At 35.1% G+C, this 144,179-nt stretch overlaps 4 protein-coding genes across 7 annotated transcripts; 1 reads left to right on the plus strand and 3 right to left on the minus strand.

The window, feature by feature from the left end:
* Positions 1–36,916: 36,916 nt before the first annotated feature.
* FOXJ2 (Forkhead box protein J2) lies at positions 36,917–55,422 on the minus strand. Its single transcript, XM_051208744.1, has 6 exons — positions 55,043–55,422; positions 54,866–55,009; positions 51,854–53,225; positions 47,972–48,565; positions 41,489–42,409; positions 36,917–40,349 (listed from the first exon to the last, which is right to left on the minus strand). The coding sequence occupies exons 1-6, from the start codon at positions 55,358–55,360 to the stop codon at positions 38,917–38,919; spliced, it is 4,782 nt and encodes a 1,593-aa protein (XP_051072619.1). The 5' UTR covers positions 55,361–55,422; the 3' UTR covers positions 36,917–38,916.
* A 6,091-nt stretch (positions 55,423–61,513) lies between these two features.
* Positions 61,514–72,161, plus strand: MS3_00004512 (uncharacterized protein). 3 transcript variants are annotated; one of them, XM_051212437.1, is made up of 6 exons: positions 61,514–61,684; positions 61,716–61,778; positions 61,812–61,942; positions 61,974–62,035; positions 65,298–65,820; positions 71,510–72,161. In XM_051212437.1, the coding sequence occupies exons 1-5, from the start codon at positions 61,543–61,545 to the stop codon at positions 65,443–65,445; spliced, it is 546 nt and encodes a 181-aa protein (XP_051072622.1). In that variant the 5' UTR covers positions 61,514–61,542; the 3' UTR covers positions 65,446–65,820; positions 71,510–72,161. The 3 variants fall into 3 exon arrangements, with proteins under 3 accessions (XP_051072622.1, XP_051072621.1, XP_051072620.1); XM_051212436.1 differs by lacking the exon at positions 65,298–65,820; XM_051212435.1 differs by lacking the exon at positions 65,298–65,820 and having other exon boundaries at positions 61,812–62,035.
* On the minus strand, positions 61,756–96,303 carry TTC12 (Tetratricopeptide repeat protein 12). The gene is made up of 13 exons (XM_051212438.1): positions 96,160–96,303; positions 95,870–96,099; positions 92,525–95,829; positions 89,312–89,754; positions 85,099–85,462; positions 83,061–83,422; positions 79,378–79,786; positions 73,254–73,513; positions 70,758–71,034; positions 69,652–69,740; positions 66,913–67,339; positions 64,930–66,115; positions 61,756–62,717 (listed from the first exon to the last, which is right to left on the minus strand). The coding sequence occupies exons 3-12, from the start codon at positions 92,714–92,716 to the stop codon at positions 65,960–65,962; spliced, it is 2,979 nt and encodes a 992-aa protein (XP_051072623.1). The 5' UTR covers positions 92,717–95,829; positions 95,870–96,099; positions 96,160–96,303; the 3' UTR covers positions 61,756–62,717; positions 64,930–65,959.
* An 18,249-nt stretch (positions 96,304–114,552) lies between these two features.
* Positions 114,553–131,445, minus strand: FBXO47_1 (F-box protein 47). 2 transcript variants are annotated; one of them, XM_051212439.1, is made up of 10 exons: positions 131,003–131,445; positions 130,800–130,970; positions 130,692–130,768; positions 129,433–129,679; positions 127,423–127,780; positions 122,808–122,995; positions 121,493–121,702; positions 120,637–120,731; positions 119,944–120,094; positions 114,785–114,930 (listed from the first exon to the last, which is right to left on the minus strand). In XM_051212439.1, the coding sequence occupies exons 1-10, from the start codon at positions 131,157–131,159 to the stop codon at positions 114,845–114,847; spliced, it is 1,740 nt and encodes a 579-aa protein (XP_051072625.1). In that variant the 5' UTR covers positions 131,160–131,445; the 3' UTR covers positions 114,785–114,844. The 2 variants fall into 2 exon arrangements, with proteins under 2 accessions (XP_051072624.1, XP_051072625.1); XM_051212440.1 differs by having other exon boundaries at positions 114,553–114,930; positions 130,692–130,970.
* Between the last annotated feature and the right edge of the window lie 12,734 nt (positions 131,446–144,179).

The raw sequence follows: 144,179 nt of genomic DNA on the forward strand, positions 1-144,179 counted from the left end.
AAGTTAGCGCTTGCCTCATGATGCATATCGAAATTTATCTTCATATAATTATTTGTTATTCAAAGTTAGCAAAACTAAATTATACGTACATGTGATGAGTGTATGTAAGCTTTGTAAACCTTAATCCATTAAGATCTAAGTACTTGTGATCAATTTATCATCGTCCACATTCTTAATGCAAGTTGAATGATGCTGACCGAATTGAATATTTGGTGAATAGAATTGGAAATTGTTTTGAATATTGTTTGATGGTTGTGGGGGAATAGTATAAAGTTCTATAGGACTGACTAATTGCCACCACCTTGAAATAAATTATGTTTATACACAGAAATTGTAATCCATGCCAGATAATTTATCAAACGAGGATGTTTCTTCTATTCTATTTGAATCACAAATAACGTGAATTGATTACACTTATCTATCAATGTATAGTATAGTAATGAGTATCATGTCAAATTATTGTTGATGGACGAATTATATGTATGAAGCCAATAAATCGTTCACTAATCTAATTGATTTGACATGGTAGTTTACTTGATTTAAAATCTCGTAACTGAAGGTAATCAGCAGGAATGAATGAGACTGAGTTTCATGTGACTTGATACTTATCTAGAGATCAGTGATACACACTGAGTGAATTAGGTAGAAATTCCTAATCACCTATATTATTTGGAATAATAAAATCGTATTGTGTGCAATTCCATTAACCTAGTAATCTTAGTGTATCAATCAAAATACCAAATATAGTGTGGTTCAAGATATGATAATCTAGTATTATAATCTTTCTTATATATCATCATGTTTATTCTTCGTTCACATGTCCTTACGGAACTAATATTCTGACAAAATTTTCATATATATATACATATACGGTTGTACAGCTTGATAATAACTTCGTTGAAAAGAGATCCTTTCTCTGTCCTTTGTATTGTTAATGTATAAGTAGGAATTTTATATCATTGATTAGTTGTTTTTAAGTGTATATGGAAATTTTTTTTAAAATTCGAATTAAAATTATCTGAGGAAACACTGTACACCACTGATTAATTATTTTGTCTTGATCTTATAAGTTCTTCACCTTATATAAATATGAAGTAATAAAATCCAGGGCCTGCAAACCTTTCATTAAGAACTATATTATTAAGTCATAAAGTAAGAATTCAATGATCAACGTTTCTAAATGTTGTCAGTTCATGATGTAGCTAGACATGCATTTCATGTGATAAGCATGAACTGTCTCAGACCCAACATATCTCTGCAGATGCTATCAAAATCTATCGATTGATGAGGGAGCGAGCAAATTGGACAATCATCAACAGAGTGAATGTAAAGAGGGTGCAATCGAAAATAGGGAATATCAATATGGATGAACAATCATAGGAGTGTTTATTCAAAGGGCGATCATTGATAGGGTGACCATCAAAAATATTCAATATAAATAAAAGCAAATATCAAACGGGTAAATAACATTTTTACGAGTTTCAATTCTAATCGCTTTATTGTTCTTCCCTTTGCCTCTATGATCAGTTAAGAACGTTATTCTTCAAACGTTTAGTGAGGAGTCTACTTTTAAAAAAATATTGTGATTTTTCAACATGGGTGACAATTCATTATTCTCATCACTTTAGTTATGCTATCTGATAAGTTTATTTTGAACAGAGAAATCGCGAAATGATCTATCACCATTGTTCTATTCTTAATAAAATACTAATAGTAACGTCTAACGACTCTCCTTATAGTGAATGACAATATGAATATCACGTCAAACATAAGGTTGATATATTTTGAAGGGTTCGTATCGTCAAATAATTCGTAGTCAATGATAGATATAGGTCAATTGCTCAAAATAAGTAGGCTGTGAATATCATATGAAAATGATATTCAACAATAATTTGTAAGACAGATTTTCCAAACCTCTCTAATAATTAAACAGACCAACCAGACTCTTAAAGAATTAAGTTTTTATTGATCAAAATTTAAACTCTTTAAAATGTTATTTCCACGTTAAATGTTTGTTTTTATTTATACGCGTCTTTTTGCTGATCGCCATCATTAGTGTACACCCTCTCCAATCCCGTCCTTTTCTCTCATCCTTTCTAAAGAAGTCCTTGAGTTCGCGCTCTTATTAGAGTAACCTCTAATGGATGATTTTGTTTCATTAAGTTTGAAATCAGAAATAATACATAAACGACCAACTAAAATCCTGTTACTTATGATGTCATTCAAGTCTATCGGGAGAAAGCAACCCAGTAATAACACTGCTTGAAGATTATACTTTATGATAAGTTGATTGAATCAGATGAATATGAAATTACTGGGTTCTTGGTTAATTTCTAAACCATATCATGCTTCTTATTAGACCTGAAGGTATCTGCGACCAAGACTATCGTTTACGGATAAACCATTCAGACTGAAGGTAATGAATCTTGAATTTCGGTGCGAAATTCATTCATCCATATAGCGGACTAACATTTTAATATTATAACTGGTGTTAGTTTTTGATAAGAACCCTAGCTCTAATTTTTAGCCTTAACTATTAATCCTAAAACCCGATTCTGATTTCTGGCACTAATTTATAAACCTCTTTAGACCCTAGCAGGTTGGAGAACGTTCTCGAGACCATCTTATCGTCACTCATAGATTGTCTACAAATTATAGTCCCACTATATCTGTGTACTGTAATGGACGTCATTTACATCAGAAAAATCAATTAACAAATTCAGAAACATGCTTCGAATGAAATTTTAATGATTTTAGGTTGAAGATGACAATGGATATATGTTTAATATAGTAAAATTATCATTAAACATGATACTGATTTTATCCAGTCAATCTGTCTACTCAGTTCAGTTTCATAGATTATTTAAATAATTTCTGAGTTAATATCTTTAAAAATACAGAATTTAGTATATTTATTTCTTTTCAACAAATTCATCTGTCCAGGAATATATATATTTCAAAATTGCCACAAAAAAGTTCTATAATGTTGTTGAGAAGTCCCACAATAGGACGAAATGGTCGTCCAGTGTTTCCAGGTTTTCCATAATAGTCTAGCTTCAAATAACTCATTATCTCAACTATTAAAATTAATATAATATCTATAAAAATCCCTTTTAATAGTATAATGAAATCAGAATGGGTTTTGTGATTTTTAGAAATTTCACAGGTTGGAATCATGAGTCAATTGAAGTTAGACCACCATGGAAAACCTGGAAGCACTGGACGGCCGTTTCGTCCTAGTATGGGACTTCAATTGACTCATGATTTCAACCTGTGAAATTTCTAAAAATCTCCACAAAACCCATTCTGATAATAATCAACTGCTCACTAGTGACCGACTTCAGGAGATACTCCTGGAGTTCTAGTGAAAAGTCGTTACCCGTGGAGTTCAACCAGGTCGGTTGTGAGATATCAACTCACTGAAGACAATGGTGTACGGTGGCGCAACTTCGTGGATTGTTTGAATTTAGACATTCACACCGTTGGATGCAGGCTCAGTGGTCTAGTGGTTAAGTGCTAGCGCGCGAAGCCGAGAGGTCCTGGATTCGAACCCCGCGGGGTGCGGGGTCGTGGGTGAGCACTGCTGAGGAGTCCTGTACTAGGACGAAGTGGCCGTCCAGTGCTTCCAGGTTTTCCATGGTGGTCTAGTTTCAATTGACTCATGATTTCAACCTGTGAAGTATAGTGAAATGTTTGATCTCTTCGTTGAATTGATACCTAATTTATTGACTATCTTAATCATAAATTCCTCGTAGGTTCAGAATTGTATAACGTGAATAAATTTATTGTTATTTAATACAAAATTAACAACTTGAACAGTTTAGGGTTTAATCTTATTTCTTTTACTTTATATTCAGTTAACATTATTATGAGTAATGATAATCATTATTATACAAAATAACATTTATGCATTATTGGTTTAATAAAGGAGAAACACAATTATGTCATCGAAATGAGGAGAGAGAGAGAGGGAGAGAGAAAACGTTTTTCTTAATATTATAATCAATACAAAATTAATCATTACAATTTCGTTTTGAACCACAACTATGTTAATAGTTGTGCCAAGATGTCATTTTGCAGAATATATATATATATACTTTAAAAGTAGCCAAATAAGTGTGCTGATAAACTTTTTAATCAGATTATTTATTATCAATTCAAACTATCAACAAGTTGATGCTGGTTTTTTATTACAAACAATGAATTAGATGAACTAAATTTGACATAAAAAAATTGAATCATTCTTATTTGAAAAGTGTTTTACTTCATCTTTAGTTTGGTTATATTGCTTTCTTCTTATATTGTGTAAAGCATTACATTATTATCATTATTAATAATATCACTGATTATTTTTAATAGTTATCAACAAAATATTGTTGGACAATCTACACTTCATAGATGATATGGCTCTTCTATCGAACACGCAAAAAAAAATGCAGGAGAAGACGACCAGTGTAGCAGCAGCCTCAGTAGCAGTAGGTCTCAATATACACAAAGGGAAAAGCAAGATTCTCCGATACAACACAGCATGCACCAGTTCAGTCACAATTGACGGAGAAGATTTGGAAGATGTAAAAACCTTCACATATTTGGGCAGCATCATTGATGAATAGGCTGGATCTGATGCAGATGTGAAAGCGCGGTTCGGTAGAGCAAGAGCAGTATCTTTACAACTGAAGAACATCTGGAACTCAAAACAACCGTCTATCAAACAACACCAAGGTCAGAATTTTCAATACAAATGTCAAGACAGTTCTACTGTATGGGGCAGAAACCTGGAGAACTATGAAAGCCATCATTCAGAAAATACATGTGTTTATTAACAGTTGTCTACGCAAAATATTTCGGATCCGTTGACCAGACACTATTAGTAACAACCTACTGTGGGAGAAAACAAGCCAGATCCCGGTGGAGAAAGAAATTAGGAAGAAGCACTGGAAGTGGATAGGATACACATTGAGGAAAGCACTCAACTGCGTCACAAGACAAGCCCTCACATGGAATACTCAAGGCCAAAGGGGATAAAGAGGAAGACCAAAGAACAAATTACGCCGGGAGATGGAGGCAGACACCAGAAGAATGAACATAAATTGGACAGAAATGGAAAGGAAGTCTCAGGACAGAGTGGGTTGGAGAATGCCGTTCGGCGGCCTATGCTCCATTGGGAGTGACAGGCGTAAGTAAGTAAGTAAGCAATAAAATATTGTTGAAGCTTAACAACTTAGCTACTAATTACAAGGTGAATGAAAATATAACAGCGTAACTTAACTAACAAGGAAAATAATATATACCGTTGAGTAGTTCCATAAAAGATCTCAAGTACTTCTTAAATCAATTTTTGAGTAATTTTTTTCTCGTTAGACGGTTTTGTTAACCTCATACCTAGCTTTGCTCATTTATCTTTGCTTGGGACAAGCAGTAATCCTAGGAGAGCGCCGGATGGGCTCGAATCGAATAACACTTGATAAAGAAAACCTGAAAGAGGTGAAAACTGTCATGTACCTGGACAACATCATCAATCAACAAGAAAGATCTGGTGCAGCGAAGTGATGGTGAGGACTGGCAAAGACAGGACAACATTTGAGCGTAATACGCTTCTCGTTGTTCGCAAATGGGAGAATTTCGCCAAAAGGCAGGCTTCCACTCGAGAACAACTATATTTTCTCCATGACAGGACAACATTCCTAAACTTGAACAATATATGCAACTCAAAACAACTGTCTCTCAACAAAAATCAAACTCATAATCTTCAATATGAAAGTCAACACAGTTCTACTGTATGGAGCTGAAAATTGTAGAACTACCACTGCCATCATCATAATTGTACAAGTATTTATTAACAATTGTCTACACAAGATACTCAATGTCCATTGACCTGATACCATCAGGAACAGGTTACTGCGTGAGAGAACAAACCAACTTCCAATTGAAGAGGAAATTAGGAAGAGATATTGGAATTGGATAGGACACACATTTAGGAAATCATCAAACTGCATCACGAAACAAGCACTAATTTGGAATGGTGAAAGGAAACAAAAAATTGAGAGACCAATGAACACATTTTGACGATAATTTGAAGTAGACATGAGAAGGATTGATAGCAACTGGAAAGAAGTGGAAAGGATTGTTTAGGATATTGTTGGATATAGAATGTTGATGGTTGATCTGTGCTACTCTACGAGATGTTACTTGTGTATGGAAGTAAGCAACTTCCTAAACCCTTCCTGTTGATATCGGCTAGCGATTTCATGAACCTTCACAAATTTCTTAAGTAAACAACAGTCGTTTTCTGATCAGTGATTATATTTTATTCTCATAATACTGAAAAACACTTGAAGATCTTTTAGTTGGTCCCTAACGGAATCATAAATGTTAATTATTTAAGATTTGCAGACTAGGACAGAAATACTGTTCAATGATTCTCCTGAATGTTATTAATTCTTCACGAGCACAAGCCTCAATTATATTATCCAAAGAAATCGTGAGTCTTATGTCAAAATAAACTGATCAAAATTCTTTATGAACCTTATTTCAATTTCTAGTATGCGACAAAAACGTTATATAGTACTACTCTTTATATACACTAATTCTGATAACCTGAAATAAGAATTCGTTTTGTGTTCGTTTATGTAATTACCTAAAAAAATGTCCCTAAAACTCAACAAATGTTTGCAAACGGTAGATCGAAGCTACTGGATGCTGTCTAATGACTAATTGCTCACTGCGACACTTGAATATTCTGGGTTTGATCTCACATGAGACCGTAAATAGGAACTGAAGAGGACTTCCATATTGAGAAATCGTGGTTCTTAATAATCGGTTGACTAAAGTCAGTTGGTGATGGACAGTATAAGAGACCTTCGAACATATATTTTAATACAATCCTGAGGTAGCTAAAACTTCCTAATTAATTTGGATCCGTGCCTGTTAGAGACATCAATAGTGACTAATTCAAGGCATGAGCGTTTTCCTATAAGGCTGAGATGTCTACACCATCTGTTACGAATTCTGTTAAATACAAAGCATTGTGCCACTGGCTTTTGCAATGCTACTGATTAGTTATCTAATTTTCAATCCCCTGAAAAAAAAGTATGATGGAGCTGGGAGTGAGTCACTTATGCAATTATGACATTTCATGAAAATCTCTTTCACAGCTATCGAAATTTGTCAACAATATTGAAAAGCAGTGAACTCTTCAGTCAGCAACAGTTGAATCCCAATGGTGAACTTTAATTTCAACCTAAGAAGCAGTGACCTATCGAGTCGACCAATTGGGAGGCGTTAAAAAATGGACGATTAATAGGTTTTTTCGAAAGTCAAATTACATCAAGCTGACCATCAGATATATAGTTTACTAGGTTGGATTTCATGCCAAGTTATAGATGAAAACACTTAGAAATCCTGAACCAGGTCAGAACACTCCGAGAATTAAAAAATGTAGAATATCTTCTTACTTGACAAACTTTAGGTTAAAAAACCATTAAAAACAAGAAGGCACATGATAGAACCGAAAGACAACGAGGCCAGTATTCAACTAACGGTTTGCATCTCTGTAATCTTGCGTGTTGTTAAAGGTATGAGGGCGGTTATCACTTCCCCATAGCCCACACCGTGGAAGGGTTCTTCTGGAGGTACCTGAAAAGGAAATTGGATTATAGGTGGTCGTAGTGACCTGAGAACGTGGCTCAAATGCCCAAGGGACAACAGTCACACACGACCTTTTTGTGAGTAATTTTCGTGTTAGCTCATACTTGCTGTGACCTTACCGCCGGAGACGGATATCCGTGGGATAAGGTGAGGTGTACATTTCTAGGGTCGAGCTTTTCTATCCCCACCCTTCCTTGTGGGAAGGCAGTATCGCTGTCATGCTAGTTGTCTGAAGGAAACACCTTACTGCCGTCTCACCTCTGTACAGTCAGCAGTACGACTTCACCTTCGGACCCTGGGCTTGCTGCTTTTAGTTTTACTGTTCTCCAACCGACCAGTCTGGCATGGTAGGACCTTGAGGAACGATTGTTTCAGCCAGTATAACTCTGACTCTAGTCAATTCAGGATTTTGTGCGACAGTCACCCATCTCCGCTGATAATCTTGTCTCACATCTTACAACGCTGAGTTATATTAATTACGGTTTCCAATTAGAACTCCAAAAATCACAGCTCAAAGTTATTCACTATTCAATACATGATAGCTTTAATTTTAAACTGTTAAGAAGAATACTGAATTCGATACTTCATAACACAAACTGATTTCAGTTAGAAACCTAATGAAAACCGGAAACCACTAGACGGTTGTTTCGTCCCAATATATTCAAGTTGATGATTTATGTTACTGTCTATATAAATGTATATATATTTAAATGTTTATTAGACAATAACCACAGCAAATCATATGACTAAAATTAGTCATTAGTTTAATACTATTTCCCTCTGACATTGACTTAAACATTGCTGTTGTTATTGTTATCGTTTCAATATCAATCTACAGTATGCTCATTAGAGTAAATAAGTAACTCTACATATATATAGTACCTAGTAAAACAAAGCAGTTTATTTACATTGATTTCATTGAAAATATTTTTAAACCACATGATTCAATTATATTTTTTTTACATAAACACAAATGGTAATGCGATCGATTGTAGGTAATCTGTATTTGACTGCATAATTCGATAAGAAAATCTAAACTTAGCAATTGATCATAGTTTATCAGTATGGGGGTTGTGGAGATTGTTAAGTTTTTGGTTGAGATCATGAATTAATTGATGTTAGACCACCGTTGGAAACCTGGAAGCACTGGACGGCCGTTTCGTCCTAGTATGGGACTCCTCAACAGTGCGCATCCACGATCCCGCACCCCGCGGGATTCGAACTCAGGACCTACTGGCTTCGCGCCTGAGAAACAGATTTTCGCTCTATTTTGAATTGAGTCTAGCTGAGGTTGCTTGATAAGTTGTTCAATAATAATACACAAAAGACCACTCTAATCTATTCTGTACGTGTTCAACAACATACACCGTACATGTAACTGATTAGTACACTTCTAACATTACGTAATGACAAATTTACGAGAAAACTCACAACTCTTACTTCAACTATTTCGATTCATATCGAATAAACCTAACTTGATATTCTGTTGAAGTACAACTTCATTGTGTTCATTACGATCAGAATATTGGTGGGAGTGTAATATGGATTTAGTTTCACATAATTCAGTGAAGAAATTATCTACATTAAAGAAAACAGTCAGTCAGTCACAAATTATATCAAACTTGGTGTAGGCTAGTAATAATTTAAATCGCATCACTTCAACTCAATATAGTGAGACGAGATTAACAAATTGATTGACAAAGGATTCGAGATCATATTAGTACCAATGATAATTCAAACAAACTTAAACACAGAAAATAATCCAAAATGAAATCATTGAATATGAGCGGTTATTTGAAAATGACGAAACTTTTAGAAGTATCAAACGATGGAACATCACACATATTCCAACTGTGTAATTTATTTAAAAAAATCGGTCTACAGTATTTTCATATCGTTTTAATGATATGGTTTCATTCAAATTATTACCTGTCAATATATATTTTATTGTAATTGTCGGTAAACAATTATTCAGTTATTACCTTGTTTTATATCACTAACAACTTAATTATATACAAATTACTATTTCTTATTTGTGATATGTCGAGGTTATGTAATCAAAATTTATTGATTTATAAATTTTGAGCCATAAATATAGAAAGTTCATTGGCTTGCTGAGTTTGTCTTCCAACTGGATATTAACGATAAAAGGAGCTTCATTGGACCAAAAAGAATTCGAGTCCTGTTCAATATAAGTTGTAAATGATGATATTAGTTACAGAGGTGGTCATTTAGGAGATAGATATAAGCGAACTCTTAATTAGTGGATTCTATGTTCAAATGATCAGAACGAGCTAGCAATATAGACAAAGTTTGAATTCATTACACTATTAACATTCGAAACTTACAAAGCAATGAAGAATAAATCATCTTCTTCATTACCGCAAGTGATTTTTAACCCCATTACGATTATTGTGAACAATTCACTAAAGAGGTTTGCAGCTTCGGATATAGAATTTCAAAAGTAAAATTGTTAACTAAGTTATTAATAATTACTATTAATGGACTATAGTCATACCCTGGATCGTTTAGCTATATTCTTCTTACAGCATTCTCATATGTTAGTCACGATTAAAGATTGTACAAGCACATCTTACTGTTCTTTATACGCTGGCTAAATCATAGACTTCGATGAAATTTACAACAATCAAATAAGCATCACTTTATTGACTAGTATGTCATTCAAAATTCCATTTCTTCATTATTTACTATTAAAATTATTTATGGTATAGTTTGTAAATGTGTATTTAAAGACACAATATAAGATGAAGCTGCTCGCAAATCTTTTCATTTCAATAATGGCGAATTGTTCTTTCTTAGTTATCCACAATATTATTTCCATTTTGTATGCAAAATAAAAACATTTATCATTCACTAACTTTTCTTATATGAGTCTATGTCTACATATTGCATAGGGTGGTGTGTATACGTATGTGTTTCTCTATTGGATGGACTTATTGTCATGGGATTTCGTTGCCTAGACGACGACCAAATGACAATGAAAACATATTGTTTAAAAACTGAAGCAACAAATTTTAAGAATAAAATTGAGAAATTCACTGTACGATAGTGAAAGAAAAATAACCAAACAGTTTAGTTACTTATAAGTAGTATAAAACCACTTGTTAAATAATATGAAGTATATTGTGGCTTTTCCAGTTTTCTTAGTTAAAACTCGAAGGGACGTTTTATGAGTGTCTTTTAAGGATATGAAATATGCCTCCTATTGCTCTAGTAACAGACGGATCAATCTCATTGTAATCAATGAAGAAGATCTAGTTGAATCTTTTGAATATCTCTAACAAACTGGTTTACACTTAAGTCATATTTTAACGTTAGAAAGTTACAACTAAAAAGTTAGAATGAATAATATGATCTAAAAAATTTGGGCGTGAACATTGTAACTGATGTTGAATATTTGAGATAAGGAATTCCGTTAACGGATGTTTATCTAATTTCTTGTTATCATTTAAGCGAATGAAAGTAAGTAAAATATTAGCAAATCGATTACCAATTATTGAGGCAGTGAGATTAATTATAGTCTTTGAAAATGATTATAATGTATGGATTAAATAGCCCCTGGTATCTTATCGATTACATTCTTTGTTGAAGCTGAGTGAAGTACTAACCTCAATTTTTAAAATTTTACTTGAGGAAATATACTAGTGAAATTACAACTAATTAATGATTTGAGAAACTAACAGTTCAGAAAACATTTCTCTGGTTCTAGCAATTAAAAGCGTGAGTAGAAAAACCAAAAGTATTATGTGCATCCTTATTTGTCGTAAACACATAATCAAGTGAATAGATATCTGCTAGTCACTGGGACTATTTTACAAGCATCATCGTATAATGTGTTTAGGATATAAAGAGTAATGAAATCCAGTTTGTGTACTTTACTTTACTTAGGACGGTTTAGATAAATGCTCTTGCATTCTTGTGTTGATGTTCATGCTGTTACTCAAGTTCAGTACCTTTCCTTTCAAGCTTCAGTGCATCACTTATTGAATTACTGAGTTCGGGCAGTTAATAACTTTTTCGACGGGTGTAGAGGTGTTAGGTGAGGTTTGTAATTTCGCGTTGCTTGTATTCAAGACTGCAACTAATCAGTCTCTGTTTACATATGCACATGTTGAGTGGATCAAGTTCGGATCTCAATATTAACATCACCGAGTTCTGAATAGCACGAGATACATGCCCTATATTACAGCCCTACTACAAGCTTTTGAAATGCCACTAAATAAAGGCGATCTTCTTAAGAAGCACACTGGGCAACAAAAGCCAACAATTTTCATTCCTGAATGCCAGTAATGATGAATCACAAACCCTTACACACTGTCGTTTAATATCTAAAGCCGACTAATCTTCGGAATTCATAAACTATCTATTAGTTGTTTTGTTAGTCATGGTTTTTTTACGGTGATAGATCTGTGTGATTACTTGTGTTTGAGAGATTGAGACTACAAAAAAATCATAAAACATCTAGATTGACCTTCACCTATGATTTAACTAATCATCACATAGCTTATCTAAAAAATTTAAACATAAAATCGAGTTCAATCTCAGCAATCAGGTTGAATGTACACAAGAAAAAGGATGAAAAGACGAAGATTTGCAGAAAACAAAATAGGTCTATCCAGTATAAATGAATAGGTTTGTAGTTATATCTGAATTGAGCTATGGCCAGATTTAACTAAACATAAATTATAGTCAAATGACTCACAGTATGAGGCTCTTTCTTTAATATTTGCATCAAACTAAAATTTTACAACTAAAAAACCTCGAAAATGCTAAGTCATATGCTTAACTTCTATTTTAATAGAAGTCGTCTAAAAATTAAAAAAAAACAGAACACTAAAGAATTCAGGATCTTTTTTCCCATAGGTGAGAACATTCACGGATAATTCAGCTTCATATAACTATCCCATACTCTAGAGAGGATTTATTTGCAATATTATCATGACTAAATAAATACATTGTTGTACCGTTTAATTCATATCCACAAACAAATCATGACAAAATGAAACATTATTGACGATAATCACTGATGTAGCTAGTACCTTCTATGAGTCTTCCATTGATTCATATATATAATGAGGCTTCGGTGAAGAAAATTTTCCTAAGCTGTGCAATCACATATGTGGGTAATTCACTACTTGTAGTAATCTGTAATAAAATAGAGGTGTATTACAAAATTGTCAAAGATAGTCAAATTTATTCGTGTCGAATGAAAAAGTTTATGAAAATGAAGTGATCAAAACGTATCAAGAAGTAAAGTTATGTAGCACACTCCAAAGTAATAAGAACTAAAAATTTATACAATAAATTCCATAGACAAAGGTCTAGAAGAAGAAGAAGGCAGTAAGTAAGTTAATGGTTAGCACTTAAGATCTGTGAAATTAGGAAGATTGCTAACATCATGAAAAAATAAGGGTTAAACATAAATCTTTTTTGTACACAGAAGTCAAGTTTGAAACTGTGAATTGTTATAGTTTCAGCTGTAAACAAATTCCTAATCAAAACTTTCTTTGAGTAAGTTTTTTTAATTTCGTAGATAATTGTGAGCGATAATTCTTGTGGTGCCACGTGACGAGAGTTGACCACATGTTCAAGGACTGAACTGTTGATTGATTTACCTTTCGTTTTAGATAACCATCCACGGTGGCGCTCGGACATTCATTTACCAAGTCTACTCTTTGTATAGTCATATATATATATCCTTGGACTTGAACTCCTAGAAACTCCATTAATGTTACTGAGACTGTGTTGTACAAGTTTAACCACTTGTTCTACACTTTCACTGACTTTATATTTGATGGAAAATATTATAATTGTTTAAGACTTTATCAATGGCAGTTTTTAACATTATAAGCTTCTAATGAATACATTTGAGGTAGATCATTGAAAAGTGTTAAATAATATCAACATTAGTTTTAATATACATGTAACTGAAAGGGAACGATGTAAATCCCTCCGCAGCTTTTTTGTTGTACAGTACTGTCATTTATCTGTTTCTTCTCCTTGTCGTGTATCTTAACTTTGGTTCAGATCTCGTTTAACCACACTTTTTGTACTTCAATCTTCCTCGTCTGAGCCTTTATTATGTGATTTTGATTGAAGACTTATCTTTTGTTACCTAAGCTTTCATTGCATGTTGTCGGACCATTGACAGTAAGGTCGTGTTTGACTAAGCCCAAGGTTACGGCGTGGTTCAGTGTGTGACTGTTAACTTTTTGACTGTCTGCTTGGGAGGATTGTTGGAATCCCTCCAGATAGATATCTGATCCCATCTTGTTGGGAATATTTTATTGATTTTTGGGTATCGAACCCTTTGGTATTAACTGTTTCTTTTATTGTTTAGCGCTCTACTTTGCGTTAGAGAAACTCCTGACTGTATAGCACAGGCTGTACCGTTCGAGGTATTTCGTATTTTTGATATAATTTGTTCTATTTTCTAAATTAGAACCGTTTATATTGAGCACAGAGTTTGTGTTTTGATATAATATAATACGAGTATCTCAAAAAAGCGTTGTATGCTATACAGAGGAATGTAGTCTGGTCTAATCGAATAAATTTTGGGTTCGTCAGTCCGACGTTCCAACCGAATACGGGTTGTTAGGTCGTTATAATAAACAATATACATATACACGAATATATTAGTTGTTACCTACTGAACTTTTCTCAATATACAAAGTTAAACCTTAAAATTTTTGATAAACAAGAAATTATATAAACTAACATTATCATGACAATTGTGAACCTTTGTCAATTGTAGAAAAGTCACAAAATAATGTATAATATACAATTTCGATAGTTCAATAAATAAATTACGAACTATCGATTTATGTTCATTTGTAAAGCACACCATAAAATACTGCGTAACAAGTATGTAATGAATACAATGATTAAGTATGTATACATTAAAGATTTGAAATGTGTTAAATAATAGTTGTATAGAAGATGGCACTAGAAACTAGTAAGAATAATGACTAATTGTATAAACTTTATGGGAGTGTATGAAAAAAAGTCTTTGATTAATTCATTAACAACTAGGAGTGGATCATTATAAACAGTTAAATCATTCTGATTTTAAGTGAAATCTTATCCAGAACTATTAATTTTGTCAATAAGCACAATACTTTGGAGTTACTGAATTGAGTTCCAAACAAGGATGGAATATCAGTACATAGGGTTGTGAAAATTGTTGAGTTTAATTTCAATCATGATCTGATATAAGTTGGACCACTATTAGAAACCGGGAAGTACTGGGTGGACGTTTCGACCTAGTACGTGAGACTCCTGAGCACTGGGGATCCACGATCCCGCATGTGGGACTCGAACACAGGATCTTCGGTCTCTCGTGCGAACACTTAAAATTTAGACCACTGAGTCGGCTGGCATCCAACGGTGTTAATTTCTAACTTCAACCAATCCATGATATTGCGCAACCGTCCACCATTGTCTTCAGTGAGTAACTGACTCACAACAGATACGGTTAAACTCCACTGGTCACGGCTTTTCACTAGGACTCCAGAACGCCAGTCACTAGTGAACACATGATAATTATTGGTATAGGGTTGTGGAGATTGTTGAGTTTAGTCAGATATGTAATAGCCATCTAGTACCTAGCCTTGTCTTTTTTTTAATAGTTCTTTTTGATAGACATTCCTTTGAAGTTATAAAATTTGTTGTTCATATAACTCATTTACACTTGGATTTTAAAATAATAAGAAGATATGAGCTTCTAAAAGTTATAGAAGTGACCAAAGTCTAAAATTTATTTATAAAGTCACTTTTGAACTGTCTTTATCAATTTTATGATATAGTTAAGTTTGGTTCATTATCAAATTCATAAACAGTAAAAAATCACGCAAATTATATTTAACGTATGGTAATTTTCAATCTGAAATAAATAAACTTGACTTTATGCTTCACTAGTAATGATTGACTACACTGTATAATTTACTCGGATCATAATCTTAAACATTAATATTACAGAGTTCTTTGTTTAATGTGATATTCCGTAGATGAATAAATTACGGGAAATCTTTGACTCAAATTTTGCACTGACTGACAATCGTCAACAAAAGACATTTTCAATGATTAGTAAATTGATACTCTCCAAAGAATTCTAGCTACCGTCACCTACATCCACAATTAAAGTCTTTTACAGTAAGTTATTCACATTGTGATTAACATGCTTTATGTTCATTATAGAACTGGAATGTATGGTATAGGTCAATGCTCAACGACCAAATAATGTGAAAAACTCAATCATACATCAGATCAATTATTAATTCTAACTGTAGTTCTGGGTGATATCGATTGTAGTCCGTTACGAATTATCAAATAAAGAATTGAATAGGTCTTAGTTGGCAAAAGTGAATAACTAAATTCCTACCGGACAACTGACAGATAAAACTCAAACCTTCAAAACTTCATACTGGATTGTTAGTACTTACTCTTGATGTATGTCAAGTTAAGATAAATACATTACTTTATGTCGTCTGAATTTCAATTATTATCCAGAGAACGTCACTTTGCCATAAATTTCTATAATAAATCTACGTTTGTTAGTATAATTAGAAATTAATAACTATTGTAATGCAACTAAAACTTGAATGCATATATCTAAATATGTGCGTGTATGTGTGCGAATGAATAATGCAATAAACACGTTAGATTGTGGTGTCTGTTAATGATGTAGACAGATATAAGTAATATGGACCACCATCGAAAATGGAATGCCTGGCGGCAGAAGGTTGAGGAAAACGAAGAGAAGTGAATGAAAAAAGAGAGTGATTGGTATGGAAACGAAGGAACAACAAATTCTGAGACAACTGATGGACATTTAGCAAATGAAATATTTACTGTATGGTTCTCAGATTTTACCAAGATATTCTGTAATCCATTAGAACATGTCCGGTTGTCCCCGCCTGTGTTTTCGTTCATAACATGATGATGTTTTAATTCATGAATATAACAGTCTGTTAACAGACATGGTTCATTTAGTTTTAAAGAAAAAACGACAAGATGATATGTAAGTATTGAAAAATTACAACTTAGCATATTTGTGAAAATGAAGTTAACTCTACGCAAATATAAGTGCATATCATTATAGTGTAGCATTGAAATGAGTAAAGCTGAAAAGATTGAAGAAAAGGTTTGGGCATAAATATAATAATCAAAATAAGATTATAGTTGTATTGGTATTAGTAGTTGTAGTTGAGCAGAGATAGCCAAAGTAAAGGCCAAACACTTCGAAGTAAACAAACGAGTGATGATTAGCATTAGAGCTGACTAGCGGAAATATTCGAAAGACCTAGTAATATCAGCAGAAAAATCTACAAGACAAGGAAATGTGTGACAACTAAAGATACAAAATAGAAGTTAGCGTGAAAACATGGTAGACTACAGAGAGCAGTCAAAAACGGAGATGGCAAACCAACGACTGAGATTCAAGAACTGCCTAACACATGTGCAGAACACTTTAAAGATCTCAGTAAATGAAAATAACTGAACCCACAGGATGTCGAGGCAGCATATGTAAATGTACCCATAGATTTTGTTACACCAAAAATCGGAGATATCATAGTAGCAATCAGACAAATTTAGAATCCAAAAGCAGCAGGATGAAACAGGATACCAACTGGAGTACTAAAGTCAGATATTGTAAAGATGATTTTTGAACAGCTGTCTACACAAGATACTCCAGATCCACTAACCAGACACCATCAGCAGCAACCTACTGTGACATAAAACAAATCAACTTCCGAGAAAGGAGGAAATCAGGAAAAGACTCTGAAAGCGGATAGCCTACATATTACGGATATTGTCAAAGTGCATCACGAAGACAACCCTAACTTGGAATAATGAAGGCCAAAGCAAAAGATGCACACAAAATAACATGCAGCACCGTGGATTAGAGACAGACATCACGAGTATGGGTATTGCTTGGCGCCAACTGGAAATGAGAGCACAGAAGAGAGTTGATTAAAGATTCCTGGTTGGCGACCTATAACATAAGAGGGGCAACAAGCTTAAGTAAGTAATCCTAGTACGTTAGCCCCTATGCTGAGTTACATCTTGTTACTCAACTAGCATCTCATGAATATAATTCGGTATTATTATCATTATTAATTGGTCTTTAATGTGACTACAAACACACCCGCCGGATCGTTCAATTAAAATGATTGTACGAATGTATTGGCATATAAAATGAGCTGATCAATTAAAGCTACATCTCAGTAGTCAACCACAATTTAGCTAGTCTTCCATACCCCAATATTTCATCCACATAATTAATGCTATAGAACGTTACCAATTAAAAGACACCTAAAACGTGAAAAATCTTTATTTTTAGTCAATTAGGCATTTGAATTCAACATTTGCAGTTCCATTTGGTGGCTACTGAGTTAAAAATTACAGTTCACTGGAAATCGGATTCTCATGTTAATAAGAAACAAATGAATTCATCTTGTCCTATCGATTTCCTGTACTAACACTAAAATTCCAATAATATGATGTAAATGCAACCAAAATAATTATTTACTAAAAAGTTGCGCGTGACGAATCTCAAGTAATTGTCTCTTTGATTGTAATCACACTATCAAGTCGGCATAGCATTCAATGATAGTTCAATTTTTCTCTTCAGTTTCCTCAATACGACAGTAATCTTCAACAGTTGGGGTTGATCACATATTAACAATCGCTAACACATCTACCTTGACGTATTCAATAAGACAAGCAGAAAAATTCAAATTAACATTCTTCTTCAGTAGTTTGTAAATATAGAAATAAAATTTTAATATCAACTTACCAAGTAGTAAATTATTCTGTATAACAAAGATTAGGAATTGAAAAGTCAACGGTTCCATTTAACGGAATTCAATTCTATGTATATATAAATGACAGAATGTAAAGTTTAATTCAAAAAGAATTTTATGTAAATAATCTTAGTTATTAATTTACCCAGCTATCCGATACAGTGTATCTAAGAGTTTTCCTACCATTCAATTCAAAAGGAATAAGATTTTTGAGATGAGAACTTTAGTGGGAGTTAATGTAAAAGTAATTGCACATACACATACTAATCAATCACCTACAGGTCCCTTTTTTAGGAATGTAGCAACCGCAATAATTTATGATAAACAAATCAATAAATGAATAATGACATATGGAAAATTAAAGGTAAATAATCAAAATGTTATAATAAACAGAAAATAAATAAACATTTAAATAAAATCGATTATTGGCAGATTTGATTGGAAAGATATTATCATCACTGGTTTGCCAAGGAAACTGTATTGATTATTCGTTTATTTATTTATTAATTCAGACTACACACTATCCATAATTATTATAATCATGATAAAAATGATATCCAATTCCGCCTACTCGAAACTCATCAACAAAGTATATAGACATTTGTATTGTTATTCTGGTTGAAACTCAAAGTCATATAAACATTTGAGAATTATTTATCGAGGTTTTGAATCACAATAACCGCTGATTGTTCAACGTCTGTTAATTGTTATAAATATTTTGAACTGAGTGATCTCTGCAAACCTATTGAGTTAATGAATATTATGTCTCAATAAGGTCTGCGTAACAGATACAAGTTCCAATATGAAAAACAAGGTTGAGATCACATTGGATATAAATAACAAGTTCTAAATAGAACAGAACGATAGAGTCCTGAATTCCACAGAAAGCTACTACCGGACAATTTAACCAGAATACATAACTAGTAGTCCTATATTTTATTTCAATTGGTCTGTTTGAAGTTAAATTATTTTTAAGTAAATAGTTCAAGGTAATCTTTATTAGTAGATTGTGTGTTTGCACTGGAACAGTGGTATTTAACTACTTTTTTTAAAAATGAAGTGTGAACTCAGATTGCAGGTTACACTTGTCTCGTACTCAACCAGTTAATAAACCTATCAATTACCTTTTTTTATGACCATCGATACGATTTAGTTTCCATTCACGCTTCTTACGCTTACTAACCACCTAAGTAGAGTAAGAAGACTAAGAACGCACAAGAAACTTATAATACAAATTTTATTGTAAAAAACACATCCATTTATGCATTTATAAATTACTGAACTGATTCAGTTACAGCTACTTGGATTATGACCGTGGTCAAGTGAACAAGCTACTCTCTAATAAGACGTTCACAACACTTGCATCTCTCAATTCCCATGTTGCTGCATGATGACGTAATCGCTCAACCTATTAGCTCCTCCTGAAAGGTTTGACTCTTTGCACTCATATATATATATATATATATATATATATATATATATATATATATATATACAAGCAGCTTATTCTACTCTAGGATGAAATGTGTCGTCAATATACTTCCTGATTTTCAATAATTTCTCAGATTATATCGATATATGGAATCAAAATGGTTACATTTGAATACCTGTATAACTGGTTCTTCAACTCATTTCATGTACTAAGAAATATAACAAAAACCTAATCCTAACATTATTTAGATTGCACCTAATTGTCTCCTTACATTTTGTATTAGACTCAATCGTATATGTTATAAATACACAAAAATATAATAGAACATTTCTTTCATCTACATAGATTAGTGGATAAGTAAATGTCTACACATTATATACTACGTAGACCTAATTATATATGTAGCGAATGAACACTCGGGTGGGGGAACTAATCTGCTGTTCAATGCAAACATTACAGACTGATTTAGCAAAATATGAAAACCACATATTAAATGCATCATTTGCACATCTTTGAATTGTCTCTTAGAAACTTCATTATTTCTTCATTTCTGTTATCTTGATCATTTTCAGTTGCCTTCTTTCTTCTTATCATTTCAGTCTTCTCAACCTTCTGATCGCAGGCTTTCTATATCCGATTGATGTTACATGCCTTTTCTATCCGAAAACGTAAGTAGTATGCACCATATATATACAACTAGAAATATCGAGATGTGAACTTGTATAGCAAAAGTGTGTTCCGTTTTTAGTTTCTAAAATAAGAAATTTAATTCTGTCATCTAAATTGACTGTTGTAAAAGTCAAAATTAAGAAGTAAAACATTCTTATTGTTTTTATATCAGGCACCAATGAAATATTGAAATACGAAATGAATTGAATCATAGTAGATTGTTTGTTCATAAAACATTTTATGATGATAGGTAATATTTGTCATACTCATATCTATTAGGATTTTCATAGAAAATTTTCTACTCATGAAATCAAAATACAGTACTTCATTGATAAGTAATATCACCTATGGAATGTAAATTAGGACTGTGAATTTGATTGAAATCATGGACCAATGTAAGTCCAACAATCACTGAAATTCTAGAAGCACTCGACGTCCGTTTCGTCCCAGTATGGGGCACTCCTTGACAGTGTGTATCCATGATCTTGCACACAAGGACCAAACTCAGGACCTCAGGTCTGGCGCGCGAATGCTTAACGTCTAGGATATTGAGTCTGTATCTGACAAGATTAATGTGTGACTCCAATCAACTCACGACATTGAGCGACCATCTATTATTTCCAGTGGATAACTATCTCATACTCAACATGAATTAGCTCTACAAGAATTAGGAGGCTTTGAAGAAATGTTTTGGCTCAACTTTTAACTTTTTCTCAATGCTTATTCAGAATTAGTATCATTTAATCCCTTTCAATAAATTTTGATAGAACAGTGAAAAGACTGAGTTAGTCTGAGTGATTCGATGCACTACGACAGCACTTCTACTCTTTAGATAAAGTTTAGATAAATATAAAGTAGTAATTATGAATAATGGAAAGAGAAAGAATAAGAAATCGTCTCATTACCCTAGGCCATAAAATAACTTAAGAATTACCGGGGTAAATTCAAGGTGACAACAAACTTTTTCTGTACACATAAGAGAAGATTTAAATTTAAGTATAATCAAGGCTACTATAAACTTGAGAATTTATCCTTAACAATTTCTATTCAACATTTTAAAAGTTGTATTGATGTCGATTCAATACTTCGTTTCAATGATATGCTTTACTATCAATTATTAGAAACATAGAACTCATGTATATCATAGCTTTCAAATCATTTTCATCTTCTCATTGTTCTGTCAATATTAAAAAAACAAGAAACAAATTGTATTGTTTTGTTTAAAGAATAATGATTTCATGTTTATATTATTATTATAATGGCTTTATTCAGTATTAAATATTGGTACAATATAGAATTCTCAGCACAGGGTATTTCAACAAGTTTCTTTTACAAAATACAAAAAAAACAAAGACAAAAAAGAAAGGAAAAAAGTTTGAAAAACTGCACAACTTTTCAAGTTAGAGACATGTTTAAATATTACAGGTTATTGAGTAGGTTAACTCTAACAATCTGTTCGTTACAGAGTATATTTGAAGGTAAAGTATTATAGAATTTTTATAATTTTGCTTACGTGCATAGATTTTAATGTAATTACATCTTATTCTACCAGAAGATATACAAGGAGAAAGATATGAGAAGAATCATGCCAATTTTAAAATCAATTAGATTGTTTACAATAATATAAAAATATATTTCGAAAGTTATCAGAAGGGGTTTTGTGGAGATTGTAGTAATTTCGATAGTTGAGATCATGAGTCATTTGAAGCTGTACCACCATGGAAAACCTGGAAGCACTGGACGGTCGCTTCGCTTTATTGTGGGACTCTTCAGCAGTGCGAATCCACGCAACCGTCTCACGGAATTCGAACCCAGGACCTAGTGGTCTCGCGCGCTGCTGAGGAGTTCCACAATAGAATGAAAAGAACGTCCAGTGCTTCCAGGTTTTCCATGGTGGCCTAGCTTCAATTGACTCATGATCTCAACTATTTCGAATATTGTTTGGAAATAGTTTGAAAAATGGATTAGTTTTGTTTACATAATTTTCTTCATTTTCCGTAAAGCTTGTTTTAAAAATAAATCTATTTATCTGACGATTACAAACAAACAATTTATCATTTATGAACCATAGTTTAATATATAATAACCCTTAATCTGATTCCAGTTAGATTGGACAAATGATCGTTATCAAATGATTGCTGTCGAAATATCTATCATGACTATCTTCGTATAATAATCATTGACTTAAATCGCGTTAGTGAATAAAGGAATTAAATAAGTCAAAATGGATTTTCGAATACATCTATTTTGTATACTCATTGATCTGGACAGAGAATCAGAGTGATGAAATGAGAGAAAGGAAATCACGTACGGTGGAGGCGTGTGAACCAACTCCATTTAATCAAACGTTTATCTATATTTATAGTCGAACAAAAATAATTTACAGACATGTGATGAGTAAGATAGGAAATGAACACAAATACACTAACATAAAAACCGTCATGACTGATAAACGAATAATTAACAAGGTCAAATTGTGACTCAAAAAGAATGAATAAATTGGCCTGTCCAAAAGCTAGAATAAGTTATGTCGGCTTAACGCAGTAACCGATGCTACAAATACAAAGTAACTGTTGTAACGGGTGGCTGCAGGTTTTGATAAGCAGCGTATTTATCGATCGAATCTGTGACAACGTAAAACACGTAAGGACGACCTAGAGTCTCGATTGGTCCCGCTTCCCTGTCTAGCCCAGCCAGTTGAGTCCAGAACACAAGTCACAACCTCTGAGATATGAATCACTGTATTTCAGACATACTCTATTTATATACTAACCAAACAAACCACATCGTACCATAAAATAGAAAACAACATTTACACAATATTTAACAAGTGAAATAAGCATCGACCAATAGGAAATGTACATTTAAGGTCCAAGGCCACCATAGACTTAACACGATAATTATTGGTATATTTTTCCGACTATCCTAACAGTAACAGTAGATACAGTTATCATTTGAATCCTTCAAATTGATTAGACCAAACAGTAAAATTACTTTAGAGGAGTGGGCCTAGATCTTAGTGTTCATGTTCCCATTGAGATTTAAACCTTTATGTGTAGAGCAACACTTTGGTTGAAGTACAACCATTTGAAGTGTTTTAAATAAACTACTGATTTTTCATCCACTTTCTATATCCCTAAACTAGCATTGTACTTGGATCAAACAATAGAGAAAAGTATCAAAATACTAATCGTAGCTTCAGTTTAAGTTTAATTTGTGCACAGTAAACAAGCTGATTTACAGGTTTACAAGTGACTTTGACCTTTTTAGAAATTACTAAAAATATAGCAAATCAGAAAAAAAACTATTTCTCAATCAAAATGTAACAGAGAATCCTTCATTTTTTTAACTAAATGTTTCTCGAAAGTTTCTGTTTTCATGATGACTGAACGGAACGTTTATAGTTATTTCTGTGCTTCTGTTGACTTTAATTAATGTTGATCAATTACAATTCTTAATATAAAATATAATCCCTTAAAAGCATAATATTTCACTGGTTGAAGTCATGAGTCAATTGAAGCTAGACCACCATGGAAAACCTGAGACTACTGGACGGCCGTTTCGTCCTAGTATGGGACTCCTCAGCAGTGCATATCCACGACCCCACCCCCTGCGAGATCCGAACCCATGACCTACAGGTTTCGCGAGCGAGCACTTAACCAATAGACCACTGAGCCGGCATCCAACGGTGTGAATGTCTAACTTCAACCAATCCACAAAGTTGCGCCACTGTACACCATTGTCTTCAGTGAGTTGATATCTCACAACCGACCTGGTTGAACTCAACGGGTAACGGCTTTTCACTAGAACTCCAGGAGTATCTCTTGAAGTCAGTCACTAGTGAGCAGATGATTATTATTAACATAATATTTACCTGTTTCATGAGGTATTTTACAGAATATGCATCCGTCTATTGATAAGAAAAAACGAACATAAAACATATTATTATTGGTTTTCTTCAATATTGTATTTCTGGTACAATATAGAATTCTCAGAACAAAATATCTCAACAAGTTTCCGTTTCTTATTTCTTAATCGATCCTTGAGATAAATATTGAGTAATCGCCAGTTAGATGTTAGTACTCCAGTCAATCGACATCAGAATAATATTGATTCTTTTCAATTCAATATTGCCAATGACCACTATGTCTCTGATTGGGCTCTTTTATAAGTTGTACAGCGAAATGTCGTAAACTTGTCACAAACGCGCCTGAATAGATTATGCGACTAATAGGCATAATGATGTGCTAAAACAAACAAGAAAACAGATAACTTGTTGAAATATCCAGATGGCAGGAACAGGTAGCCCAGATATTCACACATGTCGCCTGGAATGCTTACTGACTATTAAAGGTCAATCTAATAATCAGTTGTTATTGTTCTGTCCTAAACGTATTCTAAATGTCGTCCATAAATCATGAGTAAAATGTTTTTTTAATGTCCCAGTTCTTTCTAAATGTGACATTATATCAACATACATTTAAAGAGATCATTGCTATAGCAAGATTGGCAAACTGGTGTTTATATTAAACTAGACTATCATATAGATTATATTAAAGGTGATTTTCACCGAGAGGTAATGTCAGCTGAAGGAAAACTATAATATATAATATACTAGAGGAATGTTTGAGACTTTACTGAGTTATGTTATGCAATAGTATGTGGTGTAGCAATTATTATTGTCATACGCCTACGGGATTTATTTCAACCTTTGGATAGATGAATTATTCTGATATTTTCATTTATTTTTTCATTTATACAATTTGACCCTGTCGGTCACTGACATGTAACCTCGAGCATATTTTTTATACCTGAGTGTATGATAGTATGTACGTGTCTATCCACCTCTTATATTTCTTAAATGGCTTACAAAACTGAATTCATAAGTCACTTTAAGTTATACCACCAAGGATAGCCGTTTTGTCCTACTGCTTCCATGTTCTCCACGGTAGTCTAGCTTGAATTCAACTACTGAATAACTAAAAATATCCACAAAACATCTTTCTGAATATAAAACTGAGTTACTATAAAATTCTGGGTCAGTGTATTACCAAACTCCAATGCCTTATACAGTCGCCGTATCTTTCATTTGTTTGTTATCTACGTTATATCAACGTGGTCATATACGCATTCCATTAGAATTCTCACCGATTATATTGAATTTGAAGAATGGACACAACAATGAATCGTTGAAGAAAGTACACTTCCTCGATTACTGTGTAAATAAAACATAATAACCATTATTTGTAATAATTAACAAAAAATCAGAATGAGTCTGTGTTAGTCAGAATTGTTGGTCGATCAGGCCAAGATTTGGATAGATTATATTTAAAATTTTCATAAAAATTAAAAAATTTAAGACCTTTGTTTTATGGGTAATCTCAAATTTCATATGTCCTTGTGTTTTTTCCCTGTGTTTTTTTTAATATTGGAAACGAGGTTCAAAACGAACTGGAAAATATATTTATTCAAACACCATCGACCACCTAACTTGCAAACATAGTGCACACAATATTATGCCATTGATACTAGCAGTCACATTGCAATCTGATCAATAGACTTCGATCAGTACTGAAAACAACTTCCTTGGTATACATGATATTGGTCACTGCTTAGTGATTAGTCAACTACAAATAACTTAATCTTATGAGAAATCAATCCTGGTATGGCAACATCTTGAATTGTAAAGCTGGATGAAGGAAATTTGAATCCCATAGGAAATATCATTTTCCACAAGAGTACAGATACGCTTTGCTGATTTACCGCAACAAGAGCGGAGAGTAGATTATGGCTTCCCTGCTGACTACCTTCAACCGCCTAAGATAATTTACTAATTAAACTGTCAATATATGCTAAACGTTTTTTCTGCTTTAAAACAACAGATTAATTTCAGAATGGATTTTATGGATATTATAGTAATTTTAGTAAATGAGATCATGAGTCAATTGAAGCTAGACCACCATGGAAAACCTGGAAGCACAGTAGGACGAAACGGATGTCCAGTGCTTCCAGGTTTTCTATGGTGGTCTAGTTTCAATTGACTCATGATCTCCAACTATTAAAACATATTATTTGTCAAACCCTTTCCACTTTACAATATTTATGTAGATCTATTTCCTTTTCCAAGATTTCTTTTTGTTATTTACTGAAACAATATCTTATTATTCACTTGATATTATTTTACTTGAATCTTCCCATTGATGTTTTAGGACTGAAATTGATCAGTCTCTTATTGGCATATGTGCATACTGTGCGTATGCCTCGATATTGCCTTAATTTACAAGCATTATAAGCAAAGATGGATAGTGGCTAGCAGTGGAATCCAGGACGCGCATTTCGTCCTGCTTGGGACTCGTCAGCTGGATGTACCTGCATCTGAGTTGATGTTCACTCTGGGACTCGGACTCAGTACCGTTCGCTTCAAACGCCATCGCGTTATCCACTTATTATTTAATAATAATTATTGCCTTCAATACCGATAAATATTTTCAAACTAAAAATTGTTTACTACTTATAAGTAGCATAATTCTATATTGAAGTAGTAGAAAAATTTATTTATTGTCCCATTAAATTTTGATTATTATAACAAACCATGGGAAACATTACAACCCTTTTAATACTTGGTAAATCATTCATACCTGCATATCCCGATAATCACTTTCTTTCCAGATGTGAATAAAATCCTAAACCTAGAACTTTTTAAAATGAATATTTATCTACAAAATAAAATGACAATCAGCTGATAAGGTTCGTATAGTTTTGAAATGATAGAGAATATTTATAGCTCAGGATAAGGACTTTGAAAATCTTTTGTTCTTTAGGTTGGTTTAATTAGTCATCAGAAAATAGTACTTTGATAAGGAGAGCTTTGTGAATAAATCATTTGCTTAAAGAATATAACAACTATTAAATAATAATAACTAGACATTCAGTTGGGACTTTATGTTACACTTTTTAATTCTGTATTCAAAAAAGCTTACCATACTCAAATTCGTTAGTAGTTAATGTTACCGTTTAATTAATTCGCCATTTTACTTTAGTTATTCAGTTAATATAAACTATTCAAGGTGGGATCGTTCAAGACTAGTAACTGAATAATCATAACAAAGCAATCAGCTTGAGATGCATGTATGTGTTTACGTTCCAGTGTGAACAGTAGGAGTTGATTGAAGGTATTTCCCGCTGACGAGCTCCAATTAGGATCAACCGTGATCCTGGATTTCGCTGCTAGTTGCAATTCAATGTTCAACTAGAATTTATGACTACAGTCTATATCAAAACAATCTGTTCATGATGAACATATTGCAAAAGAAACTGATTAATAGCAATTCTTAAAATCAACAATACCAAAATACGAAGCCATAAAAACGGAATTTTCCTGTAGTTTTTAATTCATCGGTAGATCTGGGTGTATCCGACTTTTTTCTACGTTTATATAGTGTATTTCTGCAACGATCCTGTTTGCGTATAAGACTGTGATAATACATTTTTAGCTAGGTTTGTGTAATCAGAACTTCAGGACTTAAAATTTAGACATTTTTTCGACTGCACGCATATATATCCTGAAGTACAGATGTTTGAATAGGCACTGCTTCAGTGTCAAACAGAGGGAACAAACAGAGAATCTGAATAAGTTTACAGACATTTAAATTGTTATGTTTATAAGGGCTACCACTATATATTTATTTTTCGTTTCTTTCCCCATTGGTTGTTAAATGTCAATGTATCATTCAATGATGAAAATCGTCTATAATTTCGAATTATTTAATAAGACGTTGTGGGTCGATCACTGGGATTGTGATGTTTATGTAATTAAATTTGTAATTTAACTTATATGTATAAGGATATCCAAACCAACGTTTTGAAATAGTCTGAATTTGTATAAGTATGAACTAAACGTTTGAGAAATAATAGTCGTTTATATCGCTTAATACAGAGTTAACAACCTGTAGTAGAAAAATCCTTCTTATTCAAATATCTTCTTGTATTTAAGTGCACTGTAAACAGAAAGGTTTATGAAATTTATTATAAAATAAATATTAGAGATGAGTGCACAATATTGCAAGTTGATTGCAGTTAGACATGCACACCACTGAGTGCTGATTCATTGGTTTTTAGAGACTAAAAATCCTGGCTTCGATCTCCCATGCTCGGGTAGGAGATATGTATTTCTAAGAGTCCTATCATAGGAGAAAACAACTATCCAGTGCTTCATTATTCCCATTAGTTGTCTAAGACCAGTGATTGTTGTAAATCACAGAAATAATACGAAAATTGTAAAACTAACCCTTATTATGAAATATCTTCCAAGAGTTCACCTTTAGTCTATTGAACACAGTCAAACAGTTGTGTCAAATTCGTTTTAAGTAAAATAGAATATTAAATACTACAATAAGCATGTAAAATTGAAATTCATGTCATTAAGTCTTTTATAAATATTTTCAAAGATTGTAGGACCAGAAGTAATGTGAATCATTAGCTAATCAATGAAATAAAAAACTGGTAACTAAGTTTATGAGTCCTCATACTCGCAATTGGAATTCATATAGGTAATTCCAAATTTCTGGTAAGATGCTATGGCTGCTGGAATCAGTCAATCAGATAAGAAGTCAAACTTTGATTCATTGATGGGATTGATTAAGAATCTCGTTTGTCCACAAATCGGAGTTAGAAATATCGACCACAAAATTTGAAGTCATTTTCTGTGGTTATTGAATATGTGAGGAAAACTTTGGATTCGAAAGGTTCAATTTCGAGCGGGATGGCAGACGTACAATGAGAGTGGATTCGATACAGTGGCCTGATCAGAAATTCAAAGATGATAACTGCACGCGATTGACCGAAAAGTTGCTTTCATTTGCAAGGGATAAGACATAAACCAGTGATCAGGTTGGTCTTCTTATAGGTATGTTTTCTGAATCTATTATTATCGGATGATAACAATGTTAATGGCATATGCATTCTGTTTAACCTTCGTATACATTCGTAGGAATAAAACAAGTCTAATAAGAGAATGATTCTGAGCAAATATATTCCAAACATCCGTTAATTCAAACAGTAAGAGAAAAGATGCTGATCAGAAAATTTAAATGTGCTAATCCAACGTAACAAAGCGTGATTCAACACTTATAGTCAAACGGAAAAAGCAAGCTAATGACATGTGACAAAAAGAATAAGTAAACAACACACACGAACATGTATGCTCAAATAAAAGCAACCAAAATGACAAGCGAATAACTGACATAGTTGAATACGTATGTAAATAGTGTCTCAGACAGATCAGATTGATTGTGTCCAAAAACTATAATAATCCACGTAAGCGTAAGATGTACTAAATACTACAACCTTCGGGACAGATCATATATCTATTAGTGGAGGGATTGTGAAGATTGTCGGATTTTCATATTAGAAATCACTCAGTGATCACACATAGGCTACCAGTGTAAACCTAAAAGCACTGGATATCTCGTTTGTTCTAGTATGCGATTTCTCAATAGTAAGCATCCACAATCCTACCCCAGAAGTTGAACCGAGGACCTACGGTCTAGCGTACGGAAGCTTAATCCCCAGACTACTGGGCCTGGTATCCAATGATGCACATGTCTATTGTGACTTTATGGCCCGCTAGTTATCACGTAATCTACTCGCTAATCAAAATACGACTTATTCGCTCTTCTACTGTACTAAATAAATGACCTCCGACCGGTGTGATCAGCCTAGCGTACTATTGGTTCTTTGCCTTCCTAGTCCATCCAGCTGAGTCCAGAATGTCAATAGACAGCCTCCACTATGCGAATCATTTATTTCAGACATACTGGGTTTATATACCAATCAAACAGACCGCAACGCACCATAAAATAGTAAACAACATTCATACACAAATAAGTCAAAAAGTGGCTGTGAACGTGAGAGACAGTAATTAATAAACTGAATATAACTTAGAAACAGTAAATCGTACAATAATAATCTATATGTCAAAACGAAGCTTATAATAACGGGAATATAGATGTACATAATCTAATTACTGAATAGTTATACCATAATATTAATAGGTCTCAGAAGTTACTCGGAATGTAATCGTTGCTAGGATATAACAATGTCTAACTACGATCGATTCTCAATATTGTCTAGCTATCTTCGCTGAGTACCGTCCTCACACCTGGAACACTTGAAGTTCACTGATCACAACTTCTCACTAGGACTCCAGGAGTTGCATCTTAAAGTTATATATATATATATATATATATATATAAAAGAAGTTTCAAAACTGGAACTACACAACTGGTCATCGTAACCTGATTTGCTACGGTTCTTTCTATAACTAGATATTCTTTTATGGCTTTTGCCAACTCATCGTCTCTTTCACTAACTTTTACTTATTGTTATCAAATAACACATTTCATCATCTGATTCAATAGATTCAATGTATTGTTTATATTTTCAGTTTTTAACTATTAGGTTAACACAGTATTGTTATTTATTTGTACTTTATTCATTCTATTCTTACTCTAAACAATCCGTAGTGCTGTATATGTATATAGATAGATAGATAGTTATTAGTATCCCCTTAATAATCTCTTTCTCTTCTTCTTTGTTTCCTTCAATAAAGTAATGGGGCTATACATATACAGTATTTTATTTCCTTGTTAAAATGTATTGTTCACTTATTCCTGTTCCAATTATAGTTTAATTGTGTTACAATTTCTTCTCTTTATTTGTTTTAATTTATTTATTCTTCTATTGTATAAATGTAGTTCATTTGAAATATGAGAACAGTAGAAATATTAAATGAATATTAAATAGAGAATATATGATTGTTTATGTTTTTTAATTGTTAAATTATATAGTTAATTATTTAAATTGCCTTGTTATTATTAAAGAAAGAATATGCTGTCAGTGAAGGAACATTTATTATATGAGATCATAAGATGATGATGATGATGATGATGATGATGATGATGATGATGATGATGATGATGATGATGATGATGATGATGATGATGATGATGATGATGATGATGATGATGATGATGATGATGATGATGATGATGATGATGATGATGATGATGATGATGATGATGATGATGATGATGATGATGATGATGATGATGATGATGATGATGATGATGATGATGATGATGATGATGATGATGATGATGATGATGATGATGATGATGATGATGATGATGATGATGATGATGATGATGATGATGATGATGATGATGATGATGATGATGATGATGATGATGATGATGATGATGATGATGATGATGATGATGATGATGATGATGATGATGATGATGATGATGATGATGATGATGATGATGATGATGATGATGATGATGATGATGATGATGATGATGATGATGATGATGATGATGATGATGATGATGATGATGATGATGATGATGATGATGATGATGATGATGATGATGATGATGATGATGATGATGATGATGATGATGATGATGATGATGATGATGATGATGATGATGATGATGATGATGATGATGATGATGATGATGATGATGATGATGATGATGATGATGATGATGATGATGATGATGATGATGATGATGATGATGATGATGATGATGATGATGATGATGATGATGATGATGATGATGATGATGATGATGATGATGATGATGATGATGATGATGATGATGATGATGATGATGATGATGATGATGATGATGATGATGATGATGATGATGATGATGATGATGATGATGATGATGATGATGATGATGATGATGATGATGATGATGATGATGATGATGATGATGATGATGATGATGATGATGATGATGATGATGATGATGATGATGATGATGATGATGATGATGATGATGATGATGATGATGATGATGATGATGATGATGATGATGATGATGATGATGATGATGATGATGATGATGATGATGATGATGATGATGATGATGATGATGATGATGATGATGATGATGATGATGATGATGATGATGATGATGATGATGATGATGATGATGATGATGATGATGATGATGATGATGATGATGATGATGATGATGATGATGATGATGATGATGATGATGATGATGATGATGATGATGATGATGATGATGATGATGATGATGATGATGATGATGATGATGATGATGATGATGATGATGATGATGATGATGATGATGATGATGATGATGATGATGATGATGATGATGATGATGATGATGATGATGATGATGATGATGATGATGATGATGATGATGATGATGATGATGATGATGATGATGATGATGATGATGATGATGATGATGATGATGATGATAATGATTGACTACTTATTAAATTAAAGTTAATAAAAGTTAGTTTGTTTTGTTAAATTTTTTTATCTAATTAAGATGTATACTGGATTTTTCAATGGATGTTGACCCACCAACAATTGAAGAGATTAGCATGAACATCAGATAAATCAAGAGTGACAAAGCAACAGGACTAGGCAGTATTCAAGTAGAGGTACTGAAAGTAGATGTAGCAGTAATTGTAAAGATACTCCACATTCTCTTCAGCAAGATTTGGGATGAAAAACAAGTACCAAGAGACTTGAAAGAAGAACTTCTGATCAAAATACCAAAGAAAGGCGATTTCAGCAAGTGTGATAACTACAGGGGCATCACTTTTCTTTCAATTCCAGGAAAAGTCTTTAACAGGGTATTGTTAAACAGAATGAAGGACTCCGTAGACGCTCAACTTCGAGACCAACAGGCAGGATTCCGTAAGGATAGATCGTGTACAGACCAAATCGCAACACTACGGATCACTGTGGAACAATCAATTGGATGGAATTGAAATGAACTAGAAAGGAAGGCCCAGGACAGAGTGAGTTGGAGAATGCTGGTCGGTAGTCTACGCTCCAATGGGAGTAACAGGCGTAAGTAAGTAAGTAAGGGAGGAAGGAAGGAAGATGTACACACATAAGTGAAATATTCTAGAGTTCTCAGGACAGAATATGTACTTATCATTAATACAGGTTTCAATTATCTCATTGTGAATATGTGCAACTAAATTTGAATGGGTTTTTGTTGATACATTATAGTGATTAGAAGTAATTCAATCAATATTCTAAGAATATTCGTAATAGTTCAATTTAAGACAAATAGAATTAGATAAGCACAAATGAAAGTATTATATTTGGAATCCAAATTAGCGATTGAATCAAATACAACTGAATCATCAATTAGTACATATAATACACATGTACATTCTGTGTGGACTGTCATGATATAGCCATTTTGTGACATGTTTTATAGACTAAATGAATTATGGTTAATGGTAAGAGCCTGGTTTTCGATTCAAATATCAACGCGTTATCCTCTAAGTGACTGAGTTCACTAACTTGTTAAAGTAGTATGACATTTATTAGGAACGTTTATTTGTAACGTCCCGTTGTTGGTTTTGAGGATTGAATTTTATATCAAAATTTGCATTTTACGAACATCCAACTAGTGAATATTCAAAAACATGCACATTAAGTCTCTAGATAGTAATTACCTGATATTCATTTGTAAATATTTACTATCAGTTTCATTCATTCCCTTTTTTCCATGTACGCATACTAACTTTCCCCACCCCTGTGGCTAGATAGTAAAATGTATCAAATAATTATGCCTTTGTATACCCATTGTTTGGTTACCTCGGCCAATTAATTAGGTGTTTGTATATTCTAATGCTGTATCAATGAATGTTATCTATTGTCTATCTTTATCTATTGTCCTATTGATTGAAAATGTTCTCAGCCGATAAGTTGTGATTCACATGTAAATTATATATTCCCTCCTTTTGCAAGCATGCCTGATGAATGATCGGCTACTAACCTACCACGTTTGAAATAAACCACTTCCAGTCGTATTAGGGATAGGATATGTGTCTATGATTTTGCAGAGTACCTGTCTATCAATTTCCAGTATGGGTGCACTATCTAGCAGTTTTCCGCTTGTTAAGTAAATGAATGTTGCATATAATTTGCACTTGATTTTCATAAGGGAGATTTCATTTAAAGCTTTAAATTTCAGTTTCTTTTCTTTTTTTCATCCAGCATGTTTAAATGGGCTACAGTGCCTTGTCGATAGAAGACGTATGTGAATAGCTTCAGATCTTTGTAATGAAATCTCCACTGAATATTACACTCTTATATGCAGCACTATACCACGATCATGACCTAAAATCGAAAGTGTTTGAGATACTGACGACCTCTTCAAACGCTTTGACATTAATCTAATAATCCGATTATCAGTATGGGGTTGTGGAGATCATTACGTTTTTGATTGATATTATGAACCGACTGATATCAGACCACCATTGAAAACCTGAGAGTACTGGAAGGCCGTTTCGTCCTAGTTTGGAACTCCTGAGCAGTGCGCATCCACGATCCCACTCGCGGGATTCGAACAAGAGGCCTCTGGTCTCGCACGCGAAAGCCTAAACTCTAGACCACTGGACCGGCCGGCACCCAACGGTGTGGATGTCTGACCTCAATCAACCCGCGAAATCGTGCGAGCATCTTCCATTGTACTGAGATAGATACCTGTCTCTACCCGACACGGATTAGCTCCACTGGTCACGGCTTCTCACTAGAACTCCAAGAATCCCCTCATGAAGCTAGTCACTAGTAAGCACATGATAATTACGCGCGAGACCGAAGGCCTTGGGTGAGATCGTGGATGCGAACTGCTCAAGAGTCCCACAATAGGACTAAACGGCTTTCCAGTGTTTTCAGGTTTACAATTGTGGTCTAACATCAGTCGGTTCATGATCTCAATCAAAAACCTAATAATCTGATTGCTGAAAGGTTCAAAATAATCTGTTAACAGTTATTCATTTCCGATTACCATAAAATGTCAAGGTAAAAGCAATGTGAAGAAAGTAATCTAAGCTATTCATAGAAAAGTTTTAATCTCAGCTACCAACATTGGACAGCAATACAGCTAATGAGTTCTTAATCATTCTTAGAATATGATACTTTAAAATTTGATATTATAAGCCTCTTGTATATTTCATTTTCACTTATACAATCACATAACTGGATGGTTGGAAACTATCAACAGAAATCCAAGAACCTAGACTTCATGCTAGCTGTCATTAATAAAATTTATCTTAATTGTTATAGGATTCAAATATGCAGTACCCAATACCATTGTTGGAGCCATTAATCACACAGAGCTATTAATACTTTAAATAATTTCTTATAATTGTTTTGTCAGAATTGGAAAAGAAGCTTAGATTATACATACTTAAATTACGATACATGGGTTTTTGTTATTAACTTGACAGGAAGTCAGAAAATCATTTGAAATAATAATGATCTGAGTTTACTTTATCGAGCTCCTGTTTTCACATCATCAGCTTACAATAAGTAACAATTCATAAGGAACTTAACCAACTTGTACAGAAGTGAATCTGTTGAGAAATTAATGTAAATATGCACTGGTATGATGTAGTGAAATATCCAAATAATGTTATGAACAATATTGAGTCTAAATTATATCTAATAAATATAATGTATATTTAAGAATCTGTCCTCATAAAATGAATATTATCAGTGTGGAGATTGTAAAGGTTGTTTAATGATATTGAAATCATGGATCGACCCAAGTTGGATAACCACTATAAACCTGGAAGCATTGAACATATGTTCCGTCCTAGTAGGTCTTTGTGTTCACAATTTACACAAGGGAGAGACTTGAGCTAAATTCTTTGCAATAGTCGCAAATTGATTCCACTCTGAAATTTTAATTAATGGATGTTGAATCAGCAGTCTAAAGTTTAGGTGGTCGCCAAAAGATTCGAAGTTTCTATTCATAGTAATGTGTTTCAGTAATAACAGCGACCACTGGTGCAAAACAAATTGTAACATGATTCAGAATCAGTTTTAATGGCTCAGACGCATTTACTCTTGTTTTTACCACAGTAAGCGAGTCTCAGTACTCCTTCACACATACCTTTTCAGGTATATGGCTCAAAAGGCCAAACTTTATAATTAGGTAGAGATGGATGGTGGCTAGTATTAAAATCTAGGCCGAGTGTTTCGCCCTATTTGGGACTCGTCATTTGGATGTACCTGCACCCCAGAACTGATATTCACTCTGAAACTCAACCCCAGTACTTTTAGCTCCAAACACCAACGCGTTATCCACTTAGCTACTGAGTCCAGATAATCAGATAGCTTGTGTTGCGCGGCAAATTTTAATTTAAATTCATATGTATATTGGTTGTTTGGATTTGAACAACTGAAGTCTTACACATCAATGAGAAGATTCAAACAACCAGTATATCTGAAGTAAAATCCTTCAAATTGTCTTTGCTGTCATATTATTTCTAACACATTTCTAATTACCCTTGTAAATCCACCTCCTCGTATTAATATTGTATGACAACTTTAACCAACACACATGTATATCATTTTGTGTTGATTATGCCTGACTAAATTGACTGAGCATGGTAGAGTAGTGGTTTCATAGTGTTGATAGTTAAGATAGATATTTTTAACACTTCCTAGTTTTCAATTTATATGTAGCGAATCAGAAACTACCATATCATGTTGCAGATCCCACTCAAATTAGACAACAACAAAAACACACGATAAAATACAACATTTTCAAAATTTGCTTTGATGTTTTCAACAAGAAACACAAGTAAGCATACAATATGAAAACAAAAAATCAATCTTTTATACCTTGAAACTGAAATTTTCTTCTTCATCATACGAAGTTCTATACAATCGTTTAATCTTAAAACACATACACAAAATGTTAATAAATTGATTCATTCTATTATAAATGCTTTTCTAAAATGTAATATATTCAAGTTAAAATAGAAACATTAGTAGATGACCATTGGGCAGTATTAATAAGTAGTGGTGGTAACAATAAAATTAGTAATATATAACAAAAACACAGAGAAGGAAAAAAGAAACAGAATAGGATAAAACAAAACAGTTTAAATTTTGCTGCTCAATCAGTGGATGAATAAATAATTGGACAGGAAAACAATGATTATGATATGTATGGTGTATTTGTTGTTATAACTACATATATTTAATATGAAATTTCAGAGAGAGTGAGAGAGAAAAAAACAATTTCGATGAACAAAGAGAAAATCACACTCAAAAAATAATGCATTATTGCAAAATTACGCATCATTCTCTGTATTCTACGAGAGGATAACAATGTCAAATCTCGTAATATAAGTAAATAATAACTTCGGAAATCAAACAGATGTAAAACAAATTTAAAGAAGACATTTTAACTACTTATAAGTAGATGACATTGAAATATCGAAATAACTGTGACCTTTAGGGTTAGAATGAAGATTTGAGATGAAACATAGAATGTAAAATTTAAAATATTACAATTTTCTTTTAAATAATTGAAAAAACACACAAGGCAACTTGATGATAGTTATAATATGACTGCCTATGTTACATGTGTTCTCTAAATATTAAGTGAAGTACATTACATTGTAAAACAAGAAATATTAAATGATTCACTTGAAAGGAAAAGAAAATATCATGAAAGCATTAAAGGAACAAGAAACAGGAAAACAAATAAAATTGCAAAACAAATAAACAAACAAAAATATTTCGATATGCATTGTGGGGTTTCATTTAAACTAATAAAAACAGTTTTTTTTTGATATGGTATTCTCAACATAAATACTTTTTTCACCTGTTTATACATATTCAAGATGTTATATGTATGAAGGCGTTCTGAGCATGAATATAAGTCGGAGTGTTTTTTGAAAAGAAAAAATAAGCAATTACATAAAAGAGAAAAATAAATTGAAAAATCATTTAAATAATTAAATAAATAAATAAATAAATAAATATAATAAATGCTACTATAATAGAAAGGTGAATAAAAGCAAAATAAATGAAAGAGATTAAAAGAGAAAAATCACATTCAAAGGTTTTTATAAATGCAAAATTTGACTAAAAAGGAATCATTTTAAAATAAAAAAAAGATTGAGAATGATGATATGTAAACTGGAACTATTTAAATAAAACATTATTAAAAATGGCATAGAATTTGTAAACGTTGAGAACAATGATTCCACTATATTCGATTCAATAGAAATACATAACAATAGGTCAATGATGAGTAGACCTATTCAATGATTACATACGTACTAACAAATGCATACACATACACACGTACGCACGCACACGCACAAAAAAAGCAATCACAATTAAAATAATAATGAATTCATAAAAGAAAAAGAAAAGTGAAATTCAGTAATATGTGATTATCATAAAATAATTTTAAGTCAACATTATTATTGTTTCTTTTCTAAATCTAAAAAGGATTAAACTATAGTATCCCAGTTAAATTCTTCCGACGGTCCATTATTATTATTATTATTATTATTATTATTATTATTCACAGTTGAGCTAATGTTATTACTATTGTTATTATCACTATTATTGGTCATACTATGAATACTACTAAATGAATTCATGGCAGTATGTTGTGACAATTGTTGACTGACTGGCATATTATTGTTATTAATAGTAGTAGTAGTAGTAGTAGTAGTAGTAGTAGTAGTAGTAGTAGTAGTAGTAGTAGTAGTGGCAGTAGTTATAGTGGACTGACATAAACCTGAATATCTTTGATCGTCTAACAACAATAATCTATTTTGATGTTGATTGTGCGTTAGTAAAGATGATTCAATGTAATGAGGAGAGAAAAATGAAGGCGGTGACAATGAAGATGAACGAAGTGTAGTGTTAGATGAAGTACAACAAGGTATATTATTATTTGTAAAATGTGTAATAGGAAATCTAAAATCTGTTGTACTATGTTGTGTAGAATTTGCAATAAATTGTTGTTGTGTTGTATTCAATGAAAATTTCTGTTCAATATTTGATGAGTTAGAATTGTTTAAATGATAAAAAGAACAATTATTGTTATTAGAAATTTGAAATTGTTCATTTTGAGTATTGTGCTCAAAATTACGATCATGCTGTATCAAACGATTATGATTATTTAAAATTGGATGACTATCACCTCCACCAACATTATCATCGTCCTCATGAGGAGCATTAGTCATGTACATTTTAAACTTTGAATTAACACTATTATTATTAAATAATATATGGTGATTGTGAGGATGATGAGGAGAATTATGCTCAGTGCATTCATCATGATGACGATGATGATGTGAGTGAAAAAATCGACTGGATGATTCATTATAGATTTCTAATGGTGTTGTTGTTGTTATCGCCACCTCCGCCCCTGTTGATTGTGGAAGAACAGTGACTAGATTGATGAAACTTTGTGAAACTGCTGAATTATCAGTTGAATTCATCATCATTAATTTCCTAGAGTTATTATTATTATTATTATCATGATTATTATTAGCATTTGTATTCCCTATACTTCGTAATTCTGAATAAACCATATTGTTCTCATTGTCATTCAACGTGGAATCTGTAAAAAGATCTGATTGAACAGGTGAAAAATAAAACGATATAGGATGATTAGTTAATGAATTAATCTTTCTGTTCTGTTCAAAATGGGAATGTTGATGATTTCTTGATGATGATGATAATAATAATGACTGGGAATTAATAAATTCATTTGATGAATTATTATCACAATTGTTATCATTATGTGATTGTTGAATTTGTGAATGCGATGTAGAATGAATGTCTGTATGTAGCTGATTTTGATAAGTTGAATTTGAAAATGAATTATGTAATAATCCATCATAGGTTGAATAGTTGTTGTCAGTGTAAACTGAGTTCAAAATGTTAAGACAAAATTTCGGAATACAGTATCACTAATCAACATCACGTAGAGATAATACAAATATACAGGTTAATAAAACAGTGAACTGAGAAAAATATATAAATAAAGACCAATAAATACGGTAAAACTATAACTTATGAACTTATGCCTCAAGACAATCATTTAATATCAACGGAGAGAGAGAAAGATAACTGTTTCACATTTGTGAATTAACCGAAATAGGAAAATAGAGACCCGATAGACCTTGATTCGTTTATAGCTTGAAGGTATCATTTTTTGGGCAATAATATCTCAGAGGCTTCGGATTGAATTTTGTGTCAAGCTGTGGTACTGTTGCCGAGTTGCGTTCAAACTAAGATTAAATGACTGTCTCAAGAATTTCATAACTTGAAGTGTTTCTCTTCAGATGATATCACTTCAGTATGAAAAATACACTCATACAATACAGAAGTCGCCTTGCAAAAATTATATCAGCAGATTTTTATCTGCAGGAGTGTAAAACAAATAAAATAATTACACCTTTGATTGTCTCAGCAGCATTCCACTGTCAATCAACTCATGTACCTAGTTTGTACTTTTGAAATGAAATTAACCTACAGAGATCTAAAATCTGGTGTGTATAGTAGGATAATCTAGTTCAGTGACTGGATTATGAGCTAGAAACTCGAGGACAATTACTGTTGATTGTGTATTCATATTCTTAAAAATCTATTCGCTCTCTTTGAAGGCTTTATAACTTTTGCTGAGACAGTTGATCAACTTCATAAAAGCTGTTTTCTTCACAATGTTTCAACTACATAAATAGTCTAATATTTCATGAATTTACCGAAGGCTTTTCACATGTTTCACAATAAATTTACTGTTTTGTTGTTTTTTGTTGCATATATTGGAAAACGATGCGTTGTATAAGATTTAATATGAGACATTATATCATCTATTTTACTTTGTGACTGGCTACATTACAATCTTTGTTGAATAAATTTCAACTACAACCTATTATCATCCATTTTATCGCCTGGTGTGTGTGTGTGTGTGTAAATTATATACATCAATCAATAATCGAATAATAAAGCATTAACAAAAGGGAAAAGGGGGAAATTAATTAAATCATCAAAACATGAACTAACTTGATGTTTTTGGAGCATCAATTTCATTGTGAAATTTCATTGAAGTCCATATCAGATTCTGTTGATCGGTTATTGTCTCATCATGTGATTGGTTATCAACTAGACTAATAGCAGAAGTGGTGCTAAGAGTAGAATTAGTAGTTATAATATTAGCAGTGGACTGATTAATAGTATCAACAATAATATTATTCCCACTACTATTCATAATCATATTATCATTAACATTCTTGGAATGAATGTATGGAGTTGAAAATCTATCACAGATATTTACATAATTAGCAGTAGTATTGGTAGTAGTAGTAGTAGTGTTAAGATGAGACAGTAAATGAACATCATTATTCATAGTGTTATCAGTATGATTTGTCGATTTCAATTCATTCGGCGTAATATTAGTAGTGGTAGTATTAGTATTAATATTATTATTAGAATCCGTACAAACTGATGTGGGACCACTTAATACATGGTTTAACTGATGATTGGTAAGATAACGATGAAGATGTCTAGTGCTAACGCTAGTAGTTGTTGTTATCGTTCCAAGAACAGTAATATCGGTAGTAACTGTTGTTTCATCAGAGGTTTTTGGTTGGATTTCAGTCATACATTCATTTTGCTGTGATCCCTTACAATACGTGTCATGAATTGGATTGATTTGTTCCAATGAAAACACGGAATGATGTAGTTTTGTTGGAGAATATTTGTTAACAACACCAATAACATCAGAGGCAAATGATTTAGAATTAGAAAAAGAATTAGTCGAAGATGATGATAATGAAGAAGTAGAAGTCACAGAATCATTAACAGTAGGTATAGTCTGTTGGATATGATTGAATAATTGATCAAGTGTTAAATTCAACTCCATTAATTGTTCAATAGTTAGACTGTTTGGATTTTGACTAACACTACGAATTCTAGATATCAATTCTTTGTGAAAGAATAATAAAAGAGATAGAGGACAATATAGCATTAATACAATAGTAATAATAGTAATAATAATAATAAAAGGCATGTAAATAAAACTTGATTAACTTATTTCTACCATTAAGAAGCAATGATCAGATTTTTCTCCCTTGTATGGGACTCCTCAGTAGCGCGTATCTATTATTCTGCTATACTAAAACGAGACAATTGCTCAGTGCTTTCTGGTTTGTGGTAATTGTTTTACTAAGGCCACCACGTGATGTAATCTACTAAATTCAACAATCTTCACAAAACTTGATACACTTGTTTTGGTCGTTGATGCAATGAACAATATCATGTGAAATCCGTTGAATAACTGCTACAACAAAATAGAGAAATTAATGTAACTTACCAATCAAATACAAGTTCGTGTGTGTGTGTGTGTGCAATTTACTCAAATTTAAACTAAATAAACGGAGTTCAAATATATGACCTTATGAGTGAGTGCTAAATGTGACAACTATTAATCCACTGATTCAACATCCCAAAGACATGAAAATAAGAAGAACTAAACTCAAACATTAATGGTTAAAGTGTACAGAAAAAAAGACGTACATAAATACTAGGAGACCCAAAGTATAAATACTGATTCATAACCGATGAATTAACTACTATTCCGATTAGAAGGTTAACGCCATAAGTCAATGCACAATTGGAGATCATTTAGTTTAAACAAATCAATGCAGGGTCATATACTTAGATTTGTTGCTTACTGTCAATTTTAATCAAGTATCTTCAATTTAGAGAAAACTGGTATTTCTCCTCTTGAAATGCCAAACCATAGTCCGTCATATTCAAAGCTCTATTCTAGTTTTTGGGATAAATGTTCGGATCTATAGTGAATCTATTGTTGGTGGATTTAGAACTCCTCATCTTCAATTTCTCCTTTCTTCTTACATCAAGTCATGTCAGTCATGTTACGTCGTAACAAACAGCAAGTAACCAATCATGTCCATAATCATAACGCATAACCATAGTAGTGTTCTATCCAATTGCAACATGATGGTCCAAAGTTAATTAAGATGGTCACTAATATTAATCAAATTTGTTTTAAACCTCTAAAAAGACAAATCAAACTACCACCGCATATATGAGAAGTGTTGGGATGTATATTAAGTAACAGAATTTTATTGGAGTGAACCAACAAATAGTAAAGTCTCATTCAAACAACTGTACTCTTTGATAAAAAGATACATTAAAGTCAAAAATCAAAAAATATACTGATAATAATAGTAGCGATAACATTATTATCATTATTATCAATTTCACTGTCAATAAAAACATTTGCATAAAACAATTCTATGAATTTCATAAATATCAATCAAAAGAGGACAGTTTCGGCACATCATACATAAGCTCTTAAAGTAAATTGTCAAAAAATTGGTCGGTTCTCATGGTAATGTACTGTATTTAGTTTTAATGTATATAAATTTGTTCAGTTATAATAAGATATACAAGTAGGCAATTCATAAGCACGCCAATATATATATATATATATATATATATGGGTGTGGCAATAGGTTAAAACTATGCATGAATAAACAATGTCATCCCTACTATTAAGCTGATCAGCATATATATATATATATATATATATATATATATATATATATATATATATATATATCGATTTAGCTCATATAAATATCGTTAATGTTTATACTACTTTCCCAACCAAAATAATCAAACCACAAGAAGTCAATCAATCATTTTTTTGTCATTCCTTCAGAAATATCATAACCATCATCATCATCATCCTCATCATCATCATCATAAATGGACGATATTATTGAAGAAAAATACCAAAATAATCAATGAAGAAAGAGATTTCATCAATATCACCATCATCTTCATCGTTTAGAATGTAGTATTTGATGCATAGTCGATATATATAATTAAAACTCATAATTTGCTCATCATTAATTATTTATATAAAATGAAAGTTTGGAAGTCAGAGAGAAGAGTAAAAATAAACAATGAGTTAAAATACAAATGATTAGTTTTTTTTCTTCAAGTTAGTAAAGATAATACTGAAATATATACACACAGGGAAATTTTTAAAGGCTTATTGTTTTACAATAATTTACGGTTTAATTTAATCCCATATCAAATGTTGACACTAAACTACTGTAATATAATTTTAAATCATCACAATTAATCGAGTCGATACAGAAAGAAAACGTGCAGAAATTGCCTATCGTAATTCTATTTGGACGATTTATATTGGTAGTATTATGTTCTCTGAGCTAGATAATATAATAGTAAAGCTTTCATTACCATTCTGGACAATATATTTAGGGGTTATTTCAAATAGAAGTGAGCTTATTTCATAAGTGGTCATTCTGGTGCTCCTGTTTTTGATTAACTGCATTTGTTAATTCTATTGTCTAAAGTTATTCTAACATTCATGTTGACTGTATTTATTGGTTGACCTCTGGGTCTTGAAATTGATTGACCACTTCTGTATAGGTTCATAGATTGGGACTATATCTAAGGGCTTATTGATTGTTAATATAGCCTCCGCAAGCTTAAATGGTTATATTATTTTCAATATTTTGTTTATTTATTGATAGAAAGAGCTTATTACAATTTCGTAAAAACGGTTGTGATGTTGTTAACTATTTCAATGGTATAAGAATAAAATTATATTTACAAAAAATTAATTGTAGTGAATAATCAATCAACAAAACATTCCTACTTTATATAAAAGCCTGACTGCAGAGTATTAAAATTTCTGCGTTGCACTTTAAGTTAATGAGTTACACAATTTAATCTTTGGGAATTTATTCGTAATTCTTTGGAATATTCTCCAGAAACTAGGAAAATTCCCCCCCCCAAAAAAAAAAACTGGCTAACCAGTGTTCTTTGGAAACTTTTTGAAAAAATTTAGAACCTAACTTATTATGTTTTATAAATCTAACTAAATAACTCTCAGATTTATTATAAATTTTAGGATCTTTTCTCAAACCTTTTGAAATATCATTGTCACTTATAAGACGCCTAACTCCGAGATCAACAGGCTGGATTCCGTCAGGATCGGTTGCGCAGATCAAATTGCGACACTACGGATCATCGTTGAACAATCAATTAAATCGAACGCATTACAAGTGAGGACCGGAGTCAAACCTATACATCTGAGGGGAAGGACAAGATACAATCGACAACTTGCATGCAACTAGACGATTTGTACTTTGCGAATGACCTAACCCTCCTATCCCATACACACCACAAATGCAGGTGAAGACAGCCAGTGTAGCAGAAGACCTCAACGTACGTACGGTAAAAAGCAAGATCCTCAAATACAGCACAGAGAACACTAACCTAATCACATTTGGTGAAGAAACCCTGGAAGATGTGGAATCTTTCAAGTACCTGGTCAACAGCATCAATGATGAACAAGAAGGATCTGATGCAGACGTAAGTGGGAAAATCGGTATAGCAAGGGAAACATTCCTACAGTTGAACAACATATGGAACGCAAAACAATTGTCAGTCAACATCAAAGCCAGAATCTTCAATATTAACGTCAAGACAGTTCTACTGTACGAAGCTGAATCTTGAAGAACCATTAACACCCAACACCAAAATAGTGCAGGTATTTATAAACCTCAATGTCCGCTAACCGGATTTCATCAGCAACAACCTACTATGGGAGAAAACAAACCAGCTCCAAGCTGAGGAGGAAATACGGAAAAGACGTTGGAGGTGGATAGGACATACATTACATCACGAGGAAAGCGCTAGCTTATAATTCTGAAGGGAAACGGAAAAGAGGAGGGCCGAAGAACATACCGAGTCGTGAATCGGAAGTAAATATCAAAAGAATGAATAGCATTTGGAAACAACTGGAAAGGATTGAGATGGTGAAGAAGATTTGTAGCTCAGGTGGATGATCTGATGGAGTTTTGTTCTCTGAGCTGGATGGTTTGTGAACCACATATGGAGAAATCCGAACGCTTCACTTCTGTCTGAAGTTTGTGCTGATGATATCGTTCAGAAGAACGATGAAAACTCCATGACCAAAACATCCAGCTCAGAGAACAAAACTCCATCAAAACTGAAAGGGATTGCCCAGGACAGCGTTCGATGGAGAATTATGTTGAGTGTCTCTGCTCCTCCACGATGAGAAACAGAAATAAGTAATAACTCTATGAATAACTTTGCTTTTGTACGTAAAATAAGCTTCGAAATGCAGCTTCAATAACATTTTCCAATTGTTTTCCTTTTGAGCTCCAAGTGTCAAAGTGTATGCAGATCTACAAAGTGGCTAGGAAGTCAATACCTAAACCGTTCAGTGTGCCTCATGTATCACAGTTATTATTTGTTTGCAGATTTTCACGCAGTTTATTAGTATATCTTTGGTTTTCATACTATGTCATACGACTTTATGTCTGGTTTACGAGTATTAATTTATCATAATTGAGAAAATTGAAAAGAAACACTCAAAAAAGATAAGTGAAATTCATTGACAGAGGAATTGTTTGTGAAAACTCCCTAATATTATCTATAAGTGTATCACAATAAGTATTGATACATATCATTTTCACCTGATTGTATTTTTAACTTGCTAACTACATGTATTTGTATACGTTTCGGGTTATACAACGAAGCAGTATTTTATTGACAGTATCATAGTCAATCAATAAAATACTAGTTCACATAAATACAATAGTTCAGTGGTTCAAGTACTTGACTTTCTACCTCAGGATTGCAGCTTCGTACTCTGTATCATCTACTACAGTTTGATTGGCTGTCACACATGACTTTTGATAGTGGTATAACCAACCACCGCTTACCTCGACGTTTAATATTTACTGGAGTAGGAGTAGGTTGGATGAAAGCTACAGACAGCCAAGCCAAGATGTGGCATCAGTCCATGTAGTCATTGACTGTTGGACTGAGTGCAGTTAACAGATGCTGATTACTACCGTGATTAGTATTTAGACACGACCTCAGTGGAAGATTCGTAGTCGATCTCGATGTCGCAGATGTATTCACTTTTTATTTCTCTTTAATTCCTGAGGTTTAAAATTATCTCCTACTTTTTATTCTCTGAATTTATTCCTCTTAAGTCATTTACTCTATGCTTAATCTTTTTTACTATAACTAATATTACCGTTATTTCGATTTCTTTTCCTATAAATTCTGATAATTTCATCTGGCCGTCATGGTATGGTGTGAGATCTTAGGTTGAACACATATATGCACTGGCTCCATGTTGATTATGATTATAAGTGAATAAATTGTGGCTCAAATTCAAGTACATTAATGTACCCGCGGTTACTGTGCAATATCAGTTTAGTGTTTGAAGTTGCTGACATATGATAGCTATTGATAAAAAAGCAATAATTTTGATCTCATGAACCCAGTAAATCATAGAATAATAATCAGTTATGACATCAAAGCCACAAACTAGTTCGAGACTCTCTTTGTTCATAGTGGGTATAGACTAATTAGTAGGTAGACAATCAAAGTCATAACAAGTAATATTAGCAATTATGTCACACTAGAACTATCAAAACCAACCTGGATATTCATCTAGATTGATACTACTCCAATCGAAATTCGTAGCCGCTTGTAAAGTTTTTTGTAATACATAGGTTAAATTTAGTGAGTTATAATTATGATAACTACAATTATTTAATAATCCATTCGACGCTTTTGTAATATTGTTTGCTGATGTAATCAGTTGACGATTCTGATCATTCTGAGAATAAGCTGGATGATATAAAAGTGATGGAGACGATGAATAGCACAAAGAGGAGGAAGACGATAACGAGGCCGGGATACATGATGATGATGATGATATGAATTGTTGGTTATTATGATGACGGTTATCTGATGACAAATCCCACATTTGATTGTTTAAGTCTGAGATATTATTGTTATTATTACTATTATTATTGTTGTTCAATGAGTGAGGATTACAATAATCAATGATATTTTCCTTATTTGTTATACCAATTGGATTGCCTGTAGGTATTGTTGTTCTTGCCAAGGTTGTCGCTGTTGTTGTCGTCGTTATGTTTTTAAATGATGCTTCATTTAATTTATTTGATAAAAATTGACTAGATAGTTCAGATGTATTTTGAAGATCCATTACTGAATGTGATGATAATTCTGAAATAAGTAAAAAATATTACTAAATTACGAGTTCAACAAAGAAAAAGGTAAAACTTTCATTTGCTTTATTTCTAATCAATGTCAAGTAAGCAATATATTGTTGTGTAGCAATGGCTCAGTAATTTGGATGTTTGACTTTTGCTCACTAAGTCTTAGGCCGGAACCCCGCTGTTCCATTTATTTCAGTTTGAACAATTGAATAGTAGTGTTGTGGGTTACTTATATCCGTGTAAGTAGTATATAACGGTGGTCAGACAAATAATGTATTTCAGCAGAAGATCGTTAAAGAAAGAACGGAAACGGAACACAATTGGTGTGAAAATGTATGGACAATGAAATCTGAGACAATGGACTGATGTTTGTAAAAGGAACAGTGAAGTTTGAGACGATGGAATGATATTTTGTAAATTAACTATTTACTATATGGTTCCCAGATTTTAGTGAGATGCTCTGTAATTTCGTGTCAAATACTTTTGATTCTACCCACTCATGTTCTTGTTCACTACAGTATTATTAGCTTTCACACTTAGAGTGTGGTTCATACTTAAGTACTTGGTGAATGAGTTAATGTGATTTAGTACTTTTTTTCGCATGCTGAATTATAGAATGGTATCAGCTTTAGGATGATGTTTAAGCGACTAATAATGAATGGGAATCAATCACTGACCAAACAAAACTAATCCCTATTTTAAGGTACTAATTTATAGACTAGCCCTTTCTCATGGACCTCAATACGAATTGTTTGTAATTAACATCTTTTTTCCTAGCTCAATGGTTCGTTAGTATAGATTTGATTTGCCATGCTCAACATGTGTCGATATATCAAAATTAATTTACTAGTTAGATAATATTTTGAACTCTACTGTAAACGCACTGACATTTAGCATCAAGTTTCTTTTTAGTTAGTTCACTTAAATACCGACAATAATTACAGTTATTTAACTGCTCGAACTTAAAACTGTTGTAGTTAAATATACAGTTTGATGGAGTCAGAGATTGTGGACAAATAAACGAATCACTACAATCCCTATTATTCATGAAATGATGATCTTAAGATGAGCATTTTATTCTTAGTGAAATATATCACAATGTTGTTAACGATGAATATGACTATTAATAAAACTCTATCATTTTAAGAATGTAATCTGAGTAAAATAACAAAACACATTCAAATTATGTAAAATAGATGAGATACTTCTATTCTGAACATCAATGAATGTATAGATGTTGTTATGTGAAATGACTACTGATTTGCACTCATCTCAACGCCTTCAGTTGGATCCAAAAAGTAGAAATTACTATCAGGAGATGATATGACAGAATAGAAGGACGAAATTACATTTTTAAATCATGATGATTTTTGTTTAACATTACTTTCGCTTTTAATTTAATATATTGATTGCTCAGGGCAATATGTTTTTTATTTTCAGTGTGATATTTTGTTCAGTATAACAAAGATTTATTTCGCTGTGATCCTTATTTAAGATAATATTCTTTGCATTAATTCAGTTTTAAATTTGCAAATTGAGTTTTTGTAGTAATTCCGTGTAATTTCTCTATGTGTTATAATCGTTAACTAATTATCAAGTGAGTAAAATTGATGTACAAATGATTGTATTCACATATCATTTTACTTTATTTCCGAAGTAAAATAAGCCCGTATCATCAGTCTTTGAGTCCTCAATATGCATGGTTGGATTCGGCCTTTCAATATCAAGCACAAATCAGTTAGGCGTTCCGCAGATATAACAGTGACGGAAATAATGATTACGTTCTATATATTTAAACAAATTACATGAATGTCACACCATTCATACAAACACGTATTCCAAAAGTGTCTGATCATACCAGATATAAACATGGGCATATCTAGAATGAGGTAATTCTGACTATAGCACTAAACGGGAATCTTAAGCGATGACTTTGAAGATGGGCTTATTTTTTGTGAGCATGAAAAAGCAAATGACTTATATATACTTTTCTTCAGAAAATTAAATTACTGAAAATAAAACCTTAGAAAATCAACTTATTCACCAGGTACGTGTCTGTGATTCACATTCAGTGTAAAGACTATTGATACCACTCGGTTACCCAAACCGAGGTAGGTGGACAGTGGTTTGAACTTGGAACTCAGTGACTGGAAGTCAAATCCCCTAACTATTAAATCACTGAAACAAGTCCATACCCTCTTTTAAATTTACAAAACTCATCAACGAAATATAATTTTCAATTTTAAACAGCTTCGAAAAGACAAAATGTTCAGAAGGTAATATCATTGGACGAATAGACCATAAGTTAAGATATTCTCGGATTTATTGTCAAATTTGATTGCATCAACCAATTCTATGCTTTGAAATAATCATTCGTTTGAAAGAACCAAAGAATGTACCTGAACATGAAGAAAGGTGAGGTTTATAGCTATAGATTGGTAGAACTTTCAAAGATAAAAGATTAAGCTATTCTATGAATAGGTATTCCGTCTAATATTTAATAACAGTTTGATTTATCGTAAATTTTAATGTTTCACCAACGAAAAACGTTTGTACATACCAGTGCTCTAATAGTAACCAATGTTTTATCCAAGCCCTATGTACTGATCGAATTATATAAAATGGATTTTAGTCATTTCTATTTTATTCTAATGTAAGATATATGAGGATACTTAATGAAAAGTCTTGGATACGCGATTTTCGGCAGTTAACACTTATCAGCAACGTATGTTGCCCAATTTTTATAAGAATGAAACTTGGGATCCTAAGTTTACTATCGCGTGATGATCCCCTTATCCATAGTTTCAGTCATATTAGAATATATTACAGCAAATAACATGTTCTGATGCTGGTAGTTTAAATATATTATGAAGGATCAGCTGAGTGTGCTATCTAGTTACATATAAAGTGGAATGTTATAAGATTTGCAAACATTTAGGGCTGTACTTAACGATTTGATGAGCAATTACGATAAACAAGAAGTTATTGCTGAAATTCACATAATATAATCATGTCGTGATCGAAGCCATTTGTCATCTGAATCCTTTAGATGATTATTTCCATTTAAATGGTTTGTTATAATTCCGACTTGATCAATTTATTGACTTAACCACAGAGTGTACCAGACAAATTTTGGACAATCTCTGTATATCGTCGGTCGCTACGTACTTATCCTTATTGTTTGTGTAATTAATCACAGCCTTAATATTTCGGTACAAGCGGTTTCATAAATGAAAAGCTAAACTTCCTACACATTCAGATATACCTTGTTAGTTAGTATAAAATTTCAACTTACCAGAACCATCAAACAGTGCATGATATAAATGTCGAAATGATGCACTAAGGTCTAATTCGCCCGTTGAAAAACTTGATCTTAATGAGTGATCTTCACATTGCTCTTCATCCTCATCTTCACCTCCGACTATATGTTCTTGCTGTGGATTCACTGTATGGTCTGACTGGATCATATAGAAGTCAACAATCGATGGTGATGTTGAAGAAAGTAATGGTCCAATTGAATTATTATTGTTATTATCTTCATTAACAAAGGTTAACATTTCATGTACATTATTTTTATTGTTATTTCTGTTTTTTTGAAGGTCACTATCATAGTTATACAGAAAGTCGCTATTGTTAATACCTACTAACGTATCAGAAGTAGTACTTGCTATGTTAGCCGATGATGTGTCAAACGCTTTAATTAAAAAATCTGGAGAAATTCCAGATAAATATTGCCTTGTATTTACTTGTTGATTTATTGACAACCTATTATTATTGTCTATTGGCAGATTTATTTCCTTATTAGATGTATAGTATACAGAATTCGTCTGTTGATTTGACTGAACGGATATTTTGTCAGATGTATGATTTACTAGATTTTCATATTGATTTAACCTATGCAAATAATTTCTGCCGTCCCTGTTGACATGGTCATCAATAGCTGAGTTAAAACTGGTGATGGAAGAAGTAGTAGTGTTATTAGAGATATTACGTGTGACAGAAATTTCATCATTACCGATTGTATGTTCGTTGTTGAGTATGCTATCATCAGAAGTGATCATTGCAATAGAAGCACACTGATTTGGAAATAATAACCCTGTTTGAAATGAGTCTGATGTATTTGAACCCATTGAAAATCTGGTACCAAGCTGAGGATTATAATTTACCAAATGATCATTTGGTCTAGTTATTGCATTTATCTGATTAGTGTGTAATGCAACATCATTTTTATTGCTACTGTTTTGATTATCATGTTCCATATGTACATTATTAGAAATATCACAATGATTTGGAATAGTAGATGTTACATTTGATAATATATGATTATTTGATGCACGGGAAACTGGTTTATTTAAATAATGTGAAATATTGTTGGTTGCATTATCATTGTCAGTAATATGTTGGTTTTCTATAGTATATTCATTATACACAGAATTTAATAAACGCGTACGATTAGTTCGATGAGCTTTTGAGTTAGGTAAATTGTTATTACAATGGTTAACGTAATTAATTCGAGCCTCTAAATTAGAGCGATTAATTGTGAATTGCAGGTTATCATTGTTACCATTATTAATCGTATTTTCAGATGTGATTAAAGTTGTATCGTGTGTGGGTGATATCTTTTGCAATTGTGATATGCAACTCAAACTTTGTTCTGAACATACGGCCTAAAAATGTACCAAACAATAAAAAATATTACTTCGATAATTTGCATTGAGCTTTGTAATTATTCAAGGATGTCTGATTTTTGTTGGAATTACGTTCTCTAGCCTGGGTTATTTAATTTCGAGACTCGTTTAGTCCTTCTAGACATTGCCAGTGAAAACTAGTTCAGATAAAAAAACGTCGCCATAGTTGTTTTCCCGAGTTAAACATATTCTCCACTATCTGAAATATAAACAAGCCAATCTGCTTATTTTCCGGTACATGTGATCGTAACCTCAAAGTTGTACATAACTGTTTACAAAAAGTGCATACATTGCAAAAATTGTATACGTCAGATAAATCCATATACTTTAAACTCTTTAAAGCGGTTTAATTACATAGAGCTCACTAAAAGACTATAAACAGTGCTATACAGTTAACCATCGGTTTTGAATAACCTATAAACAAGTACTTTTATGTATACGCGTAACAACAAACCTGCTTTTATGGGATCAGAGATAACGGTTGTTTGATATCCGTTCTATCAAACATTATCCAAGAAACCAGCGGTGAATCTTTGGAAACATTTAGCACTAGACACATAATAAGCATAATCATCAAATACCTTGTCCATACTAAACACTCGAAAATATCAGACGTATCAGTCATTATCAACTACAAAGTGATGATAAACTTTTCAAAAGTATCATAAGTTTACTTCCTTTTTTACTTTTCAGTATTCATATGTTTATGCAAAATTAAAAAGTATGAATTGGTTGGACGAAATCTCATATATATAACGCTAGGTCACAAAGTATGTGTCAATTACAGTAAACAAAAAATATAATACGAAGGCTGAAGGTTATGTTGTAAATTAGTTACAACATTCATTAACATTATTTAAAATTACTATCGGATCAAAGAGCTGCTAGATGATGATTTAGAGCTTATCTTATATAAATAAGCTGAATTGGATAAAATAAGCCATTTAGAATCTGACTACCAATATATCAGATGAGAACAAAGAAAACAACATGATGTTATTTGATCAACTTTCCTCAAAAAAATTACAAACAACTAAATGAGATGGTCTTGTTTCATGAAGGTCAGATAAGTACTGCTAAGAAAAATTAAATCAGTGAATAATAAATATCTGCATATGCACTTGCAATGGTTTATTCATAAGTTGGATAACGAATTTATAACTAAAGGGATAGATTCAGGGTGAAATAACAGGAGGAAAGACTGCAGTTTGAAAGTATTAAGTGAGCAAAAGAACGGAATAGTTTAAATGGAATAGAGATAGGATAAACATATATCATGTAAAGTGAGCAAATAACTTAAAGTCCTCTTATTTAATTAATCTTTTGATCCCAGGCCTATCTCCACAGTACCAAATAGGAAATCACAGAGTGTGAAGTGCACTGATGATCCAAATAGCCGAGTTCAAGAACTAAGATCCCTAAATATATTATAGACAACATAGATTAATATATCTTTTGGATATCAATTCAGATTTAAGGACCTTATAAATTCATCTTATGTGAACATATGTTTATTTCTCGAAAGAAAAACCGATGCCACAATACTGGGTTAAATACAAGGCAAAGTTTGCTTTTTATAATACGAAATAAACCCAGTGATAGTGAATTTCTTTACATACTTGTCTTTTTGGAGCTGAAGGCATGCATTCCTGGTCATCAAACTGGTTAGACAGACACCAATAAGATCCTTTGCCTGGTTCGTCTCGAGAGCGTGGTATTTTGGTAAAAGACTTATTAAGCGATAAATTGTGGCGGATAGAATTCTAGGATAAATCAGTTTACAAATGAATATATACCTTCCAGCCACTCCCAGCTTCACAATAATATGGAAAGTTATCGCAGATCCACTGATAAATTTCACTTAATGTCATTTTCTTTTCTGTTGTACTTTTTATAGCACATGTTATCAAACTTGCATAGCTATAAGGTGGTTTACTATCCGGTTGGTAGGGCGTGGACCCACAGTCAGACTCCGTTTTATTATCATCCACACTCACAGAGTCCCAACTGTCCATTTCAAAAGGAAATTCACTTTCAATTGAAGCTGTTAACATGCTTATACTGAGATTTGGAAGCCAATCGATGGCAGTCAGACTATTATCTGGGTCTGTCATAATCACCAGGTTCAACCCATTTCAAAGGAGTAAGTTTATATCACCAACGTTCTAAACAAGGCATTGGATACCAAAGCATAGGTTCAATATATGCTATTTCACTATTAAGCATTAGTAATGACACTTATTATTCAGTTAGTTTTCATCTTTGAAAAAATTCATTTAAATGCAAACAGTTGCTTAGTCAGGTTTTCCCACTCCGAACTTTACTTGATAGAATTAGCATTCACTTCGTTCCCTTGAATCTGCGTCTTAAGGGTAAGAAAACATTCTTGATTATGAGAAAGTATGGTTTAGGTTATAATACCTCCGGAAATGGTAGATAATCCTAATGGAAGCGATAATAAAGGACAATAATCACCCTTCGAACTTACGTAACTAAAGTAGACGTCGATGCCATTAATTTTAGGGATTTTGACCACAAAAACGTTTGTATGAATTTAAGTCAGAGGTCTTTATAGCTCTATATGAAATGAATGTTCTCACAAGTATGACTGAATACCAAAATGAATTGATGATCTATTATTGTGAAGTGGATTATGAGCGATAAAATACAACTCTAGGATTCAGATTCAAAGCTTCTAAGCGAGGTTTGACCTTATTTTCGGCCTGGATATCTGTTTAATTGCACTTCTTTGAACATGCTCTAAGAGAGTGATATCGTTCTCAAGGTAGGGGAATTTACTGTAGGAACTCTTAAGTAAACACTGAAGACGGTTTCAATCATTTCCGGAGTAAGATCATCTCATTCTCTAAACGGAACTTCTATTGTTTTCAACTATGTTCAAGGTATGTGTTTCGAAGAGGGAAATTAGACTCAAAGTACTATGCCTACCTGTGAATATCCTTAAAAAAAATGTAAAAATTCTTTAGGAAAGTGTGGAGACAATAGTTTTCGAGATACGGACCAAACATTATGTGCAATTTTAATGTGCCTTAGCACTTTTAAAGAAAATTGGAATGAATACTTGTCTAAGATTACAGAAATTCACACCAAATTTTTGATCTGATGATTAAATACTCTAGAAGATTCATCAAGTCTATGGAGTCGCAATCCGTCAGAATGAAATGCCTTGGAACGTGGCGTGGTCTATAGTTCCGTTTTCTTAAGTTTATACAACTGGATAATCAATTCGGAACATGAGGCCTGATGGGAAATGTTAGCACCAGATGTATTGACTTAATTTTATTAGCTAAGTCATGCTCAGCTGCCTGAATAATATTTACTTCGCTCTATGTGAGTCCTTCGAGTTTTCCTTTATTTGTTTACCTGCCCATCTGTTTACCTATTAGTTATATTTCATCATGATAATGATGGATTTTATATTGAAACTCGCTGTTCAACGGACACTAGACAGTTTCATCTCGATGCGATGCAGATTAGACCAGTCTAGCGCAATTCCGGAATAATTTCACTATGTTACAGTTGCTGGATATTCTACCATAAAACAACTCCTGATAATCCTAGCACCAATACTGCTATCACACTGACTCAGTTACAAAGAGTTTTAATTATAGCGTTAATCCAATTAGACTATTATTGTAGTTAAATTTTGTCCATTCAATCCCACTAGAGTGTGAATAATTCCTACCACTGAACATACCAGTTAATTAAACATACATTCAGGAGCGCTCATACCCGAACGCCTGCATAAACCTTACGTCACCAATCATCAATTTAGAGTTAATCAATATAAAGCTTGACCATTTCAAATTTTGATACTTTACTTCATAGAAATATCAAGCTTAAGTCTAAGGAACGGCGCTTTCCAACAGATAGATAAAGCTCCTCTTTCAACACCTCATAAACCAAAAAGGAAAGGTTGTCAGTCATGAGTGGTGATAGGAAGCATATGTAGTATTCTTTTTCATGACCCTTGGAGTTATAGTAGATGTTCAGTATTCTTCTGGGGAAACCAGCAGAAAGCTTCAGTACTGCATATTCTAATCCCATGAACGTTTATATGTGTCATTGAGTGCCGTTTCGTGTCGCAAACTGAAATTGTCCCCCCTTCACGGAGTAGTCTAGTCCCAAAGAGTACTGACAATTTTTGTAATGCCTGTATCGAGTATAACGCGGACCAAAATTTGTCTTTCATGTAACACGAAAGAACTGACTGAGACAACTAAAATCCGAAAATCCAATGCAGGAAAGTCTCATTCAATCTCAAATTACTGTTCTTCACACTTTGAGTGATAATATGCAACAGACATTGTGTAAGATCCATTTTGAAAGTTTTGTGTGTTGGTGAAAATCCCTCCATGTATATACTTGTGCTTTGTTCCTATTGATCCCCTTAGTTGTACATTGTTGTATTTTGATTACATTTGAATTGTTAATACTTGTATTTTTTGTTATAGTTTTTGTTTTTCTTACGCATTCACTAAGTTTGTGTTTCTTCCTGAACTGCATCTGTGTTGTTTTACTTGACACTTGTTCTTGGCGGTAGCCATATTGATTTGCTCCTCCTTTTGTGTGTGTGTTCTATCCAGTCAGGATAGAATAACGTTCATTTGTTGTGATTGGTAATTTTTCCTCATCTTCTATCAACTTCTTTATTTATTGTAATTTAGATTTGATTGATTGAACAATTATTGGTTGAATAGCCGGGTGGTAATATTTGTTTAGGTAACGATTTACATTTAAATTTATGATGAATTATAGAACCGCTATTTACCCGATTACTTGTTTTGATTTCGACGGGAAAGGGCGCGTGTCTAAAGTCCCCGGTCGGCTATTCTTCAACATCCAAACCGTAGTTTGGATTCTACAATTGAGATCTAATGACCTCGCAAATGAACGGAAAGTGCTGTACATACGGAACCAATTGTTACTGAACGATCATTCTCAACGACGATAACAACGACGGATGAACGTTGACATCTCATATCAACATTTTCCATCAGATGACATTTTACTTAATTGAAACGTAAAGATACATTTAATGTAACGAACAACAACAATGAAACTGAAACAACACTAACTCAGGTGAGTAATGTATTTAAAGACGATGCGTCTTTTTGTGAGGCAGTATGCTTGCACGTGGGAGTACATTTTCATAGCCAGGCTCTGTACCACAACTCCATACGACTCTACCGACTATAATCCAACTGAGATTGAATATTGCCTATATACATGTCTACAACTTCTCATGTAACCTAATTCAGCCAATATGTCTTGCTGACCTTCCAACGATTTCGTTCATGTTCCCAGGTCTCGATCGTGGCTGACTCGGATATGCTTTATATTCTGCTGCCAGTTTATCGCCATCCCCAAACCACACATAGGTGTGTGAATTTTTCCTAACATTTTCCTTACATTCTTGTTATTATCGCACATTGCCGGGACTCTGACACAACATAAACACTAATTAGTCTTTATTAAACCAGCTTAGGCCCTATGATCCTAAGCTAACCCATGGCTGGTCTTCTTACTCGTGACATTCTCACATTGACTTAGCAAGAATTTAATCTCAAATGCACTACGAACCCAATTAATTTGGCCAGTTTCTCACTCTCTATATAGTCGAAATAGTCTTAGTAAAACCAATCATAACATGAAACTGAAGGTAAAAATTAGATAAATAAATACTAGTTGGCAATTGCGAATGGACAGTCAATAAAGTTAATTATTTATTAAATTAAACACAAGACGCGCCAAAATTTTGGTCGTCTTGTTTAATCGTCGATAGGGATCAGTGTAGAAGCTGACGAAACTGAGGACCTACGGAAACACATAACCTGAATATATGAACTACACTCCAGTCAATCCCGAATAGACAGTCATGTCTGCCTTCGAAAGTCTTCTGATTCCCGAAATCCCCTGTGATTTTTGCCTGCCCTCCTCAATAAAGATAGCCTACCGACACTCATAAAAATCGAGCCACTCACGGTCTGCATGTCCACTGTCCTTACAAGCTCATTTCCACCAACGTGTCACACCCAGTGGATGTTACTGTGAGGTTGGAGTATTGGCGATCTGCACCACATCAGCATTGGAGATTTTCGTACAGAATTTAGGATATCTGAAATTCTGAGTTTTCGAGCCTTTTCTACATAACAATGAAAATAAACATGTCGCAATTCTGTGGGAGAAGATTTATGAAAAGAAATGCCTACAGTGCAGAGAAAGTAATTGTCGACCAATGTGCTGTCATTACCCTGTAGAAAGCGGTATTCAGCGCGACGCGTCTAAAGGATGGTACCACGACGTTTGCATAAATATCACGTATGAAGCCTCCAAATGTCTCAGTAAATTGTATGGATGTTGCTGTGTCAGAAACGCTGTGGGGACGCAAACGACTTCGCACCGGTGACCACTGAAATGGCAAATGATCCTGAACGACACATTAGCAGGCGTTATCGATATAAATCAAACGCCACTCGCTCTGTCAATACATAAATCCATGTGAGATCATCCCGAATCAGCTCAGAGCCGATTGGCTTACACGGATCAAAGAAGGAAAAACAAAATTCAAAACGGTCTGTTAGGAATGGAAACTCAAGAAAGTATTTTTAGTTCCCTCAACTCTAAATGAAAGCTTTCAGGAAAAGCCTAGTCGCAAGATCAGGTTCGTTTCAAGCAGGAAAATCAACAACCTAGCTACCCAATAAATCAACATCGTCCATCGAGTTAAAAATTATGAGATCAACGAGGTTTTACCGGACGGTTTTGACACTTGGTCTTCAAATGATTAGTGTTTAACCTTAGGGGACTTAAATGCACCTAAGGTGGAACAGCAAATCTGAGGAATGAGTAGCCAAAAACCTTGTTCGAACGAAGTTCAGTTGACGATTACTATATGTCTCCAAGTGCAACACGTGGAGGAACTAACTAGGTACCCCCCGGACTATGAACCATCTTCACTAGGAGCTTCTCACTTCTCTTCGTAAGAAGAGAAGAATGTTGGAGATATTTAGTTTATTGGGTACTGACGAGACAAATCGCAATATTGGAAAGGTCGAAACATTTGTGCACCAACTATCCACAAGTCAAAGGGGTTGTATGTAAAAACAGCTATCAAAGAAGTCTGTAGAACATCCCAACCTTTTATATTCACACATGAACCAAAATCAAAGTGGAGAGGAAGAATGCAAGCACTATGGGCAGACAGTAAAACCACATCCGTAGCGAAGGGCGATTATGGTAATGGTCGGGTATTCTCAAGTTTTTTTTAGCAATCTATATATCGTGGAAATGCTCTACCCTTCAGTCCATACAACCACATCATAAACACTATGGACGTTGTGATCAGTGAAGAACTCGGTATCTTTGATCTGTCAAATAAATATGACAGGTGTAGATCCATGTGGCCCGATAAAACTCATGCTGGATTACCAAAGAAACTGCAAAATTTTGTTACAAATCCCCAAATTACACATTTTAGTATATCTGTAACCCAAGGAAGATTAGCAAGTCACTGGAAGAACAACATAATACGTCCAGTCTTCAAGACAGGTACGATATAAAATGACTTTCTTAGTCTCCTATCATCGTCGCTTTTGTTATATGCGATATGGCGAGCCAATCAGAAGTCGAATGAAAAAGTTAATCGATAGCAGTCAGAAGTGGCATAAAGGTCAAGTGTATTTCATTGAGGTCCAAATGGGTTAATTTCCTAAGGATAGACTGCGATATATATGGATGAGTATTTGTGCATTTGATTCACTTGTCCAGTACACTTTCTCACTCATTCTTGTGTTCGTGCCTAAATAGTTAGTTGGGGGTTATCTCATAGCTCTCAAAATAAAGTTGGATCAACTGAAATTTTGCCATTGTTAAGACTTACACAAGACACCAAACCTGCTATCCATTCCAAAATGATATGGATATTATTAGGGTAATAACAGCGTTATGTAAAGTACCTAATACGTGTTACGCTATCCAACCAAAAGGAAATATCACAAGTTCATCAAAGTCGTCAGTATGTTGCTGACTTACGACAACCACAAACGTTACAAATAACAGTTAATTGACGATATTTATCTGTTATTTTAAATGCATAATAAACCATTTTGAAGAAAATTCAAACACGATTAACAGGATTTTGAAAAGCTGGATAAATTTTTCATTTGATTCTGTTCGCATTTCGCAGAAACACATGTTACTTACCTAGACTTTGTTTGTCAGGTCTAATTTTATCAAGGTGACTCAGCTTAACGGACAAGCGCTTATTTGAGATATGGCTGTTTTGTCGTTGTTTGACCCCTTAATACTAGAACATATCAACTGTTCTGAGTTGATCAAGAAACATGTGGTCCATATAAACTTTCAGAGTCCTAAAACGATTCCGAAACTACGGCCTCTATTATCATCTGATTATGGTAGTTTCATAATTTTGCTATTGATTGCTAGATTATCTTGCTTTATTAAAACAGTTAACCGTAGTTGGGAAGATAGAACAGAGAGAATTTGATGGTAATAAATATTGAAATTAACATTCTTCATTAGAAAGATTTTCTTTGATGGCCTCTTGCTTGGATACATATTTTATTGTAGTTTTAGAAGATGCTACAACAAGTAGAATCATTGGAGCAGCAACTCTCTTCATAGAGTTAAAGTTCATTCACCAATGTTCGAAGGTAGCTGTAAATTTACTTGATATGTTTTCAGCGTGGTCATATTGAGGATGTTATAGTCGATTCAAGATATCGCGGGATGAATTTTGGAAGACTGTAAGTTGCATTTTCACTATATAATGGTTCCTCGTTAAGCGTCACATGATTTTAAAACCTGTAGATAAAACCTCCGTTCTATACATTATAATACTGATTTTCTCTAACCCTTCTCATAATCATACTTTTTAACAATTGATTTCTGATAGCACCGATTAGATCCCATTATAAGTTGAGTAAACCGTTAATTTAAATGTTTAATAAAAATCGACGGGAATAAATATGTAGAGAATGTGATTGACCCCTGTATTGTTTATAAGTCTAAGGGTTACGGCCACCCAACTTGTTTTGTATTTTTCTGCTCAGTCAAAATTTACCAACCGTTTTAGACTGTTCACACAATTTAGAAAGTATCTTTTCGAGGGTTTCAGCCTTCATACTAGTTTTTTCTGTCTGTAATAAATTGCAAGTACTGTCACATATCTTGTATATCAATCTGATCTTAATATACTTACTGACAATACAAAATGAATACTCTAAATTTTAAATTGCATTAAAATATTTCGCTGGAGTAGAAAGGTGAAACAAACCCACTAAAAGTACAGACATTCTCAAAATATTTATATTTTAAAACATGTTAAGGAATTCAAAGAGGGATGAACTTTATGAAGATTCAGTCAGTTAGTCGTCATCAACTTAGAGCCTGGGGCAAATTTGCACCGATCAACGCATCACCCCAAATCTGTAAAAAAATGGAATTAACAGGATGAACACCAGATGAGTTGAAATAATGTGTCCACAACAGTATATTTTAATAAAGAAAATACGGTCTGCAAAGCATAGGTAGAATAAGGGAATTGGAAGTGTGAAATCACATTTCACTCAAACTTAGATAAAGGGAGTAGTAGGCCCATCTATGCGAATGTGATATATTTTAAGTTATGTGGCTTAATGTTTTCAAATTTGGTTGCAAACGCCGCATGGTTATCATCCAGGCAGTCTCTGTCTCTCAGCGTGACTCAGACCAACAGTCGATGATCAATCGGGCTGATGTATGTCTTGGTTTAGACTCCTTCAGATTTTTTCCAACCTAATCATTTTCTGGCCGACACTGCATTAAGAGCTGGGCGCTAGTTGAGCAAACATAATACATTTTTGTACCATCACAGTTGATGAAACTCATAATCTCATTAACCGGTTTCATCTGTACCTACTGCTTTTTGTCTAAGTTAAACATTGCTCAATCCTCTGTACCACCTTATCTTAGCAATGCTTCAAAAACATCTGCAGTCAAATGCTAGTGGCCTACCAATTTTCTCTATTTTCGAACGCTGCACTTCATAAACGTAAAGTAAAACAGGGTGGACTACTGTTCAACGTAGTCGTCCTTTGATGGTAGAAAGACATCTCTTATGACAAATTTGTGGGACATTCGCAAGAGTCAAGTGAACTCTAAATCCATGCCCACCAACCCACAAGAGCTGATGAGACTTACAAGTGATGCGGTCAATGCCCTCAATAAATTCATTCCTTATAACCAATTTAAACATTAGTACAGAAAAATACTAAAGCATTTTTCATTTAGGGAGAGGGAAATGCTCCGCAGCAACCTTCAGGATTTCAATAAAGTTTGTGAAAGAGTGCATTTAAATGTGTGAAAACTAAACATATGTGCATCGGATTCGTAAGATTTTGTTGAGAGAAGCGAAACCCAGTGACTCGTGAAACTAAAAGTACAGTTGAGTAGGTAACTAGTCAGTGATCTCTTCAGATGTGTACAATATCCTGCAGCGGGCCAAATGCAACACTGTGTTTATCCCACTGATATTGTAATATAATAACACCTTGGACCTTTTTTATGCTACAGAGCTTTAAAGTATTGGTAAAGTTAAAAATTACTGCTGAGGTAAAACGATATCAGATATCAGAACGTAAACAATCGTTATACAGCGATAAATGCTTAGTTACTTCCTCTATATTACGTCTAAAAGTGCATGAAGAGAGTTACCAGTTGTTTCTTTCTGGCATTCGTGTACAAATCAACGGATGATTAGAGTTGAAGCCGACATTTCAAAAACAAGTTTCAGACTAAAAAGATGGAGTTGTTTGTATGACAACAAGATTTGTACGTTGTAGAATGCCTACAAAACAGTGCCTTCCAACCGTTCACGTTAAAGACAATAACGTCTGGGAAAGTAAGACGAAACTTATAATTAGTACTTCATTGTACGACTTACTTGAGAGTAGTCTGCAAGGCCTAGTAAGTGACAGTTTAATTTATCAATCATATTAAGAGGATTGTTGTCGACATGAAAAAATTTCAAGGCTTGTTTTTTCCACGTTGTTTCCTGTAGTTGAACGTAAACGCAGTTCATGGCGTCAGAGAATTAGAAAACCTTGCGATTATTACAAATCAGTTCGACTACGTCTTAAGATATCATTCTTAGGCCAATGCCACGATGCGAACTAGTTATGGTGTAATAATTTCTGTTTAAACATATATTGACACAAAGAGGCACCAAAATAAAAATGTTCCACACAACAAATAAGGTTGTGAAGAGACAAGGGAGGGTGAGGATAATAAAAAAGTAGGGGAAACAATAAATGAATAAAAATAAGCAGGATTTCCAGTGGCTTCTATTCTGAGCCATAACTGATATCTCAAGCTACTGTATTGCACTACCTTTAGAACCCTAACCAGGGAGCTGTGAAGGTCAGACAGGCATCAGTCCTGTAGTCGTTTTTCATCCCCTGGAAACATCTCATGAACTGATCACCTCTGCTTCCTCCAGCCATCCCTAGGGTCGGTTAATAGTGCATGATGTGGGATGACATTTGCTTAATAATGGCTGGATTTAACAGTACTGCTTCTTAATATGGTTAAAACAGGTATATCTAAACCCAACAGTGCCATTGTTCTGGATAAACTGGAACAATCATTTGACTAATATTACCTGAAAATCTAGCGGAACTGAGCAACCGGGTATTAAAAAAAGAAGTGCACTCAACTTCACCCAACTTTATAGTCTAAGGCATTACCACTGGGTTGTTCATGCTCCAACTGCCTGTAGAACTGAAATACTTATAATTGATTGACCAGTGAGTCGTGTTCGTATAATGCTTTGATGCAAGTCCAATTCCATAGATCAGGTTGAAATTTGGTCATTGGTCTAAGAGACTCAAAATCATTCTTATATTTCGATACACATATACACTATGTAAGCATGTGAAGTGATGTATCTATAACCATTAATGAATTGTTGTTATATTATTTGAGAAACATAAAAACCCAGTGATTAAATTGTTTATCTATTATTTCCAGACTTGTTGATACCCTGGTTCGTATAGGAAAACATATGGGATGTTATAAAATTTCACTTGATTGTAGTAATGAAAAAGTTGGATTTTATGAAAAATTAGGTTTTCAATGTAAAAATAATATCATGTATATACGATTTGATGAAGATTAAAACTAATGTGAACTTTTGTATAAAAAGAAATCCTGAAAACAAAAACAAAGTCTTTCAGAATGTTGAATAATTTCCGGGAAATGTTTTCAAGTTAATAATAATAATAATGACACTTATAAAATTCAACTCTTCTGTTATTTAAAAAGAGCACGGGTTCCTATTGCCGGGAAATTTCACTAGGATATATATCAAAACAATTGTCTGTAATGTTTGTGACATAATTCCCACTATTTCATGCACATTATTATCACACATTTCTGATGACGAATCCTCATATTAAACATTAACATCACACACACACACACTATACACAATTAGATAGACAAAAAAAGTTTCTGTTTTTAAAATAGAATAATGAAGAGAAAAACAAACAATGTAAGTTAAACAAGTTCCAGGAATTTTCTAATATGAACACTTGTTTAATAATTAATGTTGATCAAGAGTAAATGTATCACTGGAAATAATATCAACTTTAATGAAAGACACCTAAAATAATATCCATATTTATGTATGTTTAACAACGTTCCAATGCTGCAGTCCATGAATTAAATGGTGTCAATACACTATAACCATCTAAACGTGAAAGTTCATCTCGATGTACTTGACTTGATTGAGCTAATTTACCAATAAGTATTGCTGCATTCCTTTTAGTATCTAATCGTTGACTTTCCTACAATGTTGAATTATCAACAACAAAAAAGAAAGGAAAACCGGTTAATAGTATTAAAACAAATGCATAAAGTATATCGATTCTATTTGAAATTTTACTAGCTATCAATCACTAAAAATAGTCGTGGTTGGGCCGTGTTACGTATGCCTGAACACCGATTACCACGACGTACAATGCTAACCGGTGTTCGGGATGGTTGGAAGAAAGTTAGGGGCGGCCAAACCAAAACGTGGCATCAGTGCTTGAAGTCACTAACTTCTGGTCTGAACCATGTTGGTAGATACAGACTACTTGGTTGGGGTCCGCGTGACTATCATAATCAATGGTTGGAGACTCTGGGTGACACGGCTGAGAATCAATCACAATGGCGTCGCTGTATACACTCTCTGTCTTCCCTTAAACTAAGAGATTAAAATCGCTTCATATCTTTCTTTCTACGAACTAATTCTTTCTTCCTGTACTATATCCTTATATGCAATCTTTCTTTTATATATTACCACCTCTGAATTAACTACTTTTATGAATCCGGTGTCCATCTTGTTGTGTTAATGAGGTATGGCAACTTGGACCGATGCATATATGTGCCTGGTCCTACGTTGTAGCTGACTGACTGAATAGTCGTAAATAAAATTTGATTGAAATAATGAAAACAAAATATCTCATGTAACTAATTCACCTGATGAAATTATACTAAACCTAGTATGTATATATAATATAAATATTACAGTAATCAAAACAATAATGGGTTGCTCATTTTTTAAAAATTATCTCTGTAATGATTATTTCTTTCGACTTACTTGTATCAGTGATAATAAGTCATATATTACTGAAGTACCTTGAAGATGTTCAGCTAATGGTGTATCTGAAGCACAATGTTGTAAAACTAAACAAACATTTCCTGCCAATGGTTCATCTCTAGGTGGTAGTTGATTTGATGAAACATTCAATTTACAAATAACTGATTGAATTGTGTATTCCGATAATCGTGCACGAATAAAACGTGCTAAACGTCGAACACGTCGTCTATCATCACCAATTGCATAACGTAAACTAATTGAATGATTAGTACCCAAAGCTAAACAACGAATACATCCAGTAATTAAATGAGATGTCATATTGTTTGTTTCATTTTTCGACTGTGAAATATTTCCATTTGATTGTTGTTGTTCACCATTTACGGATGATGGATTGACAGGATTACGTTTAGAACACGAATCCAATGAACTATTATATATGGGAGAAAAAAAACATACTATGAATGATAAACTTGCGGGAATAACATAAAATTTTGACAACAAAAATAAGAGAGGAATTATCCCCATGTAAATATTAGATGGTCAGATGACTTTCATAGATTAGTCGTCAAGACCATGAAATGTTTTTAAATGACGAACTGTTTTAAATATTTTCATTGTTATGCTCTACAGTGACAAGTTCAAAATTACTGTATTAAAAATAAATCAAGAAAGATTAGTTCACTCAAGAGTTCTCATCACGACGAATTCATTTTCAAAGCTGTACAATCACAAATATATACTTACTTTCTGAAATAATAATGATTACAATAATAGAGATAATAAAATTCCTTTTTTGCTAAATATGGTAATAGTGAGGCAAAATAAATAAACGCATACAAAGGTAAGTAGAGAGCTATCAAAAACAGTTATCTTGCATCTTCTTAGCATTGTTAAACATTTGTTATGCATCTGGAAATACCAAAATTATGTGTCCAAAAGAAATTTGTACAACCTCTTCTTCTACCATGATTTAAATCTCTCGTAATTTTTGTCTTATCTCACAGTCATCTGCTTCCCTCCTATCTTCTTCTCTATAGAATTTTTACTCCTAAGCGATTTGTTTCTGTTTTTGTGATCTTCCTGATTGCAGTTTATCTCAATTTCAGCAATTTATCTTATTACACTGAACCCTGCCTTTCATGATGAATATTCAAGCCCTCAACAACAGAACTACTATTAGTTACCCTGATAAAAAAAATAACGTTATTTTACCTCACTATTACCATGTTTAACGAAAAAAGATATCACTATCATTGAAAGTAATATCATTTCAGAAAAATAAGTATGTATATTTGTGATTGTACAGCTTTGAAAATGAATTCAACGAAAAAGGCAGAACTCTTCACTGAAAGTAATCTTTTTTACATTATCTCTCAATGGATATATTCCGTATTACAATTAGTCAAAATAAGGCATATATAAACACGTAAATTAGACAAAATATTAAATTAGTGAACTTTTGCATTTGGTTACTCAATGAATTCGATATAGCATTTCTTTTAATATGCATTTTGTTTACAAGATATATGGTATTCTATTGATTGGAACTAGATATTTCATAATGAATTTTTCTTATCTCTTTGCTTAAAATTACAATTCAAATTTATAAATGACATATTTTGAACGTATTAAACCCATAACCTACATAAAAAAGTTTACTATTTTAGCATTTAACATTGTCTAATTCAATTATTCATCTACGTGTCCATGGCTTCTTTTGTCCAATGTAATTAAATGTCTGAAATTCTGGTTGGTCAGTGTCTCAGTAACTACGACAACGATTGTTCAATTTCGCTAAACTATGTAAACTAAGGCTATTTTTTAAATACCTTATATCGGATTATGACGATATGAGCAACTTGATTCCCCAAATGATTTGATAAAAAAAACAAATTTGGTGTTATTTCAATAGATGCATCAAGATTTAATCGATATGTAACTAGAAAGTGAAGATATTACTAAAGCCACAACATACTTTCAACTAAATCACAAATTTATCTTGCCAAAATAAAGTTTATGTAAAGGAAGATTGTTTTCTTGGTACTCAGATTGAGATATCTTCATAAGCCATGTAACACAGAAAGTAAATGGATTTCCTATCAGTAAAATAATCAATCCCTTCGACTACTAGTTTTATAAATACACATTATCACAAGCTACGGGAAAGATATACACCAGTTCCTTTCTAATTGGCGTTTAGACATCTCATTCAATACAAAAATACTATCATTTAAATCATGAGCCGATCAATGTTAGATCACCATTGAAAACCTGGAGGCACTGTACGGCCGTTTCCTCCTAGTATGTGGGGTTTTTCAGAAGTGCGGACGAACGACCCCGCACGAAGTATCGAACCCATGACCCTCAATCTTGAGTGCGAACGCTTAACCTTTAAATCACTGAGTCGGGATCCAACAGTATTAATATATAAATTCAATCATTCTATAACATTTCCCGACCATCTATTGGATAATTGTCTCACACCCGACACGATTTAGCTTCACTGGACACAACTAACTAGAATTCCGGAAATTTTCTCTCGAAGCTAGTCACTAGTGATCACATTATAATTGTCAGTAAGGGGTTGTGAAGATTCATGATTTCAATAAAATTCAACAAACTTCACAACCCCTTATTGACAAAAAATAATACTTCAACTTCAGTGAGTTATCAATATTCTGTTACTATCACAAGCTAGGAAAAGATATCACAGTAACATCATCCGAAATTGAAACTTACCAGCTATCTAAAATTGCAAGAAATAGACGAGTTCGTGGTGTTAATTCGTTAATTGACTCAGTTGTAGGCTCTCCAAACCAAGATGTAAGCTAAATAAAGATAAATTTGTGCATCGCTACTAATATTATCATTTGATAGAGTGGAAAACGTTCTTTATAGTTATGGAACTCTACTGGTGTTTAAATTGATATAGGATACAGTAAGTATGCCATACTCGAAAAAAAAACATTTTTCTACTTTTATCATGGCTTCAAATCATTCAAGGGTACAAACATAGTTTATTTATCTCAACACATAGATATTGGTACAAAGAGGCACCAAATACGTATGCGCCACACAAATCTCATTCGATATGCTTGAGGGCTGTGATACTGCTCGGATGCCCAAACCGAAGCAGGTGGCTTTCTTAGGAGGCCACGCCCCGAGCCCTTGACCTGAAGGTCTGATCCACAAAGCAGTGGGGCATCGTAAGGAGATGCAGTCCCATGGTAGCCGGTGACCAACGATTGGTTCATACGCCATTTTGTCCCGCAGGATACTGGAGCCCATGTGCACCATTGGTTTGGAGTCCGGTTAAAGCGCCGGACATTCGCTTTTCGTCCTCTCATTTTCGTAAACAACACCCCCGTTAAGAGAAGGCAGTGAGTAGGACTTCCCTTCACGTAGTTGAAATTCTTTTTACCGTATACTAACCGGGAATTTTCATTCTTTCATATTATTAATTCCTTTTTGAACTAAATTACTTGTAAATAAAAATAACATATTTTGTAATATCCCAATGAGTAGAAAAATTAAATTTTTTGACATTTCGTGACTCACTGTAAGCTACTTCTTCAGAGAATATAATTTCTTATGCTTAATTCGACATGATCATTGATCATACTTACTTTGCTTGATTTGTTGATTTCCCGCTGTCCTATTGTCTCATACAAAATGTGACTACAGTTCGATTAGTACACAATTTTGAAAATCTCTTCCATTGTTTGCAACTTACTATTAACTGGCACACTACTACTACTATTTTTTTTAAATCCAGAAAAAGGAAAACTGCCAAAAAATTCACATTCACCAAACTTGATCACTTAGTCAATGTTAACATTACTTACTTGATTAGTATCATGACACAGAGGTAATAATCTTCCGGCTAAAGCAACAACCACAGCTCTCAATTCTGGTCCATGACCAATTTGATCTAAAATAGCACCAATACCATTCAGTAAAGAATTAACTAATTTGCTTGATGTTAAACAAGATGTTGAACAATCATTATTTGGAGTATCTAACAAACTGAAGCTATTGTTATTAGTCACCATTGGCTGATCCAATTGTCCCACATAAATATTATGTAATAATCGACAGATTGAAGCGATTAAGCAAGCATGACTTGATTGAAAATAAAAGATAAATATGTGAATGCATAAATTAAATGATCACAGAAGTAAATGGGATAATCCTTGATGAAATATAAGTATTTTTACATGAACAATTAACAGGAATTCAATGAAAATATTAAATTTGACTGGGATGACTACATGAAAATCTATTCTAGTATAAGAATGAGATGAATGATTTAAATTATGTTAAAATGAATTAAACAATTTATCTGATCCGTTTCTCTCTCTTACACTCTATTTCATCAATCATTATAATATAGTTTTGATGCATATCGTATGATCTAGGAAGTCATTTATCGATCTTAGAAGATATAGATCATTAATTGATTTATTGATTCATTCATATTTGATAATTAGAACTAAACACTACTACCAATATACAACATAGTTGTATTCATAAGATCTAAAGTCAATGATTTCTGGTTAATTATTTCAAGTTTGTTTGTCTTTTCTTTTGTATGTAGGTGTGTGCAACAATTAATTCTGTTGATATTCTATTTTCATTATTTCTATTTCGAAAATTCAATTGAACATATGAATTATAGCTAGCAGTGGAGTATAAATATGGTTGGAGACTCTGGGTGACACGGCTGAGAATCGATCACAATGGCGTCGCTGTATACACTCTCTGTCTTCCCTTAAACTAAGAGATTAAAATCGCTTCATATCTTTCTTTCTACGAACTAATTCTTTCTTCCTGTACTATATCCTTATATGCAATCTTTCTTTTATATATTACCACCTCTGAATTAACTACTTTTATGAATCCGGTGTCCATCTTGTTGTGTTAATGAGGTATGGCAACTTGGACCGATGCATATATGTGCCTGGTCCTACGTTGTAGCTGACTGACTGTGGAGTATAAGTTACACTTTTTATCCTATTTAGGACTCTTCAGTTTGATATTTACCTTTATTCCAGTGTTAATGTTTATATTAGGACTTGAACTCAATACCTTTCGCTTTAAAGGTCTTAGGTGTTATTAAGTCAACTATTGAATTTAGATAGTCACTAGTTAAAATGTTATTTCAATAGAAGCAACTTTAACACATGTTTATGTATTCTCTTATCAGCTGTACTAAATGTATATTGAATTAATGAATAAAGAAAATGATTAGCATGGTCGAAGATAACACTCAGATTGAGACTGTAAAGTAGAGGTTAGTAAGAAATGTATTTTTATGAAGTTAGTTATATATTTCGTAGAATCTATACAGTGAATAGTCTTCGGAAGTTGAAGGGAAGAAATGAAACTAACAGACAAATGAGGACAGAGATTTTTTTTTAAAGAGTGGTAAATGAATGTCAGATGACATAAAGTAGGTAATTATTGACTAGGTGAATTAATATAATCGGATAATGAAAGAGATTTTAATATGCGTTTGAATGAGGGGTTCGAGATGAAAAGTTATGTAACTAGGTGTTTGAAACTCACGTTACCAATACTTGCTAACAAGTAAGCAGATAAGAGTGATTCCACTGTTTAAGAGATGATAACTGTTAGATTACGGTTTCTGTCGTTTAAGTTTGGAGATGCAAATAAGAACCCAGTTTTTATTTACTTCAATATATTCTTTTATGCAGAATTGTGAATTGGTATTCACTAATGGTAAGTTGTTCTGATTGTCTTTAAGAAAACTAGTATAGAGTTCGGACTACTTCAATTGTTACACAGATGATGACAACTCGTGGGCCAAGTAAATTTGTACTATTCCACGACGATTATTACTTTTGTGTTCTACGAAAACTTACGCAACGCAATAATTACAGAAAATATATTTAGTTGAGAAAAACTATACAGTTAGGATCATTTATTTGACATAACTTCACTACCATGTCATAGATTTTAACAGTACTTGTGACAATAAGGTAGGTTTATAACCAAATTGGTATTAATGGAGTAAACTTCGCGAAGCAAACGAAGACCACTTCATATTCAATTCGCAAATATTCATAAGTGCAAGATCGAGCCACCAACCTTTGGAAATGATAATAAATAAGACATTCGTAGCCTTTCAAACAATTAATGGCAAAAAAATGAATCATTCATCAGTGTCATAAATGGAAGCTCCACTATCTTCCACTTTATCATCAAATATGAATCAGTCGTTAGTGGCTCTCAAAAAAGTGATGAAATACACTTTGGTAAATGAGATTAATGAAAATATGGTAATAAATTATAATACAAGTTGAAATAATTGAACAAACCTAGCATCACTCAGCAGTGGGACATGATATGAAAGACAATTAGATAATCCGAATAATAAAGCTTTACGACTTTGTAGGATAGTTTTTTGAAAAGTACGATCTTGGCAAGCATTGCCTAAACTGTCTAACAAAGTAGCTAGACACTGGCATGTTGTCGATGATGGTTGATTGGTATTAGTAGTTGGAGATGAAGAAGTTAAAGCAGACTCAATGATTGACAAAAGACCTTGTAAACCTTCACTAGAAGATCGGGCGAGTATCTATGAAGTAAAGGATACACATATTTGTTTAGGAAAAACTATTAGTATTGAACGTAGTGAATTATATTTCAAGTGAATTACACACAGAAAAAGTCGGATAACGTACTTGAAAAATTAAGTGATTGTTAGCAAAATAACCAAATACGTAGATTTAGGTAAGGGTTTTAAAAAGTATGCTTGATAATTGATAAATTCTTCAACTTTAATTTTTACCACTGTCCATCGTATAATGATTCATTTTGGATAATAGGTGTGGTATGAAGTAATAATAATCCAATACAACTCGTTGACTATGCTTAACACTCATTCATTTCTCCAAGAAATATTGCAATATTTATTTAAACAGGAGACGATAAGTAAAATAGCTTAGAATCAGTTACAATGGTCTAAATGCATTCACTAATCTTTATTTTACTCTAGATTATGAATTCCAGTATTCCACAATAAGTACCTTTCTACTCCGACTTTTCAAACAATATTCTCAATACTTGGTCTTTCTATATTATCGTTGCTAATACGTTATTTCGATACCTCTGACATTCATATTGTTGATTTAATCTCTCTGAGGTTATGTGGTATGAAAACTAGTGCTAATGCACATTTGTATCGGGTTCTACAATGATTATAACTTATTAACTAAAAGGAAAATATAGACAGATAGTTGTTCCTTGATTTCTGTGGTCGCGCTCCTAGGTCGCTATGATCATCGCTAAACCAGTTTCTTTTTCAAGTCCACCACGAAGATATCCTTCACCAGTATGGGTGACTCAGAAGCAAATACTGCTCCTATTCCGCTAGAAGGACACGAGATTAAATCTTCATTATCAAATTTCATCTTCATCAACAAATATTATTTCTACTTCTATTATTACCCTTTATTTTCTTTCACTTCAACATTGCCACATATGCTAACAATCCGAGTTTATAAAACGTTGTCCCAGGAAAAACATTCAACTATTTGTGATCACCTACATACACAGTAATAAAATATAGTGTGCAGTTGGATTATTTTAATTCAATTAGGTTCTAAAAGAATATTGCCATTACATAAACTAATATACAATAAACAGTTTCTAAATGACAATAACATACTAACTAGTTATTATTAAATAATGATTAGTATCATTTTTTAGAAAAACAGGAATAAGTTTATTTGAATACGTATAGTTAGTAACAAGAAACAATTGATAGCAACGGATATCTTCAATCCTGACGATTGCAAATCGCTTAAAGTAACACTAAGTACACACGTCAGATATAAGAGGCCCAGGTAACAAAAATATTTGGTGTCATATCTTTCTATTACTCTTCATACTCTTACTATGTTTACTATTCTGGGATTTGTTCTAACAATTTTATTTTGCTGTGCTAATAAGGTATGGCAGTTTAAACCGATGTACATACGCACCAGATTTTGTGTTGCAACTGACTGATTGACAAGAATCAATAAAAACGTAAATATCAAATATTAGAGTATAGTTATGTTATCCATACATATAGTCAATCTGTATCCTTTGTTACACCAAAATATAGACTTAATCACACGAAGTGATTGACCCAAAATATAAAATCTTATCAATAAACAGTAATTTATTACTTACAAAAAGGTCATATATTTATATCCAGTGATTTGTGAAATACAAATATGGACATTTTACCAATACGTATGTTTGGTTTGTGAGAAACATACATTTCAGTTTTAATTTAACTGTGTGCTTGGATGGACCTATATCTCTCAGTACTGATGTGAACAACAAGATTTAGACAGAGTGTATACGGTAGTAAATACCAATTTTCAGTTAGTTGTTAGTCAATCACATGTAATACATAGTCTGGTACATGTATATGTATCGGCCTACTTGTGGACAATTTAAAAGTGAATTCAGTGATTTTACACTAAAAAAGAATGACGCTATATCAAATCCAATTGATTCAATGGATAGTAATATAGATGATAAGACACCACTAGTTATAATAAAGAGATTAGTTGTAGTATATTCGAATATCTACAATTCATTGGTAACCGGGGTAATAATCTATGTGATATTTGTCTAATTCTTCAGTGTTGGTCATATTCCATCGACCAGGCTGCAATATGATTAGTAGTCTACAGCGACCCGATATCATGGGTTTCCTGTAAACTACCTTCAACCACCTAATATATCTGAATATTAGGTAGTTTATATCACCAGGAACACATGGTCACAATATATTTCAAATAAGTCACAATATTAGCAAATAATGCAACGTATTGAAAAGAATAATGATCGAGTTTGCAGATTGTGGTGACCAAATCTAGTTATATTAGCCGTAACACATGCCTTCACGTTCTACCACGTAATGGAAGCTATTCAGAGAATAAAAGCGGCAAACCTCAGGTTCGAAGACAAAGTCATGGTGCTAAATATATTGAGGTATGACAGCAGTAAAGTGTTTCTTTCAGACGAAAAGCTGCCTAATCGCAACGAGTGAAGAGAGGTTAGGAAAATTCCGCCTTAGAAAACAGTACACCTCACCTATTCCCATAGACTTTAATCGTCAGTGGTACAATATGAGTAGTTGATTACTTCGAAAGTTTATACAAAATAAAACCTAACAACCAATAGTTGTCTATTAGAAAGTTCAATGTTTCAGTCAAGCTATTTTATTCTTACAACAGGATCAATAAATTATTGTCCAAAAATAAAATGGAACTTCCAGCAAATTTACTAGACAATCCATACAATACGACCTGATTACATATATATGTTTACTGATAAGACTAACATTGAAAAAGAAATAATCAATAAATTTCTCACTGATTACATTTCGTATTATTGATGATGAAACAAGTTTAAAGAAAGGTGAGAAAGTAGACGTTATGATAAGAATAGACAAGATTAAGTAGTAGTAATAATAATAATAGTAATAAAGTTAACATTCCAAATTTTCTGCTTAGGTCATCCGTCATAATCTAATGTTAGTCGATAATAAGTGCATAGTGGAATAGACGGAAAGAATAATAATAATAATAATAATAAACAGTTCAAATAACTTTTAGTTATTCTTTAGAAAACGTTTCATAATGGGCATTTATTGACCACTGATATATTAGGCGGATTATTACAAGTGACTAAGATGAAAGGGTTATATTTTAATTCAAGTTCAAGTCATCTTTAAAATAAATTAATTCTTTTTATTGACGTGTAAGCATTTAGTGTAGTTTTCATAAACTAGCCAGTCGGTTATAAGTAACCTAGAGCCTGGCATAAACATAAGTTTGTTCTAGTAATCATATCATAACCATATAAACACAAGGAAATGATATTAACACGATGAATAGTAAACGAGTCAAAATAATGCATTAGGTAATGATAATTAGGAAGGCTAAACATTGAGAATATAGTGCAAGAATTATGAATGGAAAAAATATAGGAAGGACTAACAACTATAGCAGCTTGCTATATTGACATGATGATCGGGTTTGTAGATTGTGATGACCAAATCTAGTTATATTGGCCGTAACACATGCCTTCACGTTCTACCACGCTATGGAAGCTTTTCGGAGAATAAAAGCGGCAAACCTCAGGTTCGAAGACAAAGTCATGGTGTTAAATATATTGAGGCATGACAACAGTAAACTGTCTTTTTCAGACGAAAAGAGTATGAAGTGATGCTGCCTAATCACAACGAATGAAGAGAGGTAAGAAAAATTCCGCCTTAGAAAACAGTACATCTCATCTTTCCTCACGAACTTTAGTCGCCATCGGTGAGATCTGAAAAACATGGAGGTAACACATCAAAAAGTACTCACAAAAAGATCACGCATGACCTGCTTTCGAGCAGTCATTCCTCGGGTTCTACATTCACGCCCCCACGTTGTCAAGGTCATCACTAATCTTGTTTTAGTTTCGATTCCTTTAGAAGGAAGTATCCCTCCACGGGATGTGCAACCAGAAAGTAACAATCTCCCCCTTACACTCTTAACAGCACTCGACATCATACAAAGAACCAGTCAGAAACGATTTCGTGTTATAGTTTAGAAAAACTGGAAAAGATTCTAACTGGATATTTAAGATATTTTAAAACATTAACCTCCAGAGTTTGGTCTTTCCACATGAACACGACTAATGGGGAAAAAGTAGAGATAAGCTTCTAAACTGTACCCTTATCTCAGTTACTGTGCAGTAAAGGAATAACCTATTCGCTAAGTACCAGTCTACGTACTTCGTATTGAGGCACATCATTTGTGTAGAGGCTAGTGTTTTCAATTGTCTGTCACAGCCGAATTAGATGGAACTGTGTTTAAAGTTGAGACGTTCTCGTTAGCTGGAAATTTGGTACTTTGAATGACAACTGTACATTGAACTAAGGGTCACGAATTTCCCATATCTGTTTTAGATATAGACTAAAAATAGGAAACTATGTCTTTCAATTTAAATTGATTCCAGAACCTTTGGACTACGGAAATTTCCGTACATATCCCTAAGAAGCTAGAATCGGAACTTATATAACATTAAAAGCGCGCTAGTTTTTTTGAGCACCAATCATATGCTACAATATGTATTGATAAGCAATGATAATCTAGAAAATAAAATACGCATCGCCAATAAATATAATGCAGTCCAATCAATGTGTGATTGACAGCTAACTGGAATGCCACATTAGTAACATTAAGACTTTAACTGGTTGAAGGTAGTTCACAGGAAACTGTATTCGAACGAGATTTTATGTTAGTTGATACTTGACAGCAAAGCGTGCGTGCAATCTTAAGGGGAATGATGCTCCATATAGGATTCGAACCTCCACTACTCAGCTTGAGTTTGAGATGTCACTACTGAACTAATCGGGCCACGAATAACCTCCTACAGGATTGAAAAATTTACAATTGGTTGACTGCCGAGTAGTGATCAATGTCATATTTGTCTAAACTCTTAATGATGATCAAATTTCATCCATCAATTTGAAGTATGATCACTAGGCTGAGTGACTCAACACATTGGTAAATTTTTTCATGAAGACGAAAGCTAATGAAGTAATTACTAAGAATAAAAAGTACTTCTTACTTTCCAGTATTGTGGATTACATCTAATGGTTGGAAGTTACAAATAGTAATCTGAGATTGGGCAAACCACATAGAGTAAATTCGAACAGATGATTACAACTCCTAGTCAAATAATTACAGAATACCACGATTATTGTTTTTTTTAAATCATACACATATGCTTTAAACTAAGTATAAGTCTGGATGGAAAATCACAATTTTTACTGAAATCCCATTTAAGACTAAGGGTAAAAAGAACAAAATTATTTTCAGAAGGGGTTTTTGTGGATATTATAGTAGTTTCAATAGTTGAAATCATGAGTCAATTGAAGCTAGACCACCATGGAAAGCCTGGAAGCACTGGATGGCCGTTTCTTCGTAGTATGGGACTCCTCAGAAGGGCACATCCACGATCCCGCTCGCGAGATCCGAACCACAGAACCTATTGGTTTCGCGCGCGAATGCTTAACCTCTAGACTACTGAGTCGGTATTCATTAACATTGATATTTGCACCGTTGGATGCCGGCCGGCTCAGTGGTCAAGAGGTTAGGTGTTTACGCACGAAACCGACAGGTCCTATGTTCGAATCTCACGAGGTAGGGTCGTGGATGCGTGCTACTGAGGAGTCCCACAATAGGACAAAACGGCCGTCCAGTGCTTCTAGGATTTCCATGGTGGTCTAGCTTCAATTGACTCATAAATCCAACCAAAAATTATATATATATATATATATATATATATATATATATATATATATATATATAGCCAGAGAATATTTTTAACAGTGAAAACCACAAATCATTGATTTTTGTGTTTATATATATACTTATTTACACTTACAAGGAATCTTGAACTTTCTGTTAAATACTCCAATATTTGTGCAGCTTTTGTAGCACAAACTGAAGCTATTGTTGATGAAATTAGATTGGATTTAGCCGTGTCTATATTATTACTATTTGTTGTATTAACTAATCCAGATGATGCTGATAAACGGCCAACTAATCCACGTGCTGCATCAGCTAAACTTGAAGTGTTTGTTGGTTTTAAGGTTGGAGAAGTCACTTGATAGGAATTGGACATTGAAGTGGATAAGCAACTTGCTAAACTTGTCAGAATAGGACCAGGTCCATACATATCTAATAAAGATTGTCGACCACTTGGTAATGAAGTCAAATTAACCAACAAATTACATGCAGCTAGTCTAAGTGCACCGAGAATATGTTGGCTTCGTTGTTTTTCTATTGTTAAGCTGTCAATTGAGAAGAAAAATTAAATATCGGTTATTTAGTCTATCGAGTTACAAAATGTTCACAATAAAAGGCTATGTTAATTCCCACAGTACTGTGGAAATCAATTAGTCAACGTATAAAAAAAGTGATTGGTTAAATGTTTGTTAGAACTTTGATTATGACTAAAACAGCCTTAATCTCATGGATTCAATTTACCCCAAGGTCACAAATAGCAATCATTATTAACAAACGAATTATATGTCAAAAATGAGTTCAAAATAAAATAAAAAATGTTAAATATAATGAGGGGAATTTGTCTTGATACGGAATTGAACAAGTATTAATGATAATAAACAAAATAATGAGTTTCGAAAATACGATGATCAGAATTTGTGACATATTAGCGCAATACACTTCGAACAATTTGATCACACATAATATATTTGACAATGTTATGCGTTAAAAATAGTTAACGTTTGCATCTGTCACGATATATATACTTCAAAATTGTATTATTTGCAAATTAGAAAGGTCATTCAATAAAGGTCAGAATGACTTAGAGTAAAGTGTTCAGTCACAATAAGTAGAATAGTATTGTAGCAAAACTGAAAGTGCAAAAAAATTGTGTGAATAAGATGCATGGTAGGAGAATTTAATCTTGTCAATTGAGATAATAATAATAATAATATTGTTGTGTGAATATAATATGTAATAAGGGGGTAGTTACCAAGATAATTACGATAAAGGAATATTTTAACACGTGGACTCAAAAGATCTGTCGAAAGGACGTTTCACGCCGCCAAGCTACACATAATTTTCTCAACTAAACCAGTACTCACACAACTAATCAAGGATAGGTTACCGAAGATGGACTCCTCCATGTGTGTATATCAATTCAACTACTCCTGTGGAGCTAGTTACATAGGCCGTACTCAGAGGGCTTTATCCTTGCGTGTTCGTGAACATGTACCAGCATGGTTGGCAAAAGGAGTTACTAAATCGATCAACAGCACTATTCTTTCACACTTGGTATATAGTGAACATCATATCAAAATAGAGGAAACTTTCTCTGTTTTATATCAAGCTCCGAAATATCTACTTCAAGGAGCTAGATTACGATTGCTCTACATATCCGAAGCCATCTGGATCAATTTCAGAAAACCAAACCAAAGAGTATATCCAGCCTCCATGTTTGCCTTGGCCTACGACTGGATCACCGGATACCTAAACTGAATCTTATAAACATCTTACCCCCTCTTTTTTTATTACCTCTATCTTCACATTCATCATTCCCAATTCGTTTATCGTAAGTACCTTGGTAACATTCCATATTATATTCACACAACAATATTATTATTATCTCAATTGACAAGATTAAATTCTCCTACCATGCATCTTATTCACACAATTTTTTTGCACTTTCAGTTTTGCTACAATACTATTCTACTTATTGTGACTGAACACTTTACTCTAAGTCATTCTGACCTTTATTGAATGACCTTTCTAATTTGCAAATAATACAATTTTGAAGTATATATATCGTGACAGATGCAAACGTTAACTATTTTTAACGCATAACATTGTCAAATTCATTAATACATGCCTTATTTCTGGCCTTTGTAAAATATTATAATTATGGACTTATAACTGTAGAGCCTGATGATGAAGTTATTGAAAATAATTGTCCGCTCAAATATTATTCATTTTTGAACATAATATATTCGTTAAGAACATTTATATGTAATTTTTAAAGGTCAACTAGATAATCTTCATCTTATTATTACATTATCCAAATCTATTAGAAGGGCCAATTGCTTTAAGAGTCATGAGTGTTGATTTGTATGATAAATACGATGCTGATATGGTGTGGCTACATTTTCTAGTTATGAAGACTTGCCTACTTAATAGCATTTAAGTAATATATTCTCGCTATTTAAAATAAGTGTGCAAGACTGAAATCAATAATGCGAAAAAGCAAGCGTTGTTCAAACTTGCTGAAAAGACTAGACCTGGTGATAGTGACTGAGTACAAGTGGATGGAAGGTTTATTTTCTTATTTCGCACACATATTGAGTATATTTTCTGATAGAAAACGTTTTATTGTATGTGTGAATAAATATATTTTGAAGATGTTATGTTCTTGATTCGTTTATTTGTGACATCAAAAAATACTTGAATAAGGGAACAATAGGATTCTTTCTACAATTGACTATCAGATTGTTGTGCTGAAGAAGAAGTTAGTTGGTTGTTGTCCATAACTGTGAAGTTGTTGTTTCTATATTTGCTTGTGACTGCTTTAACCTCTGATCATGAATTTGTTTATCCTTTTTTATTGGTTGACAGAGTAGGACAATTTCGATAAGGTGGATGATACCTGTAGCTCAGTATAAGAATCTCGTATGATGTTTTGGATTTTCCAAGCTATCATTACAGCTTGAAACACATAGCACTGAACTAGAAAAATGTCGTAATCGTACATAAATATGACAGCCAGTCGCAACGTAGAACCTAGTACGTACGTAGATCGGGTCATGTTACTATGCCCCATTAGCACAGAGAGGTCAGATTGTCAGGACAAATCCCAGAATAGTAGAGGTAGTAACGGTATCCGATGTAATAGAAAATATTAGGGACGAAAGACAGAATTTGAAATGTAAACTTTAAATTAATATAAAAGCCATGAGGAATTCAGAAGCCTAGAGTTTGAAGGAAGACAAAAAATATAAATACGTGTGCCATCGCAAACCATTTTGAGTCGTGTCATTTAAAATCTCTAACCACTGGTTACGATAATAACGCGGACCCTAATCAGGTAGTCTGCACCTACAACAACATGGTTAAGTCCAATTGTTTGTGACTTCATGGACCGATGCCATGTTTTGGTTTAGCTGCACCTAGTTTTCTTCCACCCTATTCCCACATTAAAAAACATCGTCTGTCGAGTTAGGCGGTGGTTTGGGATACGTAAAACACGTCCCAACCACCTCAGTTGATGAAAAGTAACAACTTCATCAATGATTTTCTATTCTTACGAAGTACCCGATTTACTTCGTGGCCCTAAAGCATATGAGCAATACCTTGAAGATACATATGATTGAATACTAGTAATATACGTATATCCTCCATTTTTAATGGCCATATTTTACACCCATAAAGTAGGAAGGACAAAACTACTATGCAGTAAACCCATCTTTTGGTTGGCGGACCAACATCTCACCTACGTCAGTTGGCAAAATCCAATGATAAATTCAAAACGTTAATCAAACCCTTAAATTAAATAAAACATTAACAAACTTGATATTTTCCGATGACAATGACGACGGTGTTATTGTTGAATGAAGTGTTATACGTTGAACAAACTCAGGTGATAAATTAATACAAGCAAATGTAATTTTAATTAAATTCGGTTGATGTTCAATGAGTAATCGTTGATTTTCTGCACAATTTGTTGTTAAATGATCTGCTAGATTAAGTAAAGCAAGCATTCTCTCAGATTCATCAAGTAATGAGTAAGAATTGGTTTCATTTACACCATTATCTTCTTCTCTTCCACTTTCAGTTATGTCATTATTTTGATTAGATGTACTGACATTTGATTGTTGCATTAACATTTCTTTTTCATAAATATTATCTGGATTGAAAATTTGATAGATTGCCTGAAATATTCAATAATAAAATTAAAAAATTAAACCTTTTTTGAAAGGAGATTGTTACTTAGCTGTTTGAAGTCAATCAGTTAGTCAGTTAAATACACATATGTACATCAATTCAATTTATATAATATATAATATAATATAATTAGTAGTAGTGGAAGTTAAGTATAGAAAATGATTTAAAGAGAAAAAATGGGTTGACAGAATTTTTTTTAGAAAATTACGGTTGTTTAGAAAATTAGGACATAAGCAAAGAATGGGAGTGAGTGCACCTGTTCCATCGCGAACGATTTTGAATGGTGTTACAGAAAGTCTTTAACCATTGGTTATAAAAGTCGTGTTGACCCTAACCAGGTAGACTGTGAACTTACATAGGCAGCTCAGTCCAATTATCAATGATTTCATGAACTGATGCATAGTATTTAACTCTACATATATAACCTAAACACACGAAAACAATGTCATTGTTCATTCTCTTTCAAATTGTCCTAATAATATATACCAGGGTTAATGTGTACAGAATGTTGTTTGTTCATATAACAAACATGATTGACACACGTCAGCAAGGGGTGCTTGCAATCTTGAAGGAACTAATGCTAAATGTGAGATTCAGGCATGAGTCATACTGCTTCTCAGTGAAGCGTTGCCAATGAGCTAATAAGGCAGTCACTCAATCATCAACATGGTTTAACAGATGAGTGTAGACCAAGGACACTATACCATAATAGAACGAGATGAAATTAAAAGGTATGGAAAGGTATGTATGAAGAAATACAGGAAATGAAGATCGAGAAAAAGAGTCTAAAACACGTGATCACTCAATATCTTCAACCACTGGTCACGGTTATCATGCGAATCTCAACGAAGTTGTCTTCATCCATCAAAACGGATCAGTAGAACAGTTAAACATCTTGTTGACTGATGTTAGGTTTTCTTTTTAGCTGCTCCTAAATTTGGTTTCATTGACTCGCTCCCACGCAACCAGTAGCTATTACTTTATATCGCTTAAAGTAACACTAAGTACACACGTCAGATATAAGAGGCCTTGAAACGTCTACTATCACAGTGTAGTTTTAATAAGATACTAATAGGAGTTTTGTATACTTGAATTGTTATCGACGTTGCAGAACTTGTAGGGAAAATCACATTTCACTTTCACTACCAAACATCAATACTATATTTACTTTATGTCCTATATTGATTATACCATAGGAATTGATTTTTAACACCAATGGTTGCAAGTTTGAACCGTGCTTCATCTACTTCGGTTTACGGAAGCAATCGGGGGCAGTATCACTAGTACTCAAACAGTGTATCTTAAAGCCGAGTACGTAAGTGATACATTACATAAATTGGATGAACAATAAGGGAACCAGATCCAAATATGATGCTAAATTATAAACTTGTGATCAAAGCAGTATTTAGCATAACCTGACTAAAAATGACATTACTCTTCGTGTATTTATGATTTAAACCGGAGATTTATACATCGAAATTCTTAAAATACTACAAAGTGTTAGACTGGAATATTCAATAATACAGTTTGGAATGGATAACAATGGCGCAAAGTTAGATAATTATATGGTGTTGTATAACTGTGATTGGTTGGTTGATAAATAATGTATGTGGGTGTAAAAAACTTTACTATTCATAAAATTCCAGGTACAAATGAAACTTACATCAACTTCTTTACCCAGAAGGCTAAATCCACTTTTTATGCGAAAAATCGTTTGTAGCTCTGACAAAGTTTCAGTGGACAGATGATTATCGATGTTGATACTACTGGAATCATCAGAAATTAGTGAGTTATGTTGTGCACCTTTGCTTTTCTTATTAGATTTCTTTTTTTCTGAATTACAGTTAAAAGATTCTGAAGGTCCAATTTTTGAGTCATAAACTGTATTGTTTAATTCTGTGGTTGTTGTAGGCTTAGTTTTCGGGGCATTCATAAAAAGACGATTCATATAGCGTAACCCTGCGCTATAGTATCTAGAATTTTGATTTCTTCGAGCTAATTGAGCTAGGAGACTTAAAAGTTGTTGGCTAAAAAAGAAAGTAGGCATGTTTCTTGAGAAGTGATTTGAAAACTATAGTAATATTTACAAATGAAATTTACTGTGTTAATATCTCTTTAATCTAAGACATTATTACCGTTATTACTATTGTTAGCAATTATTGCCACAGTGACTTTTTTTATCACTTTAGATTAGTGACTTGAGCACTTCATTTCTGATCACATTAAGTCCCGGGATTGAACCCTTTCCCACTTATTTAGGTTCGGATGGTATCACTAGCCGTGTCCCATAGCGTAGTAAATGAACCTGTGCTTGACAAACTCAATTGCATTACATAGTTATTCTGAAATCGACGATTAAGATCCTTGATGTTTGTACAAAATAAGTGATAAAATCACAAATAAATACTTTAAGAAAATATCGAAGAGCATTCTAGTTGTAATCTAACACATTTGTTGATTAAAAATTCGTAAAATAATAATAGTTAGAAATCGCTAAGTTAAGCAATAAGACTATAAGTAAATTACTACAAGATATCGAGCCTAGAATTGAATGGTAGTACTATACTGCCAGGTATTTGATAAAAACTTCAGATTACGTGGTTCTATAAGAACTACTTTCTGTGTTGGTGATGTCACCAAGTGTTTATTTGATGTAGAGCTGAACAACTCTGTAGTCTAAATAATTATTTGACAGACATTCGTTTTATTTCGGTCTGAACGGTTCAAAATACAGATAACAGATATACAAGTTAAATCTTCATAAGAACGATTAAATTATTGGTTTTTCGGTTGACCTACAGCAAATCCTATTTACTTACAAATGAGGATCCAGTAAGGATACGACAGACTGACGACTTAGGGTGACTTATTATAGTAAGTCTATCAGAAGTAGCCAAATAAGTTCACTTGAACACAACCGGAAATGACCTGAAGGACAACCGCATATCATTGGCTAAGAAGTGGGTCCATTTTCTAAGGGATGGAAATATATATATATATATATATATATATATATATATATATATATATATGAGTATTTATTCATATCGTTTGGTAGCCCAATAGACTTTCTCTTCCACTCGTCTTTTCGCTTAGTTTGAAATCTCGCGCAAAATGAATAGGGCGTTATCTTAATTCCTACTAGTCAACTCAAGGCCATCATTAAAATATACTTTTAACGAGAATTTTTTCAATGCGATGCAACGAATAGGAATTCGAATAGATCGGACGTTTATCGCAACAACACTTAGACGTTAATCATCCATACGCTAATGGAGGTAGAGGAAACGGGACTTTCAGGATAACATTATACTTAATGTAGACGTCGAAAATTGAAACGGGACAACTGTTTTTATATCGCCGCGTAATGAACTTGGAGCACATAATCAAGCAAAGTAAAAGCGGTAACGACAAACCAGGTAACAGTAAATGTTATTGCGGGAATATGAATCACGAAACTTTCATCGAGTTTATACTTGAGAGAATGAACTAACATGGAGTGACAAAAAACTACATCAAACGTGGTTTGCACTCCAAATGAGTTTTTAAAAAGCATATATTGGTTAATTTACTCACTAACGGAAAAAAGATAAGTCTGTAGCAACTAAAAGGATACCACAAAACACTAGATACTTCTGATAGTATTGTGATTACGAATGTAAAAACTAGACGACAATACTAGGTTTAGAAGACACATATAAATGAAAGGAGGGAAGGTTCAAAAAGCTAAACTTAGATTGCGGTGAAATAATAAATGATTTATAATTTTAAATAGATTCAATGAGAAAGATTAAAGAAAGCAATAAATCAGAAAGATAGAGAATTATTGATCACACTTCCTAAAAGTTGCGAACATAGTTTCACCCACCTTTGTCATTGGGCTAAACAATGTATAACATGTGAGTCTTATTATTACTTGCCAAATGCTTATTATGCCAAGTTTATTCACACTATAATTAAATGACAAAATCGACAACAAACATATTCACGTGAGTCTCCACCATTAAGAGCTAAATTAACTATCTTCAAAATTATTAGTGGTAACCGATAAATACTAAATGTCAAAAAGCTTTACGTGGGAGTATTCGATAACAGGCTGTAATAATAAGGGTGACAAAAGTGAATTTTTACAAGAAAATTTGCTCCAGTAACCATGGGGTTTACAAAACCACCAATTTATTCAACGTTTTACCCAAAACTATTATTCGATCTACGGTTTGGTTATATCTCTAGTATTGATCCGAAGACTACGTTTAAATAGAACTATTCAAGTAATTTTCACGATAAAGTAAAATTCAATAAAAAAACAGTAGGACAGCTGAATATCTCTAACGAACATCACTACTCATATTCCATAAGTTCATATGAAACCACAGAAAGCTCTTAGGAAACTGACGACTTATTTATCTAACACTCTACAGTGACAGACATTACCATAGAACATCTTTATTGAAGGAAACTAATGCTGAAATTTTTTTAAAGTCACACAAGATTTTAAGAATAAAGCTAACTTTTTGAAAAATTAAAAAAATCAGTACTGTCATATGACATGAATGGAATAAAATGAACAATCATTCGATGCTACGAATTCACTTTTACATTGAATCGACTATTGGCTATGTATTATACATCTATATACAAATGAAAAATGTTATCTTATAATTTTACATCATAAGAAAGTATGAAATTCTAATGAAGTTTTGTTCTCTGAGCTGGATGGTTTGGTCGTAGAGCTTTCATCGTTCATCTGAACGACATCGTCAGCACAAACTTCAGACTTCTATCTGAAGTTTGTGCTGACGATGTCGTTCAGATGAACGATGAAAGCTCTACGACCAAACCATCCAGCTTAGAGAACAAAACTCCATCAAAATCATCCACCTGAGCTACAAATCTTCTCCACCATCTATGAAATCTTATTATTAGTCTTGTAAGCAATTATCAATTGATCGCATCCTATTCAAACAGTTAACCTTGTAACTTTCATCATGTCATACAATAAATCAAAAACTGTTTACATTAAAAAATGTAAAAAAAATATTAAACAATTATGGAGCAGTCATACTAATCAGATTATATTATGGGTTATTGAATAATCCTTTTTACGTTTTAACAAGAATTAAAATACAAGTTACAAATATAAACATTTGGATGACCATTTAGTTATTTAAAGGTCCCGAGTCTGACTTCCGGTGGAGAAATGGATTCGCACTAATGAGGATCCCCGTGTTGTGAACATGATTTTGGATGCTGTCAAAGGTGTGGAGACGATCATCACTTTCTGACTGAACACGCTATGGAAGGAAATTTCTTCTCGACGGACCTGAAATGGAAATTGGATTAGTTGTGATCGTAGGGACCTCGTAGCTTGACTATAGAGCGCACGGCCTCCTTATGGGAAGTTTTTCATTTGTTAGCCTCGAATTTTAAAAAGCCTTACAGTCGGAAACAGAAAGCCGTGAAGTAAAGCGTGACATTTTTAGGGCCGACTTTTCTTCAACTCCTTTTTTCCATTGAGAAGGCAGTAACTATGCAGACGCTGGTTTGCTGAGAGAAACATTTTACTCTAGTACGGTTAGCCATATGATTTGACTATCGGAACCTAGATTGCTGCTTTTAGTCGCTGTTCTTCAACTGACCTGCTTGGTACGGTAAAAACAAGTGTTACAGTCGACATAACTCGGTTAGGTCATCACAATAAATAACCCCGAATACTACGTTAAGGTAGTAGATGCGATCCCACCAGCTGTCTCAAACTTACTTGACTGTACTAGCAAAATATAAGAAACTACATAGATTAAAACAAAGAATCAGCATAAACCTGTTATTATTGACTAAAACTAAAATGAAAAGAGGATTAGACAAAGATCACCAACCTAGAAGGAATATTATTCGAGTTTTCATCATTCACATTTAATTTAAAGCCTATGGCTGATTGGGCGAAATTTGCTTCAGCTTTTGCATCGGCTTCTTGAGCAATTAAAGCAGCTTCAGCTTGTGAAACATATTCAATTAAATAATTTGGCCATTTTTCACTATTCAGTTTTGTCGATGTATATTTTTCAGTTTTTGATGCTGAATAATAACGAGATAATGAATATGCGGAAAGTGCTTCTGATGGTCGATTAAGGGACATTAATGCTTTACCACGATGTAAATAAACTTTAGCTAGACGAGGATTAGAAACAACATCACGATTATTATTATTCACCATTGTAGATTTTATATCAGAATTTAGTTTTTGAGCTTCTGGAAATAGTAGTAAAGCAGTGTCACAATCTTTTAGTGATAAATCAGGCTGACCAAGACGAAGATAGGCCTAAATATTAAGAAAGAGAACCCGAAAATAAAAGCATCGATGCAGGAACAACATAGATAAATGTTTTTAATTATAAAGGTTTTTAAAGTTAGTATTTAACCCTGAAAAGTGATTAATTTGTGAAAAATGTGCCCGAAAACTTAACGAATATTGTTATTATGTGAATGTATACGTGTGTTTACGGTTAAGTTTGATAAATGTCCATAAAACTCTCTGTCGATAGATCATTGATGGTTTAATGTCCTATGAAAAACTGTACAACGCTTTTTTTGAAATGACGGACGTCTAGTAATTCTCAGACCGATTATAAAAGGAAAAATTTGTGTCTTCATAATTATAGTGTGACTAGAATAATGTTATAATATATTATGAAGCGAATAGTTACTTCACTTGAAAACACGACACAACTTACATAACAACTTTCAAATGGTTTTATAACAAATAACATAAACTAATCATTAAAAGTGACTACTCCTTTACAAGATACAGGACGGTATGAAGCAGAATAAGACATCAGTAAAGTGAGAAAGTCGATAACTGTTCACTAACTGATACCAGTCTAGCATTTTAAAGTCGATACTATTGTTTTGAGGCAAGAAAGGCTTAGGAATTTTCATGGTTTCCGTTTAATGTGTTTACATGTTTATAATTGAAAAGGCATTCAGGGTTATGGCATATCGATAAACATTGACATATGTTTAGAAGTGATCTACTCCCGCGAACAACTGACATCGTTAATGGTTTAGTAGATATTAGCAACCTGTCTAAACGAAGTAATTCTGAAATTTTGACTTAATATAGATTCATTATGATAAGAAAACCTTCCTACACACTTTACATAAACTGTTATTAAGCTTTCTGTTATTAGAGACCTGTTAGTACCCTGATGATGTATGGAATCCATATTAATTAATGTGGGATACATCTAAACATAAGCGTACTGTCAACTGCTGCTCAATTTTTGTCACATGAGACTTTTAATGAAATGTGATCTTCTGAACCCATTGAGTGATACATGAATACGGTGAGTTATTCTTACAACCCAAATACAAAAACAGTTGCATACAGACCAATCTGTTTCTATGCTTAAATTAAAAATCGGTAGTAAATTAATTGCGTGCAAGGACCTTTTCAGAGTTACATTAATCCTGATTTCTAGTGAAATCTCTATGGAGGGACAAAAGATAACCCTAATTTTTGTCATTTACATTCCGTGTAGAATAAGCAGAAAGTTCTGAATTATGATAAAATAATCAGCTAATTGCAGCGATTTTTTAATACTCTAAGAGTAGGAGGCACAACTAATGCAGTCAGAATACATGAAACGTTTAAGGGAATTTAATTCAAAGTATGCATTGTTGGTGTACGGTAAGATCATCACGTATATACTACTGATAAAAAGTTGGTTTGTTGAATAATTAAATAAAATTTGAAAGTGACGTCGTGGATTTGTGCAGAATGCGTAGTAAATTTCAAGGGACGAATGAAGTCAACAAATAAAAAGCACGGAATAACACTCGACTTAAAATTTAAAGGGAGGTAAGAAATTAACCCAACTGCGCCACTGCGAGAGACTTTCAGTAGCCTTATCAAACATCTCTAACCGCTTAGTAGTTGGGAAATATATTCTGGAGTGCTACTAGTTCAACAGTAAGGTAAATATGAACTTTTCCGAGGTACGAAGTACAGCTCATGGTTTTTTCACTCATTTCTAGTATTTCCTCCAACAGGTTGGTGATTTCCTTTACATTTTCTGTGCATGTCCATTTGATTTAGATAGACGAACTGTTTTCCAACCTTTGTAATGAAACGGATAGAATCTTGGAGAAATGAAATACTTTATTTGCTATATGATGGTTGAATATGTACCCTTATGGCTGTGAAGATAAATATACTCCAGCATCCCATTAAAAACGGATTATAAGCAATTAATTTAACCTATGACGAAACTGGTCATGGGCTGTTTTAAAAACACCCTTCGTATTGATACAGAAAGGTGATCTGAGTCAAATAAATATATTTATTGAAACCCAATACTTACGGAAATTTAAACCTCCATGGTGTATTCAGAAAATAGTTGTACTTAAACTAAGCTTTGGTAATATGGACTTTAATCTTAGCGTTGAGGACAGTGTGAATAACGGTCTCTTATTATCATTTTTTTATGTTTCCATATATCTCACTTGTTTGTGCTTTTTATGTGCACTAACAACCTAATATGTGATCAAATTGTATAAAATATATCACCCTGATATATTGTATGATTCTGATAAAAATTATTCTCATGACGAATAAGAAAACGATAAGAATGCAACACAATGTATATTCCAGTTTATTAAAAAGTTGTTAACCTTTCATGTAGAAATACAATGTGTTTTCAAACTCATTAAAGGGATCATTCTTTACACTCATGAAGTTTTGTGTGAAGTTGACAGAATACTATGATGTACGATGGGTGAGAGTATATCATATATGGCATAATTCAGTAGCCACCCACTAACTACCAGAAAAAGGAATGGACCTCAAAAAAAAGTTGTGATAAATATAGATTGCTTTTCCGGCGGAGCTAAGCGGGAGTAAAACTGTAAATATATAGAGATATGAGAACTGGGTATGGAAATTTTTGTTGAAGTCTATCTAAAAAGGTAAAAACGCTGTAGGATATAAGAAGATACCATCGTGTAAAGGCTAGAACATATTATAAACCATACCTATCTCTTAATTTATTAATCAGCATGAAAAAATGCTGTCAGTTTTACTTGTAACTTACTTGAGCTCTATTAGTATATAAAATATCGTAATCCTTTGCCACATCGATTGCCTGTGAATACAACTCAACAGCTTTTTTACAGTTTCCAGCCTTGAAAAATGTATTTGCACGATCCTTGAGTTTATCCGCACGTTCTCGTTGCTTAGCTCGTCGCTCAGCACGTTCTTGTGCGTCCTGTGCAACCGCAGTCATAAATGCAGTCACATCATCCCCTTTTCCAGTTACATCATCTGTGTGGAAAAGTTCCAAAACCAGTAACTATATAACACAAGAAAATTGTATCATTTGCATATAGTGAATGTAGATTCATACACGTTCTTTTGTTAAATTTCCATGGGAAATGTATATGAAAACTGTTTCTCATCTGAATAAGATAACGGGTAGGAATAATAAGAACAGTGTCAACTGAACTACACCTAGGTGTTCTTCGGGAGAAATGATTTTTTAACAATAAGCCTATGAATACTAAACTCATGTATAACAAATATGTAGTCCCTGTTTAAGAAAATGAAAACACTATGCTTTTGTAATGGAGATCTACTATCCCTACTTTTACCTGATACCGTCACATATGTTTTTCTATGCATAACACCACTTATATTGTAAGTCCTTTCAGCTGTGGTGGGTTAGCGCCTGACAAAATCTGAAACTAGGGTTGGCATTTGCCAACATGTGTTACTTGTGGCTCTGGAGAGATATCCATCTACCAAATAAAGGGTGTGTAAACTGAACAACAGTCCGCTCTATATTACTTTATGACTGAAAGTAAAAGACATACATGCACCTCACATTTTTGATCACAGGTGTCTTAGAAACATTGTTCATGTTTTGAGGAACGACCGAGTGAGTTAAGTACCAGGAACACTTGACAAACAGGTTGGTGAAGTTGTGAACCTTCATTAACTAAGTTGGTCTGGACGTGTCAAGCATGACAAACCACTGAAAATTTCGACATGAAATGTTGGGTAGAGCAGTAAGATGAAAGAAATCTGTAGGCATCTAAGCCAGAACATGGTATCAGTCGATGAAGTCACTGACTGTTGGTCTGAGCCATTTTGGTAAATGCAGACTACTTGGTTGGGGTCCTCATGATAATCAAGATGAGTAGTCGGGGACTTTGAAAAAAAATCGATCACAATCACTTGCAATGGAGCAGATGCATTCATTATTTATCCTAAGTTCAAGCATTCCTTGATATAGACTTTTTCACTCTGTCTTTTCGAACCACATTTCTAATGTTCAACCTTCCTCACTACCATCCCTGCCACATTATTTCGATCACTTTTGCCATTCATCTTGTTATTTTCACTTCATCCTGCTTATACAATAATGACAAAGCAGGTCAACGTACATTTGTGCCTAGTTCTATCCTGATTATGAAGAAAAAAAGTGTACACAAATCTAAACGAAGGGGTAGGAGTACAACAAAAAGTATAGGGAAATTAATGTCTATATCATTATCAACTATTTATCCGAATGTATCTAAACCGTTCACAAGTTCACGAAGAATACAAAGCATACCAAAAGAGGAGATAACGACTAGGTATGATCGCTGAATGAAGTTACATCAACTTTAGTCCATTAAGATAAGCCGTCGACTCAGAACGAGAGCATTTTTTTCTATATAAACTAGAATTGGACCGTGGCAAAACTTACTAAAATTATTCAGAACGACCTTTCGATATAATAAGAGATCAAATTTAACTGGCATGAAGGAAACTTGCTGAATAAATTGATCATATGGGAGTGATGATGAGTAGTAATCAAGATATAGCCCGGAATCCTGGATTGGTCATGGTCCAAACTTAGTTTCACAAACAGAAATGATGTGCTCACAAATAAGTCCTACTTCAAATCCACGTGTAAATATCAAACCCCATCAGCTTTCTGGAATAAAATAGGTCAATCATGAGATGACATTTCCGAGGACGTTTATGGCAACCAGACCTTAGGCTGATGACGAGCGACCGAGTGTTCAAAGAAAGTTAGGGAGGTTTAAAATTGAAGGGTCACCATTGAGTTTTTAATTACACTATAGAACAGAAATTACAACTATTACACCTGATTTTTAGAAATTCGTTTTGCAATTGCAGAAAATTGGTGATAGGAAGTATGATGGACGTCTGATATTATGAATTTTATCCTGCTTCGGTTTGGAAACCCAGGTAGTATCCCAGCCATCACACAAATCGACTGATTTGTGTGGCGCATATATATGTTTGGTGCCTTCTTGTATATGTTTGTGTTTAAATGATAAATAATAGTGAATTTTATCCCATTTGTATCTCAAAAGTATTCATAGAAGACATTATACTTCAACCAAATGTTAGCCTGATATGTGACTAACATTTTCGACTGGTTGAAACCTTTTGATTGTACAGTTTTCGCTTTAGTTTTTACGGCAAAATAACATCTAATCCTCATTAATTGGGCAAATATTTTCACGTGGGTAAATCATTTGTATTTTGAACATTAAGTTTACAGTCTTCAGAAACTTGAAATTATTATGGTTTTTGACAACCTTATTTTTATGCACAGACAACTGACTTGACACTCAGTAATCCGAAAATCCCCAGTTATGGAACACGAGAAACAATGATTTTCCGAAACAGAACTCTAAAGATAATACAACTTTAATTTATCGCTAACGTAACCTTACACCAGTACATTTGCACCAATATTTTCTCGGAAAACTATACTGACTGCAGTTCAGATGAAGGAAACGTTATCTAGTAGAGATGAAGCTCACATCAGCGGTGTCAGGTTTGGATTTTTGTCAAACATTACTCTTTTTACAGAGAAGTAGCAGGGACTTTATTGATGTGCATATATATGAGTTCGTTGTACATTAATGAATTAATAGGAGTTTTCACGAGTACAGATACATCAGATTCCTGTGGAACGCTGGAAAGCGCCCCAGATTGAATGCTAAAACAGCCCTCAGAGTAGTACTCCAAGAACTTCATGAGTACGACGTGAAAATATCAGTGTAGTAGCTCCTCCTAAGGACTAAAAATATCAAGTATTTAAGGAGTACGCCATGTGAATAAGGGATCAAAATTGGTCAAAATTACAATGAGATTGTGTCTGTTAGCCCTGAACTTATTTTAAGTGGCATCACTAAAAACAGGACACATAGCGGACCCAACCAATATTGATCGTTTCCCGTCAAAGAGAAATAAACCACTAAATAACACAAGAAACACAATTCTATGCACATATTTCAAGTGAAAGACACAAACAATAAGTATTACCTAAGTTTTTTGAAGGTTGGTCCAATTTATTGATAACAGATCTGTCAAAACCTATAGTTACCATAAAAAGGAAACTAGCGTTAGCACTTGCCATCACTGCACTTCTGTTTGAGAAAATCATCGGCTTCTTTGCAAGCTATGCTAGCAACTGCACTGTCTTCTGAAGAAAGCCTTTGCACTAAATCGAAAACTTTATCAGCATCCTGTAGTTTTTTCAGAGACTCTTTTGTCTTCATGACGTTCAGCTTTTTGCAGGTTTACGTCCAGACTTAAAATACTCTGTGTGTTGGGAGGAGTGTGAGAAGCAATTTATAGTGAAATCTGGATGAAAGAATAAAAGAAAAAGTGAGCCGACGACTCTGATTACATGCGATAACTCACGTTTAATAATCAAAACAACCAACGACAGTCAGTACTAACGAAGTGGTATGGTTATGACAATCTGATAAAGGAAACGAGTTGGTAGCGTAAAGTTTCGAATGCGTCGCAAACACACAGACCGCGCCCAACAAACTAACCCGTCCTTTTTAAATTTACCCGCACTGTAGCCCTTGGTATTTATGATTATTCCGTTGAGTCAGATGCCCATATTAATCTTTTTTTAATATTGACTGTATTATCTTTCTTGAATGAGTTGACTGAAGGGCTGGAGGTTATCTCTTCTGATAGTCCTCACACTAATTTTGCTTGTAGGGCATTTTTTGGCCAATAACGTAAAATTTCAAATCATAGGGTACCAACACTTCTAGATATTTCTCAACTCGAGATACTTCCAGAGATAAGTTACCGAAGTTGTATTTGTAGTCTGCAGCATGTCTCAGATGGACATTGAAGTTTTGCCAATGAAATACAAGGACCTATTCGAATCCTCATATTTTCCATCAGCTTTTCACAAAAAAAGGTAATAAAGCAAGGTATTTGTAGCTGTAAATATATTCCCAAAGTAAACAGTTCTGTAAGTCTTCTCCATTGATGCCAAACTCACTAGTTTTACTCGACACACATGAAGACTCTCAGCCACACATTCGGACCAGGTCACGAATCCCTTCCAACTGTTAGCAAGGCTAGACAAAACGCTTCTCGACATATCTATGGCCTTGTAAATATATCTCCGGATTCCTCTATTTCATGCTCGTCAAAATCACCCAAGGCTACTTCGTGCAAAGTACACTAACGCTACCGACGTAGATGATATCCTACTAGCTAGTCACTTACTGAAATCAGATGTGTATATAAGAATACTGCCTGCCATCCGGAACATTCCTAAGGAATCTCTCGAGAAGCTTTTCCGAGGAAGATATATTACTGTGCAAGGTGTACTGGAAAACACGGACCCTGATCACACTAACCCTGATATTGGGGAGTGTAAATTCATCAAGCAGTCCACGAAGCCTAAAAACACACTGACTCAACAAGTGATGAGACTAGCTAAGATAGACGGAAATTCTAGACCCCGGCTGATAAATATAACCTTTCCATCCCTCACATGGCGGCTGCAACTCTGGAAGCATTCCGTGTCAACAAATGTCGGTTGCCAGCTGGGATCCATATGCGTCCGGGTAGGCCACACGACTCCAGGACGAAGCACAAAGACAATTTGGAGCCGATCATTCCAATTGCGAACTGTTTTGATCATAAAAACGTGAAAAGGGCAGGGGCTGCCAACTCGAAATACCTTTCATAATTAGGCTACTTGTCCATTCACGTACGGCTCATAAAGACAAAGAGGACGGGGATGCTCACGCTTTTCAAATTGAAAGCATAACCTGCTTATACATGAACACGGCGAGTTTACCTAGTAAAATGGAGGAGCTACGTGAACTCACTAATGCTAATAATGCGCATCTGATAGGAATATCTGAAACTTGGACATCTTCTCAGCTTACGAACCAGGAGCTAGCAATACCCTGGATGTCTTTGTTTCGCAATGACAGAGAAACAAGAAATGGGGGTGGAGTAGCCTTATACATACTATCATGCATAGAGGTACACCAAGTTCACAACCAGGAGTTTATTAATCTTGATGAATCCGTTTGGTGTTCAGTAAGATTATCTGTAGTGGCATTAGGCCTTAACCACACAATCCTCAATGCTGAACACGAGGCACTTGAGAAAATAGGTGTTCAACATTTAACGCGGAGAAAATCCCAACGATGGATAAAGCGGGAACAATGAGTTGAATTAATTCGAGTTGATTGAATGGCATGGTTCGGCCATGCAGGCGTGGTCCCTGTTGGATGTTACTTCATATCTTTTACTCATATTAACCATATTGTTCTATCTCTAGCCTAAGCTTGTTCTCCATCATATATTGGTAATTTTACGATACGATGAGTCAGTGTAACACAATGATGTGGCTTCCACGTAAGATCTTATAGATAAGGCAGCTATATCATGACAAATCTGCAATTTTAGGGTTAGGTCGATTATAAGAGCAGTATTATTATCATAGTAGACAATAATTCTACAAGACTACAACATAGGAGCAACTTTTAGGTAGCTCTAAAATGAACATGGAATGTCCACATATTTAGTAGGGTTATAGATTAACGGTAGGAATTAGGATTTGCTGTTGAACGTTAGTGTTCCGAATAAGATTTGATGTTTTCATCACGAACTGACATCAGGTATGATGGCAAAATGGTATTTAACCATAGGGGTGGGTGAATTTCGCACCAAAATCCAAAATCTGCTATCTTGAATGTGATTGGTTCGCCCCTAAATTATTATCTTGCCTATTATTCTGTCACGACCTTCGATTCATTCTGTATTGGTTCTCCAAAACCACATTACTGATTGTCACTATATGATAAGTCAGCATAAACACTGACATGGTTTCCATGTAAGATCTTGTACATTAGGCAGTCATATCATGGCAAATTGACAGTCTTTGGTTAGGTTTGTGATTCTGCTGGCACGCATAGGTCTACTGGTACTAACATAGACCAAAATAATATGAAGTTCTTGACATTAATCGCGGGTTCCAGCAGTTTGAACGACGACGTTATTCCACCGAGACAACTGAGTATCAACGTTTCGGTTAATAAAGGACAACCTTCGTACTTCTGTTTGGTATTCACTCCAAATCCATACCAACCTTAGCATATTTAACATTAAACAGAGTGCTCGATAAAACCGACTCCAACATAACTGAACGTCCGTCTAATAAATTTTCAGATTTCGATGCGTCTAAATGCAGAAGACCGACGAGCTATATTTTATTTGATTGAACCAAATTACGGGACTATTGCGTACCTGAGAATCAGTAAGAATGTTCCCGATGAGACAGGACTAGTTATCTATATACAAGCGTCAACAGCTGGCAATCAAAAGTCAACTATGGTTGATTATCTTTCGCCGTGGCCTTGAGTTTGGTCAAACACGACTTCATCAAAGTCAAAGAGTAAAAGACCAGTCACAAAAGAAAATAATAAAACCTGGCCAAGCGAGTTCTGAGTAACTGTCAAAATGCACGACAAGGAGAGAGACTAAATAAATAACAGTACCATCTGAAAGATATTTGAAGGCATTTTCATAGTGTTCATTCTACTACAATAAATTTTTAAAACGTCTCGGAGAGTGTTAATGGAATCGTCTTTCTCAAAAGGTTAATCCTCCAACCAGCTTGTGTGCATAAATCTCCGCATAGTTACTTCTCAGATAAACCATCTCCCTCAGCTATCGGAAGAGTGAAGAATACCACTTCTTAATCACCCCTGCCGTGATGACACGTTATCAAGGTGTTTTCATTTCCCTCATTATGAGGAGAACAGATTCATCATTGTCGACAATGTGTCCGGCTTGTATTTCGATACTTACTTAACGTAATATAGGTGACACGAGAGTCTATCACATTTTGCCCAAACGGTATATTCACAAGTCTGATTGGTAGGTTTTCTCGGATCTTAAACGGCATTTCGAACTTCTAAAACACTAAACATATACCACTTGAAGATTAAGTTTGAAGCTCCCTACGAGTGCTACATTTGTCTCAGTCTCAAATGAAGCAAAGTTTTCGTGTCTATAGGTAACCCTCGTGCTATTGATAGAAGAAACCAGACAAGTAGTGAATAGGTCTTTATTTCGATCTTAGCGCAGTCACAGTGGAGCGTGGGATTATCTGTTCAGACAAACAAAGGCTCTCAACATTCAATATAAGATAATAGGGAATATAGCGCTTATACAAAACAAGGAAGTGAATGAATACTTGAACAATACTGTTTTGGCATATACTTGGTTGTTTGGGGTCAACTCTTAACCAACCAACCTAAGCTGTTACATTAGCTTCCCCCTAGAATCGACTTCCGTAGGAACGTCGGTTCGATTAACCTAACTATCGAAAACACCTTAGTTCTATTTCTCGTCCCAAGGGAAAATTATCAACTCGCTCACTGTTTGACTTACAATCAGTGACGACTGACGCTGTCAACGATAGTCCATGGACGTCTCTTCTTTACTAGCTTGTCATCTTATTTTGTAGCACGTGATTTCTTCTACAACTATCGCCGACGGTTTGCTGCGTGCTTTCAAGAGAAAGTGTGAGAATGTGGAATAAGAATATCTGAGGAAGTGCCGCGAGCGGGCTACCCAACACCATGTTGGTGAGGTACGATTTTTCCGTGCTCAGACCGGCTATCAGGTGTTTACTCACCTGCCTCTTGAGTCGCCCTCAAGTAAAAAGTAAAGAAGAATCTACTTCAAAGGTAATGGTGAAAATCAAGCAAACCTGAAGAACTGCTCCACTGCCTGCATAAAATAATAAGATACAAAATGGAAATACATAAATGTAATTGATAGTTGTTCGGTTCCATGTAAGTGCTTGGTCTCCAGAACGGATTGGTATTCTGGAAGAGAATAGACATAGTGTAGATATCTTGTGCACGAAAAACCATGAAAACAAAAAAATACTCTTTTGTAATGCATATATGTAAAAGGGTAAACTTGCTAGAAGTTGGACTCTTTAACAAAATCGATCAAACGCGTGACCTTGAGCCTGTGACGACCGCGTTCTACAACTAGGTGCGTAACCAAGGGTGCATCAGAATACTCCACGAAAAGGAAAGGAATATACGGTTAAGAAGCAAAAAACATTGTGTAGAGTATGCGGATCAAGTACAGTTGTGTCAAATACCCTTTTCTTGTTTGATTTAGGTATGCATGATATATTGAAGCAATATATCGTCAATTCATCCAAGTAACGAATTGGTTTGCACCTCAGTGTGTAAGTCCTACTACTCATTAGTATTATGAGTGATTAATTGGTGTAAGGAAATATTGAAGTCACTTTCTCCGTGGTCTGATGTGGCTTAACGGCTAAGCACGCGGTCTAGCATTCAGGAGGGCAGAGGTTCGAGTGCGTGTGGAGCCTGCGTTTTTGTTCACCAGGCCCACCTTCAATACGATGTTTGTTGCCCGTAAGTCGCGCACATATGAGAGAAAAAATGACGAGGACAGATTGATATATCAAAGTGCCACATTGGAAAAGTATAAGTTCTTTGTTTACATGAATATTATCACTATAGAAAAAAAACTACAAGTTTAGTAAATTTCCATTTTACGTTATATTTAAACTAACGAATATATATATATATCAGTTATTGACATAAAATGTCTTTTTTATAACGCTAATGTTAAGTTCCAGGACTTTGTATGGGCCACTAATAGTAATTGGTTCAACGTTGGCATAGTCGTGATATTCATATTGTCAGTTCAATGTTATGATCACTAAACAGTTCCCTTATAAGTTGTTTAAAATTAGGTATGTGGAATCAATGCGGCTGACATAGTAACCTTACAGTAACGCACTGTACTATATCTTCACGGTTATTGATTCTTAAATGTCAGAAATTAAAAAAAATTCTGAATATTGCCAATAAAGATGGGTTATATGATCACACTAAAAAGCATGCTGCAGGGAAACTGGTTAAGTCATTACGTAAGTTTCCTAAACATGAAAAAAAATGATGAGAACTTTAATAAGTACTTGACTATGGTTTAATCCAAAATGTTTTGTCTAGAAAACTACTTATTAATGGTAGTATTAATCGTATCAAGCTACTAAACATATCCTCAACCGAAAACTTTTAGAAGTAGTTCATATGGTATATATGTACAGCCAGTCTACGTGAAAAATGTATATAAATATATAAGAAGTACAGCCAACATAGTTAATTAACCAGAAAAAGAAATTATAAAACTCGCCCGGGTTGCTTTTTGAATTCGTTGTATTTGCCAGTGTTAGTTGTATGAGTTTGATTAAAATCCTCAGCCATCGTTTCGGAATACCTAGCTTATGTGTCCAGTATTTTAAAAAAATATTTAACATAACACGTATATATCAAAGGTAAAAGGTCTGGGGAGTTGTCGGTGAGACAGAATGAAGTGAAAAAATTATTTTTAAGTAGATGCAGGGTGTGATTAGCTGCGTGGTTAGATTTTATCCTGCAGCCGAAACTGTCAACATCCTTGACTGACTAATTGGATGTGCCCAGCGAACCGTTTTAGTCATTTGTAAAGATTTATTATCTTTACATTTCGATTCCGTAATGGATTTGTCAGTTAAACGATCTAACAACACGTATGGTGGTTCATGATCTAGATAAGCCGGCTTTAGCCTATCAATACTTACTGTGTCGATGTTTCCATGTTTTTCTATCACGAAATATTTAGATTTTCTTGAGACGACTTTGAAAGGACCTTCAAATGGAGGACTGAGTGGTGCTTTTATTTTGTCACATCTTATCCAGACGTGCGTGCAATTGCTTAGGTCTTTAGGTATATATACGGCGCGCGATTGTTCACGAGTATTAATCGGCTTAATTTTAGACATGTGGTCCCGTAGTTGATCTACATAATTTTCTAAATTAAGTTTTTGACTGTTAGTATTAGGGTTAATAAATTCACCTGGTAGTCTCAGAGTTGTTCCGGAAACCAGTTCCGCAGCTGAACACTGTGCGTCAGTTTTGACAGATGTTCGTATTCCCAACATAACTAACGGTAGGAATTCTGTCCACTGATTGGGGTTTGAGTGAGATATAAGGGCGGTTTTTAGCTGACGGTGAAAACGTTCTACCATCCCATTAGCCTGAGGATGATATGCAGTGCAGCGTATCCTATTGGAGCCTAGAAGTTTAGCCAAGTTATTAAATAGTTCGAATTCGAATTGCGCTCCTCTATCCGTCGTTATTGTTATGGGTGTACCAAAAATGGTTACCCAGTTCTGCATGAAAACTTTGGCTACTGTTTCCGCTGTGATGTCCGCTATCGGGATGGCTATAGGGAATCTGGTAAATCGATCTATGCATGTAAACAGATAATTAAAACCGTTTGAACGTGGTAAAGGACCTACCAAGTCGATATGCACATGGGCAAAACGTGCATCTGGTTGCGAGAAAACACCTATGGGTGAATTTGTGTGACGATTAATCTTTGATTGTTGACATGCTGAACACTCTCTAACCCATTTGTGTACATCCTTCTGTAAATTCGGCCATATATATCTGGCATTGATTAGTTTTGTTGAAGCTTTTGCGCCAGGATGAGACAAAGAATGAAAGTTATCATATATCAACTTTCGCATATTTTTGGGAACGAAAGGTCGCGGCATTGCCTTGGTCGTGTCACAATAAATTAGAATACCATCGATAGGTGATGGGAATTGTTTTAAATTAAGACTTGAATTGTTTGTTTTAAGTAGGTTTTGTAATTCTAGGTCCTGCTCTTGTTCGTGTCTCAACGTTTCGAAGTTTACTGTAGACTGCTGTAGCACGTTCATTTCTAGTCTGGATAAAGCATCTGCCGCCTGATTGTCCTGACCTTTGACATGTCGGATATCGCTTGTGAACTGTGATATATAGTCAAGGTGTCGGACTTCTCGAGGTGAGTATTTATCGGCTCTCGCTTTTAATGCATTCGTTAATGGTTTGTGATCCGTAGAGACTATAAATTCCCTACCTTCTAACATGTGTCGGAAGTGTTTAATGGTCAGGTAGATTGCAAGAAGTTCTCGCCCGAAGGTAAAATGCCTTGTTTCGGCTGGAGCGAGTCTTTTCGAGAAGAAAGCAATTGGTTTCCAGGCGTTTTTAACCAGTTGGTTAAGGGTACCGCCTACTGCTTTATCTGAAGCATCCACCATCAAAGCAAGTAGGGAAAGAGAATTCGGATATATCAACGTAGTTGCTTGAGCCAGTTTATCTTTAAGCTGTTTAATAGCTTCGATGGCGTCAGAAGACAGTTTGAATTCTTTTGGTTTTCCTTTAAGTGAATCTGTCAAAGGTTGCATTAATTGTGCACAACCTGGTATGAATCTGCGATAAAAGTTAATTAGACCTAGAAAACTTCTCAGTTGTGTTAGAGAACTGGGTATGGGGTATTGTTTGATGGTATCCACTTCTTTTTTGATAGGTTTAATCCCTTCTGGGCTTATTGTGTGACCGAGAAATTCTAAAGTTTGAACACCGAAAACACACTTTGATGTATGTTTATTCCATGTTCATCCAGTCTTTTCAACACTGCTTGTACATGCTGTTCGTGTGATTGCAAATCGGGGCTGGCAATTAACAAGTCGTCTATATACCCCTGCGCAAATGGCATATCTCGAAGTAGGTTATCTATGAATCTTTGAAATGTCTGTGCCGCATTTCTCAGGCCGAATGGCATGCGTACAAACTCGAATAAGCCAAAGGGTGTAGTAATAGCTGTCTTGGGAATATCTTCATCAGCCACCGGGATATTGTGATATGCCCTGACTAAATCAATTTTAGTGAATATGTTCATACCCTGTAAACCGTTTGTGAAATCTTGGATATGAGGTATTGGGTACCTATCTGGTACGGTTTGACGGTTTAGGGCTCTGTAATCCCCGCACGGTCGCCAGTCACCTTCATTCTTCTTTGGGACCATATGCAAAGAGGATGCCCATTGACTATCAGAGGGACGGATAATACCCAATTGTAGCATATAATCAAACTCAGCCCTAGCGATTTTGAACTTATCTGGTGCTAGTCTCCTGGGTTTTGCAAAAACCGGTGCACCTTCGGTTTTGATAGTGTGACTTACTTTTAGTTTGTCTTTAGAAGGCTGTGGGTTTGGTTTAGTTAAGTTTGGAAATTCCGCGAGTATATCTTGGAATTTCGCTGTTGTTACTGGGGGAGTTTGAATCAAGTTAAGAGAGCTGATGTGACTTTCTTTGCCTTTTGTGTAATACGAAGTTTCTTTTAGTGTTAATCGCCGTTTCTTGGTGTCAACTAGAAATTCGTATCTCTCTAGAAAGTCCATCCCCAGTATTGCCAGATCTAAGTCGGCTACCGTGAAAACCCAAGGGAATTGCCTCCTGAACCCCAAATCTAGGGTCAAAGTTTTCTGCCCAAATGTCGCGATTTTAGTTTTATTTGCAGCTTGAAGTGCAATTGATGATGTTTCTCGACTAATCTCAGTTTTATTTTGAGGGATGATGCTAAGAGCAGCGCCAGTATCCACCAAGAAATTCAAGCCAGAGTTTCTGTCTCTAACATAAAACAAGCGACTGTTTAGGCGCCCCTCCTCAGTCGTCGCGACCTGGGGAGGGGTTACTCGTTTCCCGCTGCCTTAGGATTATGCTTAGGCCAGGCGCATGGTTGCATGCACTTGGTTGAGTTGACACCAAACTTCCAGTGGTACCATTAAAACTGCCCAGATTGTCTGGACATTTGTGACCTGTTTTGTGACTTGGATCGTGGTCGTTGTGGTGACCTGCTCCTGTTTCTATGACCCATTTGCATTCTGGTGACAGCCTCAGTGAGACTCTTAACACTCGCAATGAGTCCTTCTATTACGGGGTCTTTTGCTGATTCCACTTTTTGTGTGTGATTTATTGTGCCTGATCCAGTTGGAGGGCCTCTTTCCATTATTCTGTCGGCTATACGCGCTAAATGAGATAATGAGGTTTCAGGATCTTGTGCATCCAAACAGTGTTGGACGTAGCATGGGAGAGCTTGTATCCATCCTTGTTTTAGGACTGCTTCACCCACTGTGTTATCACCCACTAAGACTTGGAGGTGACGTAAAAACTGTGACGGCGACCGATCACCCAGTGTTTCACCTTGAAAAAGTCTTTGAATTCTTTGACTATCTGATAATGATAAACGGTTCATTATCTCTCGTCTTAAGATGGTGTATGGTTGTGGTGATGGTGGATCTAAGATCAAGTCACGGACTTCTTTGGCGACTGAAGGAGGAAGGATAGAACACAAATCTCTATAGCGAATCCCTTCAGATTTGATATTGTGTCTCGTGAAATAATGCTCTAGTTGAGCAAACCACAACTCAGGATCACTACGATCAAATTCTGGAAGTCGGGATTTCGTAGTCATAACAGTGTCTATCTCCACTGGTGACAAATCATCCAGATTATGGGTTTCTATTGAGTCTGACATGAGGTATGTGACAAATATAGCAATAAAGTTAGCACGAAAAAATGGTTTCTATAACACGAATAACTTAAGGTAATTAAAAAAAAGAAAAAAACTATTTATATATCCAACTTAGTCTACGGATAATCAGGTCTACTTTTACGATTGAGTACAAAAAATATAATATTAATAACAAAAATGAGGTTAAATTTGTGTTCAAAAGGGCTCACCAATTTCGTGTCTATAGGTAACCCTCGTGCTATTGATAGAAGAAACCAGACAAGTAGTGAATAGGTCTTTATTTCGATCTTAGCGCAGTCACAGTGGAGCGTGGGATTATCTGTTCAGACAAACAAAGGCTCTCAACATTCAATATAAGATAATAGGGAATATAACGCTTATACAAAACAAGGAAGTGAATGAATACTTGAACAATACTGTTTTGGCATATACTTGGTTGTTTGGGGTCAACTCTTAACCAACCAACCTAAGGTGTTACAAAGTAAACCGATCTAAATATCCTATCACTTGCACTTCAAACAAAAACTGACATGTCCATTAATTTCATTCTTACGATACAGAATCTCGTGATAATAAACAAAATTGCCACTCCTTCATCTTGATGGTGCGTGACCTGTCATGTTATAATATTGTTTTGTAGAATTATGGTCTACTATGATATTAGTACTGCTCTAATAATAGACCTAATCCTAAAATTGTAGCTTTGTCATGATATAACTGCCTAATCTATAAGATCTTACGTGGAAGTCACACCATCGACTACACCAGCTCACTGTATCGTATCAATTACCAATACATGATGTAGAACAAGGTTAGTCTAGAGAAGGAACAATATATTTAATATGACTAGAAGATATAAGGTAACATTCAGAGGGAGACCACGTCTGCATGGCCGAGCCATGCCACTCGATCAACTCCAGACCATTCAATTCATTCTTCGCGCCTTCTCCATTGTTAGGTATTTCCCCGAGTTAAATATTGAATATCTATTTTCTGAGTAGTCTCGTGTTCACAGCTTTGTGGATTGTGTGGCTATTGTCCAATGCCACTACAGTTTATTATAAAAAGTGAACTTCGCCTATAACAATTCTAGGTTTACTGTCAGTCCAATGCCCCCGTGAAGAGGGAAAGTTGGGTGTAAAATCGGCAACCTCATTCCCTAGAAAGCAATCTTGCTAAAAAAACTAACCAGAATGAAGAAATTAAATCATTTATCACTGAAGACGCCACAGGTATTTGTAGTTTGACAACGCTTTAACCAGTAACATCTAATATGAATCGCACCCACCAAGTGAAATCAAAAGACAGAAGCGAGCAGGTTCGAAGATATATTTGATAGGCTATCAAAATATCGAGGATCGACTGACCTAATCTAGCTAGTGATTGCAGGGGTTGTTGAGCACGGCGTTCCCACTCATGATCTGGTGCGGATGCATGACCGAGCGCCTTCAGCTAGGTGAGTTCACTGAAACTAATGTGGTCAGCATCCAATGTCGAAAACTTACGAAGCCATTGATTTTGGGGATTTACTTACCGCTACAACATATTTGATAGGTTATCAATATATCGAAGAAGCTACTGATATAAACTGGCTAGCGATTGCACTCGTGATCCGATGCAGATACCTGACTGAATGCCTTCAACTAGGTGAGTTTATTAAAACCAATGTGGTCAGCATCAAATTTCGAAGACTCACAGAGCTATTTATTTTGGGGGTTTATTTACCGCTGCATCACCATCAGTCAATTTAAATGGATCCGACCTATACAACGTATACCTTTGGATTAATTTACTTTAAAGACCGTTGTAAGTATTGTTTAGGCATTCATAACATTCAGTTCTTCAGACTGCTAATCTTGAACAATAATAACAAAATCTAAGTTCTCCTAACCACTGATATCACTGAAGATCGAGATCGGTATTTCTAGACTTCAAGCTTGTCAGAAAAGAACTAACGAAAAATTTAAAGGAAAATATAACAAAGGACTTTGAATTCATTGACTGCGAGCAGAAAATTGTGTAAAACTACATCGAGTAAAGCATTATTTTCAAAAGTCTGCTTTGTTTTCATCCACCCAAGGTCGTTGGTTCAGGTAATTACGAAGTTGGGCGTGTAGATATGGTTAAGGCCACGGAGACTGATGGTGCCAAGCATAAGCAAAGACTTAAACGTCCAGGTCGACTTTATGTAAAGGCAACATTTACAGGGTACCGTAGAGGACTAAGAAATCAACACGAGAATACGGCTTTATTGCGTATTGATGGAGTGGTGGAGAGGAAATCTACAGAATTCTACTTAGGAAAACGCTGTGTATACGTTTATCGAGCTCAAAAGTAAGTCATTTCTCGAGAGTCATCTGTTTTTTTATAGAAAGAAGGTCTTTCCAAGAAGGCAAAAGCCAACAAAAATAAGGGTTATTTGGGGGAAAATTATGCGTCCCCACGGTAATAGTGGTGTTGTTCGAGCTCGATTCAAACATAATTTACCGGCATCCGCTATGGGCAAACGTATTCGAGTCATGTTGTATCCTTCACGAGTATAATGAAGTAAACGTGGTTGGTCTCTGATAATTTTGTTCTGATGACTTCAATCCTAATTAGTGCATGGTGAAATTCAATAAGTGGTCAATGATGTTTTTATCATGTTTTGTAGGCAGTGTACAATTAGGGTGCTCTGTGATCTTGGCGACAAAGTTGTTTTGGTTGACACAAATACTTCTACGTTAGTCGTTAAATAATGCTTCAAATACGTGTTGGGGTTAAAAAGTTTAACTAGATGATATGAGGAAGTAAGTCCCTAAATAGTGATTGCTTCTGGGTTAGTAAGGTTTCGCTTAGTGTACTAGATAATCTCCTGTCATAAACAAAGAAAGTTCATTTGTTGTAAATATTTTGTCGTGGAATTTGACAGCTGCGATTATGCCACCTGTATGTCTTAGGAAATAGTTTTAGTTCACTCATTCCCTCATCATATGTCAGCTTCTAGATTACAGGAGTAGTCTTCAGCTGGTTCTCCTTAAGAAAATTGGGGTCGTTGTCGGACGAACACTTGCAAATTTAGGAATGTTTTATCATGTACGTAACTAAAAGCTCTTCGTACTGATTAGAGGGTTCAGGAACTTTCTGTGGTCATTGCACAACAGGGCTTGACTGGCAGTGACTTAGATCAGTGTGTAGCTCGGTTTTATTGCGTATTTATCTGTAGGTTGATGACCAGTATGCACTTAAGAAAATTTATCGGCAAATCCCAGACCATTCAGATGGCTTTTATAACATTCCGAAGCTTTGAACTATCGTCTTCGTTATGTATCCTTCCATATCTTGTTATGGTCAACATATAACAAAACTGGTGGTGGTAGGAGACTTGCATTCTAGAAGAATAACACTAGGCACTCGACTATGAATAGTTTTCTAGTGAGACAGTTTAGAGTAAACCCGTACTTTTCGTTGGTGTTTCAATGAAAATAATTTATTTACAAATCTACGTCCCACTTCTCCCGAAATCACTTAATGTGGGTGGTAATCTGTCTAGTGGGGCTACTAACATTCCCTATAAAGTCGGTAAAAGCACCATCTGTTAATGCCTTTCGAGTTACACCAACGCTCTTTTGGTACTTGTAAGTTAGCGATACAGGGGTAGTTCATTGCGAAACCGTACTGCTTTTCAGAGACAGCCATATATTCCTTCTGGATACTCAATACATTGCAAGTAGTCTTCACTACCAACTTGAGAACTATGGTGATTATACTTGCAGGACAGTATTTCTCAGATATTTATCTTGTGTCTGCTCCGAAAACGTTAGTGTGTGCCTTATTTCACACATGGTATATATCCTCAGAGAATTTGCAATGAAGGTAACGGGTTTCCTTAATTGCATGGGATGCATTTCATCGGGTCTCTTGGATTTCCCACGGAGTTTATTTAATGGACCGAAGTCATCGTTGTATTTAATGGCCAAAGTACCTAAAGTGTGGTTATTGGGATTTGTTATCACTAGCAGTTGTGTTTCTACTGTGTATGTTTTTAAAGTTCTGTAAGTGCCTCAGTATTTTGTAGTCACCTATTGGCGATCCTATATGGTCATTCATGCGATTATGGTATACTTCAAACCCTACCTATCCTGCAGTTTATGTTCGAAAAAAAGACGTTTCGGAGACATTAAAGTTCGTACACAAATTCGCCTCATTACTATCTTGGTTTTCATGGGCTATCTGTCAACCAAAACGTAAAACTTGTACATATGTACATCGATTGAAGTTGCCATATCACAGCAGAGAGATGAAGTTGTCAGTAGCAATCCCCGGGGTAGTAGTAACAGTTTCAGTGGTAATAGCAAAGATCAGGTACTGAAGATACGATATGAAAGCAATATGTAAATTAGTAAAAATGGGGTTAGACAGAGCGGATGCATGCGCGTCATTGCCAATGATTTTGAGCCACGTCATTCAAAATTTCTAAACACTGGTTACTATAATAACGCGGAACCCAATCAGGTAGTATACACCTATCACAACATAGCAGTAATAGTGACTGCGCGGACTGATGCCATGTTTTGGCTTGGCCACCCCTACATATCTTCTGGATGGTGGTTGGAAATACGTGGCGTACTTCTAAAATACCTCAATCGATGAAGATTTACTACCTTGTCAGTGGATTTTCCACATTAATAAAGTGCTTATTTCTAACCAAGATATTGTTCATAACGTGGTTTACAAATAAAGACCATTGCTTCATGGACATATGAACTAATCATTGTTTTTAAAGGCTATCTTTCCCAGACACAAAGTAGAATGGAGAGAACTGCTGCGCAGTATACTCGTCCCAAAGCTCAGATGGATATCTCGGCTTCATCACAAGTAGGCGAAACACAACAGCTTTTTGGGTTCGTGACGAGGTATACCCTATTAGCACAGAGAGAAGAAATCTTCAGAATAAATCCCAGAGTGGTGCAGGTAGTAACAGTGTTAGGGATGATATAAAAATTCAGGCATAGAAGACATGATTCGAGAAAATACAGGATAATGAGAGAATAATAAAATTACAAGGTGATTTAGAAACTAGGGTCTGGGAAAAAAACAAAGAATGGATGCACCTGCACCATTGCGAACGTTGTTGAATCATATCATTTAAAGTCTCTAACCATTAGTTACGATTATGATGTGGATCCAAAACAGTTAATCTGCACCTGAGTGTCTTAGTACAACAGTTAGCGTGTTTACGAACTGATGCCAGGTCTTGGTTTGACCGCTCCTATTATTACAACAAACTACTATTATTCAAGCCATCCTCGTCTGTCGAGGTAGTCGGGAGGTGGTCACATGTAATACATTTTCGACAAAAGTTACCTACCTCATTAGTCGATTTGTCATCCTTAACCAGTACCCTGCGTCTAACTTCATAACTGCTTACTCAGAAATCCCAAAATGCACGGGTAATAGTTTACTGACCTTTATAAACCCAATATTAATAACCTAGGAATCACTATTTAAAGGCTGTCTTTCCCAGACACAAAGTAGAATGAAGAGAACTGCTGTGCAGTATATTCGTCCCGTAGCTCAGATGGATATCTCGGCTTCATCACAAGTAGGCGAAACACAACAGCTTTTTGGGTTCGTGACGAGGTTTCGTTAGACACCAAGCACTAGTGAGACTACCAAGACCAGTGAATCGACGATGAAAGCGTTATCTCTAAAATCATGTCTATGACAAAGTTAAATAAAAATGGAGCGAGCGAACAACACTGACGAACACTTCTCGAAGAACCTGTTTTCGATGACAGTTCATCATAAGCTCTGACTCGACCAATAGTATTCGGGAACAAAACCCTTATAATGTTAACCCTATTTTTTGGCACGCCTCGCAATGACAGGTACTGTCATAAAACCTGTCTATTTACGTGATTGAACGCTATCCAAATGTCATTCTCTAGCTGTTCCTGAAATATATTTTTAACTTGTCCATCATCAAGTTAAACTCCAAAGTGTTTTCTTGATGTGGCTTTTCTACATTCAGTGAGGCGCAAATACGTGCTCGCTCTGCAACTGAACTACCTGGCATGATAGGAGCTAAAGGAACATGTATTCCAGCCCATATAGTTCAGTTGGGGCACCACTATAGGCGAGTTCGACGAGGGCATCATTGTGGTAGCCACGGCCGTGGTTGAACATGGCACAAATGCCATCCGTTTTTGATATTGAGACTTAGCCTTTCTAAATTTCCAGTGGCTTAATTTCTTCGAGTCTATTTTAATTTTACGAAGAGTAGTGCAAACTTATTTGTTGAGCATGTGGCGCATATATATTTGGTGCCCTCTTGTACCAATATTTATGTGTTCAAATAAATAATTTGTTGAATATTAGTCGACTAGCTTGTGGTTTTTGTTATATTGTCAGTGTCGTGCGTTTTTTTAACTGCTATATATAATCCTTTAAAAACCTCCCGACGGACGTTTATGGATGTTCAAACATCTATTCTGAGAAAATTGTATGTCTATTCGCTTTACACACGTTTGGTTGGATAGGGTCAAGAAGTCATATTTCGAAGCAGTGCACCGCATAGTTACATTTACTTGGGGGGAGCGTGTAAACGATGTTGGCGACGTCTTACTGTTGATGCACTATGCAAAGACAATTCTGTATTATACCTCACTTCTTTGACATATTTATGCAGGTATCACTGATAGTTCCCTGTTAGCTCCATCCTTAAATTTTTCCATTCGATAGTAGTTACATTTTGATCTTTTAAAATTAAGCATCTACCTTTAAAAGAACAAGTCTAAAGTTTGTTCACCAAAACTTCATTTTTGTGGAGTTTAAACCAGCAAACTGAACCCATCAGCAGCCGGCGATACGATTACTGATGGATTTTGCTACTCATCCTCCCTTACGCACATGGGTTTCGGCGACCATCACTATTATGTTCTCAAAATTGACTTCAGTACCGTCTACTGACTAGTTTAGTGATGTTTTCGTTACAGCATTTACATCCGCCCTGCTAGATTTCATCTTTACATTTCCACTATCACTAGTGCTACTTCTACTGCTGTGAGATTCGTTTTAAAAAAAATTATCTCGCTAGGCACATTCCATCCGTCCAATATAAACATGATCGTAATGGCTATATCGAAACGCATCGCACAAAATGCCCGGATCCCAACTAAGACTGATCAAATTTTAGTCCAAGAATCAATAGCGGGACCACCCAAACCATAACAGATTAAATTTATGCGCTCCACATGTGTATCGTTCATTTTGGGGTCTTTAAACTCTTGGGATATGAGTAGTTCAAACTTGGTTTAAAATAAAGACATAGGTTTGATACATTTACTCAGAGTTTTGGCTTCCCTATCTTGGAAATTTAGCAGGGGTGTATTGACTAAAATAATTGTTCTTTAACATCCTGTAATGGCATCAAAGCCTGTTAGGAGTGGGCAGAAAAAAGCAGTAATGTTTTGACCTCTGAAAAATCTGTACTGCATGTGTTCAGAAGATATTCCCGGAAGCTGTTTTGTCTTTGTTTATCAAAGGTAACCGAAAGCTTTTTAAGTTATGGAGCTAATCTTAAGAACGTTCATTCACCTGAAGGTCTTATGTAACTGTGCACAAACACTCGTCACTTTTTTTCTGTGATAACACCTCAAGGTCGACACGATTGTAAATAACAATTCAGTTCCTTCTTCAGGTCTGTCATGAATAAATATTCCTACATAGTGTTGACAGCCACGAGGCGCCAATCACTGATCACTTAACAGCACTCGAGTTCACCTTATTCCCAATCAAACTTTATCCTCGCTTCCTGATGCATCGATCATCAATCCTTCTAATCCCTATCCATACATAATGAATTCTAGATTGGATTTCAGTTCATATCCACCTGTTTTACTCCATATTAAAGAATGTGATATCTTCGAAGTATGGGGAAACATTCTATTGAATCTTCAAAGTTCCTCACCAGCTGCAGTCAGTATGGATAAAAAGAATAGTTCTACCAAAAGCCTCTCAATATTCAGTAAGTTAAACTGCCAGATATAATTGAAGTGAGTACTTTGAGCTCGCAAGTAGGTAAGTTAAATGAATCTGAAAGCTGTGTAGGGGGGGTCCTTTTGCCGTTTCTACCGATCGAATAGATAACGGTGGCAGTTTGCTTTAATTATGCCCGAAAGTCAATTAGTTACACAGTTGTACACATTTGAGTCTTGATTTAACTGTCGTTCCTAAGCATTTCTTCATTGTTCTCGTCTATTGCTTTTAATGCATATCTGTCATAACTAGATTTCTATTGCAGCGGAAATTAATTCTCCTGATCGCCAATATCGAGGGCAACTACTGTCTTAAACATATTCCATTATATTAAATAAGAATTCTTGATAACTAGAAGTGTTTCCTAATAAAAAAACCGAACCGTTCGTAACACGTGTACAATACCAGGTAAAAGATTTCAAAATAAATTAAAAAATAATTAGTCAACATCTGTTAAAAAAACAAGTACGAAAAAGCGAACAATGAAAAATTTGGGTTTGAACTATCAATCATAACTCTAAAACAACAGAAAGGAAATTAATGACATTATCATCGAAACAAAAATAAACGATGAAAAAAAACCAAATCTAGTGAAAGAACCGCAGTAAAATCAAATTTGCCAAGTGGATATTTATATATCACTCCTCGTATATATGTGCCATAAGCGCACGCATGAACTCTGCTTGTGCTCTTAGTATGGTGGAAAAGTCTTCGACTCGTTCTTCTGAAAGAGAAATGTGGGATGTCAAAAAGGTGATATGTATATGGCGTTTAGTTTTTAACGAATAAAATCGCTGAATATACAGAGAAATAGATTCATTTTCAAATTTTACAAAATAGTGGCAATGACGATATAATTTGAACTATAGATATACCCTTTAACTTGTAGGTGAACCAGTAATTGTTAGTATTCCATTTGTGGTTACGTGAGACTTGACTACATTATTTGAAATAAACAAGGTGGGAAATGAAACGCAAATATCATTTAGAAAATACTACAACTATATAGATCAATAACATTACTCTACTTCATAATTGTCAACATCATATGTAGTCATATAATGAAATGAACTACATATAGTTGATGTTATCAGATATATCTTAGTGCAATGTTATACAATAAAGAGACTACTACTATGAAATCCTTTATGACTAGACTAATCTGAACATCAAAAGCGATCAGCATTGCAGAAACTAATTACTTTAAAGCTTCAATAAACTTAGCAATAGCTTGCGATCGTCAGCTTAGATTTACTGTTGAATCTTCTATGAAAGCTAATTAACCCTTAAAGTTTCAGGTTACTAAGACAAGTTTTAAGTGTTCAATATGCTAGAAATTTCAAAATCTACAGTTTATTTAGAAAAAAAGCAATATGTACATGAATTTTTTGATATAATTGTCTCTGTCTGCACAAAATGTAGGTGCTTACATCAATAGAATTAATTTCTTGAAGTCATTGCGAAAATAACTTTAGGAAAAAATGCTGAACTATTAAAAACTATTGGAAAAATGAGTTCTTTTTTAATTTGTTTAATGAATCAGTAACAAATTGGTATAAAAGGACAGTGGTATTTTTCCTCGCTGAGTAAATTTCTTTGTTTTGATCGTTTATTACGGATCAAGACTACTGTTTTTCACTTTAATTGCATTTATTTCAGTTAAAGTATTCGACTAAAGTATCGTTTTTTGCTGTTTTGTCGTTGGTACTCTTGAGTACTTCTTTTTCAACTGTATCTGTTAGTACTTTTGGTCCTAGCAATCTACAGCCCTTCACTTTTGGTCATTGATAATTTTTTTTGTTCTGAGTATCATCACAGTTTAAAAAAGAACCCCTCCTAAATGACCGGACAGTGTAAAAAAAGCAGTTGTCAACGTCCGGGTTGTCGTTATCCTGTTGAAAGCGGCATGCAGTGCGACGAGTGCAAAGGCTGGTACCACGAAGTTTGCACGAACTTAACGCCTGCTGCTTTCAAACGGTTCAGTAAGAAGGGTTGTGTGTGGCTTTGTCAACAGTGCTGCTCGGATGCAAACAGTTTGTTAACCGAGGCCATCTCACTGGTTGATGCTGCAAAGAAGTGTTTTAGCAAGCATAGTCGGGACGCGTCAAACAGCACTCGATCTGTCGACACGCAAATCAACGTGAAGGAAACTAAGGTTAGTCCGGTGATAGATGACTCACGCCCGTCAAGGAAGGAAAAGCAGTCTCCAAAGAGGCCTGCCTTTAAAAAAAGCTCAAGAAAAGTAGAGTCTTCTGTTCCCCGTCTCCCAGATGGGATCCAACAGGAAACACCTAGGAGCCGCAATCGCAAGGCTCGATCGGTTTCAAATGGTAAACATAACACGACCCCTCAGGTCGTCGACAACCCCCCAAAACCCAACACTAGGTTTGACGCAACTGTTATTGCTTCTACCAGCACCGTTGACGAATGGGTAAAGGTTGTAAGGAAGAAAAGTATTGATATAAAAGGGAAACCTGCCCCCGCAAAAGTGGTTGAAAAATCGAAAGCTGATCATAGCGACAGATCAGCTATTTTTCATAGAATTAAGGAGAGCGATAGCTCTGAACCTAAAGCTCGTTTTGAGCATGACATTGTACTGATTAGGCAGCTGCTTAATCAACTCATGCCTCAAAATATGACTGGGGTCACCTTGCTAAAGGTGTACAGACTAGGGAGTCTAACGGACTCGAAACCAAATCATTCCAGACTGCTTAAAGTAGTATTCGGCTCTTCGAACGAACGTGACCTAATTTTACAAAATGGACACAAATTAAAGGGTTCAGGAGTCTTTATCCGAAAGGACCTACCGTTGGCAGACCGTGTTAAAAGACGGGAAGCCGAGAAAGAACTACAACATAGGTTAGACGCTGGCGAAAAGGACCTAAAAATTGTAAATTTTCGGGTTGTAAGACTTCGACAGAGAATGATGCCGAAGCCACTCTGGGTGAAGCACGAAGGCACTTAAACAGGCTTCGGATCTGTTACACCAATGCACGAAGCTTACTTAATAAGCGATCGGAACTAGGTGTACAGATTGACTCTACAAAGCCAGATATAATCGCAGTGACAGAAACCTGCCTGACACAGGCTATAGATAGTATAGAACTTGATTTCGAGGGCTTTACGTTAGTAAGGGCCGACAGAACACAAAAGCGCAAAGGAGGGGGAGTAGCTCTATTCATTAGGAATGCTATCCCATTTACCATTATCGATAGTGTATCCCATGAGAGTGGGACGTGTGAATTAGTTAGTCTTCGCTTAAAATGCAAGGGACAAGAGCTGCTGATTGGTTTGGTCTATCGCAGTCCAAGCTGTGAGGCAAATGAGATCCTGTTAAGCAGTCTCAATACTTGGTCCCATAGTGGTCGATGTCTAATCCTAGGGGACTTTAATGCACCTATGGTAGACTGGGAAAATCTGCGAACTAAATCGTCGGAGAATTCTTTCGAGCAGGAACTAGTTGATGGGGTTATCACATGTGCTCTAGTGCAACATGTGAAAGAAGCGACAAGGTACGATCCGGACACTGAATCATCCTTATTAGATCTTATACTGACTCACTATGAGGATGATGTTGCGAACCTCCATCATATGCCACCCTTAGGTAAAAGTGACCACGCAGTTTTAACTTTCGACTTTCATATAACTGCCAGTCATGAGGACGCGTCAGTCCAGTCCAGACCCAACGTCTGGAAAGCAAACATACCAGACATCATGCACTCAGCATCGTTAATAGATTGGACAATAGACCCAGAGTCCTCCATTGAAACGGCCTGGGACGCATTTCGAAATTCATACTTAAAAGTTACCACACCTCACATCCCTTGGACTATACCAAAGGGGCCGAAAAACTCACCACCATGGTTCAGTAGGGAGGTCCGTATCCTTCTCCGTAAGAAAAGGAAAACGTGGGATATATTTAGGTTACTGGGGACTGATGAGTCAAAATCTCAGTATCGAAAGGCTCGGAACACTTGTGCCTCGACCCTCCGTAAGTCTAGAAAATTGTACGAAGAAAAACTTGTTAAGGAATCCATAGAATGTCCTAAACGCTTGTATTCCTATATAAACCAAAGGACAAGGAGAAAAGGAAATATTCCTGCTCTATGGGGAGACAGTACTGCTTCATCATTAGTGGAGGACGACTTTGGTAAGGCTCAAGCGTTCTCGAACTACTTTAGCAACGTGTATACCATAGAAGCGCCCTTCTCGTCAGCGTATACAGATCCCCCCATACATACACTGGATAGCGTGACCATTAAAGAACTCGATGTCTTTGGTCTGCTAAATAAGCTTGACATAGGTAAATCCACGGGGCCCGATGAATTACATCCTAGTATCTCGATAAAAACCGGATCCTCTCGGAGAAGCAGCACGGCTTCAGAATAGGTTATTCTTGTCTCACTAACTTATTAGTGGCTCGTGAAAGCTGGTGTGCTCTTAAGGACCAAAAGCTACCTGTAGACGTCGCCTTCATTGATTTCAGTAAAGCTTTTGATAAAGTTCCGCACAACCGGCTGTTATATAAGTTAAGAAAAGTCGGGATTGGAGGCAATTTATTGATGTGGATAAAAGACTTCTTAGTTGGGCGTCAACAAAGAGTTCGGGTGAACTCAAAGTTATCTAGCTGGGAAACTGTGCTTAGTGGAGTGCCCCAGGGTACAGTTTTGGGGCCAGTGCTATTCCTCTTGTATGTAAATGACCTTCCTCGTCTCCTATCATCATCGGTCTTGCTGTATGCTGACGATATCAAGATATGGAGAGCGATAAGAAGTGAAGGTGATAGCTTAGAACTTCAAAATGACCTGGAGAAATCATCTGAATGGTATCAAACATGGCAGTTGCCGATAAATACTTCCAAGTGTGTTGTGATGCATATCGGTCATCAAGGCACAGATACATACACGATGAATAACACTGAGCTACCTGTCGTCCAGACATATAATGACTTAGGAGTTATCGTTAGTCAAGACTTAAAGACTACTGCACACTGCCGTGCAATAGCCGCCAAAAGTTTTAGAACCTTATGGTCAATATGTAGGGCTTTTAGTCATGTCGACGCTAAGACGTTTTTGACTTTGTATACAGTGTTCGTTCGTCCTAAACTTGAGTACTTCATACAAGCGGCTAGCCCCTGCTTTAAAAAAGACAGTGAGCTTCTGGAAAAGGTTCAGAGAACGGCGACTAAGCTGGTTCCCGGAATAGCGAAGCTTCCGTATGAATCTCAACTGGCCAAGCTGAACCTTTTCCCGTTGTCATATCGCAGAACTAGAGGCGACTTGATTACAGTCTACAAATTGCTTAGTGATAAATTTGCACCTAACATGCCCTCATTTTTCTTGTCTTCCAAAACAGAGAATTTACGAGGACACTCCAAAAAAGTTCACAAGCCGAGAACAAATTACTTGTCAGCTGACTATCGACTTTCCCATCGAATCATCAACGAGTGGAATTCACTACCTCAGCACGTGGTTGAGGCTCCATCCGTCGACTCTTTCAAAAGAAAGTTGGATCAACTGAGACCACCATTGCCAGGACTAACATAGGCCATCGAGCCTCCTGTCCTTCCCAAACTGAAACTGAAACTGAATCGAATTTATGAATATGAAATAAATGGAAGGCTACAAATGATGGATTTTAATACAAGAGGTCTGCTTTCAAAGTTACTAAATAAACTTTATAAAAGCTAATACAAACCCGATTAAAACAAAATAAAACAGAAAATTTATTAACTCACCTAGTTCATCAGTCTCATACAGATCGACTATAACATCTTGAAAAGATCGAGCTAACTGATCTAGAAAAGCAGTTCGATCTTTTTCTTTTGTGGCTTGAAATGTAGCACTGACAAGATTAATAAGTTCTGTTAATTTTGCACGAATTTTCACCTAACCATAGATTAAAATATTAGGGATTATTATAATAATTATTGTGTAGATATGAATGGGCTATATATAGAGTAGTGTATTTAAATGTCTAACAGATGTAAAGCTGCAGCCCAAGTTTACTTTTCCTTTATGTCTATAAAAGGACACCGATATAAAGTTGTAACAACACGCCTCTGTTGTAATACATAAAGATATTGTCTGAAACAGCTGAAGTTCATCATCAATCCTGAATTTTGAGTCGATACCTCATGGAAACAGTATCTACGTATAAGGCTTCCCGTATTTCCTTTTGTTTATCGACATGACCCTCCAGAGCAAAAAGTGGAAGAATAGTACTGTTTGAAACCCTAGTTTTTTGTACGAAATACCTAACCTTCACTACCCTAATGCGGTCACTGATCATTTCAGTTTCCACAATCAATATTTAGACTGCGAGAAGGACACTTTGTAGTTCTCAAAACGGTTCAGTTGTTTAGATAATTTTAGGTTTTAGATTTTCTGAAAAATAATAGTGAAGTATTAAGGTATAAAATCAAATATACCTGAACTAAGCATAATGAAGTGAGAGTGACAGCAACTTCAGCAGTTTTTCCACTGCGGGCTTTATTCGTCACAGAAAGTAACGCTATTTCTGGTCCTACAAAGAAAAGACATAATAAATACAATGGTCGATAAAGTTAGACTTAATCCTAATCAACTGAGACGGATTGTAAACAGACTACAAATAAAGATGAACGACCCATAAGAAATATACCATATGGATACAAGCGTATTCTTTTAAGCTGTAGAAATATTACAGAAAAAACTGGAGATATATAGACTGGAATATACCGGTGTAACGTATCTCCGAATATCAATACAATGGCGAGAGTCGGAGAAGCCTCTCAACGACATCGTTAAATATACTTGTGCGACAACTAAACACACTTCAGACTTATTAATAAATTTCTATTATCATAGTTGAAATCACGAGTCGATCTAAGCTAGAACACCATTAAAAACCTGGAAGTACTGGACGGGCATTTCGTCCCAGTATGGAACTCCTCTGCAGCGCGCATCCACAAGGAGTCTCATACTAAGACGAAACGGCCGTCCATTGTTTTCAGTCGTGGTACAGCTTAGATCGACTCGTGATTTCAAATGTGAAAATACTACAATCTCTACTAATCTCCATACTGATAGGAATTTCTATTAGCCTGAAAAATATTTTTTCTTACAAATTTGTAATCATATTATCAGAAACTTTACATATAAATGACATATTTCATACAACTAATTTATTACACTGTTGTATAGGGTAGTAAGTTGGGCTGGTATATCTTTTTTAAAGGGTTTACAATTCAAGTGTGTACGAATTCGAAATGAACAAATAATTTACACTAAACAAAAAATACAAACCCGATGTATGCAATAGACACGCAACATTTTCTGCTAACCAATCCTCGGGTGTTATTGTAATTTGATCAATTATATTGATGATATCATCAGGTGCCCATAAACCAGAATGAAACATATTTGACAGGACACTTCCAAGCTCTCCAAAACAAGCAGATAATTGTTGAGAATCAGCAGCTGTATTTTCACACATTGTACGCCACATAAGATTCCCTAGTGTTTAAAACAAAATAATGGTTGTTTAAGAAGCATCAAGAAACTTAAATGCGAAATATTTACGTTAAATTTTTAAAAAAGTGGCTGAAAATAAAGATACCCTTCTTAAGTTTTATTTAGGGTCGGGTTGAACGGATAGATCTACAGCTAATCAAAACAGTATTTGCAATCATCGACCATATTGGTTTAGCTTATTGAAGAATGAGTTTTCGTAAAATATTCAAAACAGGCGTGTGGCTGATATTTCATTTAAGGATAAAATTTTTTATTTAGAACAAGAAATGTGAGGTCTGGTCATAACGCAAATAATAATGTGAGGAAACAGTTTTAATGTTCCCATAAAGTGGTCACTGGTTTTCTCTATAATTTATACATCTGTGGTAACCACTTTCATATAAAATTGTCCAGAAATAGTTTAGCTGGTATGGAAGCACTACAAACGGATAAGCAGGAGCAACACTTCCATCTTTCATTTCGTTTTATCAATAGTAGGTCTTCTGGAGCAACTTGTACTCAATAGTCCTAGTGATATTATTCGACGGTTTTAAAAATGAGTTGAAAAAAGATACAAATGTAGTTTTCGTTTGCCTTTGGCAATCTGCTGACAGTCACTGAATATGTCCTGCATTTCGTTAGTGATATATTGTAACTCATATGTATAGGTACTTCCGTTAAATTTACTAACATTGTTTTCAACAAACTAGGGTTATGAATGACTCTCTCATTATCAAAACACCCTTCTGATCCACGTACAATATTTTCTGAATACTATTGGTTTTTTCAATTAACAAATATTTATAAGGCTGAGATATTTTAATGTCGAAATTTCCAAATTTTATTACCAGTGTATGAATACAAAGTGCTTACGATGAGAATATAATGAAAATTTATTGGAAATTCCTAATCGTTTACAACTGCCATCATCCTATTAATTACACATATGTATATGATTTTCAATGAATGTTAAAAAAATCCCTACAGTTAATATTCCACGGGAAATTTGCTTCCCGGATATTTTCAGATATAATCTCATAATACTGATTTTTATGATACACAGCTAATAGAAGATTTAACAGAACTTAAAACTGATTAACAGAATTACCTCTATGTAATGGTCCATACAAAATAAATAAAATTCTAGCTTGATGATTGTACGAATAAGAATGGAGAATCTTCATCAAAATGTTTGAAGCTGGACAGAAATAATTATTTGTCAGTTTACTCGAGGAAGCTGGTAAATTCTGCGTGACCAAGGTTGAAAGTGATGACAACGAAGATCCTGCAACACCACTGTGAGTAATAAATAGTAGATTAATAATACTAAGGTGTAACAGAACCAACTTCTCAAAATAATTCTAATATCATTATTCTAAAGAGGTGAACTTAGATCCACAAAAATGTCCGGTAGGCATTATTGTTAACCATCACAAAGTAAAATGGTGAATTAAGAAGTATACATGCTAGACTGCAGTTCCTGATACTAGACGATGATAAATTTTACAAGAACTATTAACGTAGTAGCTATGGGAATCAAAATGTCGTTAAGATTAACTTGGTGTGTATTGCTGAGTTCAAACATTTTACATCTCTTCTAAAGCTAAGTTCCTAATTTTATGCATCAAAAAATACTGTTTTATTATTCGTGGATAGATGGAAAAGATTGCAAATTATACGGTTATGATAAGGGTGTCTAAGTGGTTAAATTACTTAATTTTCAGTCACAAAGTTTCAGGTTTCAGCCCTGCTCCATCTACTTCACTTTGAGCTGCTGGGTAGAGTCATTAGCATTCGCATTTAGAGTGTGATTCATACTCGAGTACTTAGAGAATCAGTTGATTTCAACACTAGCGACGGAAATATCAAGATGGCAGATATTACTGTTTACGCAACATGACAACCTTCCAGAAAGAAACCGGGACCAAAAACAAGACCACCAGCCAGAAGCATGGGTTTCCTATCTAATATAACATTATCACATTTGCTTGAGCGACCTATGCTCCTTCACGAGGAGTAACAGGTGTAAGTAAGTAAGTACATTTGCTTGATCACTGGGTGGTGATCAATGTCACGTGTATCAAGTCCTTCTTAGTGCAGATCGGATGCTATCGACCAATTTGCAACGTGGCCGTTAGTCTATGTGATTCGACATTACGTGCACTATGTTAAGATTAGATGGTAGTTGGAGGTAGTCAACAGGAAACCCTGGACCCGGGTTTCGTGCTACTTGGCACTCGTCAGCAAGGTGTACCTGCAATCTTGAGGGAACAGTGATCAATCGGTTGTGATTACATCTCAGTCCTACAGATCGGTCGCGGCCCGGATAGTCAAGTGGTAACGTCCCTGACTGTAAAGCTGGGTGACACTGGATCGAATCTGTCAGGGAGTACCAGTTCCCTCAAGACTACAGGTACAATTTGCTGAAGTGCCAAGTAGTACGAAACCCAGGTCCAGGGATTCCTATTGACTACCTCCCCAACCACCATCTGATACAACAGTATGTTTATACACAAAGTACTACGCAAGAGAATAAACGTTGAATAAAATAGAGTGATTGGAAGACAGATTTCGTAGATTATATAAGTCCTAGTGATTTTAAGAGCTAAATATATGGTTTAATTCTTGTTTGATAAATCAAATAAACTGACAAGAAACTAGAATTAAAATTTGATTAATTGAGTATGGGAATAAATAATAGCTAGCAACTATCTTGTATACATACACAGACCCTTATTTAGCAAGTAACTGTAATATAATCATTTCTGTTCTTAATGTTTTCCAAATGCTGTATACCAGCCATTCAGTCATACGCAACTTAGAACCTGTAACATGTGTACATCGTTTCAAGTTGATATACCCTATTAGCACAGCGAGAAGAAATCTTCAGAATAAATCCCAGAGTGGTGCAGGTAGTAACAGTGTTAGGGATGATATAAAAATTCAGGCATAGAAGACATGATTCGAGAAAATACAGGATAATGAGAGAATAATAAAATTACAAGGTGATTTAGAAACTAGGGTCTGGGAAAAAAACAAAGAATGGATGCACCTGCACCATTGCGAACGTTGTTGAATCATATCATTTAAAGTCTCTAACCATTAGTTACGATTATGATGTGGATCCAAAACAGTTAATCTGCACCTGAGTGTCTTAGTACAACAGTTAGCGTGTTTACGAACTGATGCCAGGTCTTGGTTTGACCGCTCCTATTATTACAACAAACTACTATTATTCAAGCCATCCTCGTCTGTCGAGGTAGTCGGGAGGTGGTCACATGTAATACATTTTCGACAAAAGTTACCTACCTCATTAGTCGATTTGTCATCCTTAACCAGTACCCTGCGTCTAACTTCATAACTGCTTACTCAGAAATCCCAAAATGCACGGGTAATAGTTTACTGACCTTTATAAACCCAATATTAATAACCTAGGAATCACTATTTAAAGGCTGTCTTTCCCAGACACAAAGTAGAATGAAGAGAACTGCTGTGCAGTATATTCGTCCCGTAGCTCAGATGGATATCTCGGCTTCATCACAAGTAGGCGAAACACAACAGCTTTTTGGGTTCGTGACGAGGTTTCGTTAGACACCAAGCACTAGTGAGACTACCAAGACCAGTGAATCGACGATGAAAGCGTTATCTCTAAAATCATGTCTATGACAAAGTTAAATAAAAATGGAGCGAGCGAACAACACTGACGAACACTTCTCGAAGAACCTGTTTTCGATGACAGTTCATCATAAGCTCTGACTCGACCAATAGTATTCGGGAACAAAACCCTTATAATGTTAACCCTATTTTTTGGCACGCCTCGCAATGACAGGTACTGTCATAAAACCTGTCTATTTACGTGATTGAACGCTATCCAAATGTCATTCTCTAGCTGTTCCTGAAATATATTTTTAACTTGTCCATCATCAAGTTAAACTCCAAAGTGTTTTCTTGATGTGGCTTTTCTACATTCAGTGATGCATAGACAAATACATGCTGGCAGGTGTTATTTTATCAGATACTAGCCATCCCCTTCACTCTTATCTTTCTCCTTGTATATCTTCTGGTAGAACGAGACGTAATTACGTTAAAATCCATGCACGCAAGGAAAAGTATAAAAGTTCTATAATACCTTACCTAGCAAATATACTCTGCGACGAACAGGTTGTTAGGATTTACCTAGTCAATAACTTACATTCTTAACATGTCTTTAATTTAAAAAAAGTTTGTACAGTTATTTTTTGGTTCTTTTTTTAATATTTTATACATATATATATTTTTTAAAAACTTTTTTTAAATTTCTTTTTGTATTTGCTACTGCCTTTTTGTTCGTTGTTCAGTAAGTAACTTGTTGAAATACCCTGTGCTGAGAATTCTATATTGTACCAAAATATAATATTGAATAAAGCCATTAATAATAATAATAATAATAATAATAATAATAATAATGCTTGATCTAGAGGATGACTTGAGACTAAACATGTGCTACGGAGTGATTGACAGTCCCTAATCGAGCCCCTCCAACGATGGTTAATAATAATATGATCTATCGAGTCCATTTATGAGTCGACTGTGGAGGTCGGCACGTCAAACGATATTCCTCATTATGTTTAAAGTTAGTGTTTGTCAGAAACGGACGATTTTCTGGGCATAGTTGCAATAGATGATTGCCGTTATCTGTTCAACAAGCTGCGACACTGTAAGACCCGCCTAAGTGTCGATTTGATTTGGTTTACCAACTCGAGCCTTAAAATCACCTGCCATTATTACCACATCAGAACTCTTAGTGTTTTGAAGGAGGTTAGGTAGCTTTCTATACAATTCAGCTTCATATGAACTGCAATTAGTGGGAGCATAGGCAGAGATAACAAGAAGACAATATCTTATTTTTCTATGTTTTCTAGTTCTTACTGTCCCGTTTAGTTGAACAGCGCGCAAGCGACTACTTACTGGAATCCACTATAACAGAGTCTGTTCTGCTCTTTAAGGTATCGCTATACCTACACCAGCAAGAACACACTAAATAGCAGTGAGGTCTCCGGATACTCTATGTGCAAATCGTATCGATTATTTATACCGACAAGATGAGGTCAAATGAATGAATGCACTTGGATTGTACATGAACGCTTCAAAGACGTAGCAAACACCGATGGTGTATGATTCTAGAGCTCTTGCTAAAGACACCTGTTGTCCTATCTGACACTAGGTCCGAACATTATAAGCTCCAATATATAGTTTATAGCGTGATTTCAGGAAGACCGGGAATAACATTTTGTGAACTCAAATCATTAGCATTGGTGGACTGTGATCATAAAGATCTAGAAGGGTTAGTTATAGGGATAAAAGGATTATTAAGGGATAATGGAGGGATTCAGTCGTGAACAAGATGATCTCGGGTGCTGATAGGGATATGAAGGTGTTCATCACTTCCCGGATGTCCACAACTTGGGAGGACATTTCTCCTTGAGGGATCTGAAAAGGAAGATGAATTGGTGGTGGTCTCAGTGTCCTGAGGGCTCAAGGATCAACCACTTGATGCCGACCACGCAGGGCCTAAGTATGGGAACGTTTATGATGTGCTAGCTCTGCACTTCAAAGCTCATTATATATATGACAAACCGTTTAATATCCACATTTGCAAATAGTTATAGATATAAAGTTCTACAAAACCAAAATAACTAATAATAACAAACGAATAAACCATATTCTAGAATAAGTACACTAACCGCGGCAATTGTGTGAGTGTTAATAAATCATCCGATGAAAATCCATTGTCACTGTAATTGCTAGATGAGGAGACTGAAGTCAGTAGGGAATTATCAGAGGGATATCTAGGTGATACATGATAACTGATTGTTTCATGGGTCCAAGAAGTCTTTGAATGGGCTTCAGATGGATGTAGATTTTGAAGTGCGTCATACTGAATAGTTAAGGAACAGTTATCCGATGATAAATATTGCTTAGTATTGGAAATGGATGACGATGGTGAGTTGATCTCATCATACATTTGTGGTAACGCATTAGGGTCTAAAAACGTTTTTCTCAGGAAAAGGCGAAGCGTCAGTTCAGATTGTGGATCTACACCTGAAGCAATAAAGAGCTTAGACACAAATGTTTCTTGCAAAGTCAACAAAAAAGGGCGAATCCACAAAACTATGTTTATCATCTAAACTCTTAGGACTACTTAAGTTAAATGTACACTCGGTAAGTAAATTATTGAGGGGAAAAACCGATTAATTCTATGAAAATCGTATGGATCTACAATTTTTCAAGGAATTAAATCTAAGTCCTGAATGTAATCCACATTCCAATTATGAATATTTATTTTGGTGAAATCAACATAACCACGAGTTATTCTAAGTAAAACAGCACAGTGACAAACACCGGAGTTAAGACAGCAAAATAATGCTGTGTATTTGAAGTTTAGTATTTATTTGGATATTTCTTTAGGTCGACCGACATTGTAACCTGTTATGTTATGTTTTGATTTTATGTCTATAAGAAACAATCAAGAAGTATATATTCTCATATAAAGATGTCTGGTCGAAAAACGATCTAAATTCCAAATTTTAAATAAATTACTATAAAAATAAGCGGATAGTTGAAATTTATGAATATTTTAGAGCCTCTGAGAATATGATATATTTATATTTCTTCTAGTAAATAAAACAACCGTTGTTTAGTAAAATAAAAAAAGTGCAGTTCTCTGCTATACCATTCCACCCATTCTTGGGTAGAAAAAGCACGTAACTGGTCAACATGAAATAATTCAAGCATACTTAATGGCCATTCGATGTCGTTTTATATTTCAGTTATCTGCCTACAATCACCTTGATCGTCTTTTAAGAATGTTTACGACTTATGTTAGACCACTTAGTGTATCGCAAGTGATCGCAAAGTAGAAAAGTTGTTTAATAAGTGTTTGATATCAGTATTAAATAGGTAGGTTATCGTAGCTTTTCGTTTTTTTAACAGACAATATTAGATGTTGCTATTTCACAACTATTAAGATTACTCAGGATATAGACAAGGAGACTTAATTTATAATGGAAGCCAAACATAAGCACACAAATTGGTGACAACGCATGAAATCTTACCTTTCAAATAAGATGACAATGTAAGTATGATTGTGAAGGCTAATTTTAAGATGAACAGATTATTTTCCTTCAAATCATCTTTTAGGAATAACTAATTTCAAGAAACTGATACAGTTGGTTTCTCATTTTTATTTTTGAAAGCTCTTCTTATTTCAACCAATTGCAACTTCTACAGAACGTTTATTAGTCTAGGTTCACGAATGTCTTAATTAATTTAACGTTTTTACTCGTTCATGTCTACTTCGCTTTAGCGTTTACTATGCTAAGCAACTGAGAAAAATCCATAGGAATGCTTTTTCTTATTAATGGTCAACCGGGATAAACTCCTTTACATTGGTTTTCATTTCAAATACACACATTTACTAACTCATTGATACATACATAGGATTTCTAGATTATTTTTTAGAGGAACTAGAGACTGTTTTAGCACAGATCGTTTAGTTATTATCAGCTGATAGAATTTCCATATAAAAAAATAACAAAAATGGAACAGAACAAATATAATCACGTAAAATTGTGATACGATAGTAGTCTTCTCCAGTTTGTCTCTTACGAAAAGTGACACTGGCCATGACAGTTTTATGTACACCAGATAAACTAAAAGTAGACAACGGACAAACAAAAACATCGAACGGCTACCTGGTCTCTGACAGATCAAACTTGATAGACGAAACCAGAAGTTCCCATTAAAGCATACATGCACAAGAGTGTGAAAAACCCGCTGAATATTTTGTTCTGGCCACCCAAAGATAAATTCTTTCAAGAAAACGCCATACAAAAGTAAGGCCAAACATTTTAACGGACCTATGGGACAGATGCTTGGATAATAGTCTGGTTCCTGTAGATTCTGACTAGTCCTGGAAGACTCTTCTAGATTCGGCATATGCTAAAACAAAGATTATTTATTTATTCGAAAACATAAACATTGGTACCAGGGGCACCAAATATATATGCTCCACATAAACAAAGATAATTGAGTTGGAAACTTTTAACCATCAGACATAAAAGTAATAGACACTGACGATTATCAGATGGGTGTAAAACGGTTGCGAGATAAAGTATAGTTGTGCTTGAAGCTGTAGAAGCTAGCACGAGTTTCAGTATCCTACATCAAACGCTTGTTGACGTCAAGACCTAAGAAAACTCATTGAAGTTTGACCCTTTTTCAATAGAAATATACTTCAGTGGTGGGTCAGGATAGAATGAAGAACAGGACGAGGGACATTAAAGTATAGGATTACCAAATGCTGTATAATAAAATTCGAAGTGCAGTATACGTGCCAATAACAATTTTAATCCAGACATCGAATATCACATAAACCTACTAGAAACCTTTTGTTCAGTATGAGGTTTTCTTATCCAATTATTCAATTAGAGGTAAAGCTTTAACTTTCTGGTGATTTTCCAATTCAAACAAACTATATAGAGCATTTATCAAATCACCTGTCAACAAAGTGAGGAGAGGGCAAAAATGTTAGGGTCACCTATTCTTGAAAGTGAAAAAGCTACCTATTTAGTGTTGCAGAAATCCAACCAACCTTTTATTAATTAGTGATGTGAACCAAAAAAACAGGAAACAGGGTGAATTTCGTTATTGTGGGTAGTACTAGTTGAGAGCTTTGTGGGTTGTCACTCTCGTGAATTCCTCTATAAAAACATGACATATGGTACTGTAGTCTCAAAATGCTTGATACAACATCAGGTCTTTTCGATCTTTTCTTATGTGCATTAAAAAAGTATACAAAACCTATTTTGCCATAAGCAAAAAAGCTTCCAAAAATGAAATAAAAACGCAGGTCCAGTAACAATTTGAATATGCGATTAGCACTCAACTAGTGTCAACTCAGTATGGAACACCAAAAACAGAAGGAAATATTAGTTTGAAAAAAGCAACTTACTCTACGTAAACTACACTCCAAAAACTGGAGTTTACGGCAAAGTGGTTGATTTTGATAGATTCTACGGAATAGATTTCCTAGTGCTATCATAAATAGCGCCGAACTCACCAGCGTGTTTGTACAACGTAACGGTGAATCTAGAATTGAAGGCCGAGTGTAGTTCGTGATTATGTGGGTCGTAAAACTGTGATAACTGTGGACACCGACTACTGTCGCAGTACTTTTCAATCGTAAGTTGAAAGTCCTTGGAAACTTCCCAAAGATTTACCAGGTCGCTGACTAAGAATATATGAAGCTTTACAGAGGAATACTTTCGACTAGTGAGAGTATCTGACACTTGATATCAAAGGGTAAGATTGAGATTCCAGAAAGGCATCTGTAAGAACTAGATGAATCTGAAAAGTGATGTCTTAGTTGCTTCCTTCCAGGACCACATAGCCCGAGTGTTGCGTTTGTGCACCGCTTCATTAAGCGGAATCAAGTTATTGATTTGGATACAGCGCTTTTTGTGATTAAAAGCAATTTCCCAGTTGATTAAGTGCGCTTAAGCTGACATTAGCAGATACGTATATCGAAAAAACACAGTCAAACACAATATTAGCTTACATCTTATTCTGTATTTTTGTTACACTCACGCGTGTTATTCAAACGGGACAGTGATATTTTTCCTTTGAGTAGTTTTCACAGTATTGATCGTTAAATTACAGATGAAGACAGCTGTTTTTGCTTTAATTGAATGCTTTCAGTTAAAGTAATCCCCAAAAGTACAGCTTTTTCTCTGGAGAGATTTATTATCAGTACTTAACGAGTGCTGGTACATGGAACTAAAGGCACTGGTACTTAGACTTCGGCGTTGAATATAACTTCGAGCATTGTTTGTATCCATAGGTTTTAAGATCTTTCTGTAGCTACTGAAGTCGGATTTTTTAGTGTTTCTTTGTTTTATTTTATATGGAGGCATAAAACAAATCTTTGGCGCAATTGAAACGTCGTTTTTGTAGACCAGCATGCTATTTCTCGGTCGATGAGGGGATGCAACAAATGGTATCACAATGTGTGCACCGGACTCATCCCGGTCGCATATAAACGGTGCTGTGAGCCATTATCACGTTGGTTGTGTAAAACATATTGTTCTACTAAGTCTCTGGTGATTCTGGAGGTGATCGATCTACTAAACTTAGCTAGGAAATTGCCCTCTGATAAACAGGCAGTAGCAGATGAACAGAACTCTGATTTCGAGGAAATTGAGAGCGTTATTATAAGCTCAGCTCTAGACTTAAATAAAGCCATAAAGGTGGACCTCATCAGGGAAACAGATAGGCATATGGATGTAGGCATTGTTACAAGGAGAAAGAATGAGCGCGCTGAGAAGAAACTATCTATAAACAGTACTGAGGCATGGGAGTCTGCGAGTTCAGTCCCGGACTCACACATCAATGTAAAACAAACTATAGCGGAGCCAAGGCTGAGCAATGTGGAGTAAGTGATCAAGAGACAAAATAAGGCAAATGAGCGGCTCACAGTTACACCTAAGAAAAGAAAAGTAAGAAAACAGATCGTAACCTGCGTTTGACGCTGGATTAAAATCAAGGCACAAGGGAGAGATGATTTCAGGGACTAAAAGTTCACAACGTGTCGATACAGACCTCGCTATGAGGTCAGTAATTTTCATAAGTTAAGAGGACCTTCCGATAATGAACCAAAAGCTATATTTGAGCACGGCCTCAGTCATGTTAAGCCCTTAGTGGGCAAGCTACTTCTAGAAACAGTTTCAGGGGTCGGCATCTGTAAGCTTTATAGAATAGGATAAATGTGGATTATGAAAGTCCTCAGAAAAGCCGTCTCTTAAAGTTTACATTTGCCTCGGTTAAAGAAATGTAACTCACGTAAACTGATTGGATCCGGAATATACGTCCGTGAGGATCTCACCCTAGCTGTTCGTATTGAGACGAGCTGCAGAAGTGAAAATAAATGAGCGTTGCAGAAACGGTGAAAGAAACCTCGTTCTTAAGGATTTTCAAATTGTAAAAGTACGGAGCAAACGATCCCAAATCCACTCTGGGTGGTAACAGAAGGTCCTCCATAGACTTAAAAATACGCTAAACAAATGCTCGCAGCCTACTAAATAAAAGGGCGGAGCTCAAGACAATTGTGGATAAGGAAAACCGGATGTTATTGCTGTTTTAGAAACTTGGTTAACGTCGGAAGTATTAGATAATGAAACTCAGTTGACTGGTTTTTTATCCAGTAGGGCTGATAGATTAAACCGCAGGGGATGCTGGGTTATCCTGTACTCGAAGAATGCCTTAGCCATAAGAGCAGTTGAGACAGTGACATATGTTTCAGAGACATGTTAACTGGTGCGATGTAAGTTGAAATGTAGACGGCAAGATATTGAATTAGTTGTAGTATATTACAGTCCAGAATGTGCAGAAGATGTTTTTCTCCTAAGTAAAATTAAGTCCTGGTGTAACAAGGGTAAAAGCCTTGTGGTAGGCGACTTTAGTGCACCGTATATAAACTGGGTTAACTTAGAAGTAGGGTCATCAATAACGTCGTTCGATTGCAAACTGTTAGAAACCTCGATTGGATTAGACTTATTCCAATACATTAGAAATCCCACAAGATATGGCTTAATAAACTCTTCCTCTCTTTTAGATTTAGTCTTCACATACGGTGATGACGTTGGTCAAATGACTTTCCTCCCACCACTATGGAGAAGTGACCATGCAGTCATCTTATTCAAATTCATGGCTGAGATTGTCTGTCAAACAGTTATGCCGGCTCGTCCTAACATATGGAAGGTAGATGTGGATGCAATCAACTCCGCATCATCGGCTGAATACTGGTGAATTTACTCAAGGGCATCAGTACAAGAAGCATGGACTAATTTCAGGCAGTTATACAATCGGGTAGCTCAACCATACATACCCTGGACAGTTCCAAGGAAGAAGAAGAAAAAGCACGGCCATCATTGGATAGGCTGGGATATTCGACGTATACTAAGGCAAAAGAAGAAATGTTGGAATGTTGTTATCAGCCTTGGCACAGCAGGTACGATGGAATGCTACAGATCAATAAGAAACACGTGCATAACTAAAATTCGGGAAGCTCAAAGAAAATATGAAATGCAGTTGGTACAATCCGCACTCAAGCAGCCTAAGAGAATATTCTCGTACATAAACTACAGAACGAGGATACGTCATTAGATCCTCAACCTCATTAAAGAAGGGAGTCAATCTGAAATGATAGAGGAAGATCAGGAGAAAGCAGAGGCTTTGGCTGACTATTTTGGGGCAAAAAACCAGACCTAATTACAGAGCCAACAAACCACCTGCTCACCGTGGACTCCGATCAAGACGATGTGCTTAAGGCTCTTCGCACCTTAGACATGGAAAAGTCAACAGGACCAGATGGACTACACCCTAAAATCTTGAGAAATATTGCACAATATATCGCGGCACCACTGGCTGCGTTATTCAATGTGTCACCTGACCAAGATGTGTTACCTATGGACTGGAAGGACACAATTGTCACTCCCAAACATAAAACAGGACCAAGACAAGTTCCATCGAACTACAGACCTGTAAACCTCATCAGTGTTGTAGTTAAAATATTGGAAAGAATAGTCAAACGGATCAGAATGGCATTTATGGAAACTAAGAGCTTGCTAAACATAAAACAACACGGTCTTAGAAATGGTTTGTCTTGTACAACGAACCCTCTTATAGCAAGGGAATTTTGGATAAAGGCGCTAGATGACGGAAACTCAGTGGATGTTGTTTACATAGACTTCAGTAAGGCTTTTGACAAGGTGCCGCCTAATAAACTGCTATTGAAGTTAGAAAACCTTGGTATTGCCGGACCTCTTTTAAAATGGCTTAAGGATTTCCTAGTAGGTCGTAGACAGAAAGTAAGAATAAATTCCAAGTGCTCCATCTGGAAACCAGTACTTAGTGGAGTACCTCAAGGTTCCGTCCTAGGTCCTTTACTTTTTATAATGTATGTAAATGATCTTCCAAGTATAGTACAGTCACTAATGTTATTATACGCTGAGATGTAAAAATCTGGCTGGTAATAACTGGAGACAAAGACGCATTTACTCTTCAGGCAGACTTAAATAATATGATTAACTGGTCTAAAGAGTGGCTGATGCTTATCAACGCGGCAAAGTGTGTCCACATGCACTTTGGCGATACAAAGTTTAATAGGTACAGCATAGGGAAGTCCCAGTACCCGTGGTACGGTCTCATAAGGATCTAGGGGTGACAGTGAGTCATGATCTCAAGACGACGGCCTACTACCGGGAGATCTCAGCCAAGGGGTTTCGGACCCTTTAGGCTTGAAAACGGAAATTCACCAAGTTAGATACTGCCATGTTTACCACAGTATACACAACCTTAGTGTTTAAAAGGCGACTCGGATATCCTAGAAAATGTACAGAGGGCAGCTACCCGTGCAATTCCAGAACTCCGGGGTTTACCATACAAAGGGCGGCTTGAAAAGCTGGACCTCTTTACTCTGTCCTATCACAGGTGAAGGGGAGATCTAATTTTGATGTACAGAATACTAAGAAATGATTTCGGACCTAACTTATTCTTTATTTTTCTTCCCACTAGGTCGGGACATCTCAGAGGACATAGCAGGCGAGTAGAAAAGCCAAGAACGAACAAAATACCTGTGGCATACAGGTTTTCGCACTGAGCCATCAATACTTGAAACCTTCAGTGGTGTCCGCACCTTCAATTGACACGTTCAAAAGAAGATTGGACACTCACAGAAGCATACTAGAAAAGGAATAACATAGGTCGTAGGCGTTCTGTCCTTACTACACAAATAAGAATCTGAATCTAATAAAATTTGGTCTCTACCCCTCAATAATAAGGATAGTTGATCAGTCTACTTGTATTTATTCTTTCAGCTTGCTTTCCTGTGCAGATCTAGTTCTTCAATTAATTTGTTCATAAGTGGGTGTGATACCACTTTTTCTGATGGTAAGACCTATTATGTCTCGAGAGTACAGAATAAATTGGGAGGGGACTCTGGCTGAATTAGAAACTCGTCGACAAAATGGTGGCGCGAGGCACCTTTTTCCAACACTCAGTATGGGATAATAAGTAACATTATGCATACACAAATTAAGGACTTTAATAAATGATTGAACTACAATTTTTTGGCACTACCAAAATTTGTTGACCAACTCTTAACCAGCCAACTTAAGTTGTTACATCAACCTCCTTATTGGGCCCACTTCTATGGGATTGCAGGTTCAGCCAGTCTATTAGACAAAAATATGTCGGTTCTGTTTCAATAGCTTGATGAAGGCTTGTTGTAACGCATTCAGTGTTTGACCTCCTTACTTTTACGATCAATAACGACCAGCGCGCAACAAATATACAGATATGGTCTGTATATGTCATGTACTTTGCTAGCATGTTGCACTATCTCAGCACTTTCTTTCCACAAATAATATCACATGATTTTTTGCACGCATCCTCCACATGAGAATCAGAGCCAGTAAGAGAACGGAAATGAGAAAATGAAACATAGACATCTGAGGAATTGCCACGAGCAAACCACTCAACACCGTGTTTATGAGCTGCGATTTTCCTATGCACTAGCTATGAATTTGCTTTTTAAGGTTGTGCGTTTATACCCCGTTTCATTTATCGTATCCCTACCGTCTTAGTCGGTAATTTTATATTAGAGAACATTCAGTTATGGTGTAAAATAACATGTGACTGATATTAGGAGACATCAACTGTGGTATCTGAAAATCATTTTGTACTGATCTAACGATGGAACATGGTTTATAAATCATGTATCTAAGTCTACACATTGGTATTCACACAGGATTATTTTTAAAATTCAGTAATCATACACTTAATGGACGCTGTTTTCTGTTTAAGTAGCGATCATGTTGTGCTGTAACCCATGTTTAGGGCTTGTGTTCATCGGTCAAATCAAGAGTGTGAAAGCAGTAGGACCTGACAGTATACCAACTGAAGCACTCAAGTCAGACACAAACTCAACTACAAACATGTCTCACGTTCTATTCGGGAAGATTTGGGAAGAGGAACAAGTGCCAACAGAATGGAAAGGATATCTAATCAAATTACTAAGGAAAGGAGATCTGCGCAAATGTGAAAACTACAGAGGCACCATGCTACTATCAGTACCAGGAAAGGTTTTCAACAGAGTGTTGCTGAACCGAGAGAAAGATTCAGTAGACACCCAACTTCGAGATCAACAGGCTGGATTCCGTAAGGATCGGTCGTGCACAGACCTAATCGCGACACTACTGATGATCGTTGAACAAATCAGTTGAGTGGAGCTCGTCACCACACATTAACTCCTTTGATTATGAGGAAGCATTTGACAGTGTGGATAGGAGAACATTATAGAAACTTCTTCGACACTGATGTACCTGAGAAGATCGTCATTATCATACGGAATTGATACGATGCACTACACTAAAAAGTCGTGCATTGGGGCAGCTGACAGACGAATTTCAAGTAAGTACCGGAGTCATACAAGACTTCTTGCTCTCCTCCTTACTCTTTGTTTGTGTGGTTGACCGGATTATGAAGAGCTCGACATCAGTGGGGAAGCACGGAATACAATGGACAGCTCTGAATCAACCAAATCATTTAGACTTCGCAGATGACCTAGCCTATCCCATACACAACAACAAATGCAGGCCAAGCCGGCCAACGTAACAGCAGCCTCTGCATCAGTAGGTCTCAACATGCATAAGGGAGAAAGTGAAATCCCAAAACTCCCACATACCTTGATATAATTACCGATGAACGTGGAAGATCAGATTCAAGCATTTGACTTGAATGCAAATATAAATGATCAAAGTTCATTTATTAGAACAAGTTACGTTCTTCTCTATAGCATAAAAAGTGTTTCTGAGAGACTGTCATGATTGGGAGTATTCAAACCATCGTATTAGCTATGAATTTCAGAAACAATGCAATTTAAGCCAAATAGAACTAGGAAAGCGCAAACGAACATGTTGTAATTAAAGTTCGAAATCAACTAAGAAATCAAGTACGAATGAATCATTGTTTCATGCAACCACCTCAGAGACTCGTGCTGAGTTACATCAAATCACAAACTCTGTGCTCAGTCTAAACGGTTTCAATTTAAGAAAGCAAACAAAATGTATCAAAAGTGCAAAATACCTCATTTGGTACATCCTGTGCCATACAATTTGACGTTTCTTTGGCACGAAATAACCCACTTACCAGAAAAAAAGGATTAGCCAACAAACAAGTGTTTGATGCTCGACAATGAATAAGGGTATTCCCTATAAGATGTGATCAAGTTTCTATCCATATGGATTCAGGTAACCGTTTCCAGCAGGTAATCAAAAGACAACAATCATCATCTGAACCGTAACTCTGATTTTAGTCGATCATGACCTTATTGTCGATGTCCTGGAAACATGCGACAGTAAAACTAAGCAGTGAGGGTAAATCTTTAATCAAAATCAAATAACAAAAGCCTGAGAACAGAAGGTTGAAGAATATAAAACGTGTTTACTAGAGAACTGAGTAAAAGTCAATATACAAGGTCTTACAAAGGACAGAGAAATAACAAGGTTGTCCGATGAAACACGTTGGAGGGATTTTCGGACTATTTCTTCCGTTTCAGTCCTGATCACTATATAAGGTACAGGATACCGATACAAGGCCACTCAGAGTTCTACGATATGATAAGAGTAAAGCGTCCAGGCGTTTCAATCAGCTGTCGCAGGACAGTTTGTAAATACATGTCACTTACCCAGTTCTCATGATCTCAAAACTCTTAAATATGTCAGCATCTTTAATAATATGTGGGTTAGTTTCTTGTATGGCATATTCTGAGTAAGGTCGCATTTAGATGAGGTATAAAATCCGAGATGTGTCTTCCTCAGATCAAAGTAACCATAACTCTGAAGATGCCACAGGTATTTGAAGTTTGACAACGCTTTAACCAGTAACGCCTTCTACTACGAATCATACCAACCAAGTGAAATCAAGAGACAGAAGAGAGGAGATTCGAAGATATATTTGATAGGCTATCAATTTATCGAGGATCGACTGATCTAGACTGGCTGGCGATTGCAGGGTTTGTTGAGCATGGCGTTCCTACTCGTGATCTGGTGCGAATGCATGACCGAGCGCCTTCAGCTAGGTGAGTCCATTAAAACTAATGTGGTCAGCATCCAATGTCGACGACTTACAGAGCCATTTATTTTGGGTATTTATTTGCCACCACAACTCAAACACCTTTGGTATATGCGCCACTGCGATTCGGAGTTGTTTTCTAGTCATGACTTGAGACCTCTCCTAGATCTCTTTTCCTGTACAAATAAGAGTAAGGTTTCATTGAAGATGTAAATAAAGACCCATTCACTACTAGCCTGGTTTCTTTTATCAATAGCACGGAGGTTACATATAGGCACGAAAGCTTTACTAGCAACCATGGGAGTATCCCGTGTGGATTAGGTTGCTCGTCCTCCAGTTAATCCCCAAACTCAAACTTTAGGGTCATCTGACCAGTTCATTATAATCATACCGGATTAGGTAGTGTCAATGCCTGCAATAAACTTGTCGGAAAGGAGGATAACGATGCGCAAAAGTATATCAGAAGTGCGTTCAACACAGCTGTCCAACCTTTTGACATCGAAACCAAATTCTGTATCTTCATACAAGAGGCTAGCCTCTACTTATAAAGAGACAGTGAGTTAACGGAAAAGGTTGAAGGAGCCTCAACCAAGATGATCCTCTGAATAGAGAAGCTTCCGTATGAAGACAGCGTGGTTAAACTAATCACAGGTGACCTGATCACAGTGTTAAATTACTTTGTGATAGTTTTGCATATGGTATGCCCTCACTTTTTCTGTTTTCCAAAACAGAGAATGTACGGGGAGACTCGATAAAAGTTCGTAAGTTCATAACAAATTATTTGTCAGTTAATCACCGAATTTTCCGTTGAATCATCAACGAGTGGCATTCATTACCTTAACACGTGATTAATTCTCCATCTGCCGATGCTTTGAAAATAATGTTGGATAACTGTGAGACCGCCATTGCCAGGACTAACATAGGACACCTAGCCTCCTGTTCATTCCAAACTGAAACTATAAAGATTTACTTACTTACTTACTTACGCCTGTTACTCATCGTGAAGGAGCATAGGCCGCTCACCAGCATTCTCCATCCAACCCTGTCCTGAGCAATCCTTTCCAGCTCCTTCCAGTTGTTATTCGTCCTCCCATGTCTGCTTCCGATTCCCGACGAAATGTGTTCGTTGGCCTTCTTCTTTTCCGCTTCCCTTCAGGATTCCAAGTTAGGGCTTGCCTCGTGATGCAGTTTGACGATTTGCGTAATGTATGTCCTATCCATTTCCACCATCATTTCCTGATTTCTTCCTCACCTGGAAGCTGGTTTGTTTTCTCCCACAGTTGGTTGTTGCTGATGGTATCCGGCCAATGGATACTGAATATCTTGCGTTGTATTAGTTCTCCAAGTTTCAGCTCCGTACAGTAGAACTGACTGCCTTGACGTTCGTATTGAAGATTCTCACTTTGATATTGGTTGAAAGTTGTTTTGAGTTCCACATGTTCTTCAATTGTAGGAATGCGGCCCTTGCTTTACCAATCCTCGCCTTTACGTCTGCATCTGAACCACCTTGTTCATCGATGATGCCTCCCAGGTATGTGAAGGATTCTACATCTCCCAGAGTTTCGCCATCAAGAGTGATTGGATTGCTGTTCTTCGTTTTGAATTTGAGGACCTTGGTTTCCCCCATGTGTATGCTGAGGCCTACTGATGCAGAGACTGCTGCTACACTGGCTGTCTTTATCTACATTTGTTCATGTGTATGGAATAGTAGGGCTAAGTCATCTTCGAAGTCCAAATCGTATAATTGATTCTGAGCTGTCCATTGTATTCCGTGTTTTAGCAGTCAAACGCCATGATATCTCTTCACTTACATCAATACACGTGGATAACTACGGAAACTAATTCGATTGGAAATATGTAGAAATCCTAGACAGAGGAAACTCCAAAAACACCAGAGAATCTTTAGAAGCCTGGCACTCAGGTCAATCAGCGATCAACAAACATATTGAAATCAATCCAATTTATCAACCAATCAGGAAAATCATGCATAAATATAGGAACGAAAACCAAACCAATGGGAGACACAACCAAAACAAAGAAGTAAACAATGATAAATTCAAGGTCAATAAGAACCAATCAACATCAAGGTGCACAGAACAAGCTGTGAAACACATATGGAGAAATTCGAACACTTCACTTCTATCTGAAGTTTGTGCTGATGATGTCGTTCAGAAGGACGATGAAAGCTCCACGACCAAACCATCCAGCTCAGAGAACAAAACTCCACTAAAATCATCCACCTGAGCTAAAAATCATCCTCACCATCTCAAGATCTGTGTGTGCTGCTTCGCTGTCTGGTGGATTCATTGGAGCCGGCCTATTCAGGAGTTCCTCAAAGTATTCTACCCATCTGTTCCGCTGTTGTTGAATTTCAGTGGTTGGCTTGCCTTCTTTGTCTTTGACCGGTCTCTCTGGTTTATTGTATTTTCCTGCTAGTTTCTTCGTTGTATCGTGAAGTTGTTTTATATTTCCTTCTCTTGCAGCTTTTTCCACCATCGTTGCTGTTTCTTCCACGTATTTCTTCTTGTTGGCTCAAATGCTCTTCTTCACTTGCTTGTTTGCTTCTATGTATTCAGCTTGTGCTTGGGCTCTCTCTGCTCGTGTTCGGCCGTTGTTAATTGCTGTCTTCTCGTTCTTCCTTTCTTTGATCTTGCCCAGTGTTTCTATAAAGATCCATTCCTTATGATGGTGCTTCTTTAGACCCAGAACCTCTTGATACGTCGAAGTTAATGCTTCCTTGACACTTTTCCAGTTGTCCTCCCTAGTAGTTTCTTCTTCCTTCAGTAGATCCTGTAAGGTTTGGAACCTGTTGTTGAGAGCTATCTTGAATTCGTTGATTTTGTTAGTATCTCGAAGGAAGGCTGCATTGAACCTTTGTAGTGCTGTTTGTACAGTTGTCCAGTTTTTCTTTAGCTTCAGTTTTAAGTTGGCCACAACTAGGTGGTGATCTGAAGCTATATCAGCTTATCTCCTGGTTCTCACACCTTCCATTGCCCTTCGGAATTTTTTATTGATGCAAATGTGATCTATCTGGTTCTCTGTAGTGTGGTCCAGTGAGATCCATGTAGCCTTGTGTATACGCTTGTGTGGAAATATTGTGCCTCCTATGACCAATTTGTTGAATGCACATAGATTTGCAAATCTTTCTCCATTTTCGTTCCTCTCTCCCAGTCCATGTCGTCCCATAATATCTTCATATCCGGTGTTGTCTATTCCGATTTTGGCATTTAGATCTCCCATCAAAATGGTTAGGTCCTTTCTTGGGCATTTCTCAATGATTGACTGCAGCCGCTCGTAGAATTGATGTTTAATATTGTCGTTGCTATCATTGGTGGGTGCATTACATGGGATAATATTCATTAAGATTCCCTCCTTCTTTGTTTTGAATGATGCTTTGATGATTCTGGATCGGTGAGATTCCCATCCTACAAGTGCATTTCGTGCTACTTTGGACAGCATTAGAGCGGCTCCCTGAGTATGTAGAGCATTTTCCTCTTCGTGACCGGAGTATAGCAGCATCTCTCCCGTAGCTAGCCTTTTCTGTCCAGCTTGGGTCCAGTGGGTTTCTCTGATTCCCAGTACTGCCAAGTTGTATCTCCTCATTTCCGTTGTTATTTGACTGGTCTTCCCGGTTTCCAACATTGTTCGGACGTTTCATGTACCTATAAAAATTTTTGCTCTGGTTGTTAGAAGGGGCATCGGCCTCGTGGCTTCCGAAGGAACTCGGCTTTCACCATGAAGCGTCATAATTCTTCTAAATGAAGACCTTCTAACTCTCAGGGCAGAGTTAAAATGGTTTGGATTATTTTTTCTGGTAAGCGTTTTTTTAGCGAGTTAGTTTTCTACGGGATGGGGACGCTAACCCCATGCTCAACCCTCCTCCTTTACCCGGGCTTTGGACTGGCAGTAACTCTAGAAGAGCTACAGGCGGAGTTTATAAAGATTTAGGAGTCATATTAAGCAGTGATCTCAAAACCACTAGTCACTGTAAGGCTGTTGCTGCGAAAAGCTATAAGGTATTTAGATGATGAACGGTTTAGATTATTATACCCGATTTATGTGCGACCACATTTAGAATATGGAATTCAAGCAGAGTCCTTGTTTGAAGTATGGAGCAGAGATGCTGGAAAGAGTTCAACGACGAGGTACTAAGATGACACAAGGTCTATCTGGCCTATCTTATGAAGACAGACTGAGATACCTTAACTTATTTCCGTTATCTTACCGTAGAATACGGGGTGATCTAATATTGGCTTATCGTATACTGATCGATGACCTTGGTATTAACATGATGATGTCACAGGTATTTAGTGTTTGACAACGCTTCTACCAGTAACACCTTCTAATATATTTCGTTCCCACCAAGAGAAATCAAAAGACAGAGTCGAGGAGATCGGAAGAGTATATTTGGCGATGACCAATATATCGGAATTCTCTGATCTAATCTGGCTAGCGATTGCGGTTGATGTTGAGCACGGCGTTACCACACGTGATCTGGTGCGGATGCCTGACCGAGCGCCTTCAGCTAGATGAGTCCACTAAAACATATGGTCAGCATCCAATGTCGAAAACTTACAGAGCTATTTATTTTAGGGATTTATTTACCGCTACAGATCACTCCCCCCTAGTGGGGCAGTGACGACCCTAAGACGTGGCCAGCCAGAAGTTTAAACCCAACGAGTTTGTCGTTGGTAAACACTCTTCTGATAGCTTACTAAATTTAGCAGCGTCTGGTCGTCTTTCCTTACTATATGGGACGGAGGTTCAACATAGTAAAAAAAGAAAATGTACAATGAAAATTTCGGATCCTCATAAACGTCATCGTTCTTTTCCAGCCGTCCTGGAAAAGAAAAAAGAAAATGTAAGTGCATGTCGAAATACACTCGTATGTGCGTAAAAACACAATGTCGGCGGAAAAAAAATGGAAAATAAACTCACGAACACGTAATAGCGTTAAAAAAATAATAATTTTTTTTGTTTTTTTTAATAGAAATAAAAATATATAAGCATATTGAAATTGTTTTTTTTTAAAAAGTAATATAAAATGTCGAGAAGTGCCTTACGTGCAATAGTCGCTTAAATGTTCTGGAAATCTCACCCTTCTTCCAGAACGCGTCGTTTTAAGTTTATTTTCGGATACTGTCGAAGTATCTTCGTGTGTGTTGGTTGTCGGATGAGGTATTATAAGTGTCGGAGTCGTGTCGTTCGATTGTACCGAAGGAAAATCCACGTAGATAGGATTTCCTTCTAAATACGCTGCTTTTAAGCGATCGATGCTGATGCTATCGTTGGTTCCGTTCTTATCGACTTT

Source organism: Schistosoma haematobium, chromosome ZW (assembly GCF_000699445.3).
Source record: "Schistosoma haematobium chromosome ZW, whole genome shotgun sequence".
Taxonomy (NCBI): Eukaryota; Metazoa; Platyhelminthes; class Trematoda; order Strigeidida; family Schistosomatidae; genus Schistosoma; species Schistosoma haematobium.

Excerpts from the sequence above, each read along its gene's own strand:
- FOXJ2 (XM_051208744.1), bottom strand. The coding sequence starts at position 55,360 with ATGACAGACCCAGATAATAGTCTGACTGCCATCGATTGGCTTCCAAAT. Across the intron at positions 53,226-54,865 it reads CTTCAGCTCCAAAAAGACAA|GCCGTATGTTCAGAACAAAG; the intron begins GTATGTAAAGAA and ends GTACATTTTTAG. Across the intron at positions 40,350-41,488 it reads TGATGCTCCAAAAACATCAA|TTTACACTGACAACAACTAT; the intron begins GTTAGTTCATGT and ends TTTTGAACTCAG.
- MS3_00004512 (XM_051212437.1), top strand. The coding sequence starts at position 61,543 with ATGGCTGTTTTGTCGTTGTTTGACCCCTTAATACTAGAACATATCAAC. Across the intron at positions 61,685-61,715 it reads TCTATTATCATCTGATTATG|ATTATCTTGCTTTATTAAAA; the intron begins GTAGTTTCATAA and ends ATTGATTGCTAG. Across the intron at positions 61,943-61,973 it reads TCATTCACCAATGTTCGAAG|CGTGGTCATATTGAGGATGT; the intron begins GTAGCTGTAAAT and ends ATATGTTTTCAG.
- TTC12 (XM_051212438.1), bottom strand. The coding sequence starts at position 92,716 with ATGACTGCGGTTGCACAGGACGCACAAGAACGTGCTGAGCGACGAGCT. Across the intron at positions 73,514-79,377 it reads CAGAAAGTTCAAGATTCCTT|ATACTCGCCCGATCTTCTAG; the intron begins GTAAGTGTAAAT and ends TTTACTTCATAG. Across the intron at positions 69,741-70,757 it reads TGTGTCATGATACTAATCAA|CTTACATCTTGGTTTGGAGA; the intron begins GTAAGTAATGTT and ends ATCTTTATTTAG.
- FBXO47_1 (XM_051212439.1), bottom strand. The coding sequence starts at position 131,159 with ATGAAGCGGTGCACAAACGCAACACTCGGGCTATGTGGTCCTGGAAGG. Across the intron at positions 127,781-129,432 it reads TTTGATCTGTCAGAGACCAG|GTGTAGATCCACAATCTGAA; the intron begins GTAGCCGTTCGA and ends TTATTGCTTCAG. Across the intron at positions 120,095-120,636 it reads CTTCATTATGCTTAGTTCAG|GTGAAAATTCGTGCAAAATT; the intron begins GTATATTTGATT and ends ATCTATGGTTAG.